General features: G+C 40.0%; 2 protein-coding genes and 1 pseudogene across 3 annotated transcripts; 1 reads left to right on the top strand and 2 right to left on the bottom strand.

The window, feature by feature from the left end:
• Nucleotides 1-15716: 15716 nt before the first annotated feature.
• LOC148867948 (protein NRT1/ PTR FAMILY 4.5-like) lies at nt 15717-18903 on the bottom strand. Its single transcript, XM_088981025.1, has 6 exons — nt 18600-18903; nt 18384-18474; nt 18027-18244; nt 17500-17922; nt 17265-17389; nt 15717-16973 (listed from the first exon to the last, which is right to left on the bottom strand). The coding sequence occupies exons 1-6, from the start codon at nt 18600-18602 to the stop codon at nt 16010-16012; spliced, it is 1824 nt and encodes a 607-aa protein (XP_088837151.1). The 5' UTR covers nt 18603-18903; the 3' UTR covers nt 15717-16009.
• Nucleotides 18904-34437: 15534 nt separating this feature from the next.
• Nucleotides 34438-128228, bottom strand: LOC148867946 (mitogen-activated protein kinase homolog MMK1-like). Of its 2 annotated transcripts, none has more exons than XM_088977094.1 (6): nt 127822-128228; nt 127588-127717; nt 110218-110355; nt 93014-93346; nt 44839-45019; nt 34438-34880 (listed from the first exon to the last, which is right to left on the bottom strand). In XM_088977094.1, the coding sequence occupies exons 1-6, from the start codon at nt 128046-128048 to the stop codon at nt 34705-34707; spliced, it is 1185 nt and encodes a 394-aa protein (XP_088833220.1). In that variant the 5' UTR covers nt 128049-128228; the 3' UTR covers nt 34438-34704. The 2 variants fall into 2 exon arrangements, with proteins under 2 accessions (XP_088833220.1, XP_088833219.1); XM_088977093.1 differs by having other exon boundaries at nt 110206-110355; nt 127822-128144.
• Nucleotides 92476-92584, top strand: LOC148867947 (U6 spliceosomal RNA; annotated as a pseudogene).
• Nucleotides 128229-130371: the final 2143 nt, after the last annotated feature.

Below are 130371 nucleotides of genomic sequence, written 5' to 3'. Positions count from 1 at the left end.
CCCTAAACCCTAAACACTAAACCCTAAACCCTAAACCCTAAACCATAAACACTAAACCCTAACCCCTAAACCCTAAACCCTAAACCCTAAACCCTAAACCCTAAATCTGAAACCCTAAACCCTAAACCCTAAAATGCTAAACCCTATACCCTAAACACTAAACCCTAAACCATAAACACTAAACCCTAACCCCTAAACCCTAAACCCTAAACCCTAAAACCCTAAACCCTAAACCCTAAACCCTAAATCTGAAACCCTAAACCCTTAACCCTAAACTCTAAAACCCTAAACCCTAAATCCTAAACCCTAAACCCTAAACCCTAAACCCTAATACCGTAAACCGCAAACCTCTAAACCCTAAACACTAAATCCTAAACCCTTAACCCTTACCCCTAAACCCTAACCCCTAACCCCTAAAACCTAAACCCTAATCCCTAAAACCTTAACCCTAAAACCTAAACCTAAACCCTAAACCTAAACCCTAATCCCTAACCCCTAAGCCCTAAACCCTAAAACCTAAACCCTAAACCCAAAACCCTAAAACCCTAAACCCTAAATCCTAAAACCCTAAACCCTAAACACTAAAACCCTAAACCCTAAACCCAAAAACCCTAACCCCTAAACCCTAACCCCTAACCCCTAAACCCTTAACCCAAAAACCCTAAACCCTAAACCCTAAAACCCTAAACCCTAAACCCTAAAACCCTAAACCCTATACCCTCTACCCTGAAAACCCTTAACCCTAAATTCTATAACCTTGAACCCTAAACCCTAAATCCTAATCCCTAAAACCCTAAACCCTAAACCCTAAAACCCTAAGCCCTCAACCATAAACCCTAAACCCTAAAACCTAATCCCTAAACCCTAACCCTTATAACTCTAAACCCTATACCCTTAAACCTAAACCCTAACGAGAAAATTTTGAGAAATTAAGAGAATAATTAAAAAAATGGGAAGCTAAGCCTTTTAATATGTAGAATTAAAATTTCATTGCGTAATTTATATTTTTTTCCATTAAAAGTTATTCCCGAATAGAAAAAGTTGAGGAAATTAATAAAAAATATTGAATTTTATAGAGATTGTTAGCAAGTGATAGGAGTTAAATTGGTCTTGTTTGAATGTTGTCGAAGTCATTTCGAAATTGGTAATACTCTCAAATTTTCCCATGTAAAGATAAGAAGAGAAAGATTGAGAAATCAAACAAAAAATTTTTCAAATTAATAGAGATAGTGGACTACCCCGAACAGTGTTGAATTTTACACAAAAGAAAAAGAAAAAGAGAGAATAAAAGGTCAATGGACACCCTAGACTTAGTAACCAGGTCTCTTCACCTTTGTCAAGTGCCGAGATTCGCGTCAAATGGGATAGGGAATTCCGTAGACACTTACCTAACATTTGTAATCGGGTCTCTTCACCTAAGTCAAGTGTTGAGATTCGCGTCAAAAGGTGGAAGTAGCAATAAAAATGTATTATCATATCAAGTTTAGGGGTAGAAATCCACTATGAGAAATGATTAGAACAATACATGTTTGATTTTAAAAATCAATCTCAACTTATCGAGACAGTCTACAAATAGAAAGGTATATAAGATTTTTAAGCCAAGTTTCTGTAATGTTCAAAGCATGACAATTTTACCCTTTAAACCCAATACGAATCTATACAAAGTTTAAGAATTTTGTTAGGGATGATCTTGCAATGGGAACGATCTCTTTACTCAATGTAATTTTAAGGTTACATTGCTAAAGGAATAGCAATGGTTAAGTTAGGGCATGTGATAACTCTATATTTTAATGCCTTAAGGGTATCATTTTAGGGGTATTTTAGAGCTTAGACTGACTAATATGTACCTCTTTTTCGATTAAATTTAATGTTGTAACATCTAAGAGTCCCTATGCAAATTCTAGGTAAAAACTAGGAAATTTACAGAGTTTTCTACAAATTTTGGGAAGCTAGTGAGAATTCTAGCTAAGAGAGGGGGTGTTTCTGTGAAAAACTGAGTGCAGGAGGCACCTCCTATCTACTAAACCCAGATTTTCTGCAAATCCCAAATCTATTTTCTTTTTCTTATTTGTTTGGAACAAAATAATAATTTTTAACCTTGCTTCCTTGAGGATTCGACCCCTTCCTCACCACTAAACTATGTTCTTTATTTAGTTTTGAGGATTGAAAGAATATAAATTACTAAACTGGTGTCTCGGGTGTTTGACGACGCATCCCAGGTGCACTAGGCACCATCATAAGTGCCAAGACAAAGAAGTTAGGAGAGCCAACCATGACAAAATGAGGTAGGATTGCACACTTCCAGCATGATACATTAATGTCCAATCGAACTATAATAGTCGAGGACAGACCTCAACCACATACACATTAAGACCTAGCTAATACTAATGGTTAAGGTTCGACGTTGACCCAACTTGGGCTGAATGTAGTGGGAACGATGCCCCTTCCACCTATGTCTAGAGGGTGACAACCAAACTCCGCGTCCTAGAGTCGACAACGGCATAGCAAAGCGAAGACTCATGGGCACCTATCCAGCCCTACATTAGAGCAAAGTCAATCGAGGACTATGGTTAACTTGATTGAGGAGCCTAAGCTCCAAGAGGCCAAGTGCCATCGAGCTCCCTATTACGGCCTTTGATTGGAAGCACCTCAGGCAGCATGGCGTAAAGTGGATCAACAATAAAATTTTGGCCAAGGACATGCACAATCAGCCATCCCAAGTCCTCAATCTACTGAAGACCAAGGAAATGCTTAGGTTAATAAGCACCACTAAAATAATAATAATAATAATAATAATAATAATAATAATAATAAATGCAAGGAGTACATGATACACGGTACAAGATGAAGACTAAAACAAAGGTGGCTTTCATTCATCTAAAAAAGTTCTGTACAAGTATTGGAGCCTAACATACCGAGTTGTACAAGAGGAACACAAAAAAAATGGAAGAAAAAGAGCCAATTGTCACTCCTCAATAGGGGGTCCTCGATGTGAACTTGGTTCTTGGGGTTCATAGCGGCATTGATTGATTCAGCATATCATTCCTCGACTAGCTCCTCAAGCTCCTTGGCCCAAACTCCTGCACCATACCATGGGTATGATCTCTAGGAACAAGTGCATGACCCTTTTCTGGCAATGAACAAAGCCAGTCTGCCTAGAGTCTATAGCATAATCGTCTACTTCCACTTGGAAAGTTTTGGAGGCCTTATACTCAACCATGACCTCCTCCTTCACCTAGGAAGACACCACCTCAGCCTCCTCCGCATTCTTCCTCACCTCCATGAGTTCATAAAAGAGGCTCTTCAACCTCTTCTGGTATTTATCCCTCTACTCAGCATCCTTCTTCACCTCAATTAGCTCAGCCTTCAACTACACATTCTCCCCCTCCCTCTCCTCAACCAATATTCGAAGGTCATACATACGATTAACTAGACCGATGGTCAAGCACACCACTTGCAAAAGGCCTGAAGTCAATAAAAAATAAAAAGAAAGAGAAGAGAAAAGAGATGCTCACGACCGTGGTTTGGTGCAAGGCTGAGCTCTACAAGAACTCGATGGTGTGATTACCAACCTCCCTCCTGATCTCAGGAAACATGATGGCTTGGGCTATCTGTTCAACCATGCCCTCTATTTCCAAAGTATATATGGGCTTGACAGTCTAGCTCAACACATAAATGTCGGTCTCATCCCCTTCCTCGGTCGTGATGTGCCTTAGAAAGCTTCCCCGTGGGGTCGATAGATGATGGTCGTACTATTGTGGGGCCTCCTCCAAATCCACCACCACGACCTCCTCTAAAGACCTTGGCCTCTTCGACTACCAACGAGTGCCCTTTGTGAACCACAACTAAGAACTCACACCAGTCTGGGCTTCCACCGCAGCCTTTATAGCCACCACCTTCCTCTGAGCTATGGCTTGTAATCGCCTTGCCCTATATTCGTCTCTAGCCATTTCGGTATATGTGCATCACAAGAGAAGTAGTTAGTATTCAGTAAGAAAATTCGAAGACTAAGCATGAAGCACACTAAGAAACTAACTAGCCAAGGGCTGCATTAACCCGACTTGGATCATCAGGGCAAGCAAGGTGAAGCACTCCCCAAACCTCAAAGAGGTACCTTGCTCCTCTTCATCCTCCAATAAGCCTTGGATCTAGCCTCACTAGTCCCTCCAACGCATCCTCTCTAGGGATCTCTATCGCCTTGACCTCGACCGCACCCTCAAGGTTGACCTCCTCATCAACCTTGGCCACATTACCGTCGGTTTCAAAAATTTTAATCGTGGTGATCTTCTGCAAGCAAAAATTCTGCATATGTCGTGGAAGTATAAAGTATGACAATCCATCCATACAACATCTCGCATTAGTTTCACAGGTTCCATGTACGAGAGATCTTCCAAATGTGCGATTGGATTAAATAGGCGAATTTTTTGCTTATAGGACAGTTGGTGTATTTGCATTTCATTAGATGTCAAGACCGCAAGCTTACAAACAGAAGATGTGAGATGGAGATAAATTCAGCGTGGGAACACGCATGTCACACGTGAAATGGTGAAAGGAAAAGGGCAAATTAGACGCTCAGCTCCTCGGGTTGTCGGCCTCGCAATTATTAGAGATCAGTCTAAGGATTGATCTAGATGAGGCCTTCGCTCACACTCATCTCTAAGGTAAAATCACCAAAAACCGAAGAAAAGGACAAGGTTTGAGACATCTTATTGAGGTAAAATGCTCAAAACACCTGAAGCACCAAGAAAATCTTAAGTCCGAAGCAATAGTTGAACTCTAAGGAATGATTCCACTCAAAATGACAAAGTAATGGCTTTCCCCACTCCTTATATAGAGGCAGCCAATGGTCAAGATCAGTCCTAGCCAATAGTCCAGATGCACCTCTGTACTCCGCACCCACATAACCTCGAGAAGATAAATGACGCTACCATTGATCTGTACAACTGACGATTGGAATCTTAAACTAACAAACCAACCCATTGATTCGGTCCAACCAAGCTTCAACCAGCTAGAAATTTTGACTATGTTCCTTAATTGAGGACTTTAGGAACTCTTCCTCTTCACCACGACCAAGCAATTCACTCCTCAACCTTAGAATTGGGTGAGTGGTGCAGATGGTGTCTTAGTTGTCCAAAGCTACCACGTGGTCACTTTTGTGACCATCGTCTTAGAGCCATGCCAACGCTCGTTTAAGTAGCCACACCAACAAATACCCCACAAGGAAGTGAAGTCCCACATGGATAAGGAGAAGTGCTTCTGTCAGGGAAGGCAGAGCCTCTTGAGAACCTTAGTGGGCAGCCACATCTTAATAACCCCACGAAGTGCTTATCCAACCATAACACATACACTTACCTATTTAAAGGGACTTCCTCCAAAAGGTAAAGGATCTTAAACTTCCCTAACACTCTAGCTCTCTTGATGCCTTACTGTTCTCTTTCACTCGAACCATCTCGCCCCCTATAGCTTGGGCCGACCGACTTCACTTCTTGCTATTGACTTGAGTGTCAGAGTGATTTCCCAGGGATCATCTCCTTAGGTCTTTGATTCATTCTTTTCCTATAGATCTCTTTGGTGCATGAATTTTTCCTTCCACCTTGGCTTCGTCTAATTGGCAAGATCATATCTATTGTGTGTTCGGTTTAGCACACCTCGGATTGTACAACATCAAATAGGTTCTAAAAAAAATTGTCATTTCTCAGTGTATTTATTTAGACAAAAACTCTTTTTTACAAATGCCTTGGTTCTAGTAAGGGTTTTCAATGTATTGGGTTTTGGCCCAATCCAATCCAATTTGATACGAGCCCATTATAAATGAACTAGACCCAATCTGATCCAAATCTAATGGCAATAGAATCTAGGGGTAAAGGATTTAAACCTCCCTTAATATTTTTCCTAAAAACTAAAACCTACCCTCTCTTTTCAAATTGGATTAAGATCTCCCCTCCTAGATTTATGTCTAATGGAATTATTACAAAGTATCTTTTACCCTTGATAATTCTCCATGTTTTCAAAATATTGGAATCCAATGGAGAGATGGTGTGAAGTAAAGATAGTTGATAGGTATAAATATAACCCTAGCAAGTGCACTAGTTATCAAGTAGTATAAAAATATCGTTTGCACGAGGATTTAACAAAATAAGTATTAGAACTATAACCTTCCCTAATTATTTGGACAATCGAATTTTAGATTTAAGAATAAGAACTAATGAAAAAAAAAAACAAAAACAGGAAAACAATAGTAGAAGTAGCAATGCTGAAGTATGTAACGATTGGTTGAATTCGCTAGGGCTTTCGATCCACCTGACCATTCCAATAAATATTAATGGATGAGATTATCCAAGATAAATTGTCATTCCCATAAGTTGAAGTCTTTCCAATTTTATTTAATATTCTCTCTCGAGATATACTAAAACTACTTCTATCATGTAACCTTTCAATCTCTCGACTAGAGTTCTCAAGATAGAAGCGCATTAAGTCCAAGGAAAAACTATTATATTCAAATGAATGTGTATATACCCCTATATACCATTCAATTCACACCATGAATTATGTGGTCAAGCAAGAAGTATTCTCTTTGCCACCACCTCCTTCTTGCAGACTTCTTGCTTGATAGCTGGATTGCTCCTCTGCTTCTTGATGCCTCTCTAGTCCGCCCCTACCCCTTTATATAGTTTAAGGGGAGGGGGTGGACTCCTACTCTTTCTTGAAGTTAACCTCTCTAAAATAGAAAGTCCTAGTCTAATCCTACTCTTATCTCTTTATCTAATGAACTCAATCTCTTTATCTTTATGGGATTACATCATAACTTTAGATCTGATAAGACTCTTCTCAGTTTCTTATTCTTGGGTTCGTATTAGACATCTTCTGCGAATTGGGTTGCTACCAGGCTTTTTTACAAGTTGGGCTTAAGCTGCGGATTGGGCCTTCCTATGAATTTTCCCTGATATCGGGCCTAGTTTTGACTTCGATTCATGCTGAATCTGTGAAATCCCAAAACATGAAAGTTGTGACTTTTTCTCTTTTCTATCCAGTGGGTCTTGAATCTGCCCAATCGGAGTTCGGATACGTGAGTTAGGCCCAGATTACTGAATGGTGCCAAAATTGTGAAAAATCATCCAATTTGTCTTGCTTTTCTCCCGATGCCTTCTTTCATGTCCTGAACCGAAATACAAGATATATGAATCCAAATAAGCACTAATTTAGTATAAAAGACTTAATATTTGGGGATAAAAAATATGATAAATTTTATTCTCATCAATGGAAATTTGACCCGTCCTCATGGGGACCCACCCTGTCCTCGTTCCCAATCGGGTATTCTATTAATCCCATCCCCACCCTATCCCCACTAATTAAGAAAATTTCCATCCCCATCCTAGCCTGGTCTTGAAGGTCGGGTAGTCGACAGGGATGGAGAAAATTGCTATCTTTACCCCTAGCTTGTGTAGCCCCATAAGGCAATAAGTCTTAAGTCTTATAAGCCTTAACATCTTTTTCCCACACGGGCCTTATATAAAGCAAACTTATTAATGTCATATATCCTCCCCTACATCCATTCTCCCATCCTTCTTCCTTCGTTTATCCTTAAACTCTCTCTTCTTTCTCCTTATCCCTTATCGGCTCTCATTATATCTCTATTATTCCTCTCTTTACCCTACCCAAATCTCCCATTAAGCTAGGTGGCAATCCCTCAAATAAAATTAAATTCATCTTATAGAGAGGGAAAACTCCCAAACAATTACATATTATAGAATACTTTTGTTTCCTTCTTCCCTTCCCTTTCATCTACCGAAATTGAAGAACCAAGATTCCTCCCTGATTCGGAGAGAGTAAGAAGAGTTGTAACCTGATGTTGCACAATCTGGAAGATCCCTCGTGTTAGGTGACTCAGACTCTTATTCGAACTAATGTATACTACAAAAGAGAGGATTAAAGTGCCCAGGTGTCTTTTACCCGGGGAGGGCACTTCGATGCTTAAGTCAAAAGATGTTTGTAAATTCTTTGAGAGATTGAGAGAGCTAGAGTATTTAGTCGTGCATACCTTTTCAGGTAGAAAAGAGTGCCTTTTATAGGTTTAGTGGCTAGAGCCCTCTTGTAATAGGCTTAAGCTTCTCGCAGAACCGTTTCCGCTTTGTTGGGCACGTTAATGTGTTGGTTATGAGATTTGTGTGGAGGTTATGATCTCCCCGAGTAACTCTGAGGCGTGTGATGTGGTAGGTCGATCTAACGGTCGAGATATCGGTGCTCTACAGATCTCGGATTGGTAATGTACTGTTGGAATGGGTTAGTAGGCTCTTCCTCGCAGGTCGCCTTGGATTCCTACAACTCGGCCGACTTCTAAGACAAGTCGTCATAATCTTACGGGGTCTACTAGTTTAGCTTTACCGAGATGAAGGTCGGCTTGGACGAGATGCTCCAAGCTAACTTATAGAGCTAGCTTGCTTACTTAGCGCAGAGATGTCACTCAAAGGCCATGTGTCACTATATGATTGGGAGGACCAAATTACCCCTCATCATAACCCATCTCTCCCAAATCCCAATATGGCCCTTATTCGTTTAAAATACTTTTGCTTTTATGCATTGAAAAGAGTGAACAATTCAAACTCTCCCAATAGTGGCCTATCCACTTAGCAGCCCAGGTGACAAGAGTTACAAAACTTTGATATCCGTATTGGGTTTGACATGGTTTGAGCTTCAAATATGATGAATTGATCATGAATTCTGTTTGAAGCCTAATTAATCATGAATTCATAATATGCAAAGTATTTAGGTTTGAGTATTTTCCCAAGAGTTTTGAATGGTATGCCAGAGATCCTGATCAAGATTGGGGTCTTGGTAGAATTTAGGCAGAGTCTACTACTAATAATATACCAAGTGTTAAATAGTGTATGCCCTTAGCTCCAATCAGATTGATGCATAGGTGTATTTATTGTAAACAAATAAAAGTACATTATTGTTTCATGTTGATATTGGTACGTTTTTATGAAATTACCCCTTAAACTGGACACTTATGAGACTCGTGCTAGTTTAGAATGTTCTCAGCCATTGGATAGACTTGGAGAGTTTATCCTGCCAAGGCTGACATTGATGTGCTGCCAAAGAAGTTGGGGCAGCTTGTCTCAACTACTAGGGTTAGACCCAAAGCACATGCAGTGTGTGTTTGAATGGAACACTAAACCCAGACCATTTTCCAGTTATGCCTTGGACCTTAGAGATTGATGGGCAAAACTAGAAAGTTACACATAACCCCTAGACTTGATTATGTACTACACTAGGTGATGGATTGGGTTGTCTTTAATATGCCAATCAATGAGATCCATTGAGGGTCAAAACTTGGGTATGTTGAGACAGTCTGAGAATTCATCTAAGTGGGTGATCATAGTGATAGGATCAACCTCTTTGTTTGACAAAGTGAATGATAGAGCTTACACTCTCTCTAATGGAAACCTAAACTACCAGCAGTTGATTTCAATTGTGCTTGAGATTTGGTTTTGCAAAATATATTTATGATATATGTGTTTTATGAAAAATATTTACAAAATATATTTATGTATATATATATATATATATATGTGTGTGTGTGTGTGTGTGTGTGTGTGTGTGTGTGTGTGTGTGTGTGTTTTATGAAAAATAATTGCAAAAGGTTTTAATTCCTGGGATCCATCTAAGCAAAGAGTGTGACACTATACCTTGCAGCCAGAGGAGAGGTCCTCCTATCGAATAGTGTTTGATCATTATGGGCCGAAAGGTTAAGTGTAAGAGACCATTAAGGGCTGATTACTTGATGGGCTTTATCTTAATTAAGTTCATTATCCTTGGGTCTTCATAGGATGGCTGAATTCAATGATCATTTAAGTGTAAATGTTGGGCCCATATTGAGCCGATAGTGATGTGCTAAGGGGTTCATTGAGCATAGTAGTGAATTTGGCCTAACCTTTTCATAGAGACTGGGTCGAAACCATGTGGACTTATTTGAGATCATTGCGGGGGTCCACGCCATACAAATCAAGCCTAAGTTGGCCATGCAATACCCTTAGGTCATGAGGCCTATGGTCCATAAATAATAAGATTAAGTAAGTTGTCATGTGTTCTAGGTCAAATTTGGGTTTGGAAATGGGTATGGAGCACCCATCCTCTTAAGAGGATAAGGCTTATCTCTTAATTTGATTAGGAGAAGTGCTCCATAAAGAGATAAAAGAAGAAGAGGGCGAACCTGACTAGAACACCAATCTCTCTTGTTCTTTCTTCTTCTCTTTTGTCTTCCAAGAAACCCTATCACGACCTAGGACTTCAAGGACTGATAGAGATCAGTTTTCTTCTAATTTTTGCAAGAATTTTTCAGAGGAACATCATGTTCACCTTCCCCGATTCGATGCAAGTAGTTGGGTTGCAATTTTGCTGAAAATTGTATTGTTGAATCAGGTTCACCTACACACTGCGCCATCTTCAATGGATGCTTGTTTTAGGAATGATTTGGGCATGAAATTCCACCTTGGGATCTGCATTTGTAGTATCTGTATCAGGTATAAACCTCCATCTTTGATTGGTTTAAAATCTAGTACGTTTTAGTGCAAGACTGATCATAAAAAAAATGTAGTTTTTTAAAACATGGAGAATTCAATTCTTAGAAGGATTAGGAAATTTTTGAAATTTCACCCAACCATCCAGCCATCTAGATGGCTACCATCTAGATGGTTTAGCCATCTAGATTGAGGTCTTGGTAGAATTTAGGTAGGGTCTACTACTAATAATATACCAAGTGTGTCTTATTGTTATCTAGGGAATACCTAGTGATGATGGCTTACCTTGGGTGTGAAACAACCAAACAAGGGTGTCTTTCTCCCCCTAAAATGCTATTGTGTTCGCTTGGATATTGGATAAAGAAGACAAACACTACTATGGGTCAGTTTATTTGCAACCCGATTCAAATTTGACCCATTACTTATTTCTTGCTAATTATAGTTAATTAAAGTTATTAATTACTTTTTATTGTTAGACAACTAATTATTGATGCTTATAGTTAGTTATTATTAAATACCTAATTATGGATAATTACAATTACTTAATTCCTTATTATTTATTAGTTATAATTAATTACTTATTTTATTATTAGTTAATAGTATATTAAAAGTAATTAATTACATTAATTAGTTTACTATTATTTAATAGTATTTAATTATTAATAAATGTTGCTTATCTAATAAAACTTAAAATGGTTTAAATTTACTTAAATTGATTAACATTAATTTGCTTGATTTTGTTAACTACCAGTAATTCACTTTATTTACTTATTTAGCACTACAATATTTAATTTATTTATCTAACATAATTTTGTCAACTATATATTAAATTACTTAAGTAAGTTTTTCTTATATTTACACTTAATATCAACCTATCATGGTGTATAATTCTAACTAATAGTGAGAGTTACAATTGAAAACAATGTCAAATATTGTAAACCAAGTGATTTTAATCTATACTATACATAAAAGTGTGGAGGTAGTGTAAAACTTTTTTTGGACTAAAATTACTCTCTATTTCTTTGTTTGAGAAAGGGTATAAAAGTTATTTTATTATAGCTTTAATGCCAACTTTAATGGCTATTATACTTTTCATATTTGTGTATTTAATCCATATCTAATTGTAAGGGTTAAAAATATAAATTCAATTATTACTTTCCACCTCATTTAATCCCCCTCTTATTATGTCTTATACTTAAGGTATTAAATCCCATTTTCTTTTGTTAAATCCTATATTTTTAAGTTATTCTTCACTAATAAATGCTACTAATTAGATCTATGCCAATATTTTAATAATATAAATCCATATATTTTAACACTAACTTAAAAACAAAACCATTGTTTATCTAAGTGGTGCCAAAGAAATTCAGCCATCTGAATCAAATTGATCAACCTATGAAGTCATAGTTAGGTAACAAAATTTTTAAAATATAAATAAATATAAAAAATTTTAAAAAATATAGAAAAAATAAGACACCTTTATGATATTTTTATTAATAAAATTAAAAAATAAGTGTAATAAACAAGAATTATTTTTATTGATAATGAAAATGAAATATATGTTTAGAATTAACCAAAAATGAAATATAAAAATTAATAACAAATAGTTCAACTTTTGGGTTAAAGAACTTAACCTTTAATATCATAAATAAATGATAAAATTAACAAAATATAAAAGTACAAAAATGAAAAAATACAAATACTTTGCCAAAAAAACATTTAGGCATATGTATAATATCATATATTTATCATATTAAACAAAAAGTAAGTGAGACATATCATAATTATTTTTACACACAAAAATACAAAAGAAAAGAAAAAATTGAACACATCTATAATTCTATATTTAAACTACCATTGAAATATGAATAAGATTGTGGAACTTTACTTTAACTAAAATCAAGGTTTTAAAAACTGACTCAGAAACGAAATCACTTTGGCTTTTGGTTTTTGAGTCAACGGTTCAACCATCCAATTTGGGTGGGTCAAACTAGTAAGATGTAAAACCTAATGTAATTTTTTTGTTTTGTCCTTTAAATCAGGATTAGGTTAAAGTCCATTGTATATATACATCATGATGAGAGGGGAGTGTGAAACTTTGAGAATGAGGCAACTGGTTAAAGTTGAGAAGTGAGAAAAAAGAAAGAGAAGAAGAAGAAGAGAATGAAGCGTTGTTGGAGGTGGTTGTCACCATGTTCACCGTTCATTGTTGCAGAATTGTTTGCCTTGAGAAGAAAAATAACGAATGAATGAATTGCTAGCAGCGATATCACCATGTTCATCATCACCACCGCTATAGCACCATTTGCCCTCTTCTTACATCTCTCTCATTTCTCTAAATTTCTCTTAAATCCCAAATCGTTTGCTTCATTGTGTATCTTAGATTTCTAATATAATATCAGAGTTTAATCTCTCATCTCTTGCATCAATTTTTTTGTTTCTTCATTGGAGTTAAAATTTTTTTTGCTGTTACGAGTTAAAAAGAATCACAGAAATGAGAAAATTCAAAATCAAAATGGGAAAATAGTCGTTCTTTGACCATTTCAATGATTTTTTTGTAAAATAGTGGTTTAGGGCTAAAATGGAAATGGTGACCTAATTGATTCCCAGACCAAATGATTCAACTATCTGGTCTAGTCCAATTTTTAAAACAGTGACTAAAATACTCATTTTATTTTAGTCCCTATTTAATTGTAAGGTTTAAATTGTAAATTGAACTATTAATTTTCACCTCATTCAATTCCTTCTATTAAAATCTTACATTTTTTTTATAAATGAACAAAAGAAAAAAGATACACCAAAAAGCTAAAGCACTACAAAAGGAATAGTCTAGCCAAGTAGATAGGCCTATCAATGATACTTGGAACTTCACAATTTGATCTGATTATCACATATTGGATGAGGCATTTATGTAATCATATTTGGATTTTTCAATCTGCATCTGGTTAATTATAAAAAATATAAACAAATAAAAATACATAAATTTTATAGAAAAATTTGGATACATTATTATTATAATTATTATCATCTATAATTGCCATGTATAAAGCACATGCACACTTACTAATTATAAAAAAGATAAAAGCCAATTTTTTTTTTCGAAAGTGTTAATCAACCTCTATTTCAAAATGATTTTGTTGTTTTATGATGTCAAGAAACTTCATATATCATGTTTTATTGATTAATATAAATTGTAGATTAAGGTTGGGGGTTTACCGTTCAGAGAGATTAGGGATACCGATTTCAATACATTGGTAAGACAAATTAAGTTGAATGGTGAAGACAAATAAGACTATTTCTATTTTTCTATCCATTTTGTAGGGGTTGGCCACTCTTGCAAGAGGAAATTGGAGAAGGATGCTTCTGTACATTTTGTTTGTTAATCAACTGGAAGTAGGTTATTTTTTGCAATTTTTCCATAATCTAGCTACCATATGTGTATTGCTTTATTTGGCCTTTGATTCTAATAATTTAAGTTGACTATTGGTTTAAAGTTGTTTGTTGTTTTCTTGGACTGAAAAATAGTAGCAAGCTTTGAATTTGTTTGTTGGAACTTATTTTTCCTCTTTGTTTCTTTAATTTGAATTTATAATTTTTCCAGGTTTTATCACTATACTTGTATGCTGCAAGTATCAATTGTTATGTTTATCCTCAATTTTTCACCTAAAGGTATGTTTGGTTCCTAATTGGAATTGATATTAAAATCAGAACCAAAATCCTTTGAATTGAAATCGGGATGTTTGATTTATACAGAAATCAAAATTGAAATTAGAATCAGCTAAAATGGGATTTCATTCCCAAAAGAGAGGAAGAATGGCCATTCCATCAAATCGAAATTAATTCCAGAGCCCTATTCCTGCAAACCAAAACCAAATGGGTTTAAGTCTTTTATCTCATCTTCCGTGCATCCCATGGGACCCTGAGTAGTTTTTAACATGGTTTTTAAAATCGGATTGGACCAGATGGTCAAATCGGAAAAACCGAGAACTGATCAAGTGATCAGTTCCATTTTACCCCAGAAGCGTTATTTCGCCAAATGATTTGGCCCGTAAACCACTGATTCGGGCAGTCGAACTGGTCAAACTGTTTGAACTGTCCAATGGTTTTGATAGTTTTTATTTTTTATTTTTTGTCAGAATGGGCCGTCCATTCGGTTTGAATGGTCGGACCATTCTATTTGAATGGTCGGACCATTCAACCCGGGAACCGGACCCTGACCGGTTCGGTTTTAATATGGATTACTGTATATGGTCGAGTTGAGGCTGACAGCCCAATTAATGGCTAAAATCCTTCTGTTGTATTTGTTTGGATTTAACGAGGCCGACACATGCGGCTACTTTTTGAAAACTGGCATTTGCAAAAGATTGTCCAGAAGCCTCCTGGAGTGCTTCGTTGAATAATTTGATTGCTAACAACTTATTCAGCATAGTATATGGAATAAAATTAACATAACATTAAAATGACATAATTCAGAGGGCCCCCAAAATCCCTTTTGCGATATGCCAAACCCTATTCCCTACCTCTGGCTCAAAGCTATATGGAGGCATTATAATAATATAGATGGCCAACCCAAGCTGTCAATTTAACTTGCAATCCTCTGTATTGATCACATGTATGGAACCCCACTCCTATCTGCATCATCCATGTGCGTCGTAGCGGGCATTTCTACTATCAATAGCAACCATGCATCGAGATTAATTATAATTTTTCTTTGAGATTATGGACATAAAATAGCAAAGAAAATAATTTTGGTTGATCACTCGCTCATTTAGTTTATTGCATGCCTGTTGAATCTATAAGCAGATTCTCTTTATCTTCTATTTATTTATTTAATAGTTATACGAAATTTGTTCTTCGTATGAAGAAGTTTTTAACCAGTTATCTTATTTGATGTCAAAGCAAGTGTCCAAAAAAAAAAAAACAAATTCCAACTTAATTAGCATCAATCAAGAGAATCCAAGAAACTCACCAACTTAATTAATAACCTCTTTTTTGGTCCATTGTATAGCCAATGGGCTAGAGTACGTACTTCGTACCAGATGGTATGATGTGGCTTCTAGATTTTTGGTGTGAGATTCATTTGTATGGGTTTTAAGAAAAATAATTAATTAAATTAAATCAATCTCATCCTTGGCAATTCTATGCGAATTGAGTAATAGTGTAGGTATATATCATTCTAGCAGCAGCACAATATTCATATTTTAAATAGCAAGCATTAGTTCAAGCTTTCATTTTCAAAGTAATTAACGTCCGAAACAATCATGTTTGGCAGGCAACATTCCCATACATTGCTTTAGAAAAAAAAAACAAAGGAAAAGAAAAGAAAAAGAAAAAGAAACTCCCAGTAGCAGCCTGATGAGTTGTTAAATTTCAATCTACAGTATCTTTGTCACCCCAGTCCCCACCACAAAGTCCCTGTAGTACGCAATACTGAGCAATCATGTTTATATACCAGCTAGCTTTACCAGTTGAACCACAGCCAATTAAAGTTGTTATTTTTCTTCCTGTTTTTCTGCACCATCTTCTACAAGACCAGGAGTGGAGATGCCATAACCATTTTCTATAGTTCCAACAACATTCTGCATGCTGATTTCTTTCCTATGAAAGGGTACCGGTGATGATCCGCTCGGAACCTTGGATAAGAGGAGTAGAGAGAGGGGACTGTCTGATTTGCATTTGTACCATGACGCCCAAAAGCAATAGTTTGCAAAGTTAAGACAACTAAGGACGGCTAGGAACCAATAAAAGAGATTCAAATTATTCTTGTTCAAGTCCATCCCTTCCAACCATCCTTGTTTGCTCGGTGTAAACCTCTTGGTTATGGAGTTTATGAGCTCCACAAACACACTGCTGAGGAAGTAACCAATTGATTGTGATAACCATGCGAAAGAAGTGGAAAGTGACCTCATGCCTGAAGGAGCTTCCTTGTAGTAGAATTCCAATAGTCCGACGAGGGTAAACATGTCCGCAAATCCGAAAACACCGTACTGGAAAGACAGCCAGAAGAGACTGATAGGCTTTGTTGGGTCCTTGATGACTTGGTCTCTCCTCTTCACTTCCACCACACCCGCTATAGCCATTGAAATGATTGACAGAACAAGCCCAAATCCTACCCGTTGAAGGTGTGTTATCCCCGATGGACGGTGAGTGATCCTCCGAGCAAAAGGGACGAAAATGAACTGGTAGATGGGAATGAGAATTGATATGAACACTAGTGGGATTACTGGAATTGATGGCGCGGGTACTTGAAATTTTCCAAGCTGACGATTCATGACCGACCCTTGCTGCACTGAGAACGTCTGCAATTGAGCTAAGCATGTGTTCAAAAGGATTGTACTTGCGATGATCGGCAGCATCCTCATTAGGATCTTCAATTCCTCAACTTGGGTCACCGTGCAAACTCTCCATGGCTCCGGATTCGAGCCTTGGCGAAGAATAGCAGCTTTGTCTAAGAATCTGCAAACCTTCAACGAGTGGACTTGTTTAGGACTAGGCCCTTGTAAAACAACACTTGTTTTATGTATATATTTCACAGTTAAACCATGAATCTGGACCAATCCAATTGGCCGCCATGCACCCAATTAATTTCATACCCTTTATTAGAAGAAGAGTTCAGAATAGAATGCTCAGCAACATTATTAGAATTTTCTTTGGGATGTGGCACTTATAACAACCTCTTAATTAATTTCTTCTTTGTTGGTAGGGAAGAAAATATTCATTTAATTAGGATTGTCAATGTAGTGTCACCTGAACTGGTTGGTGTGCGAAATAGTTTCTTCATCAGAAGCTATGTTTTTGTCACTGATCTCATACAGTTGACCAGGGTTCACCGGTAAAGACGAACTTCGATTTCGAATTGCCACAACTATTACCTGATAGACAATCGAGCAATAAAAATCTTTGGTTACGGATGGTAATGAATTATGTATATCCTTTGCATCGGAGAGAGAGAGAGAGAGAGAGAGAGAGAAGACGATCGAACCTGAATTATCCTTACAAGGGGGCTGTCTCCTGGGGCTCGCTTGTGGTAGAAAGGCTTTCCAAGGGAAAGAACAATATAGCCGGCAAATGTAAGTATCGTACAGATGAAAAACCCCAAGTCCCAACCTTTATTGGTATTCACCCACTGGATGACTGTGACTCCAATGGTGGCTCCGAGGGTTGAACTGAGTAAAAGCCAATTAAAAAAGCTTGCAAGAGCCTTGCCCTCTTTTGGATCCTTTTGGTTGAATTGATCGCCTCCAAGCGCAGGAAGAGCTCCTTTAACTCCACCTGCACCCAATGCTAACAAACATAGAGAACTATAGAACATAAGAGCTTTACCACCATTGACACAGGGTGATTTATCACAAGGTTCTGGCTGAAACTTCTGATAATGAGCTTGAACCGTGAGTATCATCATAGCCTACAAATTGAAGAAATTTAAATTGAATCTCAACTTAACACAGAGATGATAAAGTCAATATTCACTATGTATTCAAGGATACTTTGACAGTGAATGAACCTTACCACTATTTCAAGTAGTCCAAAAATTAAGCATGTACTGAGTCTACTTAGGTAAGTGTCTGCGATGAAGCCTCCAACAAGCGAAAGCAAATAAGTTGAACCCATGAAACTTGTAAGAGCATTTGCGGAGCCAGAGATATCGAAGTGCATCACAAGATAGAAATATAGATAGAAGCCCGTCATGTTTGCAACGAACCCTATGTTCTCCAATGCCGTGAACACTACACAAAGAAGAGAGGAGAAAAAGATGAAAAAGGACTGTCAGCCACTTTATCCTTTGCTATCTTTCTTTCTATTTTGAACTATGTCAGACACATCGATCGGTAACGTTCAATTGATCAGTACCAACGATATGCTCACCGAAAATAAACATGGCAGCTCTGAATCCACCCTGTCCTTTGCTCCATGGGTTGAGGGACCTGTAACCTCCACCGGAAGCTACCCTGTCCTCCTGAACATGATAAAAGCAGCAATAGTACGAAAGTCAGTGTATATGAGGGAGAGAGTTTAGATTAAAATCATTGAATAGATCCAATAGCTTCTGGATTTCGGAGATTATAAGTTGTCAGCATATACCATTTGTTTAAAGGTTGGAGAGAGAGAGAGAGAGAGAGAGAGAGGCTGCAAGATTGTGAGGAGGGAGATGCTTGTGAAGAGGGTGACCTAGAACATATAATGGGGAGATCTGACGAAGAAGAAAAGGAGCATGTAACGGAAAGGAGGTCCTTTCTTTTCTGGTCAGAACGGAAAGGAGGACCTTTTTCTCTGGTGAGTAGAGGGAAAGGAGGACTTTGAACATATAACAGAGAGATCAAACCAAATAAAGGTAAGGCCTTATGCAATGTACAATTGTATCAATCAAACTCTCTCTCTCTCTCTCGTCACTATCTCGAAGAAAGTATCTGGCTTTTAGGAGCTGAGCCAACAGGCTGGGATGATGGACCCAAATTCCGAACTTCCATTTAGTCCCCATGTGGTAGGTCCTCCTAAAAAGAAGAATCGGATAGTAGATTCTAAGAATCGATAATGACGGAGAAAAGCATTTTATTAGTTAATTATTAGCTAAAATATATTTGTTATAAATACTCACTATAATAAAATGTATATCTTTTGTTTCCAAATATCAATCGTATAGCGCACAGGTTGGCATCTCAAGCTAGAGTAACAAAGCGCCAGTGCAACCCCACCCTGGGAGGGATCCTCTGTTTTCTACTCTGTTCCCCTCTCAATGTCATTTCATTCAGGGATCAACACGACGGTCAATTCCTCATGTGAGAATATAGCTGTTCAGCGGCTACTGGCGTGGAATTAATCATTGGTTCCACAGCCCACTGTTAATTCGAACTCTAGTTAAGATATGTACGGGATTTGTTCAAAAAATTTGAAGTCAAAGGAGTTATTATGAAACCAAAAATAGACTATGCCATTTTAATCCAATTGAAATCTAATTTGTGTGGTTACCTGTTACCGACAGAGATGGTCACTTCTTATCCAGGTGGTTTAAATGTATCAGACCCAGAGGTGGTGGAAGGCCATGCACTTTGATTGGCTGTTCAGTATGCTCTCCGCTACAAGGGTAGTAACGTCTGTATTGTTGGGGATTATTTGTGGGTGATTTCTCTCTTGCAGAACAGGGAAAGTACTCCACCTTGGTGCCTATCATCCCTCGTTGCTGATACTCGTAGTATGGTTGAACAATTCCACTGTATCTTCTTTTTCTTTAAGAGGAGGCAGTTTAATACTACAGCCCACTAGGAAAATTGAGGGAAAGGGAATCTTGTAATAGATAGAGCAATTGATTAACTAAAAAGTTAGTTTAAAATTGAATTGAAATGGATGTTAATTTTATTTTCCTTAATTATTATTTGCAATGCATTGGTTTTGTTATTTTTATTAGCTTTAATTGGAACTAAGAAGTAATTAATAAAGTTGTAAAAGAGTTATTATTTTTTAAGATTAATAATAATTAAAAATATCATTACATTACTAATGATTAATTTTCAGAATAATAACTTACTATATAGCATTTTTATTAATTGTTATTAATTTTTGATGTAGCGCGATCTGATTGCTCCCTGCTGGAGGATGATCTGGCTTCCAATCAGACGACGAGCTAAGTGAATCTACAAGACAATATCAGAGAACCCGGAGTGGCTAACCCGGTGAGGTCGCTCTGATGCTTAAGTTAGTAATCTGATGCAAGCTAAATAGCTTTGAGAGCTTAGAGAGCTAGAGAGCTAGAGAGCAGAAAAATCACGCGTACCTTGGGCCATTGGAGTTGGTGTCTTTATATACTAGATTAGTCGTGAGGAACACAAAAGAGCTCCGGGATATCCGGGGTGTGGAGATAGAGTTCGCTCCGCTTCCGAAGGAGCAGTATACATGTAAGGCATATCTCATTCCACTTCCGATTCCGACGGAGTTAGGATAAGTCCTTATCGTGATCCCGGAAAAGTCGGGATCTATTAACTCATCATGATTTCGAGAGATTTGGGATCCGTTGGAGAGACCTCTGGAGTTGGTTACATGGGAGTCAATTACGTGGCGATTCGAGTTGTTGGTTCTGAACTGGTACTCCAGTCTTTTAGTTCCGAACTAGCTCGAATAACGAGGTGAGCCTTAAGCCGAGGCGGCCCTTGTGCCGAGGTGACTAAATACCCGAGCTCAATTGTTGCGAACTAAACTTGTTAGGCTGAGTTGTCATCTCTTGGTCAGGTCGTGTCCACTAAATATCCTTCATCAATTACCCCCCACTCCCCGAGCCAGGGGTCTCAACCTGGTGCGGGGAGTTCATGATGAGTCCAGGTGGATTTGGCACGAGGTCCAGGCAGCTTGTTGGCGAATCATTGGTCGGACTTGTTTGGCTGCCCGACTCAACTAGGAATAACCCAGGTCGCATCTAGTCTACACACAGACGTCACGCCATCTATAAACTCCGCGGACGTCAAAACACGTGCTAAATCGATTTCAACCTCGGGGTTGCACTGCCGGTTTTCCTAGGAGCCGTTGGATCACTACGATCTTAACCGTTGATTCTCAGACACAACGGCTATAAATAGGGGGCCCGAGACTCATTTGCTTCACCACAAATCTGCTAGCCTTCGGTCTAAGGTCGTGCTCAAGTCCTTTAGTTCGATGTCTCTTCAGTTTGATGTCTTTTCGAGATCGTCTTCCTCTCCTTGGTCTTTCCTTTGGTGAGTCTTCCCTAGCTCTCTTTTCTGATTCCGCATCTTCCATTATGTCTAGTTTCAGTTCTGATAGTCTCTTAGATGGGAGCGGTGGATCTGCTGGAGCCGAGGTGGGTACCTCAGCTCAGGCCGTAGATCGCCCTACCGAAGAAGTTACTTCGTGTCAGGATGCGGTCCGCGATCCTCCTGAGGTAGAGTCACCCCGGGGAAGCGAGAGGCCTCAGGTGATCTGGCTTCAACCTCGCATCGAGGTCGACAGCTAGATAACTTTGGCCCGTCGACAATGACGACAGATAGGCTCCTGTTCCTAGTAGCCCGGTATAGGCTTTCGAACGACTTAGTCTACAGTATTCCCCTAGGTAACTTCCCTTGGGAGCACGGTCACGACGAGATCGTGATCTTCGAGGAACAACTCATTGCTGGTCTTCGTCTTCCACTTCACCCCTTAATAATCGAGGTCATAAAACTTTTCAACATTACCATTGGTCAGTTGCACTCGAACTCCATTCGTAACATAGTAGGAACCATCTCCCTTTTCCACGACTACAACCTTCCTCTCGACCTTGACATCTCCTTCATTCTTTCTATGAAAAAGAGCTCATCCTATGTTCTGCCCGAACACAGGCGAACTTACTACCTGTCACCACGTCCAGGCTACAAACTCTTGCACGAGCTCCCGAACAAAGTCCTGGCCTAGAAAAGGTGTTACTTTGTGGTCCGCAACACTGAGGGGTGGCCTTTCCTGACCCACTAGAGGGCGGCCATCCAAGCCCCCGGTGTTAGGTTGGACCTAAAGACAAGGGAAGCGCTTCGATCTTTGGCGGAGCTCGGCTTGAAGTTTGTGGACTATGTGACCGAAGAGAAGCTTGTGCAAGCCGGTCTGAGTCCTGGTAGGTCGCCATTTATTGTATTTCCTTTGTTTTATTTCGGTACTGTTTCTAACGGTCTGATTTGGTTGCAGCTACATGGACATCCCCACGACTGAACTCTTTGGGAGTATGAAGAAGGGGAAGAAGAAGCGAGCTTCGAAAAGAGCTCGCGTTGAGTCTCCGCAGACTGTCGTTCCAGAGCCCGAACAGCCATTGTCCGCCGACCAACCTCCCGTGATTGACTTGGTCGAGGAGGAATCCAGGAAGCTCTCCCCACCCCGCGTGCCCGAGGAGGCGATGTCTTCGGAGCCTGCCCCTACAATTGTCGCTTCTTCAAGTAGCGATGGCGCAGCTCAAAGCATTCTGACTCCGAAATGCAGCCTTCTCAAGAGCAAAAGCGCAGTGTATGTCAAGGAGGTTGCTGGTTGGGCCGAACTACTAGTTGCTCAGCTCGGAGCACGAGCGGCTACCCACTACATGGTGGTAGGTTTTCTGACTTAACTTCTTCAATCTTGTACTTAGCTTTTCTTGTGTTAATGCTTGTTTTCTTTTGGCTGGTGAACTCCGCCATCCACGCCTTGGCTTACCAGCTTGGCTTGTTTTCTTGTGCTACTAGACCGGTTCATGGGCCAGGTAGCCCGATGGCCCGGCCTGGCCTGCACCCCGGTCGGGCTTGGTCATGTAATTAGGCATGCGGGCCTGACCTCGGGCCTAACACAGTAAGCCCGATAGTGTTTCGGGCCAGGCTTGGGATTTGTCAAAAAAGCTCGACCCGACTCAATATTATATATTTTATAAAATACATAATATGTATTTTATGTATTATATAAAATATATAAATAATATAATAATTATTAAAACATATATATTTATAATTTAATATATACATTTTTTTTATTTTTTTCTTTATAATTTCTCTCTCTCTCTCTCTCTATCTCTATTCAGCCGCTTCAGCAATAGTAACAGCATGGGCTAAATTTTGGGCTTGAGCCCAAGTTGTAGGCCCGATGGTTGGGCCAGGCTCGGGCTCGAGCCTTAGAAAAATTTGTTAATACAGAGTGAAAGCCAGGCCTGAGCCCAACCCGACCCGACCCATGAATGGGTCTAACTACTAGTGAGACCTGTCGCGGGAATGGACCAAGTATGTCGATTCCCCACTGTGCGAAGGGCCATGGGCCAGTGAGGTATTTGAGATCGGCAGCAAGCCGGTGGTGGGTGTTGGCGTGCCTCTAACACTTGTCACACTTCTTAACAAGCTCGGCTGTGTCTGCCTTCATCGTGGGCCAGTAGTAACCTTATCGTAACGCCTTCTGGGCGAGAGCCTTGCCCCCCCAAGTGTCCACTGCACAAGCCTTCATGGGTGTCGCGGAGAATGAGCTCGGCCTCGAAGGGTCGCAAGCAGCGCAAGTAGGGGAGCGTGAAAGATCTCCTGTACAATTGTCTGTCTATAATGACGTACTTAGCCAAGTGGCGTTCTACCCTTTGGGCCGCATTGCATTCTGGAAGGAGGGTCTGGTGAAGTAGATAACTCACGAGTGGGTCAATCCAGCTCGGCTCCGCTTGTGCTATAGGAGCGATAACCGGGACAAGGCGACGGCCTCAGCATTCTCGGGTCTCAAGATCTATCTGATGAAATAAGAGATGAAACCACGCAAGACCTTCCTAACTTTGGCCAAATAAGCAACCATTGGTTGACCATGAGCTGAGAGTCGTTGCATATGACAAGGTGCTTAGCCTTCACTTTCTTTGTTAGAGTGAGCTCAACGACCAACGCTTCGTACTCTACTTCATTGTCCGATGCTGCGAACCCGAACCCAAGAGCATATTCTAGCTTCACCCCGCTTGAACCGTATAGAATTATTCCCGCACCGCTTCCTTGTTGGTTGGACGAGCCATCAACATGAAGGATCCAGGGCTCCTCGTCCCAGGTCAGACCTACTCTAACTGGGATTGATGCCGCACTGGTTGAAGCTTCCACTGTGTGCTCGAGCTCATCCAGCTTGAGAGTTGCAGTACAGAACGTACATTCTGCCACAAAATCGGCCAAGGTTTGGGCTTTAATTGCCTTCCGAGGTTCCTACCGGATGTCGTACTCGCTAAGTTCAATAGCCCACTTCGCCAACTTGCCAGACACCTCGGGCTTGAGCATGATCTGTCTCAAAGGCTTGTTGGTGAGGATGACAATGGCGTGGGCTTTGAAGTATGGACAAAGCTTCCAAGCTGCTACAATTAGCACGTACGCTAATTTTTTGACCTTTGGGTATCTGGTTTCTGCATCCTGCAAAACTTTGCTGACATAGTAGATGGGTCGTTGGACCTGATCTACCTCTTTGATCAGTACCGAGCTGACCACCTTGTCACTCGCAGAGAGGTACAGCTTTAAAATATCCCCTTCTTCGGGTTGGGTCAGAACCGGGGTACTAGCTAAGTATCTTTTTAGCTCATCGGAGGCAAACTGACACTCCGCAGTCCACTCGAAGTCTTTACTCTTTTTTATAGCCTTAAAGAAAGGTAGGCAATGATCTGCCGACTTAGACATAAAATGGCTCAAAGCGGCTATCCAGCCATTCAGCCTTTGAACCTCTTATAGTTTGTTGGGTGGTCTCATATCTAAGATGGCCTTTATTTTTTCCGAGTTGGCTTCGATGCCACATTGGTTGACTATGTAGCCCAAAAATTTACCCAATGTGACCCAGAAAACACACTTGTTGGGATTCAATTTCATATTATACTTTCATAAAATTCCGAAAACACTTTGCAAATCATTTAATAAAAATTTTGAAATTTGGGTCTTAACGACCATGTCATCTGCAAAACACTCAACTTTATTGCCGATTAGCGGCTCAAAAATCTTGTTTACAAGTCTTTGAAAGGTTGCCCTGGCATTTTTTAGTCCGAAGGGCATAACCTTGTAGCAATACAACCCGAGCTCAATTATAAGGGCCGTCTTTTCTTCATCAGTGGGGTCCATCATAATCTGGTTGTAAAAAAGAGTATGCATCCAGAAAGCTCAGCAACTCATGCCCTGAGTTCGCATCCACTATGCGGTCAATCTTGGGCAGTAGGAAGCAGTCTTTTGGGCAGGCTCTATTCAGGTCGGTATAATCGACGCACATGCACCATTTACCATTGGCTTTTTTTACCAAAACTATGTTAGCTACCCAGCTCGGGTAATGAACTTCCATGGTGAAGTCTACCGCTAAGAACTTCCCGACCTCTTTATCGACTATCCTCTAGCATTCTGGGGCGAGGTTGCGTTTTTTCTGTCTAATTGGCCTGTCTAAGGGATCGGTATTTAATTTATGTGTTAGAATATCAGAATCTATTACGGGCATCTCTGCCACAGACCAAGAAAATATATCTAAATTTTGTAATAAAATTCTTACCAGCTGAGAGCGAATTGGCTCCTCGACCGAAGCACCGATCTGAAGAGTCTTAGTTGGGTCATCAGTTGAGACCGGGACGTGGACTGTCTCCTCTGTTGGTGCAGCTCGCTCATCAGCATACTCTGTGGGTCGCTCCAGCTCGATGTCAGTCGCTAGTTTGGCTTTCCCCTTGAGGGTAGCTACGTAGCACTTGGGAGATTAAAGCTGATCACCTCGCATGACCCCTACTTCATAGTCCGTAGGGAACTTCATTGCCAAGTAGTAGGTGGATACTACCACACGTAGGGCATGCGTAATAGGCCGAACTTCATTGCCAAGTAGTAGGTGGATACTACCACACGTAGGGCATGCGTAATAGGCCGACCTACTATGGCATTGTAAGGAGAGGGTGTTGCAACCACTAGAAATGTGTGCTCAATCCTCGTTATGTTAGGCCACGTGCCGACCTCCACGGGTACTAAAACTCACCATAGGGGTCTGACCTCCTCGCCGTTGAAGCCTACCAGGTGAGTATCTATTGGCTTTAGGTCGCTTTCCTAGAGTTGCAGCTTGTTGAAGGCGTCTTTGAACAATATGTCGGTCGAGCTACCTGAGTCCACTAGGATGCACTTGACTTCGAAGTCGTTTAGCCTCAGCTTTATCACCACGGCGTCATCATGAGGATACTAGATCCCGCGTGTATCATCCTCCATGAAGTAAATCGGCTCTTCAATTCGAGGTCGCTTCGGCGGGTTTTGCTCCTCGCTTTCTAGTTCACAGACTGAAGTTCGACCTATTGCCGGAGTGCACCCCGCGATGATGGATCCACCAGTAATCATATTGATTACTCCGCGGATCAATCTCTCCTCGGGCAGTTACCGTGGCGGCTGCTCATTCTGTCTGTTGTTGGATTCGGGGGCACTCCTTCTTTGGTTCTCCTGCCATTCTGTTTACCAATATACTTGGCTTCTTTCTTCTCTCTGTACGAAATTTTTCAGATACTCACGACGGATGAGCTCCTCGATCTCGTTGCGGAGATTCCTGCAGTTCTTCATACTGTGTCGTGGTCTCTGTGGAAGTGACAGTAGATGTTTCGGTTCCTGGTGGCAGGGTCTCCCATCAACCTAGGAGGCCACTTGACAAAGGAGGAGTCTTTGATAGCCATCAGGATTTCTCCTCTCTTAGCGTTGAGGGGTGTGTAGTTCGTCCTTTCAGCAAGTGGTGTTCTGGAGCACTGACCCGACTTACGAGATCGCGAAGGAGATCGGCTCCTAGATTTGTTTCCTCCCCTAGTCAGGGACTTACTCTTTCTTATTTTATTCCCGTCATTACCTGTGTTGTCACCATCTCTTTTTCTTTTCTCTACCAGATTGTCAGTATTTTTGATTCATCTCTTCCTCGGTTCCGATAAACTGATCGGCGAGCTTGAGGAATTCTGTAATGTCCTTTGGTTTATTGGCCACCACATGCCATTTAAAATCCTTGTGAGTTTTGCCCTTTTTGGCTGTCGTGAGTCTGACTGCTGGGTCTAGGTCGGGGATCTACAGGCAGGTGTCATTGAAGCACTTGATGTAACTTCTGATGGACTCCCCTTCTCTTTGAACTACATTAAGCAAACTCTCTTGTGACCTCGGGCACTTCTTGCTGGTGATAAATTGCGAGATAAATAATTCCATGAACTACGCCCAGCTCTTGATTGATCCTGGTGCGAGGTTCCTGTACCAAGTCTGAGCTACTCACTTGAAGGTGGTGGAGAAAGCTACACACATACAGGACTCGTCAGCCCCAGCTAGATGCATCTGGGACTGGAAGGAGTCCACATGATCATTAGGATCAAAAGATTCGTTATACTTATCTAGGGGAGGCATCTTGAAGTCCTTGGGCATCGGGGTCGCCAAGAGCTCGAGAGACAGAGGGGATGACCCAAAGAGTAGAGGAGTGGTCTTTGTAGCTACCGAGCTCGCCTCCTCTTTACCTTTCATCTGTTCTTGCTGGTTCGGTCTCGCGAACTAGTTGTTCTGTACAGAAGTTTGGCATGCCTTGTGATGCCTCCATTGTTGCTTCTTTAATAGCTTTGCACTGGTGCTGCTAACCTCGGTATGCTCTGGTACTGTTCTGAGCGAGGTAGCTCCTGGTTCCTTGTAGGATTTTGGGGCTGACTGTCGTGGACGGAAGGGCCTTGCCTTGAGTTCACGGCCAGAACCCCAAATCGGTTACCTGCGAGCGATCCACCTTCTTGATGCGAATACCGAGGAAGAATGGCCCTGTTGGGATGAGTTTCCCTGGACCTATTTCTGAGGTTGCCTTGTGAAGCAGGCGGAGTGATTTGTCCGTCTTTCCTCCCGCGAGGTGAGACTTGGCTCCTGAGAGGAAATGGGACTTGGGAAGTCTCCTTGCCTTAGTGGGGAGATCGAGTGTTGTCCTTGTTCAGGCGAGGTCGGTTCTGGTTCTACTGAGTTGTGGGGTGTCGGGGCGAAACCGGCTGCTGGCTTTGTGGCAGCTGAGGGAGCTGCTGTTGGTAGTGCTAGTAGAACATATACTGCTGGTACTGCTAGAACTATTGGACCTGCTGCATTTGAACTTGGATGGCCCGCACGCAGTGCACCAGGTCGTCGAACTGGGATTGTCCGACTCCAGGCGGAACCATAGACGGCTCAGCGAAGGTTGCGCCTACCACTGGAGGGAATGGGGCATTCACTTGTGTAATGTTTTGCGGCATGGTCAGTGTCGGGACCCCAACCGTAGTAAGCGGTATGGTGAACTAACCAATGCACACCAAAGGAAGCTGAGGTTGCCCCCCAGAGACATTCATCTCATTGCTTTGTCCGACATGACTAGAAGATGCCATTGATTTCAGTGGAAGCTGTTGATTGTGAAGAAGGCTTTTTTATCATCTTCCCACAGATGACGCCAAATGATGTAGCGCAATTTGACTACTCCCTGCTGGAGGATGATCTAGCTTCCAGTCGGACGACGAGGTAGGTGAATTTGCAATACAAGATCAGAGAACCCCGGGTGGCTAACCCGGCGAGGTCGCTCTGATGCTTAAGTTAGTAATCTGATGCGAGTTGAATAGCGGAGCTTAGAGAGCTAAAGAGCTAGATAGCAGAAAAATCACGCGTACCTTGGGCCATTGGGGTTGGTGTCTTTATATACCAAAGTAGTTGTGGGGAACACGAAAGAGCTTCGGGATATCCAGGGTGTAGAGATAAAGTTCGCTCCGCTTCCGAAGGAGCAGTATATAGGTAAGGTATATCTCGTTCCACTTCCGATTCCAGCGGAGTTAGGATAAGTCCTTATCGTGATTCCAAAAAAGTCGGAATCTGTTAACTCATCGTGATCTCGAGAGATTCGAGATTCATTGGAGAGACCTTCGGATTTGGTTACGCAGGAGTCAATTACGTGGCGATTCGAGGAATTGGTTTCAAACTGGTACTTCAGTCTTTTAATTCCAAACTGGCTTGAATACCGAGGTGCCTCGATGATGAGATGAGACTTGCGCCGAGGTGGCCCTACACTGAGGTGAGCCTTAAGCCAAGGCGGCCCTTGTGCCGAGGTGACTGAATACCCGAGCTCAATTGTTATAAACTAAACTTGTCTGATTCAATTGCCATCTCTTGGTCGGATTGTATCCACATATCCTCTTTTTACCAGGTCAGGCCAAATCACCTTTCATCAATTTTTATTAGTTACTAATATATTTTATTTAATTATTATTTTTAATAATTAAAATTTTCAATATTCATTAATTTATGGAAATACCACACTCATAGTACACGGCCCGCTCCAATCAGGTCTAATCCGTTTTCATCATCTTTATCACCCGGCTTCAATCAGGTTATACACCCAATGATTTAACATCGCTTTTCTACAAATGAATGTTTCATTGTTAAAGCTCATATAAATAAATTATTTACACTAAGGTAGATTCATGATGAATCTAGGGGTCCCTTTAATGGTCTACTCCTCCCACCTATTAAGTTTAAATGGGAATCGAAATTGGAATCAGGTGGAATGGATTCTTCTCTTCCTATCCTTCAACCCAAAATTCAAAGTACCGATATTGGTTTTTTTTTTAAAACTTTTTTTTTTTCGATTTTGATTCAGATAAATTGGTTTAACGTCTATCCTCTAAACTAGGCCCTGACCCAATACGACCCCTGTACGGGTATATCGGGAAGGGCATGAGACGATATGCATCGACTAATACGGTTCTATACGTAATGATTTTTTGAACCTTCCCAATGACCCCCTTTCTGATTTTTCTGATTTTAAAGCCTCTCAGTGACTCTATCATCTTATACCGGACAATTTCTTTTATTTTATTTTATCAATAAGCGTGTCAAAGGGGTTTTTTTTTATCAAATCTATGCTATAGACCACTATCACTATGTTTTTCCATATACTTAGAGTAGATCTCTTAAACTACCTCTACTGTTTAGCAAAACGACACGACACCCTTACTGTTAACTATTGTCGGTCTCTCTCATTCTCTCTATTTCTCACGAAAACCATTTTCATTCTTCTTTCTCTTTTTCTCAATTTCTCTTGCTCATACCTCCGACAATTTACTGAGAACCACGGTGACCCACGGCGGGCGACGGCAGTTTTGCAGCGGCGACCCTCAGCATCTCCAGTTCTCTCATTCTCTCTGTTTCTCAAGGAAACTATTTTCAAGGAAACCACAATGGTGGCATACAAACTGTTGCAACAGGAAGCAAGCCAATAGCGGTGAACCTCAGCTCCTCTGCTGGTGAATCTTTACTTGCAGCGGGGCTTTTAATCACCGGCGGTGAGATTTACGAGTTAATTCAGTGATTATTGCAACAGGAAGCAAGCCTAATGGGATACTGACTTCCAAGCTGCTGCAAAGGAACATTTACGGCAGTCCGCGGTTTCCGATTCGGAATCCAGTATAACATAACCCGCGGTTTCCGTCTCCAACATCCGCAAACTTAAGCTAAATGAGTTCCTTCAACAAGTTAAAATTTTTATGCAGAAAAAACGGAAAGAAAAGAGGGAAAGTAAGAAGAGAATGGTTCTATTATCGGTTATTTTAACGGGGAAACGGCTTAACGGAACGCTGAGTTCACTGCCGAGAACAGACCCAAAATCATCTTCATAGAAAAAGCAAAGAGTTGCAGTTATCGTTTTCACCTTGTTCTTGAGAAGAAACAGAGGCACAATGCTCTTTGCTTCGTGGTACAGCCCTTGAGCCCTCTGAAGTTCTGTTGGAGAGGGTCCGCAGCAGTGGCGGTGATGAAACTGGGGCAAGAGGGAGAGAGAGAGATGCTGTTGCAGCAGTAGTGATGAGGAAGCGGAAGCCAGTGGGTTCAACGCAGATAATCGATCTTCTTCGATTTCTGAACGGATCTTGTGGTCCTGGTGGGCGCTGAATAGTTGATCGCCGGAGACCATAAGAGACTTAACTGTGCCCTTGCCGACAGCAACCACGTTGTTGGTCTGAGACGGCTCTTGGGCATCAGTTTCTCTTCATCAGAGAAGCTGCTGCAAAGGAACTTCCCCGCGAGGATGAGGGAGAAAACGTAAGAGGAATGGCCTTTGAGGGTGGAGATGATGGCATCCGAAGGTGGAGATCCTGGAACTTTCTACACTCGCATGAGAAAGTCTTTGGATCGTATTCATAGATTTAATGGAAATTGGATGAGCTTGTTTCTGCTATTGTACAGAGAGGATAGGGACTGAACAAACGCTCCATCCCAGACCGAGATCTGGTTTCGATCTAACGATGTGGCTGATGACCCTCGGCGGTACAAGTTTCGATCAGCAGTTGTCGCTCGTATTACTGTTGAGAAGGGCAACAGTAATGGAACCCATGCGAAGCCCATCTCTCCTAGCCACTCGTCTACTGGTGGAGGGAGAGGACGGTGAAGAAGCTGAGGTTGGAGAGGACGGTGAAGAAGCTGAGGTTGGAGAGGACGATGAAGAAGCTGAGGTTGTCGAAAGCACTAACGATTCCCGTGATCGGATACAGACGACGACAGTGGTGGCGATGGTAGCAGAGAAACAGGGAGTGGAACGGTTGCAGAGTGATTCACTGTAGCTACCGTTGGGGAGAGGGATGGTGAAGAAGGGAGAGGGACGAAGGGCAAAATTGTATTACGCGTGTATAAATTTCAACGGAACATTAACAGATATTAACGGCGGGGGTAGAGATAGTCAATTCTTGTCTTGTAGCTAGTTGCATCTGGGATTGGTTTTTTTTTTCTCCTCTTTGGATCCAGGTGGGATACCCTCGTGAACTTGATAAGATTATTTGAAGCCTCCACTTTCTCGTCTAGAAATGCACACGGGCAACAATACTTTTGATGTTATAAGAGGAAAAAAATCATAGAATTTTTTAAGGAAAGAAAAGGTGCAATGAATTATTGATAGAAGGGATTATGTTAAAAGTGATCTCATGGGTAAAATTGATGGATTTATTCTCAGATTTTACCATGGATGATATATTCAATAATTGGAAGACTTGCATCCTCATCATTTACAAAAAAGAAGGCAGTAAGGAGTCCTCAAATTAAACTTTGATAGGAGCAGTTTTGGCCACTCGGGCATGGCTGAAATTGGTTGGGTTATAAGAGATGACATGGGGAGTGTAGTGGGGTTCTTTTCCTTCCCTATTGGGTGGGGGGACTCCACTACAGCTGAACTAAAAGCAATGGTTTTCAAAATACAAAAATCTATGGAAATAGGTGTGAGAAAGTTGGTTGTTGAAGGCAACTCCAAAGTGATTATAAGCTGGCTAAAGCAGGATGGAAAGACTCCATGTGTTAGGGTGTGCTATCTCAGAGTGACCTATCATTTATTTGGGCCTCCCCCTAGGAGTGAAAGCTTTTGGAACCTGGTAATAGAAAGATTTGAGAAAAGACTTGCTTCTTGGAGGAAAAATTATCTTCCTCTTGTGGGGAGAATCACCTTGATTAGGTTTACCCTTTCCAACATTCTTGTTTACTTCATGTCAGTGTTCAAGATTCCTACAATGGTCTCCCACAGGGTGGAAAAACTAATGAGGGATTTTTTATGGAAACCAGGAGTGGAGAAGAAAGACCATAGGGTTTTGTGGGAAGTGGTAAATAGGAGCAAGAAGCTAGGGGGCTTGGGATTGGGAATATCAGGGAAAGGAACATGGCATTATTGGGGAAATGGTCGTGGAGATTCCCATTGAAAAGAAACAAATTATGGACGAAGATTGTGGCTAGCATACATGGACTGAATGAGAATGATAGGGATCCTGGAATTTTGGCAAAGACCACTACCACATCCCTGTGAAAAACCATTCATGATTTGCTTCCAGTTTTCTCCCCTTGGATCAGGTGCGGTTTGAACTCTGATAATCAATAAAATTCTGAGAGAAAATTTGGGTTGGGGACCTACCCCTAAAACACCAATTTCCATCATTGTTTGCTTTGTCAGATTTGAAAAATGAACCCATTTCCTCCTTAGTTCCTTTTGATTCTTCTTTTGGGTTTGGATGGAATCTGGGGTTGAGAAGGGCAATAAGGGATACAGATTTGGGGTGTATGTCATCTTTCCTAACCATCATTGAAAATGTTTTCTTGAACCCCAGTAAGGAAGACACCAGAATCTGGAACCCTTCTTCACCCAACTCTTTCTCTTGTGCTTCGTTTTTTGAGACATTAGTCCAACCTACTATTCCACTTGGGTTGTCATTCCCTGTTAAAAAGATTTGGAGCAAACCCATTCATCCTCAGGTTGGTACTTTTTGTTGGAAAATTTTCCTAGAAAGAATTAACACAAACAATTTGCTTCAAAGAAAGAGGCCCAACTGCTGTTTATTTCCCAATAGGTGTATTCTTTGCAAAACTGATGGAGAAACAAATTATCATATTATAGTTACTTGTCTAGTTACTAAGACTCTTTGGGAGTGGGTGTTTTCCCTTTTTGGGTATACTTGGGATCCCCCATAGTGTGCAATGCTTGTTCTCTCCTTTCTTTAGATGGCCTAAGAAAATGGGGAAGATTATATGGAGAAGCATTGACTGCAATGTACTGGTCAATATGAGAAGAAAGAAATTCACGAATTTTTTCAGATAAGGAAAGAACCATAGAAAACCTAATAGATTTGATACTTTTAAGGGCTACTCATTGGTTGAAATCAATGGAGATATTCTCTGAATTCTTTATGACAGACTTGCTGAGAAAGTGGAAAGAGGTTGCTACTTCTATTATGTATAAAAGGAACTGTAGTCCCACTTGGACCCCCCCCCCCACCGGATTCATAAAACTGAATTTTGATGGATGTAGCTTAAAGAATCTGGGACCTTCTGGGATAAGGGGTGTTTTTAAGAATGAGGAGGGGTATATTACTGCCACGTTCTCTGGGCCAATTAGAGAGAGTGACTCTCTTAGGGATGAAATTCTAGCAATTCTTTAAGGAATCCAAAGAGCAAGAGAATTAAGCATCAGATTAGTGATTGAGGGAAACTCGAAGGTGGTGATTAGGTGGCTGAAAGGAGATATCATTGGCTTGTGGAGCTACAACAATGAGAAGAAAAAATTTAATTGGTTGTGTAAGGACTTAGAGGTGGTGAAGAGAAGTGCTAACTCAATGATTGATGGATTAGCTAAGCAAGGGATGGCTAAGGATTCTTTGTTTTGGGCACACTTTTAGTATTTTTTTGTCATTTTGATGTTGGGGAGTTAAGATAATTTACCTCCCCATTTTCTATAAAATTTTCAGAAGTATTATTCATTAATAAAGATTTCTGTTATTGATAAAAAAAATGATATCCAATTAATAGTTCAGTGGACTCCAAGAGTAGCAAATGGGTTTGCGGACCAGCTAGCAAAGCAAGTGGCTAATAGGAAACATTGGTTTTGGACTCTGTTGTAAGATTGTAAAGCAAATATTGGGTGGAATGTTATTGGACATTGGGGTAGCCTCTCTGTACTAATTCTCATATCTTTTTATTAATAAAATCGCTTTCACTGATAAAAAAAGGAGCATTGTAGCTGTATAGAAGAGCGAAAATTACTTTAACATTGTGCAACCAATTCTTGTAGCTTGATAACTTAATAATGGAAAAGCAGCCATAGAAAGCAAGCATGCATATAAACACCCTTCCATTACACGAATCCCACAAATTTCATGCCCATCGTCAGATAAATACTATCCCAGAACCATCAAGGTTTTTAAATGAACATATTTACATTAAGGAATCAATTTCCTCATAATATTCGAAGACCAAACTAGGCAATGAGAGGAGAATCTGATGACTCATTACTGCTGCTGATATTCAGGATTGAATGCCAGGGACTCCAGGTATATAAGCTCCTTCATCTGTTCCTCGGACAGTGCATGTTGCTCGAAGTCAAAGCTGAATGGAGTTGAACAGACAGGCTCATCGCTAATGTCATGCAGGGAAGCCAAGTATGGGTGCGCTAATGCATCTTCAACTGCAAATAAAAAGTTCAACATTAGGCAGCTTCTTCTCCCTTCTGGTGACTAGTGCTGCAAGATTCAAGAACTGTGGGAGTGACATTTATTTAGAAAACTAAGCCAATTTTACATGAGATTGAATGTGGCCTCCAGCAACCTCCAGGGCAAGGTATAGTCCAAGAAACATTAAGTGGGTGCTTGTTTGAGGAATCAAGTTATCAAAATCATCAAGTTTTTGGGCATCATCCAAAATCACAAAAATTGGGACCACGTGATTCCTCTACTGATTTTTGAGGAATAGGTCTTACCAAACCAATTTTTTTCACAGGATTTAGGGAATTGGCTGATGTCGCAATTTAAAAAATTAGAATAAAAAATTGATACCTCCAACCATCCCCTAATATAACATTCGAAATGCACTCCCAAATCTAATTTCCCAACTGCAAGGTGGTTTTGTAAAAGGCAGGCAGAGTGTAGACCAGAGTTAAGTGGCCAGCAGGGCGGTGAAGGATATGAAAATGGTAGGAAAGTGAAGGTATGATTTTAAATTTTAAGAAACCCTATGATCATGTTGATTGGGGTTTTCTGAAGTTTAAAATTTACAAAATGGGGTTTTCTTTTGGATCAAATGGCTGATGGGCTACATTTCTTTGACTTTTTTTAAGGTTATTAATAGCACCATTACTAGGGGCCATTACTTGTTATAATCAAGGTTCAAAATATCGATACAGGCCGATACGCCCTGCCGGCGTATTGGTACTGTTTTTTATGTTTTTTTCCGAAACTGATTCAGAGGGGCCGGTTTAATGCCAGTCTACCCTATAGGCAGATGCATGCAAGAGGAAGGAGTAGTGGTTTGGGATTAGGAAAAGTAAAGGATAATTAGCTAAGAAAGTGGCTGTAGAGATTCCCTAATGAAGAACAAAGATTGTAACATTCAATCATAAAAAGATAAGTATGATGGTATAAATTAATAAAAACGAAAAAAAAAAAGAAAAACCTTATGGGTGAGGATAGTCAAGCTGAAGAGTTTTTCAAGAGGTTACTTAGTTGCACTCTTCAAGGAGTTTGATAGGAAAAGAAATGGTTTGTTGACATAAAAATAAACCATTATAAAATCCAGATGGTTACAAGTCATTGTTACAGGTTCAAGTCTCCTCATTATAAAATCCAGATGGTTTTCAACAGTTCTCACATCCTTTTCCTTCTCTGGTTGTGGGTGCTAATTTACCAATCTCTCATACTCATTACAACAGATCCTCATTTCTGTCTTGCATTCACCTTTTCTTACAAAGTTTTAACACTTCCTACAAAAGATTGATGTGGTATCTTATCAAAAAGGGAATGGTCCACTCCTTGTAATTTCTTGACGAAGTGAGATGAGGAACTTGTCTAAATCTGCTGATGAAGAGATTAGACTTTCTCATGTCAGTTTTGATTTCCTGATTAGGGTTGTTAGTTTGTTATGGGCCTACTTGTAAATGGAGAGAAGAATTGAAATGGGTCTGATATGAGCAAAGAAGAAACTAAGAAAAGATGAACTTGGGTTTCTTTGAGGGAACCTTGCCTCCAAGACTCATAATGGAATCAAATTCACAAAATACTTCCTACCTCCTTTCATTCATAACCATCATTTAAATATATATAATAGACCAAGAGACTCCAATATAGTGAAAGAGTATTGGGATTCAAATCCCACTATGACTCAATAACGACCCACATTGCACACACATGCCCCTTCTGTTAGACAGTGTATGCCCTTAGCTCCAATCAGATTGATGTACATTAAACATTTATTGTAAATGAATAAAAATACATAGTTGATTCATGTTATATTTGGTGTGTTTCTGTGTAATTACCCTTAAACTGGACACTTATGAGACGTGTTAGTTTAGAATGTTCTCGGTCGTTGGATAGACTTGGGAAGTTTATCCTACCAAGGCTGACACTAATGTGTTGCCAAGTTGGTTGGGGTGGCTTGTCTCAGCTGCCAAGGTGAGACCCGAAGCACATGTAGTGCGTGTTTGTTTAAACACTGAACCCAAACCATTTTCCAGTTATGCCCTGGACCTTAGAGAATGGTGGGTAAAACTGGAAAGTTACACCTAACCCATAGACTTAATTATGGTACTGCACTAGGTGTCAGATTGGGTTGTCTTTGATATGCCAATCAATGAGATCCTTAGAGGGGATCAAAACCTGTGTATGTTGGGGCAGTCTGAGAATTCACTTGAGTGGATGATCATAGTGACAGGATCAGCCCCTTTGTCGGACAAAGTGAATGATTGAGGATTGCACTCTCTCTGATGGAAACCAAAATTGTCAATAGTCAACTTCAACCATGTTTGAGATTTGTTTTGCAATATATATATATTATGTCTTATGAAAAAGGTTTGCAAAAGGTTTTAATTCCCGGGATCCATCCGAGCAGAGAGTGCAACACTATACCTTACAGCCGAGGGAGAGGTCCTCTCTTGTCGGGCAATGTTTGATCATTAAGGGCTGAGAGGTTAAGTGTACGACCATTTAGGGCTATTATACCTGATGGGCTAATCTCACTTAAGACCATTGTCCTTGGGCCTTCATAAGATGACTGGACTCAATGATCATTTAAATGTTGGGCCCATTAAGAGCCCATACTGATGGACTCAGGGATTCATCGTGTTTAGAAGTGAATTTGGCCAAGCTTTGTCACAGAAGCTAGGCTGAACCCATATGGCTTTTGTGATGTCAATGTTAGGGTCCCACGCCATACAAAAAGAGCCAAGTTATCCAACAATTAATCAGGGACGTGAGCCACTTACTTAATGGGCTAGGGCCCAAAGATTAATTGGATTAATTAACATGGGCGAATTTGGGTATGGATATGGATTTGAATCAGCACATAAGGATAAGAGAATATGTCTTATCCGCTTAAAGAGTCCAGATCCAAATAAAGATTTGGATTAGGAAACTCCTAATTAGATTAGGAGATCAGCTCTTTAAGATCTATAAATAGGAGAGGGCGAACTGCTCCAGAATACACAATACTGCTCTTAGTTCTCCCTCTCTCCTTCTGCTCTTGCCGCCATACATACCCTATTCAATTCTCCATTCTTGAATTGATAAAGATCAGTTCTGGTTTTGATTTTTTGCAAGAAAATATCAGATCTAGCTCGTGCTCACCTCCCTTGCTTGATCCAAGCTGTTGGATTGCAGTTCTTGCTAAAGGACTGCATTGTTGAACCTGCTTCATCTCAAGTTGCGCCATCTTCAGTGGAAGCGGGTTTTGGTACCCTCTTCAGGCATGAACGCCTACTTTGGGAGCTACACATGTGGATTCAGTATCAGGTATTGCTCTCCTTTTCTTTTGGTTTCAGATCTGATCCGGTTCGGTTCAAAAACAATCATTGAAAAATGCAGTTTTTCTAAAACTAAGAATACGATTCCTGGAAGGGAGAAAAGAAATTTTTGAAATTTCGCCCAGCCACCCTACATGGTTTGGCCATCCATATGATGGATTTCCCCTTCACCTTCACATAACCACTTCCTGTTATCTTTCTATCATCCATACCAAACTTTTAAATCCTAGTCTACTACCCACTTAAACTAACTACCCATTTACCCATAATACTAAATAATTACAATATATGCCATTGCATGGCATCCCATGATCAACCCCATAGATTACAATGTATGGCGCATAACATTCCCAACCCTTGAAAAACAAATCTTGTCCTCAAGGTTGAGTAAGGTCGTTCTAGTAGGTGGCAGTCAGTTGTCCGATATCATTTTCAATAGCCATCCAATGGATCCAAATGCATTCCATGCCCATAATCACAAGGAGAGCATGCAAAAATATCCGAGAGCACAGTCTTTCCAGCATGGCTAACTCTCAAAAGTTAAGTGGGGACACCACACCTAAACAAAATCTTCTCTAGTATTATTTGCATGAGGCTGATAAAGATAGATAAACAAAACCTTTTCTTAATCCAGTCATTCCGACCCTTGAATGACCCTTAGATATTTCTGATTTGTCTTCTCCTCCAATCACTACTTCAGATTTCACAGATTAGGGTTTACCACCTAGAGCTTGGTTGACAAAGCCTTTGCCATGGCTTGCAATTATCTGATCCAACCTTTCGTTGAAATTGGTGAACATCTTGTTTAGTTGTTTCAGGCTTTCAGCATCTAATCCTGCCCTGCGACTAACATACCCACTTTGGTTTCAAGGCGAACCATGTGTTCCGTCATAACCAGGCTTTGATACCAAATGTTATGAGCCTACTTGTAAATGGAGAAAAGAAGAATTGAAATGAGTATGAGATGAGCAAAGAAGAGAAAATAAGAAAAGATAAACTTGGGTTTCTTAACCTTGCCTCCAAGACTCCTAGTGGAATCAAATTCACAAAAGACTTTCTACCTCCTTTCATTTGTGAAATCTTGGAAGAAATCAATAGAAGAGAGAAGAGAGGATGAGAGAAGAGAGAAAAAGAGGCTTTGAGTCCAAAAGATTGGTCTGGCAGCGCCAACATTAATATTTAAGGTAAAAGACTTAAACATACCCTGAGCTTTCATAAATTGACTTAAATATACCCCAAATAGACTTAAATATACTTTGTAGGCTGACCTGACTAGACTAAAACATACCTCCATCAATAAAAGAACTCATTTAAAATTCTAAAAATCCTATTTTTCCCTTCTATGCAGGAAAGAGTAGAAAGAGAAGTGAGGTGAAAGAAGAAGAAGAAGAGGAGGAGGAAGAAGAAGAAGAAGAAGAAGAAGAAGATTCTCTTCTATGGCTACCTCCACTCTATCCCCCATAACCCATTCTCAGGTAATCTACACTTAATTCCTCTCCCACTTTCATTTCAACTAATGAAACAGTGTTTATCACTAATATGGTTTTCTTTCATTTATTTTCATTTCTCAGCTCTGCGTCCCAAGCTCTATTGGTGAAACCCACAAAGACCTAGTTGGTAGGGAAAGAAAAGATGGTGAGTATAACTTGCCAGGCGATGAGCATTCCAGCTGATGATTGCGTTCCTGACATGGGTATGAGGCAGCTCATGAATTTGCTTCTCTCGAGTGTCATATCACTTCCCACCAAAGGTATGCTGGTCCCCTGCAGTGTGACCTCTAATTAAGTATCTAATAATTAAGTTCTTCACAATCCCCGATATATGGTGTGATCCTTCTCAATATTTACAAAATGTGTCAAGTCAGGTAGGAAATGAAAGTTGTTTAGCAATACCACTTCATTATTATTACAATAGGCTGCAAGGAAGTCAGTCGTATGATTAGCTATTAGACAACTGGAAACGGGTTACCACCTTATGGTTACTATCTTCGTCCACAACTTGTCCCTTTCCAATGGAAACCTCCACAACCATTTCCCCAACAACGCCATGCTTCTTTTCCTAATATTCCCAATCCCAAGCCCTCCTAGCTTCTTACTTCTAGTTACCACTTCCCAACTCACCCTATGATCTTTCTTCTCCTCTCTTGGCTCCCACAAAAAATCCCTCATTAACTTATCAACATTGTTAGAGACCTTTGTGGGAATCCTAAACACTGATAGAAAGTAAACAGGAAGGTTAGCTAGGGTAGACCTAATCAAAGTGATTCTCCCCCCTAAGGAGAGAGAAATTTTCCTCCAAGAAGCAAGCCTTCTCTCAAATCTCTCCAATACCGGGTTCCAAAAGCTTTCATTCCTAGGGTTATCTTCTAACGGGAGGCCCAAGTAAATCAAAGGCCAATCCGAGATTGCACAACCTAATATACCTGCATATTCACTTACTTCCCTCTCCTCCAAATTCACTTCCACCATACAACTCTTATCAAAATTCACTTTAATATTAGACATCTGCTCAAAGAGTTGTATTGCCAATTTTAAATTATTGATCCAATTTATGTCCCCACCTTCATAGAACAGGATTGTGTCATCTGCAAACTGCAAGTGTAAGTGGTACTTCCTCCCTTCCTACTCTCCATCATAGTTGTCAAGGCGATGCCTAGGCGACTAGGCAGTTTTCAAACTTTGCCTCGCCCAAACACCATGAAATGTTTGTATAAGGCGCACGCCTAGACTAGATGCAAGACACATTAATATATCTCTTAATACATTGATCCTTTAATATTTTATATTGCTTTTTACTTTTCTTTTGCTGCAAATAGTTTTTATTGGTTAGTTTTTGTTATTACAATAGAACCTATCACACATTATCACTCTTTTTATTAGAAGAAGAGTGCTGTCTTTTTAGGGTTTTATTTTAATGGCAGAACTGAATAGAAGAGGGAGAGATGTCCAATCAGGTATGCTTCAAACAAAGTCCAACTCCAACTGTTGCTGCAATGCTGCATAACCAACTAGAAGTCTAAACAACATCGAATAAGCCAGGTAATCAAATGAATCATCTTCTTCTTCTCAGTTTTCAGTCCGCCTATTCTTCCTCCCACCCTCTTCGTTTTCAGCCTTTTTGTTGGTTCTTCCTTTTTTTTTTGTCTTTTCCATACGTTTTTTGCATGAATTTTTTGGAATCAAACAGGGGTTCTGCCCCCTTCGTTTCTTCTTCATTTTCCTGCAAACTTTTCACCCTTTTACCTGCACTCTTGTCCTCCTCGATGGCATTTCTCTAAGTTTCTTCATCATTTTTTCCTCTTCACTGGTGATCTAAAACAGGGGCTCTGCCCCCTTCTTTTCATTTTCTTCTTTTATTTAGTGTTTCCCTAGTTTTTCTTGGTCTAAAACAGCAGTGGAGGCCCTTGTTCTTTTTCTTTTTTTGGTCTACAACAGGGCTCTGCCTTCCTGTTTTCTCCTCAAGTTCTTTTTCTTTTCTTGGTCAAACACAGGGGCTACACCCTCTTCAGTTCTTTTAAGTCCGAATTTCTATTTCTAATATTCTGTATTGCATGCTTTAAGGATGAATACAAGAATCATAAGTAGGAAATTTAGTTTAGAGGTTTGCAGGTTAATGTATAAAATCAATAACTAGCTCATGGAGGGTAGAAACATGTAGGCTTACTATTTTCTGATTTCATCGTCTAGGCAAGGCCTAGGCGCCCCTTGGTGCCTAGCCTCGCCTTGGCACCTTGAAAACTATGCTCTCCATCCTTTTATTAAGTTCCTCGAGTCAGCTCTATGGATCAGTCTCCCTAGGACATCTGCAATCAGAGTGAATAGAAAGGGGGAAAGTGGATCTCCTTGTCTTATTCCTCTCAAGGCAGGAAAGAAATCCATCACAATTCCATTCACCAAGATAGAATAGTGGCAACTCCTAACACAACCCCAGATCCATTTACACCATCTGTCTCCAAAGCCAAAACTTCTCATCGCCCCCACCAAGAAGGGCCAATCAACTAGGTTATAACCCTTCTCTAAGTCAAATTTGCATACCACTCCCTTCTTGGATTTCCTAAAGCTCTGCAAACTCTTATTTGCAATCAATATTCGATAAATGATCTGCCTTCCCTTCACAAAAGCTCCTTGGTTGGGTGCAATAATAGTAGGAAGAACTTTCATTATCGTTAGAGACAACACTTTTGCAATTGTCTTGTACAGACTATTCACTAAGCTAATAGGTCTAAAATCCCTTGATTGTGAAGCCTCTTTCTTCTTTGGGACCAAAGCAATGAATGTGGAATTTAGACCACGATTAATTATTCCCCTTTTGTGAAACTCCTCAAAAATGAACACAAGATCCTGTTTCACAATATCCCAACAATCCTGATAAAATGCCATTGTGAAACCATCTGGGCCTAGATCTTTTGTCCTATCCATCGAGAACGCTACTACCTTTATCTCCTCTAGATCAAAATTCTTCTCTAACCACTCTCTGTTATCTACACTACAGTTGGCCGTTCCAGCCCCTCCAACCAAACCCTCTCATTTAAAGGCCTTCTAAAAATAGCACACAGGATTAATTAATATTGTCTTCAGCAAACATCAAGCACCACAAGACCTCCTCTTGAATATGTTTGGTCAATTCATCCATGACTATTGCAAATAAACTAGGAAAAGGAGTTGACCCTTGGTGAAGACCCACTGTAATTACGAAACCTGATGTCTCTCCCAAGTATTTTAATGTTGGTCACTAGACTCTCCTCTTAATAAACAAGGTGTGATAAATCTGCAAAGGTTGAGAAATTCAAGGTTTTAAATTTTAACTGTAAAACTTTAAAACAAAGTGGTATATAATAAAATGTGTTAACACATATTAGTAAAATGTATCCATAGTAATGATATTATAACAAAGTGCCCACTTTGTGATTTTGTTCCCTAGGAGGCACCTTGTCACCTAGATGGTTGCTTCGTTGCTTAAGTCAAGGTGTTTAGGAGAGATGTGCAACCAAGTACACCTAGTTGTCTAAGTGGCACCTAAACAGCTATATCCTACTGTTTATTGGCAGCTTGTTAGTAGCCTTATCTACTCAAAATGACTGGACCAAATATTTGCCTATGCAACTCAGGTTGTTAATTGATTTGCCTCTGCTCCTGCCAAGCTTATATTTGTCTACAGTGCATAGTTGTCAAGAAGGTGCTTTTGGAGGGTCGCCTCGCCCAAATGCCTACATATTTATATGTAGACAGTAAGACACCACATAATATTTTTGTAATTTTATCTTATGTTATTAATAGTAGTACAATAGATTTTATTAGACTAAATTATTCATATTGTGGGTTTATAGTATTAATATTATTATTCCTCTTTTTATAAGACATGAATTTTATTGAAATAAAAGAGAAGCAAAAGAAAGGTACAAGATGAACACTACAACCACAGAGGCGTAAGCTGCAGCCTCAAAGAGTAAAAACCAAGTTACAACTGTGCCCAGAATAACTGATTCTTGTGTACCCCTTGCTTATCTAAACAATCAGCGACTCCTTTAAGAATAGCTCTTTCTTATACTAGTTTCTTTTCATTATTTACTTATTTGTTTGGTTCAATCAACACACAAGTCAATAACATAGTCTTGAACCCTTTAAGACTCTAAAACCTGAATTGATAAGTAAGGAATAACTTGAAGGTTTTATCCAATTGATACACATGAATAATCAATTGGACTTCTCAACTCTTATGTTTTGTATGCTTTCATTCATATCTTACCTTTCTTCTCATAAATATGTCAATTTTCTATCTTTTTGATATGGGATTTATACTTATTTAAGGAGGATTATGGTAATTATTATTTAAAGATTATTGCTTATTACTATGAAATCCACGGAACTATCCTAGGATTTATATTTCTATTTTAAAAAATCATTGCCTAGGCGACTAGGCGACAAGGTGCTCCCCTGTTGCCTAGCTTCACCTTGGCGCCTTGAAAACTAAGCTACAGTGCATTACATCAATATCTCAGAATCAGAAGCACTTTATAAAAAGGAATTTTCTTTTCATCTTCTTCATCTACCTAAGTACAAGCCTATGTAGATGTAAACTGAGCACGGTGTATAGTGTATTGACACTCATAGGTCAACTACATATTGGTGTGTCTTTCTTGGTGACTCTCATTTCTTAGAAGTGCAAAAGGCATTTGACAATTTCCAAATCATCAGATGAAGCTAAATTTAAGTCTATGTCATCAAGATGTAGACAACTTATATAGTAACAAAGTCTCTTAAGGGATCTATCTATTAATTTATATGCCAACTCCATTATATTCTGATAACACAAGTGCTATAGGAAACACTTCAAATCCTGTCTTCCATGAGAGAACCAAACACATTGATGTCGACCATCATTTCAATAGAGATCAATACTTTTGTTCTTTATTAGTTAGTTCCCTTCTCTTCTCCAGGATGTAGAAAATGATACGCATAAAACTTGGTCTGTTTGAATCAGTCAAGGTTTACAAATGAAAGCTCAATAATATCATGTAACAGCTTGCAAACATGGTAAAAACTGATACAAATTAGCAATGCAGGTTGCACTATTGCAGTTGTGGTTTCTTTTGCCTCATAAACATTAAGTTGAAAAAAAATACCAAAAATCTCACCTCTAATCCTCTGTCTAGGGTCAAATGTTAACATCTTTTCAACAAGATCAATAGCTGCAGGGTGAACATGTGGAAACTTTTCGGTAAATGATTGTCGAATATGACGAGGAAGTTGTCGAATGTATCTCTTTGCATTTTCACTCACAAACCCCAAATCTGCTTCAGTTGGGGTGCCAATCAGCTGCAGTGTACAAAAACTATGGCTCATATTGGATTGCAGCTAATATACATGAATTAGAGTCTATGCATGCAAGATAGTAGACAAATGAAACATTGATTCAAGAGAAATCAGCAGAGAACAGTTACTGAGAGACCCATTAAGAGATTGTTCTGAAGATACAGCTCCTTTAAGCTCCTTTTAGGACCTTCACACAGTCCCAAAGGGATGGACCCAGAAATATTCTTAGAGATGATATCAAACAATTCCAAATTTGTAAGCAATGAAAGGGCCGGCAAACCACCAATAAAAATATTGTAAGACAGAACAAGAATATTCAAACTGGTCAGTTTGAGTAGGATAGGTTGGGAATTCACCAGATAAGTTGTTGTTGACTTGTCGGAGAGATTAATGATTTCTAAAAACCAATATTATTAGGAACTATACCGTACAAGTGGTTGGAGGAAAGATTGAGTTGGATAAGAGTTGAACAAGAGTCAGCCAAATGCAGAGGTGTCTCTCCTTCAAAGTTGTTAATTGAGAGCACAAGATACCATAAACTTCTGTTGGGGAAAGATGGGATTTTCCCCGAGAAATGGTTGTCAGATAGATTCTTTATCAGTAAATATGTATTTTATTAAAATTCAGATTGTAAGCAGTTTATACAACTTGGTGATGGGACTGTTGATCCCCTTTAATCACTCTATTCTACCCCTCATTACAGTGCAGCCCAAAATAATTGCCGTCTCAATGCCCCCTGTTTTGCGAATCCATCAGCTAGCCCATTTGCACTTCTTTGGACCCATTTAAATTCAGCCTCAACCTCCTTTGCAATCTTCTCCACTTCCCTAATCACATGTTTAAACGTCCATGGGGTATGGCTGCTATTTGTTGCCCATGAAATTACTACTTTTGAGTCCCCTTCTAATGGTTGTCGGATAGATTTAAGAAGCTCAGCTGTTGACAGCCCGACAAACCAACTCCTATGTCACTAGAAAATTTATTGTCGGAGAGATCCACATGCTGCAGTGCTTCACAAGGGTTTAAAAATTTGGGGTTTATACAATAGAAGGGCAAAACAGTCTGAAAATATACAAGAAGGGTAGTTCTGGCGTTATATAATATTTAACTGACGGAATACTAACAGATGGACCCAAGTGTCTATTTTTTAAAAGTTCAAGGTACTCAAGTGTTGCAATTGAAAGTTCAGGGTACCTATCTGTAATTTACCGAAAAGAAATAAGATGGGGCAAAAACCGAAACAGAAATAAACCAGAATTTGCACCAAATCGTTTGCACTCCCATACTTTTACATCAGTTAAAATGTAATTGCCTGCAAAGAAACTAAGCCACAACAATAATAATAACAACAACAACAACAGTTGTGTATAGAAGTCATACAAGGCTATATAAATTGTATATAGTAATGTTTTGAAAATAGTAATCATATTGTAAATCATAGAGAAAGTTCAATCAAATTGAATCGTTAACTGTATCATAAATAATAACATTATTTTACCTTGTTTTTCATTACCTCTTCTTCAAAGTCTCTCCAACCAGCTGACATTTTCCTCACATAATCTTGGCCATTCAATTCTTTCCACCTTAGCTTTGTTATTCAAAGGCTTTCTCAACAGGAATTTAAAATGATCCACAAATCTCCTTGCAATTTCTTCCTGATTTATTATCTCTTCACCCTCAATTTCCAATTTTGCCACAAAGTTCTTTCTCTTTTTTCCATTAGCTAAACCATGAAAGTACTTGGTATTCCCATCCCTTTCCTTTATCCATTTATGTCTTGACTTTTGCCTCCACAATATCTCTTATCGCAATAGAACTTCTTCCAAATCCACCTTGAGTTTTCTTCTCATCCCTCTTCCTTGCTCATCCAAAGTTCCTTGGGATTCTCTAAAATTGAGCTCCTCAACCCTCGCTAGAAATGAAGCCTTTTGTTCCTCTAGTCTGCCAAAATGGTCCTTATTCTCGTGAGGGCTTGTGGGTTGACCTCTGTCAAACTCATTAGGTGACTCAACTTCCTCTTCCTTCCTCTTGTACTCTTCCAATAAAGCACAAATTTGGTTCCAAAATACTTCCAACTCCTCTTGCTTCTTCTTTTGGAAAAGACTCATCTCACTACGCCTAACACCTAACTCACATCTCCCTTCAGGTTTTGGTCTATCCAACCGGGATGCTGGAGACTCTATTACAGGCAAAGAACACTCATCAGTAGCCAATACTGGAAGGACAAAATTACCTGATTGTGTGGGATCCGAAGGAGCTATCTCAGGAGCAAGAAAGTCAAAGGTTGAGTTCAAGTCTACACCTATTCCCTGTGCTTGATTCTGTTGTAGAAGGTTAGAGGTAGGATACAGAGTTTTATCAACTGAAGCATCAACAGGAGCCTTCACATGCTGACCCCCTTCAGGTATAAAGTTGCACACCTTCCTGGAAGTGTCTCTGCGGTCTCTGTTATTTTCTTAACTAGGCAGCAATCACCCAAGGTTACGGAAGCTTCCCCAATCTCCATTAAACCTCCTACCTCTTCCTCTGAAAAGAGAACCACAGTTCCAAAACTATCAGTTCCCAAAGGACTTGTTGAATGATTTAAATCTACACTCCCAAAACTTAGAGCATCGTCTGAATCAGTATCACTTGTTCTCTTCATCTGAGAGGGAAGCCCTTTCCGCCGCATCAAAATCACTTCGTATGATGCCTCTGGGATTCCGTCTTTCTGGCAAGAGACACTCGATGTATTTCGAGGGGACCCACTACAACGAGCTTCCAGCACCAGAGGAGGGCAAGCGAGCAGTCGCTTAACAAGAAGGTTTCGTAGAAGAAGAAGATAGACTGTGTTCATCGTCTATGAAATGTTTTTCCCCTATCACTTGACTCTTTAAAGAAGCATGTGCCAACTTATCCTTTGCAGCCAGGCCTAATAGACTCGGCCCAGTTTTAACCATTAATAGTTCCTTCCCAACTAACCCTTTGGGCCCACCAGCAAAAGACTAGGTCCAACCATCTTGTCTAGATCCCCTAATTGGACTCATCAACTCTAACAACTAACCAAGGGATTTCCGTTGGCTCACCAATTTTGAACTACCCATTTTGGTGCCACCTTCCACTACTTGAGTATATGACCTGTCAGCAACTGGACCTATTCCTTTGTTCCACACATCTTAAACTTCCATCCACAGTTTTGACCTACAAGAAGATGCCATCAACTCTTATCTCTACTTTCCTGGGTATATCCTCAGGTTTAACACTGCTAAGTAGTAATGCTGCAGAATGAAGATCTCTCCAAAAAGCACCATCCAGAAGGGCTTGACACATAAGCGCAATTGATTCTGCTACCTCTCTGTTCCAAAGGTGAAATGGTAACCCAAGAACACACACTACCACCCTGTCCATAATTGAAAAAACTTTGAAATTTGAGGAAGGAGTCCATCTGAAGATGGCAAATGTTCCAATAGCATCCATAATACTCAAGGCTAAAAAATCTGCTTTATCTTCAAGAAGATCCAACAGAGCTCTGCAGTTATCAAACGGTGTTAGTACAAACGTATTTTGTAAGGTCAGTTTTTAAACCAAGGTCTGAGCTACCTTCTCCCACTCACTGACTAGTTGCCTTGTTTCAATCACAAACTTGTGCGGCCAATCTCCTTTTCCTGCAACTCCAATCACTGTAGACTTACTATAGGATTGTAACATGGTCAATAACTTTTGCTCAATTTTCTCAACACAATTTACAACCTTGGGATCCTACTTTAACTTCTCAGAGTTCCCTCCTACTTTAGAACTTTCCACTTTGTCACTAAAGTTCTTTACTTGTGGTATGTTCAGTTTCTGCAGATATTCATCCAAGGCCTTAACCACCATCTGACAGCAGCCACTCTTTCTACCTTCCGGGAAGCAGACCTGTTGCTTCTTCCCCTTGTCAAAGAACTCAGATAGGGCTATAAAGGAACCTATTGCATTTCTTTTTCCCTTGATCACATATCTTCTTCCCGCACCAATGGGAATATCTTTCTGGCTACATGGTTTTCCTTTTAAGCAAGCTTTGGAAATGAAACCTCTAAACCATTCTATCACCTCAACCCCCACCAACAGAATTGTTGCCAATTTGGATTCCCTAATCAGCAGATTCTGCTTCCCCTTGATCTCCATTTCCTCAAACAAGAAATTTTTTGCTTTGAGTTTTAGAGCCCTCCTCCAGCATACAGCTGCCACAAAACTCTCCTCCAGTCGAAAACACTGATGCTAGGAAAATCATGTAGCTGGGAAGTGCACTACTGTTGGACCAAAGTATTTGAGTTGTCAATACATCTTTTAAGTGGAGATTTAATCAAAGATAGAAAAAGTATGTAGGGGTTTTGTCCATGCGGATGACTCACAAGCAGCAAAAGAAAGTTGTGAATACATCTTTTAAGTGGAGATTTAATCAAGAAGATAGATAGGAGAAATATGTAGGGGTTTTGTCCATGTGGATGACCCACAAGCAGCAAAAGAAAGTTGTGAATAGGTGTGAGGAGGGAATTTGGTGGAGAGGAACCATTCGAGCAACAATGAACAATGTGTCAAGTGGTACATTGTACATGATAGCCATCTGTCTGGAGGTCAACGCTAGTGTTTTCCCTCTGTCAAAGAACTTGCAAAACCAGTCATCATTGGGGCAAGCAGAGATGGTCAATACCATTCATCTACATGGGAATGGAGATTATGGCATTCGGGTGAAGCCATCACAACCCGATGTTCCATTGGCACCAACTAGAACCAAGATATTCAATGCTATCTGATGTTTTTATTTCCCTAAAAAAAGCTTTCGTATGTATTTTTGTTGAGGTATACATTTTGAGAACATTGAATAATATACTTTGTTGTTATTTGGTTGTGCTAGTGGGGATGTGCACAGATAGTAAGTGCTATAGTGAAGAAATAGTTGGTTAGCCACGAGTGTGGGGTTCCATAACCACACTCAGGCTCTAGTGTGTGTGGTTTCATACCCACACCTAGTTGTTTCTAATTTCTTTTATTAGTAGTTTCTAATTTCTTTTTAGTAGTTCTAATTTCTTTAGTTTCTAATTTCTGTTATTAGAAGTTTCTAATTTCTATTAAGTTGGGCTGGCTGGCCTTATTGTTTCTAATTTTTGTTTATTTCCTATTCTTGTAAGGATCATAAAAGGTATAAATAAAGGAGTGCATGGGGCAGCAGATCATTCACCACTGAACCCCTTCTTTCTTCTCTCTCTCTCTCTCTCTCTCTCTCTCTCTTTTCTTCTCTTCAAATCTGTAATACAGTAAACACTTGTAATGTGCTACAAAAAAGGAGGCCAAACAATTGCCTCTCTCCTCATGTGTATGTCCTTTGTTTGGGATGTGGTGAAACCCTAACCCACTTACCATTATCCTAACCTTTTGCTTCTGGTATTTGGAATGTTTGTTCTCCCTTTGAATGCAGATGGGCTCCCCCACAGGATGTGGTAAGTCTATTCAGCCCCTCTTTCCTGTGTCAACAGAAGAAAAGAGGAAAACGTATATGGAAGGCAGTGAAAGCAGATACAGTACGGACTATTTGGGAGGAAAGAAACCTAAGAATCTTTTCAGGAAAAAGCAAAACAATGGAGGAAGTTATAGATGTTAGACAGTTATGCCCTTAGCTCCAATCAGATTGATGTATCTTTTGACATTTATTGTAAATGAATAGAATACATAATCGATCATGTCATTGTGGTGTGTTTCTGTGTAATACCCTTAAACTGGACACTTATGAGACTTGTGTTAATTTAGAATCTTCACATCCGTTGGATAGATCTGGGGAGATTTGTCCTGCCAAGACTGACACCGATGTGCTGCCAAGTTGGTTGGGGTGGTTTGTCTCAACTGCTAGGGTGAGACCTGAGGTACATGCAGTGTGGGTTTTCTTGAAACCCTGAACCGGACCAAATTCCAGTATCGCCCTGAACCTTGGAGATAAATGGGCAAAACCGGAATGTTATACCTGACCCCTAGACTCAATTATGGAACTACACTAGGTGTCAGATTGGGCTGTCTTTGATATGCCAATTAGTGAGATCCTTAGAAGGGGTCAAAACCTGGGTATGTTGGGATAGTCCGAGAATTCACCTGAGTGGGTAATAATAGTGACAGGATCAGCCCCTTTGTCGAACAAAGTGAATGATCGGGGAATGCACTCTCTCTGATGGAAACTTAAACTAGCATTGAAATTTATTTTTACAAAATATATTTATATAGAAATATACATATATATATTATGGTTTCAAAATGTTTGCAAAAGGTTTTGATTCCCGGAGTCCATTTGAGCAAAGAGTGCAACACTGTACCTTGCAGCCGAGGGAAAGGTCATTTCTTGTTGGGCAGTGTTTGACCATTAAGGGCTGAGAGGTTAAGTGTAAGACCATTGAGGGTAATACCTGATGGGCTAATCTTGCATCTATCCATAGTTCTTGGGTTTTCATAAGGTGGTTGGATCCAAGAACTATTTAGTGTAAATGTTGGGCCCATTAAGAGTCCATGGTGATAGACTTAGGGGTTCACTGTCTCCTATAGTGAATTCGGCTAGGCCTTATAACAAAGGTTGGGCTAAACCCATGTGGTTGATGTGTAGATCAATGTTAAGGACCCACGCCATACAAAGAAAGCCAACTGGGCAGCAGGTTAAAGAGTAAAGTGAGCACATAAGCTTAATGGGCCTAAGGCCCAATTCGAACTGGGCTTAAGTTAGTTAATTAAAAGGGGGCAAATTCAGTTCTGAACTGATTAGGATTAGCTAAAGGATAAGATAAGTCTTGTCCATTTAAGAGTCCATATCCAAATATAAGATTTGGATTAGGAAACTCTCCTAATTAGATTAAGAGGTTGATCTAGAGAAGGCTATAAATAGGGGGCGAATTCGTCCCAGTTATTGCCGCCCTACCCAGTTCGATCTCCACTTGTGGATCTGATCAAGAATAGTTCTTGATATTGTTTCTTTGTAAAAGAAACAATTTAAAGGCGTGCTCACCAACCCTTGCTCGATTCTTGCTGATGAATTCAGGTTCTTGCTGAAGAACCATCCTGCTGATCCTGCTTCACTACACTGTGTTATCTTCAGTGGAAGCGGGTTTTGGTTTTCTCTTTGGGCGTGAACACCTGCGTTGGGAGTTACTGCTACTTCATATCAGGTATATCCCTCACTTTCTATTGGTTTCAGATCTGGTCCGGTTTTGGTTTCAAGAACAAACCTTGAAAATGCAGTTTTCTAAATTAGGGAATGTGATACCCGGATGGGAGAAAAGAAATTTTTTAAATTTCGCCCAACCTTCCTACAGGGTTCGGCCATCCATATGATGGATCTCCCATCCCATCAATTGAAGCCATAAAAATTAGAACTGCACATCGGGTGAAGACCATGGAGATATTTAGAAACTACTCCACGAATGAGATACTAAGGAATTGGGCTGAAATAGCACAAACAGATGTACCCAAAGTTCTTGTAAGCATGGAATGGAAACCACCAGCATGGAACAAACTAAAGCTGAATTTCAATGGGAATTCTCTTGGCAACCCTAGAAGGGCAAACATAAGGGGTGTGTTTAGAAATTATCTAGGTGTGGAGGTGGCACTCTACTCTGGACCAATAGGTTTTGGTGACTCAATACAGGTTGAATCTCTAGCCCTACTTCAAGGTTTAAAGATGGCTGAGCAGATAGGAACAACAGACTTAAAAATTGAAGGAGACTATTGGTCATCTCTTGGGCCAAAAACATCACATCAACACCTTGGAAGCTCAAGTTTATTTTCAGAGAAATTGACACACTTGCAAGGAGTTCAACTCTCAGTTTGGTTGGGTTAAAAGGGATGCAAATGGGATGGCGGATACCCTAGCAAAACAAGGGGCAAATAGATCTTCATTGTATTGGGCAGAATTGTAACTGATTGCTGGAGATTGCAATTTCCTGTGCAATCTTTAGCTATTGTATCTTAATCTCTCTGTTATTAATGAAAGATTTTACTAATCAAAAAAAAAAAAAAAACTTGTAATACAGTAAACAGTTCTTCTTCTTCTTCTTTCAAGTTGGTATCAGAGACTTAGATCTAGGGTTTCTCATGTAGATTTAATTTAGCCGACCACATGAGAATTGTTTAGGGCTGAAAGTTCAGAAAGATCCTTATTTCAGCTAATTCTTGGAGGTTGCAAGAAGGCTTCAGTAGTTGTCCTAAGATTGGAGAGAGCTTCTTGTAATTAGGAAGAATCAGGCAGGAATTGAGTGATCAAGATCGATTTTTTATCAAGATTGGAGATGCTGACCAGTTTTTTTTTCTTGGTTCTTTGATTAAGATTCAAGGTGTTGACAGTAATCGATTGATCAAGTTTGAAAACTAAAGGTAGCAATCAGTTTTCTGGGCATTTTTTCTTCATAAAGCAAGTACTTTTTCTTGAGATTGATACTCAAAAGGACTTTGTTATTCATTCAAAATAGGTATGGATAGAAAATCTCAGGACTAATATCAATTAGTCCAGGACTGATATCAATCCCAAGACAGTAGTTGACTGTTATATAACTGCAAAATCATTGTCCTAGGTCGGCTATTATCAGCCTTGAAATACAGTTTTTTCTTGTCACAGTAGTTTAAAGCCTCTTCTTAGCTTAGAATGGAGTACAAGAACCAAGGGGAAGGTGCTTTTGGGACTGGTGGTTCAGGTAACATGACTGAAAACACCTTTCAGATTACAACTGTTAAGTTTGATGGATCAAACTACTTGGAATGGGTCCAATCAGCCATGATGGCTATTGGGGGTAGAGGAAAATTGAACTTCTTGCTAAGGGATGTGAAGGAACCCTCCAAGGAGGACCCTACTTATGCTAGGTAGGTCCAAGAAAATTTTCTGGTGATGACATGATTGTGCAACTCTATGCAGCCACACATCAGCCGAAACTACTTGTGGGCCAAAACAGCTAAAGAAATATGGGATGTTATGAAGGAAACTTACTCTCAGCATCTTAATGTTGCTCGGGCTTATGAGCTAAAATGTGAGATTAAAAATCTGAGGCAAGGAGAGAAGCAGGTCTCTATTTACTTTTCAACCTTAAAATCCCTATGGCATGAAACTGACCATCTTAAAACAATTGAGTGGGAGAGTCAGAAAGATACACAAACATATAGAAAGCAGGTTGAAACTAACAGAGTTTTTGAGTTCCTAGCTGGTCTGAACTCTGAATATGACATTGTGAGACAATAGTTGTTGATAAGAGATAGTGTGACTTTATCAAAAGCCAATTCCCTAGTGCATAGTGAAGAAACTAGGAGAAAGGTTATGTTGCAGCAACAACCCTCCGAATCAGCCTTGATAGCAATTAGACCTAAATCTAGGGGGCATAAGGAGAAGAAGGAAGCTAAGAAGGACTTAATATGTGAACACTGCAAGAAACCTAAACATACTAAGGACACCTGTTGGAAGTTGCACCCTCATCTAGTTCCAGCAAAGCTCAGAAATAAGAAAGGGAATGCTAATATGGTTGTCAACACTGGTAGTACAACTTCATCAAGCACAAGAGTCACTCCTCTAGATACCCTACTAGATGCAGTCAGAGCTACTCTAACTCAGCTAGAAAATGAATTTAGTAATTCAACTCAGCCTACATCAGCTCAACAGCCTACTTCAGCCCGTGCTCATACAGGTATAAGAGCTACTGCTTGTCATTAGAAGTTTCTAATTTCTGTTAAGTTAGGCTGGCAGGCCTTATTGTTTCTAATTTTTGTTTATTTCCTATTCTTGTAAGGATCCTAAAAGCTATAAATAAAGGAATATATGGGGCAGCAGATCATTCACCACTGAACCCCTTCTTTCTTTTCTCCTCTCTTCACTCTTTTCCTCTTTCTCTCTCTTTCTCTCTTTTCTTCTCTTCAAACCTGTAATACAGTAAACAGTTCTTCTTCTTCTTTCAAGTTGTAGATATAATTATATAAACAATGTTTGCAATCCATTGTTGACCCAGAAGGTCGGACCATTTGAGCCATTTCCCACAATAAATGGTGGGTCCATTTTACCCCAAACTTGGTAAAATTGAATAACTTGTTGACCTAGTCAAACAATTGTTGATCCAAATGGTCAAACTACCCATTGATTATGGTTTAAACCAAGGTTCAATATGAACACAATATGTCTAATACAAGATATATTGTATTGGCATCCAAAGGCATGGGGATGTGGCACGAGTGGAATGGCACAATGCTGTTGAGAAACTATGGTGGCAGTCATGACTGTTGCTAAGTTATAGCAGTGATCATAACCACCCTTAAAAGTTTCAAACTGTTAGCATATGTGAACAAATTGCTATTCAATATTCATGCATACTTTTTGACAGGATTTATTGGCTGCCTCGACAGTTTGAACCATTGACATATATCAAATTACACAGGTGGCCTAAACTTGTTAGATCCATAGATTCTTACAAAAGAATTAAGAAAAAAATCTGAGAAGCATGAAAATAATTTTTTATATGTTATAAATGAATCTCATTGCAAAAAAGAACTATAAAATGGATTTATCAATAATCTATTAAATTCATTGATCTAAGAATAACTTATATCAGGAACATTTTTTCTTCATTTTTTAAGAAAAATATTTTATATATTCTAAATGATTTTATGGTAAGAGAGAACCATAAAACAGATGTATCGATAACCTATCAAACTCATTGATTAAACAACTTGATGTAGGCATCAAGAAAAATAAAAATTTAATGTGTCTTGTAATGAACTTTTAGTAGATTAAGAGCTCAAACATAGTTTGATGTATCATTAATAAAGTTATTTTATGATATTATATGTTGTAGACTCCTGGTATTGTTAATTGTAATGCATTTCCTATAAACTATTAAAATGTGCATTTCGTATGGTTTATATACCTCATTCATAGTTATTTCAACCTTAAATTTAATGTTTTTGATGTATTTGTGGAATTCTTATGGTAAGAGTGAACCATAAAATGGATCTTTTTTTTGAGGGATATAAATGAATCTATCAATAACCTATCAAACTCATTAATCAAACAACAATTTCGTGTAGGCTTAATATGGTAAGAGTGAAAAATAAAATGGATCTTTTTTTTGTGGGATATAAATGAATCTATCAATAACCTATCAAACTCATTGATCAAACAACAATTTGGTGTATGCTTAAAGAAAAATAACAACTCGATTTGTTTTGTAATGAAATTTTACTAGATTGAAAGCTCAAACATTGTTTGATGTATCATTAGTAAAATTATTATATGATATCGACATGTTGTAGAGTCCCAGTACTGTGATTGTAAAGAAAAGGCAAGGAAGGAAAGGTCTAATCTATAAGTTGGAATTGGATAAAGCTTACGATAAGGTGGATTGGTCTTTCCAATTGTGTCCTTTGGACAAAAATTGGTCTAGGAGCAAGATGGTGAAGGTGGATCTATTGAAAAGGGATGACGAGGATTATTCCTTGTGGAATCCGAGTCAGAAACTTTCCTGTTTTTTTAGTTTATTTATTTTCTTATTTAGGTTGTGATTATTTTCCTTTTTTTTAGCTGTGATTAGTTTCCTTTTTTTTCTTTAGGCTAAATTAGTGGGTTAGTTTCCTAGAATAACTCCTAGATTGATTCTTAGAAGTTGTATATATTTGTACAGATATTCTCAATGAAATTAGAACAGAAATCTTCAAACATTTGTTTCTGTTTTCATGGTATCAGAGCCAGGGACGATGTCTGGAACGAGCCATTCTTCATCAACAGTTGACTCGACAGTAGTAGATTCAACCATGAATGCATCGAGATCCCTTGGAACCTCCTTCACCACCTCTGACATAAGCCATTCTCTGCAGATTACCCAACACAAATTAAATGGGTCCAATTTTCGTAAATGGTTTCAATCCGTTTTGTTAATGATTCGAGGAAAAGGAAAAGTGGGTTACCTTACTAGTGAAATCCCTCCTCCAGCGAGCAGTGATGCGAGTTACAAGACATGGGAAGCTAAAAATTCCATTGTCATGGCGTGGTTAATCGATTCCATGGAGCCGCAAATAGGACGCACGTATCTGCTTTACAAGAATGCTCACGAAATATGGAAGGTTGTTCAGGAGATGTACTCGGATCTTGGAAGCATGTCTTAGTGTTTTGAAATTCGTTCTCTCCTGCGGAACATAAGGCAGGGATCAATGTCAGTAACAGAGTACTACAACAGGCCGATAGATCTATGGCAAGAAATGGATTTGTTTTATACAATTCCATGAAAATGTACTGATGATGGAGTACTGTACAATCAAGTCCTTGAGAAAGATAGAGTATTCGATTTTCTTCAAGGACTCAATAAAGACCTGGATGAAGTACGAGGTCGTATTATCGGAATCAAACCCCTTCCTTCACTTCGTGAGGTGTTCTCTGAGGTTCGACGAGAAGAAAACAGGAGGAAAGTCATGCCGAACCCATCTACACACGGAATCCTAGAGGAACAATCTCAAGGATCTACACTTGCATCTACTCGGTCTCAACCTCAAAAGAAAAAAGAAAACCACCAGTGGTGTGAACACTGCAAAAAGCCATATCACACAAAGGAGACTTGCTGGGACATTCATGGAAAACCTCCAGATTGGAAACCACGGAATCAGAGGAAAGGCAACCCTTCAGCTCATGTAGCCAAATCTGCTGAGACAAAGAAGCCTAACATAGCAGCTTTCACACCGGAAAAATGGAGATTTTAAGGTCTCTTCTTCACCAGCAACAAATTTCTGAGACATCAGGTTCTACACCTACAGCAGCAATTGAACAATGAGATCATATGACAGGACATCATACAGCTGTTATAAAAAATGTGATGGTGAGATAAAAGTCTCAGTGGCAAATGGGAATACAATAATTGTGGCTAGAGTTGGAGATGTTTTTTACCAAGGACTTTATTTGAAATCTGTTCTTCATGTTCCGAGTTTAAGATATAATCTCCTTTTTGTTAATAAGTTAACTAAGGATCAAAATTGTAAAGTAACATTTCTTTGTGATCGTTGTATTTTTCAAGATCCGTCTTCGGGGAAGATGATTGGCAAATGCTGAAGAACAACATGGTCTCTACTATCTCACCGACTCTTCTCCAAGGCCAAAACCACATCTATCTCTTTCTGCGTCTAGTTCGTTGAATTCAGATGTAATTCTATGGCACAAACGCTTAGAACATCCTAGTTTTCAATATTTGAAACATTTGTATCCAAATTTATTTCTCAATAAAGATCCTTCTTCTTTCCATTGTGAGTCATGTATTCTTGTGAAACAGTCCAGAAAAAATTATCCTATTCACAATTACAAACCTTCCAAACCGTTCCATCTTGTTCACAGTGATATTTGAGGAGCATTGCGGGTTGTGGATTTAACAGGCAAGAGATGGTTCATCACCTTCATAGATGACCATACTCGTGCTTGCTGGGTCTATCTCTTGAAGAACAAATCTGATGTCGAGTATGTGTTTCAACAGTTCCATAAAATGATAAAGAATGTGTTCCAATGCAACATTCACATACTCCGCACAGATAATGGAGGAGAGTACTTTGCGCAGATTCTTGGAGATTACCTCATTCAAAATGGCAAATTTCATCAAAGCTCATGTACATCTACCCCACAACAAAATGGGGTTGCGGAACGAAAAAATCGTCATTTGTTGGAGGTAGCTTGATCACTCATGTTTGCTAGTGTTGTTCCACATCATTTTTGGGGAGAATCCGTATTAACTGTTGCCTATTTAATCAATAGACTTCCATCAAAACCCCTCAAATTTCGTACACCAGTCAATTGTCTCCAAAAAGAATTCCCTCATATTCGTTTACTCAACTCTCTCCCACCAAAAATATCCGGGTTTTCTGTGTTTGTTCATAATACCATTCCTACTTGAGGAAAACTTGATCCAAAGGCCATCAAATGTATCTTCATAGGATACTCTCCCACTAAAAAAGGATATAAATGTTACAATCCTGTCACAAAAAAAAAAATCTATGTATCCTATGATGTTACATTCCCGGAAGATCAATCCTTCTATTCCCATGATTCTCTTCGGGGGGAGAACTTAATTGAAGATAATCATTGGGATCCTTCGATATCTCTTCCTATGTCTTTGCCCCAGTCTCCATTAGTGTCCACTTTACCATCCTCTGAGTCTCCACCATTACCCCTACCAGATACAACCATAGGTCTTGATCAAAGGGGAGAATCAGTCCAACAACAAAGTGAACTAATTGTTTACTCAAGGAGACCCCGTGTTACTCAGCAAAACCAATCATCTGAACCTATGGTGGATTCCCACAAGATTCACAAAGAGGTGCTGTTACAATTGATGATCTGGATGTTCCCATTGCTATAAGAAAGGGGGTAAGATCTTGTACTCAACATCCGATTTCAAATCATTTGTCATATTGTCGTTTATCTAACACTCACAAGGCATTTGTATCTCAACTTGATAATGTAACAATTCCTGCAAATATATATGATGCCTTGAGAGATTCAAAATGGAAGGATGCTGTTTTGGAAGAGATGAAGGCACTAAATGACAATAATACATGGGAAGTAGTAAACACGCCTGAAGGGAAGAAGTTAGTGGGCTGTAAGTGGATTTTTACGGTGAAAGTAGGCTTGGAAGTGAAAATAGAGAGATACAAGGTGTGTTTGGTTGCTCAAGGGTATACGCAAACATACGGGCTTGACTACGAAGAAACTTTTGCACTAGTTGCAAAATTGAACTCTATACGGGTTCTCTTGTCTATGGCAGCCAACTTGGATTGGGAATTGCACCAAATGGATGTTTCAAATGCTTTCCTGAATGGAACTCTTGATGAAAAAGTCTACATGAAGCTGCCTCCTGGCTTCAAAGACAAAGAAAAATCAGGATCAGTGTGTAAATTGAAGAAGTCTCTGTATGGGTTAAAACAATCTCCTAGGGCATGGTTTACTCGATTCAGCACAGTTATGAAAAGATTTGGATACACACAAGGACATGCAAGTCACACTTTATTCATAAAACAGTCAAGGGATGGAAAAAAAATCAATCTTGATTGTGTATGTTGATGATATGGTAATTACGGGTGATGACAATGATGAGATTACGAATCTCAAAAGCCTACTACAATCTAAGTTCAAAGTTAAGGATCTTGGAAAACTTCAGTATTTCCTTGGGATGGAAATTTCTAGAAGCAAAATTGGTATTTTCATCTCTCAAAGAAAATACATCCTACATCTGTTGAAGGAAACCGAGAAGCTTGGTTGTCGTCCAGCTAGCACTCCACTAGAGAAGAATTGGAAGCATAAGATCTCTGAGAATGATCCTCCAGCTACAAAGAGAGATATCAACGTCTTGTGGGAAAACTAATTTATCTATCACTTACTAGGCCCGATATTGCCCATAGTGTTAGCATAGTTAGTCAGTTTATGCATGCTCCAACCGAGAGACATCAGTGTGTTGTTGATCAGATCCTTAGATATTTGAAAGGAACTCCTGGCAAGGGTATATTGTTCAAGAAAAGTGATAACCGATTAGTTGAGGGATTTGCAGATGCTAATTGGGCTGGTTCGGTTGAGGACAGTAAGTCTACTACAGGATATTGTACAAAGGTTTGGGGGAATGTTGTTACATGGCGAAGTAAGAAGTAAACTGTTGTGTCCAGAAGTAGTGCAGAAGCAGAATACAGGGCAATTGCACAAGGGATCTGTGAGTTAATATGGCTTGAACGACTACTGTCAAACTTAAATGTTCCACTTGATAGTCTAATGAAATTGTATAGTGACAGTAAGTCAGCAATAGCAATAGTACACAACCCTATTCAACATGATCGAATGAAGCATGTTCGCATTGACAGAAATTTCATCAAATCAGAGATCGAAAGTGGAAAAAATTGTCTATCTTATGTGCCATCTGGATCACAGGAAGCAGACATCCTCACTAAACCATTACTTAGGGTCGGGTTTGAGACAAATGTATCCAAACCGGGAATGATTGATATGCATTCACCAGCTTGAGAGGGAGTGTTGGAAAGGGGTGACGAGGATTATTCCTTGTGGAATCCAAGTCAGAATCTTTCTTGTTTTTTTAGTTATTTATTTTCTTATTTAGGTTGTGATTATTTTCCTTTTTTTGGCTGTGATTTAGTTTCCTTTTTTTTCTTTAGGCTAAATTAGTGGGTTAGTTTCCTAGAATAGCTCCTAAATTGATTCTTAGAAGTTGTATATATTTGTACAGATCTTCTCAATGAAATTAGAACATAAATCTTCAAATATTTGTTTCTGTTTTCAGGATCACTGGTTGTGTTAGCTCAACACACTTCTCAATAGTCAATACTGCTAAATGGAGTTGCAAAGGACTTCTTTCCAGCTAAAAGAGACCTAAAAGAAGAAGATCCTCTTTCCCCTTTCTTGATCACCTTGGTGGCTGAGGTCCTGAGTAGACAAATCCTTGAGGCTGAAGGTATTTTCAAAGGGTAGAGAATGGGTAGGGATGAGGTTGTAGTGACTCACTTGCAACTTGTAGATGACAACATTCTTTTGTGACGATTGTGGAGAACCCAACTATGAGAAATTTGAAAGCTTTAGTAGATGACTTCCAACGGATCTCAAAGCTAAAAGTCAATTGGGGAAAGAGTTTCAGCAGAAATACTAAATTGTGAGGTGAAATCTTAGCCCCTAGAATATCTTGGTATGCCTTTGGGGTGAAATTTGAAGTCTAAGAGCTTTTGGAAACCAATTGTAGAAAGATTCATCAAAAAGCTAGCCATGTGGAAGATAAACTACATCTCCATGGGGGGAAGAATCATTTTGATTAGGTCCACCCTAGCAAACTTGCCCACCTTCCTTTCAACCTTTAGGATCCCAAAAAAAATAGCTAGGCAGCTAGAAAAGATAACAAGGGGCTTCTTATGGGAGCCAGGAGAGGAAAAAAAGACCACATGGTAAAATGGTAACGGGCTTGTAAATCCAAGGAGCAAGGTGGGTTATGCATTGGAAATGTGTTGAAGAGAAATACAACTCTTCTAGGCAATTGCATATGGAGGTTTCCTTGTAAGCAAGAAAGACTTTGGCACAGGGTCATTAAAAGCATTCATGGTCATAGCGGACAATGGCTGGGATGCAAAACTAGATTCAAATGCAGCTTCAAACTCCCTGGGAATCAATCACCGAGGTATTGCCTATCTTCCATAATTTCATCCGTCTTAATGTTGGGAATGGGAATAAAGTTTTATTCTAGAAAGACATTTTGCTTGGGGATCATCCCCTTAAGTTGTTTTTCCTTGACCTCTACTCCTTGTCAAACCTTAGGGCCGAACCTGCTGCCTTGTTGGGTGTGTCCTCAGAGAGTGGGGTAAATTGGAACCTTGATCTTAGAAGGGGTTTCAGAGATATTGAGTGTGACTCCACCCTTTACTCTCAAAATTGGAGGTCTACATAGATCAAAATGTCTCAAATAAAAGAATCTGGCATCCAACCCTTGATGGTCTGTTTACCTATGCCTCTTTTCTTTTAATCAGCTTCTAGCATCCAAACCTGTTGCAGAGTGGGGTAAATTGGAATCTTAGTCTCAAGAGAAGTTTGAGAGATATTGAGTGCGACTCCATCCTTCTACTCTCAAAACTGGAGGTTTACAAGGATCAAAATGTCTCAGATAAAAGAATTGGGCAACCAACCCCTAATGGTTTGTTTACCTATGCCTCTCTTTTTTCAATCAGCTTACCCTTTCTAACTCTGTTGGGATGGTTTCCCCTGTGAAAGAAATCTGGTGCAAACCGATCTGTCCTAAAGTTAAAGCTCTTTGTTGGGAAGTGTTTTTAGGGAAGATAAACACATGTGATGTGGTACAGACAAGAAGGCCAAATAAGTGCCTCTCTCCCAATGTGTGTATCCTATGCAAGGCTTGTGGTGAAACCCTCTCTCACTTTTATCTTGCTCTTTTGTTTCTTATATTTGGGAAAACTACTGCTCTCTCTTTGGTTGCAGATGGGCACCCCCACAAGACGTAGTGAATTTGTTCAGCTCTAATTTCTTAAGGCAGCAAAAAAAAAAAGAAGAGGAAGATGTACGTGGAAGGTGGTAAGAGCAGCCTTGATAAGAAACCAAAGGATTTTCAATGAGAAAATTAAATCAAGGGAGGAAGTGATTGAAATCATAAGGATTAGATCTGTACATTGGGTTAAAACATACTGTTGGAATAATGTTAAAATAACTTAGTTGCAGTTTTTAGGGCCTGTTTGGCTAATTAATGTGTTTTTTATTTCATTTTTTATTTCTGTTATGTTTGTTATTGTACTCAGGGGCACAAGGGTCTTTTCCCTTGTTATTTTTATCGCCCTATATATAGTAAAATAAACACTGGCGCCATCAGTACTGTTACATTGCAAACCTTCTCTCTTCTCTTCTCTTCTCTTCTCTCCTCTTCCACTTATCTCTGGCCAGCTACACTGTCAAGATGGTATCAGAGCGGGAATGCTGATTAAAAGAGAGCAGATCGATCAATCCTACTGTCAAGAGAAGATCGATCAACCCAAAGAACAGATCGAACAGACTAGCAGAAAGGAAATCTGATTCTGGACTACATAATAGCTACGACCGGTACAGTTCTCCCTATTTTTTCTCTTCTTTACTCTCCTTGGTCATGTGCTGAGTGAAAACCCTAAGAATCTGGGGCGGCTGAATGTTGTCGAACCTGTGTAACCCTAGTTTTCTTGGATCGTGTGATCCTGTTCATGTGTTAAGACAACTGTAGGTCAATGTTGACCTGTCTTCTCAATGGTTTGAGTTGACTATAAGTAAGAAGGATCTCTCCTGCTGATTAGTGGCTGTTAGACATTCTGGAATTCTGGTAGGTGGGGATTGATAAAACTATACAGGTCTGAAACTGCCGAATACTACCTCAGTTTTGTCCAGAATTTGGTACTGTTTGTGCTCAATCTGGTTGGTAAACCCGAGTGTGGGTGTGAACTGAGTGGAGCATTGTTTTGTGGAGTAAGGAGGGGTCCTAAGTCTGGTGTGTGGAACTGATTAACTGCTTGACCATGTCGACTAAGAATTCTGCTACTTCAGAGATCTCAGGGAGCCACAACAGAGTGCGTGGGGGAATGGATATGAGCTTTCCCATGGCTGTCATTCCCTTTGATGGTCTGAATTACCTTGAGTGGTCTAGGGGGATAAAACTCTACATCACTGCTAGGGGGCGAATAGGATACATCAATGGGAGAGTAAAGGAACCGAAGTATGGAAGTGCTGAGCATGATAGGTGGAACCAAGAGAACAGTATGGTGATGTCTTGGCTCTTGGTTTCAATGCTGCCACAAGTAAAGAAGACTTTTATGTGGGCTGAAACTGCTTGTGAGATAATGGGAACAAGTGAAGTCCACTTATTCAGAACAGAGACACTATGCCAAGATATATCAACTACAAGCTGAATCTTCTACTTGCAAGCAGGGGGAGAGGAGTCTCTCGATGTACTATTCTGATTTGACATCAATATGGAAAGAACTCGATCACTATCAGAATGTGAATTGGAAGTGTTATGAAGATGCAAAGGCCTATAAGTCACTTGTATCACAACAACGCGTGTTTGCCTTCCTCCTAGGGCTGAATCCATCATATGAGTCCATCAGGGTACAGATCTTGAGTAGTAAAGACTTGCCATCAGTCCAAGAGGTGTATGCCTTGATGCAGTCAGAAGAAAGCAAAAGTGTGATGAATGGTGTAGAAGGGGAGTCAGTTGCCCTAGCGGTCCGGGGAAATTCAGATACAAATGTTGGAGGTGGCTTTAAAAGGGGTGACACTCAGAAAAAATCAGAAGATAAAAGCAAGCTTTGGTGCACTCACTGCCAGAAGACACGACACACTAAAGATACATGCTGGGATCTCCATGGAAACCTAAATGGGCACAGAATTTGGGTAAGAAGTCAGCACCGGATCAGGGCAAGAAACCAGGCCAACAGAATCAAAAAAGGTATAACTCAGCTAATATGGCATCGACAGAGACTAGTCCTTCCGTAACTCAGGAGAGACATCCTGGTTCTGACCCTAAGGAAGATATTATCAACTCCGTCCGTGAACATTTGGAATTGTATGGTAGGACTCTCCGCCAAGTCGATTCCGGGCCTACTCCTTCTACCTCATTTGCGTCTACATCAGGTAATGCCACAGCCTTCCATGTGTCATCTCATACTACTGATTCACCTTGGATTATTGACTCCGGAGCCTCAAATCACATGACCGGTAAGTCAAATTTGTTCCAGACATATAACCTTCTCTCTGGGAGAGATAAGGTAAGATTGGCTGATGGTTCTTTTTCTACCATAGCTGGCCTGAGGCACCATATCTCTCCCACTTGGCCTTACTCTTCCTAGTGTCCTGCATGTTCCGAAATTACCTATTAATTTGTTGTCCATTAGTAGTATTACTCACTCTTTGAACTACTCAGTCACCTTTTTTCTGTCTTCATGTGTGTTTCAGGATTTGACCTCGGGAAAGACGATTGGTAGAGGAAGCATGGTGGATGGTCTCTACGTGTTGGAGAATAATGCTGGTCTAGTGGTGACTGAGTCCACAAGTTCGTCAAGTGAGAGTCAGGCCTATTTATGGCATAGTCGTTTAGGTCATCTTTCTTTTGAACCGTTAAAAGTTATGTTCCCAAAGTTGTTTGAGTCCTTGTCAGTGAGTCAGTTACAGTGTCAAACTTGTCAGTTGAGTAAGCATTGTAGAAGTTCTTTACCTTTAAGAAATAAAAGATCTGAATTTCCATTTCATATTGTTTATTCTGATGTTTGGGGCCCTGTTACTCTACCTACAGTGGCTGGCTATAAGTATTTTGTTACTTTGATTGATGATTATTCTCGAGACACTTGGGTTTTACCCTATGCGATCTCGAGATGAAGTGCCACAAATTGTGAAAGATTTTCAACACATGGTGTTCACTCAGTTCCAAACGAAAATTCATATTTTCCATTCGGACAATGCAAAGGAATATTTCCATAGTGATCTCACGAAATTCTTTGCTTCGAGTGGGTCACTTCAACGAAGCTCTTGTGCCAGGACACCCCAACAAAATGGTGTGGCTGAACGAAAAAATCGTCACCTTCTTGAAGTTGCTCGTGGCTTGCTGATTCATATGAATGTGCCAAAACAGTTCTGGATGGATGCAGTATTGTGTGCGACATATATCATCAATCGCATGCCCTCTTGGCTACTAGAGTATAAGGCCCCACATCAGCTCCTGTTCCCTACAGCCCCGCTGTCCACCATTCCGATGCGTGTTTTTGGGTGTCGTTTTGTCCACAACCTATCACCTACTCGTGGTAAACTTGACCCTCGGGCTATTCCTTGTGTTTTTCTTGGTTACCCCTCATCTCAAAATGGGTATCATTGCTATGATCCCATTGCCCGCAAGTACTATGTTTCCATTGATGTCTCATTCTTTGAGAGTTAACCGTTCTTCTCGGTTTCTCCTCAAGGGGAGAGTAGGGTTGAGGAGAAACAAGCGACGACTCAAATTCAACTACCTCCTTTACCCGATCCTCCTCCGTTCTGGGTTTTTCATCGTCGCCATAAGAGCCAGCAGAGTTCAAGAGTCGTGGAGCCGGACACTATGCAACCAACATCATCAGATTCACCCGAGGCAGATCCGTCTCATCAGCCAGGTACACTTGCTCCCATTGCTCCTTTAAAAGTTGATTCACATGTCCCAAATGATCTTAATATTCCTATTGCTAAGAGAAAGGGTGTTAGATCTTGTACCACTAATCATCCTATCTCTAACTTTGTGTCCTATTAGCATGTTTCACCTTCGTACCGTGCCTTTCTCTCCTCTGTGAATAGTGTTCCCATCCCTAAGACCGTGGCAGAAGCTTTGTCAAAACCTGAATGGACAGATGCAATGCAGGAAGAAATTGATGCCTTACACAAAAATGGTACGTGGAAGTTGGTAGATCTTCCTGAGGGGAAGGAACCAGTGGGGTGCAAGTGGGTGTTCACAGTGAAACACAAAGCTGATGGAACTGTTGAAAGGTACAAGGCCAGACTAGTAGCAAGAGGCTTCACACAGGTATATGGAGTGGACTATGCAGAGACTTTTGCTCCAGTAGCGAAGATGAACTCCATCCGGATTATCCTTTCCTTGGCAGCAAATCTTGACTGGGATCTTCACCAATTGAAAATCAAGAATGCCTTCTTGAATGGTGACTTGGAAGAGGAGGTGTTCACAGTGAAACACAAAGCTGATGGAACTGTTGAAAGGTACAAGGTCAGACTGGTAGCAAGAGGCTTCACACAGGTATATGGAGTGGACTATGCAGAGACTTTTGCTGCAGTAGCGAAGATGAACTCCATCCGGATTATCCTTTCCTTGGCAGCAAATCTTGACTGGGATCTTCACCAATTGAAAATCAAGAATGCCTTCTTGAATGGTGACTTGGAAGAGGAGGTGTACATGACCCAACCCCCAGGGTTCTGTGCCAAAGGCAGTGAACAAAAGGTGCGCAGGTTGAAAAAGTCCCTATATGGGTTGAAACAATCACATCGGGCTTGGTTTAGTAAGTTCCATTTAGCAGTCCAACAGATGGGATTCAAACAATGCCAGTCAGATCATACCCTGTTTGTAAAAAGAGGTGAAGGTAAAATTGCAGCTCTTATTGTGTATGTGGATGACATAGTGATCACAGGAGAGTGGGAGGCTGAAATCCAGAGACTAAAAGAATTCTTAGCCACTAAATTTGAGGTGAAGGATCTAGGCCCCTTACGATACTTTCTTGGAATTGAAGTTGCCCGCTCTCACAAGAGCATCTTTATTTCCCAACGGAAGTATGTACTAGATCTACTAGAAGATACAGGCAAGTTGGGGGTAAAACCATATGATTCACCTATTGAACCTAATCACCATCTAGGAGACAGTCAGGGAGAGTTTTTGAAAGATGTAAAGATGTTCCAAAGACTCGTGGGGAGACTTCTGTATTTGTCTATGTCAAGGCCTGATATTGCCTATGCAGTGGGTGTCCTTAGTCAATTCATGCACAGCCCGATGACAACTCACTTTGAGGCTGCAGAGAGGATCTTGAGATATCTCAAGAAGTTTCCTGGAGCTGGTTTGTTGTTCCAGAAACACAGTCACTTAAAAGTGGAAGTATATATTGATGCAGATTGGGCAGGAGCAGCCAATGACCGAAAGTCTACCAGTGGTTATTGTGCCTTTGTAGGAGGAAACCTTGTCACATGGAGAAGCAAAAAACAAAGTGTGGTGGCTAGATCCAGTGCTGAAGCAGAGTATAGAGCGATGGCTCATGGGGTTGCGGAAATCATGTGGATAAGAAATCTGTTAAGTGAACTGGGTTTCGCAGTAAGCAATCCTACGTCACTTTACTGTGACAATAAAGCTGCCATCAATATTGTTGCTAATCCAGTTCTGCATGATAGGACGAAACACATTGAAGTGGACAAGCATTTTATCAGAGAGAAACTTGAAAGTGGAGAAGTGTAAACACCATATGTCAACTCGGAAGAGCAACTTGCAGATATCTTCACCAAAGGTCTCCGTCATGTGCGGCACAAAGATTTGTGTGACAAGTTGGGCATGATTGACATCTATGCTCCAACTAGAGGGGGAGTGTTGGAAGAATGTTAAAATAACTTAGTTGCAGTAGTTAGGGCCTGTTTGGCTAATTAAAGTGTTTTTTATTTCGTTTTTTATTTCGTTTTTTATTTCTGTTATGTCTGTTATTATACTCAGGGGCACAAGGGTCATTTCCCTTGTTATTTCTGTCACCCTATATATAGTAAAATAAACACTGGCGTCGTCAGTACTGTTACATTGCAAGCCTTCTCTCTTCTCTTCTCTTCTCTTCTCTCCTCTTCCACTTATCTCTGGCTGGCTACACTGTCAAGACATACCTCTTCAGAAAATTTTCTGCAGATGATATATTAAGGAATTGGAGGGAAGTGGCATGATAGAAATACACATACAAAAGGCAAGAATGATTTGGAAACCACTAGGACCAAACAAGCTAAAGCTGAACTTTGATGACAGCTCTTTTGGCAATTCGAGGAGAGCTGGGACGGAAAGTTCTTCAGAATCATCAAGAACTAGTGGCACTGTTTTCAGGACCAATTGGTTTTGACGACTCAATTCAGGCTGAAACTCAGGCTCTCCTACAAGGCTTGAAACTTGTCGAGCAATTTGGAGCAAGAGAGCTGGAAATTGAAGGGGGATTCACTATTAGTTATAAACTGGGCAAAACAAATCGACTTAGCACCTTGAAAGTTCAGATTCATCTTTAGACAGATTGGTTCACGGGCAAAAAAAAAATTCATTTCCAGCTTTGGTTGGGATAAAAGGCAAGCAAATAGCTTGGTGGATACTCTAGCACAATAGGGGGCTGATAGACCCACTTTATTTTGGGCAATTTTGTAATATGTTGTATCCTGGGTCATTTGAAGATGACTTGCCTTGTACTTTCACAGTAACTTTTAATTAAATAAAGGAATTTATTTACTGATCAAAAAAATCAACAAATAACAGGTTAGCACGTGGAATTTATCATGTCACACATGGTGAAGCAACATGGCATAACAAACACATAAGTACGCTTTTAATCTCAAAAGCATGCTTTTACAACAATAATTATCAAACAACAGAAGTACAAAGTAAAAGCATGAAACATACTTCACTCTTTTGTACTCTGAAAAACACAAACGCAGAAGCTTTTCCAAACATAACCTATGGTTGATAGATCTTCCTCTCCATCAGACTAAGTTTACTTGGAGTGTTGAGAGAAAACCCCAATCTCTCACTCAATAGGTTCCTCATAGACAGGAATTGGGAATACAAATAAGCATGAATTGAGGCAAGAGGATTTTTCTCAAACTACTTCAGATCACTAGTTGGTGACAAGATGTCACCCTACCAGCATACAAAGAAAGACAAATCATAATCCATCAAAAAACACAACTTTCAGGAACAAAATAAAACAACAGAAATTCCTTTTAAGACTGAGAAACCCAAAACTCAGCACCAAAAACTTCATTCTTCAACACATGAAACTCTAAAAGCATCAACATCCAACCAATTACTGTCGAACTGATGACCGCCACCACCTCTTCCAATTTTTTCTTTTACTCCTCGAAGATTCTCCCATTACGAATGAATCCCCAAAATCCCTAGAGGCCCCTGAGCCCTGACCACCTCCCATCTCTCCCACCCTTCAATTCCCTAAGCCTCCTTACGACATTAAAATCCCCACCAAATAGCCAAGGAAACCCCCAAGACATGAGCCCTCTCAAGCTCCTCCCATAATAAACTCCTCTCCCTATCCTGAATTGGCCCATACACATTTGAAATCAACACCTTGATTTTTGAGGGAATATGTTCTGTTATGTTTGTGCCTTGAATTTGTTGTGTTCGACCTGCTTCATGAATCTGCTCCAAAATAATTTGAGAAAAAACCGAAGGCAAATTTTCATAGTGGTTTGTAGCAACCAACTTAAAGCAACGGCTATTACTGTTTCGTATGGCTGAAGGTACACCTATCAAATCTCATATTGATGAATTTAACTCTATTATCATGGATTTGCAAAATATCGAAGTTAAGGTTGAAGATGAAGACCAAGCCCTTTTGTTACTTTGTTCCTTACCACCCTCATATGTCTTTCAGAGAGTCTCTCATCTATGGAAGGGACACTATTAGTACTGAAGATGTTAAAAAAGCATTACTCTCTAAAGAGGTGATTGATAAAGACTTGACTATAAATAGGGGTGATGGTCAGGACTCTGGATTGCTTACAAGAGGGAGGTCTAAGGATAAGGGCTCAAATAATAAACCAAAGTTTAGATCGAAATCTAGACATAAGAACTTGACCTACAACTATTGACACAAGAAAGGGCACTTAAGTCAAAATGTAACAAGTTAAAAAACAAAAATCAGAATGAAGAAAAGAAAAAGAATAACTCTGTAGGGGCTGGTGTGGCTGAGGATGAGAATGTTGATATTCACTTAGTGACAAATGAAAAAAGCAGATCCAAGGATGAATGGATTCTAGATTCGGGTTATTCCTACCATATGTGTCCCAATAGGGACTGGTTCTCCACCTACAAACCTATTAATGGTGGAGTAGTATTGATGGGTAATAATGCCTCCTGCAAAACTGTGGGAAAATGAACAATTTGAATCAAAATGCATGATGGTGTTGTGAGAACATTGACAAATGTACAACATATACTGGACATAAAGAAAAATTTCATCTCTCTTGGCACTCTAGATACTAATGGGTGTAAGTATTCAGTTAAAGGTGGAGTTCTGAAAGTCAATAAGGGTGCTCTTGGTGTGATGAAAGGCATGAGGATAGGAAGTTTGTATGTGCTATAGGGTACTAATATCGTAGGTTCAATTGCAATTTCTACATCATCTTTATCTAAGTCTGACACCACCAACTTATGGCACATGAGGCTAGGACATATGAGTGAAAGGGGACTGACTATATTAAGCAAGAGAGGTTTTCTTTGTGGCCAAAGTACAAGAAAGCTTGACTTTTGTGAACATTGTGTTTTCGGAAAGCTGAAAAGAACCAGCTTTAGTACAACCATTCATAGGACGAAGGGCACTTTGGATTATGTTCACTCAGATTTATGGGAACCTTCACAAGTTCCATCAAAGGGTGGTGCTCAATATCTTCTTTACCATCATCGATGACTACTCTAGGAAGGTATGGGTTTATTTTTCGAAGCATAAGAATGATATATTTGTGACTTTTAAACAATGGGAAACATTGCTTAAAAAGCAAACAAGAAAGTAGCTCAAGCGGTTGAGAACAAATAATGGTTTAGAGTTTTGTGAAAATGAATTTAATAAGTTCTACAAAAATTGAAGGCATTGTAAGGTATCATACTATTGTCGAAACACCACAGCAAAATGGAGTTGCATAACGTATGAACAGAACGCTACTAGAGAGAGCAAGGTGCATGTTGTCAAATGATGGTCTCTCCAAGGATTTTTGGGCGGAAGTAGTTAATATGGCTTATCACCCGATAAATCAATCTCCATCCACTACCATTGAGTGTAAGACTCCAGAAGAGGTGTGGTTTGGGTACCCTCCTGATTAATCAAATTTGAAAATATTTGGTTGTCCAGTATATGCATATGTTAATGAAGGCAAGCTTAAGCCTAGGACCAAGAAGTGCATATTTCTTGCTTATGTTTCAAGTGTGATGTGAAAGAATATAGATTGTAGTGTCCTGATCCTAAATCACCAAAATTCATAGTTAGCAGAGATGCTACTTTGGATGATTTTGCTATGCTTCACCCAAAAAAGGAGTTCCATTTCTTGTAATGCAGATAAAACACAAGGTTCAGGAAAGAATGTGGAGTTAGAAGTTAGAAGTTCTTCCTCACCTCAGTTTACATCAGTCAAGGTGCCCATTTCTACTGAGATAGAAGAATGTGTACAAGAGAAAGAAGAGGAGGAGCAATATTCTATTGTTAGAGGCAGAACAAGGAGAGAGGTTAGACCACCTTAAAAATATGGTTATGTTGATCTGGTTGCCTATGAATTATCAATTATAGAGAATGTTGATGTTGCAAAACCTAATACTTATGCAAAAGCAATCTCATATGTTGATTTTGTTAAGTGGGTGACAACTATGCATGAATAGATTGAATCCTTGCATAAGAACCAAACTTGGAAGTTGGTAAGACCACATAAAGGAAAGAAGATTGTTGAATGCAAATGGGTTTTTAAAAGGAAAGAGGGTACTTCAGGTGTAGAGGATGTTAGATATAAGGCACGACTGGTTGCAAAAGGCAACAATTAGGTATAAGGCGTTGATTTTAATGATGTTTTGTCACCAATTGTTAGACATAGCTCCATTCGTGTTTTTCTTGCTTTGGTTGCCAAGCATAATTTGGAATTAGAACAGTTAGATGTTAAAACTGCTTTCTTGCATGGAGAACTTGATGAACATATTTATATGCATTAACCCGAGGGTTTTGTTGTTGAAGGGAAGAAAGACCATGTTTGCTTGTTAAAAAATCTTTGTATTGCTTAAAACAGTCTCCTAGACAATGGTATAGAAGATTTGACTCTTTTATGGTGGCTCTTGGGTATCCCAAATGCAAGTATGATAGTTATGTTTATTTCAGAAAACTTGTAGATGATTCTTTTGTTTACTTGTTGCTTTATGTTGATGATATGCTTATTGCAGCAAGAGAAGTATCTGAGATCAACAAATTAAAAACACAGTTGAGTGGTGAGTTTGAAATGAAAGATTTGGGTGCAGCAAAGAAAATTCTTGGCATGGAGATTCAAAGGGACCGAAAAGCAAGAAAGTCGTATTTGACACAACAGAAGTATGTTCAGAAGGTCTTAGTGTGTTTTGGCAGAAAAGATACTAAACTAGTAAGGTCTCCTTACTTCAGTGCAGTTGGGAGTATTATGTATGCCATGGTTTGCACACGACCTAACATTTCACATGCAGTTAGTGTGGTGAGCAGATATATATGTCATAACAAGACACATTGGTTGGCAGTGAAGTAGATTCTTAAATACTTGAAAGGAACATAATATGCTTGTTTGGAGTTTGAGAGGAGCAATGACAATTTGATGGGTTATGTTGCAGGTGATCTTGATAGGAGAAGATCACTCATAGGTTATGTATGTTTTATTGGTGGTTGTGTTAGTTAAAAATCTACTTTACAGTCTACAGTTGCTTTATCTACTACTGAGGCTGAGTAAATGGCAATGACTGGGGCCATTAAAGAAGCTATTTGATTGAGAGGTTTGTTTGGTGAACTCAGTTTGCGTCCAAAGGTGATTGTCATCTACTGTGATAGTTAGAGTGCTATTCATCTAACCAAGGATCAAATGTACCATCTACTGTGATAGTCATAGTGGTTTGTGGTGGAAGCATAGGACTTGGGCCGCTAGGCAGTATGGGCCCAATCAATGTTCAACTTATAGGTCCGAACCAAATACAAAGAGTTATGTATTTCAGGGGTTTTCTCTCCTGTATACTTAGTCTTTGCCTTGTGAGAGAAGAGTGAAACATTGGGTGTATTTTGGGGTTTAGGGTTTTCTGTGAGTGAGGTTGTGAGTGCACAACAATGTATTTCTTCTCGATTGCACTACATAGTGGAATTCTGCTCCTCCTTCGCTCGTGGACGTAGAAGTCGAACCACATAAATTTGTGTTCTCCTTGCTTGTTTCTCTTTATCTCTATTTTACTCACTTTGGGTGCCATTCGAATATGTTTTCCTTGGGCTATTCACATGTTCTACCACACAATCAGAAAATTGTACTGCTGAAAATTTTACTAACTTCAGCAGATCTAAATTCCAAATTGAAATCAGATCTCCAGAAAGGCCCTTTTGAACCTTTACAAACCTAGACCCTATTTCCAGGGCCCCAAATATCGTTGATAAGTTCCTAGACTACCTCTTCAATTTTAGACTCTTGCAACAACATCTCAATTCTAAAAGCTCCTGACAAAATCACTCACTACCTCCCTTCTTTTATAGTCTCTTGAACCTCTTATGATCCAGGAACAAAATCACATGACAGACTTTCATTTTTTCCTTTTTTTTCACTAATCTTCCTCTTATTTAATACTAGACATTTTCTTTTTTTTTTCTTTCAGACTCTAGAATCCCTGATCATCTCTTCCTGAACCAAGTTCTTCTTCTCTTCTCCTTTCTTTCCTTCTTCCTCCACTTCCATAAAAGCTTCCCCAAGAAAATTCTTCACCCCCTAAGAAGAACAAACGCAGAATTTTACCAACTTTCACCTCCACATCAATAACTTTCTCCAGATCCCCACCCTAACAAACCTGATGTGTTTCGTCTATTGGCACCAAGGTTTAAAATGTCGATGTCAATGGAAATGTCGCTTACCAAAATATAGAACATATGTCGGAAATGTCGAGGGGAAATATTGTAAAAATTAGAGACATTGTGGAAATATTATGAAATATGTGGAAATATGCAAAGATGTTTTGTAAAATTGATAAAATAAGCATTAATACATATTTCTAGACTATCTTATTTCCAACCATTATATAATGCTAAGAAACTAAGATCAATAACAAATTAGTAAATGACGATTTACTGATTTATTATGCGTTTTGATGTTTTTACAAGGTTATCTGATATTTTCTTTTCTTATTTTTTGTTGTGATTTAATATAAATTCTAATATATTTATTTCACACTAGTAAGTAGAAATACATTTATTCTGATTTTTTAAATATTAAAGTTATAATACATTGTGTTTTATTATAAATTTAATAAACTGATTCTCCTTTTTGTAGTATTAAGATTATGATAAATTCTGATTTCTTATAAAACTCAATGAATTTATTATGATTTTTAATAATAAATTTATAATAAATTATGATTTAGTATAAAATTTATTAAATTTATTCTGATTTTTTATATTAAATGTAGAATATGGTTTATTATAAAATTTAATAAACATTTTCTGATTTTAATAAATATTTTAAAAAATACTAACTAGTTAATATTTTATTACTTGAAAAACATTTTATGTTTTATATTATAAAGTAATTAATTTATTCTTTTGTTTTTATATTTTGTTAATTCTTTTTATAAATAATTTATTTGAAATATTAAATAGAAATATTAATGGAATAATCTATATTAATATAATATACTAATATATTATATTTTTAATGTACATTAGTCGACATCCTATCAAACATTAGTCAATATCTTGTTGACATAATAGGAAAAACTGTATTTTTTTTGTTATTTAGACAATGTAATTTTTATAATACCACCCATTTTCATGTCAGTGAGCCTCGACATCGACATATGCCGGGCGACTTTAGCGACATTTGGCAACATTTGAAACCATGATTGGCACCAACTCTGGATCCTCCCCTTCTTCCCCTTCCCCCTTGTCCTCTAGAGGCTTCGCACTATATTTTCTTCTTTGGTAAACTTGTTTTCTTCCGATCTCCCCAACCTCCTAGTCCCCACCTTCTTCCTCCTCTCTCATGACCCCAATCTCTTTGTTGCTGATTTCTAATTCTTCTTCCTCCCCCCCCCCCCCCCTCGACCTTCTAGAATTCTCCCCTCCCAAATCTCTAATAGGTTGAGGCCTTTCTCCTCCCTCAAACCCCACCATGCTACACACCTCCCTTCCTCCCTCACCACTTTCTAGCTCCACTCCTCCCAATGTCCCTGAGACTCCTTCACTTTCGTTCATCATCTTCTTTATAAACCTTTTCCCTTGTTCTTCATTCTTCTTTACTTTTCCCTCCCCACCCTTCTGACAGTTATCAACTTCCTCCTCCCCACAAGATTCAGAGTCAAATTTACCAACTTGTGAACCGTAGAAATGGTTTCCTACCACCAATCTCCCAAAAGAATCCTCCAGAACTTGGGTCTGAATCTCCTCACAATAGTCCTTACAATAACTAGGGATTTGTTTCTTATCAGTAACAGGAAACTTTCATTAATTAAGGAAAAAGCTTAAATACGATGGTGGGGGGAGGTAAACCCACATACCTCACCCACAAATGGAAAATTACAGTATAGCCCAAAACAAATGACTTTCCCACCCCCTGTTTTGCCAAAGCATCTGCAATTGAATTGGCACATCTTTTAGCCCACTGGACAATGGACACATAAGTTGAAAACAGCCCTCTTGAAGTATAGAACTGCTTGAGATTAGATGCAAAACCAGAAAACAAACAAGAGAAGATTAAGAAGATGAGAGAGAGAGAGAGTTGGCGGCAATGAGAGTTAGAGAGTGAGAGGTTCGAACTAAACCTCCCTCACTCTAAAACATTTTATTAAGTTAATCTTTGAATTATTACAGAGAGGCCCTTGGGTGGGCAAGAAATTACGAAAACAGAGTATATAAGAGTATGGGCCCAAAATAAGGCCCATTACAGAGGAAAACATAAGCACAACATAGAATGACAGCCTATGGGCTAGTCGGCCCATCTCCTCTACATTCCCCCTCAAGCTGAGCATAGATGTTAATCATGCCCAGCTTGCCAGTGTCATGTTGAAGTCTTGCCTTGGAAATACCCTGGGTGAGGAAACCTACCAATTGTCCTTCAGAAGTAATGAATGGAAGACACACTTCACCGGAAGAGACTCTTTCTCGAATTAAGTGTCTATCAAACTCAATATGTTTGGTTCTATCATGTTGTACTGAGTTGTGAGCAATGTTGATGGCAGCCTGATTATCACAATACAACATCATGGGTTTGTCATGATCAATCCCAAGTTCTTCCATTAAGGACCTTAGCCACAACAACTCAGAGACTCCATGTGCCATGGCTCTATACCCTGCTTCGGCGGAGGATCGGGCCACAACTGATTGTTTCTTACTCCTGCAAGAGACAACATTACCAGCCGCCAAACTGCAATACCCTGAAGTAGATCTTCTATCATCAATATTTCCAGCCCAATCAGCATCAGTATAGGCTTCAAGTTTCAGATCACCATGCTTAGTAAATAGAATTCCTTTTCCTGAAGAGCCTTTCAGATAGCACAAAATTCGTTCTACTGTTGCCATATGAGTATCTCTAGGAGCATGCATGAATTGGCTAATACAACTGACAACATACGCAATATCTGGTCGAGTCATGCACAGGTAACAGGAGATTCCCAAGAAGTCTCTGAAAGACCCCTTTGTCTTCCAACAATGTTCCATCCGAAGCTGAAAGTTTGTGACTCATATCAATGGGAGTTGCAGCTGGTCTAGCACCCATTTTTCCAGTTTCGGACAGCAAATCAAGGACATATTTCCTTTGGGAAATAAGAATCCCATCCTTGGATCTAGCAACTTCTATGCCAAGGAAGTATCTCAACTCCCCCAGATCCTTAATCTCAAATTCTATATGGAGGAAAGACTTAAGGGCCCGAATGCCTAAGGCATCATCACCAGTTACTATAATGTCATCAACATACACAATGAGATACACTGCTAGAGATCAACTTTTCTTCACAAAGAGAGTATGATCTGACTGTGTCTGAACATAGCCGAATTTAACAAGTGCAGCTCTAAATTTCTCAAACCAGGCTCTAGGAGATTGTTTGAGGCCATAAAGTGATTTCTTCGATTTGCATACCTTTCCTTGCATATCTTTTCCATACATTCCTGGAGGGAGACACATGTAGACCTCCTCATGTAAGTCACCATTCAGAAATGCATTCTTTACATACAACTGATAAAGAGGCCAATCAAAGTGAGAAAGTAGATCATAAGAAAGGTGTTTGGAAATGCAGTGTGCAGTGCACTTCCGCTTTCTTTTCCTAACAGCAATGGGGACATCAAGATCTAGAAAAGATGGTTCCAAAGAGGCTGAAGCAGTACCTGTTATCTCATCTATGATTGGGAATGTATGAGTCTCATCTGTTAAAAGGGAAACAACTTGCTCATTCCTGGATCTTTGCCTTTGATACACTTTGGGATTATGGATAAGGCAAGGAGGTAAAGAAATAGGGGCACTAAGGCAAGAGGAATGAAGTGGTTGATCCTCCTTTGATTCATTTGGTGAGGATACAGGCTTGTCAAGTGACTCAACTGAGACAGGAAGAGGAAGAGCAAATACTTGTGACAGACTCTCCCCCTGTTGACAATGTCCTTCCTGAGAGGAACCATAAAAAGGAGAAAACTCATCAAAGGTAACATCCATAGAGACATGTCGAGTGCCAGTCTTTGGATCAAAACAACAATAACCCTTTTGTGTGGGGCAGTAACCAAGGAAGATGCATTTGTGGGCTTTTGGTTCAAACTTATGTCTCTGGGCACTTGGAATGTGAACATAACGGGTACAACCAAACACACGAAGAGGAATCGGGAAGAGATCCTTGTCTGGATGAAGAAGACTGAATGGGGATTTAAACCCTAAAACCCTAGATGGCATATGGTTTATGAGATAGGTAGCAGTAAGAACAACATCACCCCAAAATCTTGTGGGAACATGTGAGGCAAACAGAAGGCTCTTTGCAACTTCAACTATATGTCTATTTTTCCTTTCAGCAACCCCATTTTGTTCAAGGGTTCTAACACAGAAGCGTTGGTGAATAACCCCCATGTCAAAGAGATACAAGGATAAACTCTTCTCAAAATACTCTTTTGCATTGTCAGATCCGAAAACCTTAATTTTGGTATCAAATTGAGTTAAAACAAGCTCATGAAAGTGCCTCACAAGTCTTGGGACTTCATCACAGGATTTCATTAGGTATATCCAAGTAAATCTAGAAAAGTCATCAATAAACAGGATGAAATATCTGTAGCCCCCCATAGAAGATAAGTGGTAAGGCCCCCACACATCAGAGTGCACAATATGAAAAGGAAAAGAAGATCTTTTATTGCTCACAGGGTAATTGTTTCTACAATGCTTTGACAACTGACATGACTCACAATTGAGACTGGACACATTGACTCCCTTAAACAATTCAGGAAGTAAATAACTTAAAGCAGAAAAAGGTAAATGACCCAATCAACAATGACTCAACATAATTCGATTGATAGACTCTAAAGAAGTAGAACCAAAGGCAGCATTGTTGGGATGATCAAAGCATTGGCCAGGAGTGTCGAGCAAGTATATTCCATTCATTTCATGGCCACTCCCAATCACCTTCCGAGACTCCAGGTCCTAAAACACACAGTGAGAAGGGAAAAAGGTTACACAACAATTCAATGACTTGGTCAAGCTACTTACAGATAATAAATTGGTATTTAATTTTGGTACATGAAGAGTGGAAGATAAGAGTAAGGAGTCTGTAGCCTTGACAATTCCCTTGCCAGAAATAGAGGCAAGAGAACCATCAGCTAAGGTGATTTTGTCTCGACCAAGAAGCAAATCATACGAAACAAACAGAGTGGAAATGTTGGTCATGTGATCGGGAGCACCTGAGTCTATGATCCAAGGGGTCTTAGGATTACCTAAGGTGGATGCATGGTTAGCAGAAGCTCTTATACCTAAGTGAGTAAATGCGGTGGTGGCTGAATTTCCAGAAGGGTTGGATGATGAAGTTACACCTTCAAGATGGCTGATCATCTTTCCAAACTTCTTATACTCAACTTTCATGGTTGCCAACTGTGCACAGGCAGACTCAACTTCTGTATCTGTACCCATGGCTGCATTTGCACTCCCTGTCTTTCTGCTATCATTTTTCTTTTGGAACCGAACAGGGACAAGACTGGGATGCAATTTCCAGCACTTGTCCTTGGTGTGTTTCGTCTTCTTGCAATATTCACAGACCACCTCCTTCTTTCCCGTGCCACTGGAAGCCCCTATAACCCCTTTGGGTTTAACCCCCATATTTGCAAAATGATCATTGATGCCAACTCTTTGAACCTATACTGTCTTCTACTCTCTTCACTGCTGACCAAAGCATATGCTTGCGACAATGAAACACTTTCCTTGGACAAAATGTTCTGCTTTGTGATATCATATTCAGGATTCAGCCTAGTTAGGAACTCAAAGACCCTGTTCCTTTCAACTAATTTCCTGTATGTTTCAGCATCATTGGGGGTATCCCATGTTACAGCCTCTATTAAATCAATCTCTTGCCATAAAGATTTCAGGGTTGAGAAGTATGCTGCAAAGGATTTTTCCCCCTATCTTAGATTCTTCACATCACTCCTCAGTTTATAGGCCCTGGCAACATTCAATTTCTGGGAGTAGGTTTCTGCAACACTATCCCAGATTTCCTTAGCCGAGTTCATCCAAAGATAGTGTTGACTAATCTGTGGCTGCATTGAATTCACAAGCCACCCAATCACTGTGTAGTTCTCTTACATCCATCTCTCATAAAATGGATCGTCCTGTGAGGGAGCTTTCTTGCTCCCAGAAACAAACCCCCATTTTCCTCTGCTACAAATATGGATTTTCACTGATTGTGGCCATGCCAAGTAATTGGTCCCATCAAGTTTAACTGTAGTTATAGCCAACATAGAATCGGCTAGGGTTCCCAGTCTGTCCATATTCAACAGCACTCTTTCTTTCAAGGTCTGAGAAGTCCATCATGAAAAGGTTCCAATTAGGGTTTTAATAAGTTTCTCAAAGTGCAGGGATTCTTGATGAACTTGGTTTGAGCTGAATCGGCAACACCACACAGCTCACAAAATCAGTTCAGTCTTGACAACCGTGACAACCAAGCTCGGTGACAGCTCTTTCTATTAGAAGAAATACTATTTCAGCCTTCAAGGGGCAACCAGCAAACCTCCAAACACAAAGTATTCCAAGTCCCCAACAACCGTTGTCCCAAAGAGAAGAAATAACAGTCCACAATCCTTAAGAGGCCTTTTAACAAACACTCTGTGTGCAGTAGTTAACACCCTACTGATAACTAGTAGAAACCACTTCAATAGTATTTCATATAGGTCCAAGAAAAGGCTGGGCTGAATTAGAGACTAATACCACTGAGTCCAAACCAGTTTCAGCAACTTGACAGTCCAACAACAACCAAACTGCTCCCCAAAATAACCCAGAAATCTCTGAGTTGAATCAGTCCAGCAACAGCCGAATAGTAGGGCAGAATGGAGAGGGGTTTCGAGTACTTTAACAGCCCTCCCAAGCAAAGAAAATAACCCAGCAATAACTGCGGTAACTTACAGTATGTGAATCTCTGATTTGAGCTTCAAATCAGGCCGAACACCTTTCTCTCTAATTCTTCCTGGTCACCGAACTATTCTCCAAGTGGGTAGAGACTTGGGCACCCTCCAATGACCTCCAAGAACTAGGCGAATGACTTTAAACTTCCAACCCTAGAACATCCTCATGCAGTCAGCTGGACTAGAACCACATGAGGGTCACGCCAAGCTCTGGCTTGCTCTGATACCAAGTTGAAAACAGCCCTCTTGAAGTATAGAACTGCTTGAGATTAGATGCAAAACCAGAAAACAAACAAGAGAAGATTAAGAAGATGAGAGAGAGAGAGAGTTGGCGGCAATGAGAGTTAGAGAGTGAGAGGTTCGAACTAAACCTCCCTCTAACACTCTAAAACATTTTATTAAGTTAATCTTTGAATTATTACAAAGAGGCCCTTGGGTGGACAAAAAATTACAAAAACAGAGTACATAAGAGTATGGGCCCAAAATAAGGCCCATTACAGAGGAAAACATAAACACAACATAGAATGACAGCCTATGGGCCATTTGGCCCATCTCCTCTACAACATACATCCATTCCTTGAGTAAGCCACTTGAATTGCCTTCGTTCATTAATGTATGTCCATAACCCATCATTTATCTTCTCTATCCAGCAAATTACCACTTACAAATCTCCTTCAATAATCAACTTGTTTATATTCAGCTCCTTAGCACTTTTTACCCCTTCCAAGAGGGCTAGAATTTCTGCTCTCAGTGTCTCCAACTCCAATTGGTCCTGAAAAAAGGGCTATTACTGAACCTGCCTCTAAACTGAAAACACGACCAACCCCTAATGGCCCTAGATTTCCTTCCCTACTCCCATCGAAGTTGAGTTTGATAAAACCTTCCACCGAGGGGAACCACAAAGGATGGACATTGATTCTACTTGGAGCCGAGACTCCTATTTCCTACCAATTGTTCACAATGGTCTCTATTGGAGCATCATCGAATAGGTTCATTGTTTTAACACATTGTGCTACCCTCAAAGTAATCATTTCTATAATTGTGCCCCTGCTTCTTTCTTTTTCAGCAAATATCCTTTGGTTCCTTTCCTCCCAAATTGTCCAACAAACTGTTGCCCCGGTGCTCCTCCACAAGATTGTTCCCCTCTTTTTGATCCGGCTACCAACTGAATATATGAAGAGGCTTCAAATGCTTGATGGGGGAATCCACCTGCAACCAAATAAAGAGAGAAACCACTCCCAAATAGATAAAGTAAAAGGGCAGGATATAAGTAAATGAGAGCAAGACTCACCATTGGCTTTACAAAGGGTACACCAATGCGGGGACAAGCACCAAAAAGGCTTCTTTCTTTGAAGTTGGTCGCAAGTATTAATTCTTTCCAAAGCTATTTCCCAGCAAAGTGCTACAACCCTAGGTGGGACCAATCTTCCCCATACTTCTTCAGAAGGAAAGGGAACAGCAGGAGAAAGAGAGGGTTGAGCTAGGGCATTGAAAAAGGAGGCACAATTGAAAGAGCCAGAAGAGGAAAGGGTTCAAATCAAGGAACCCTTTGACTGTTATAAGAAGGCATTTTGAAGTACCTGAATCAACGACCACACCAACTCCATCTCAGAATCTCCGAAACCTCGTTTGAAACCAAAATCCCAATTAAGCTAAGGTGTTGGACCAACAAATGAAACTAAAGATGAGGCAATTAAGTTTTGTACCTAGAAAGGGAGAACAAGGAAGGGAATTGGTCTTTAAGTGGTGTCTCCCCCACCCACACATGTTCCCTGAACCTTACCATGTTTCCAGAACACAAGTTATACCTGACAAAAGGTAGAAAACAAGGAAGAATGGCATGGATGGCTTTCCAAGGTGTTGTTGCCACTGCTCTAGCTGAAATTCCTGTGTCCCAGCCATCTGTCGTCAGCCCATGTATTCTCTTAATCACTTTTGTCCACAATTTGTCTTGATCCACCAAAAATCTCCATTACCGTTTTCCCAACAAGGCCATATTCCTCTTCTAAATGTTCCCAATTCCTAGACCCCTAGCACTTTCTACTCACCATTCCCCATCTCACCCTATAATCCCTCTTTTCCTCTCCCGGTTCCCATAAAAAATCCCTCATTAGCTTCTCCAACCTTCTACAGATCCCTGCAGGCATCCTAAAAATCGAAAGAAAGTAAACTGGCAGGTTGGCCAAAGTTGATTTGATCAAGGTAATTCTTCCACCCGTCGAAAGATAATTCCTTTTCCAGGAAGCAAACCTTTTTCAGAACCTATCCACCACCGGATTCCAAAACTTTATGCTTCTAGGGTTGCCCCCCAAAGGTAAACCCAAATAATTTATAGGCCACTGACATACCTCACAACCCAATATTGTTGCACATTCAAATACCTCTTCATCCATGTTGATGCCTGCCACACAAGTCTTATTGAAGTTGACTTTCAAATTTGTATTTTCTCAAAGACTTGGATTACCTCCTTCATATTCCTCACCCAATTTAGATAACCTCCCTCACAGAATAGAACAATATCATCAGCAAACAACAGGTGACTAATAGGCACACATTCTCTTCCAACTCCCAAACCCCTCAAATCTGCTCTCTAGAAAAGAATACCTAGCACCTCTGCTACTAATGTGAATAAGAAAGGAGAGAGAGGGTCCCCCTGTCTTAATACCTCTAATGGCTAGAAAGTGGTCAACTACTACGCCATTAACCAAAAGTGAGTAATGACATGTACTAATGCATCCCTTAGTCCTCTTACACCACCTATCTCCAAAACCAAAATTCCTCATCACTTCCACCAAGAAATCTCAGTCAACCAAATCGTTAGCTTTCTCTAAATCGAGCTTGCAAATCAAACCTTTCTTTCCATATCTCTTTAGCTCCTCCACACTCTCATTGGAAATAAGGATTTGGTCGGTGATCAGCCTATCCTTAACAAAGGCCCCTTAATTTAAGGATATAATAGAAGGAAGCACTAATCTAATACTTCTCGATAGCACCTTGGCAATAATTTTAGAAAGGTTGTGAACTAGACTGATGGGCCTAAACTCCCCTTCTTTCTAACCACCTTTTTTGATCCTCCTCAACTCTTGGCCACTCCAACCCTTCCACACAAAGTCTTCCAGTGAGAGATTTTCTAAAGATCAACTTGAAAAGGTTAACAAGGGCACTAGCAATTTCATTTTGTTGATCAATAGTCACCCCTTCAATTTCCAATTTGTGTATGAAATTTTTCCTCCTGTCATTGGCTAAGGCATGGAAGAATTGTGTGTTCTATCCCCTTCCTTTAACCATGTTTGCCTAGATTTCTGCCTCGAGGTGATCTCTTCTTTGAAAAAAAATATCCTCCAGTTCCTTTCTCAGCCTCCCTCTCTCTTGCTTTTCTCTTTCTCCAAAGAGTTCATCATTTTCTTTTCCATCCAGCATCTCAATATCCCTTGAACTTCCTGAGTAATTTTCCATTGCCGTCAGACTCCTTTGATGGAAGAAGCACCGCAAACTCTCCACCATTGCTTATGACTTTCTTTCCTCTCTCCCTCTCCATCCTCTCCTCTCTCCCCTTGCTTCTGAACTTCTGCAGTCCACTGTGACTTCCTTCGCTGAGCTGATGGATATCCTTCCTCCACCTGAACTCTTTAACTGCAGAGAGGCCTAGCCCCATTTAAGATAGAATTAATGTTCTTTGAGCATCTAGATTTCAAGGACAAGTTGGAATAGTGGTGGTAGGAGGCTCGAGTGGAAGGTTCTGCTTGCATAAAAGTTTGGCTGAAATTAAAACACCTCAAAGATAATATAAAATAGTAGTGTCAAAAGACCATTGATTCCCTAAAGCAAAGGAAGAACATTTTTCTAGAGAAGATTGAATCCCTTGACGAGGAACAGAGTTCCCTATTTCATTTATCAAAAAAAAAAAACACAGAGTTCCCTATTTGCAAAAGAGAGAGAGAGACAGAGAGTATTATGGTTAAAGAATTAGCAACAGAAGAATTCTCTCACCTAACCAAAATGGAGATATCATGGTGGAAAAAATCCAGAGTACTATGGTTGAAGGAAGGTGACAAAAATATTTGTTTCATAAAATAGCAAATGCCAGGCAATAGAAACAAGGCATTTCATGCATTAAGATAAATGATCAGATGTTAGAAGAGCCCCTAGAGATTGCTTAAGGAATTGTAGAATTCTACAAAGACTTTTTGATGCTCATAAAGCTACAAGGCCCAAACTTGATGGTGTTATGTTTGAATGTCGTTAGCATATGTCCATAACATGCTGGAAGCGGAGTTCAAGGAAAGCGAAGTTTTTCAAGCTATTTTTGAGATGAAGGGGGACAAGGCCCTAGACCTAGATGGGTTTCCAATTGAATTTTACAAGAGGCACTAGTCTTTCTTGAAGCTGGAGTTTTTGATGGTTCTGAAGGAATTCCGTGACCAAGGCAGTACCATGGAGGCCGTAAGTTCCACTTTTATAGCCTTGATCCCTAAGAAAGCAGGGGCAATGGATTTGAAAGATTACAGACCTATCAGCCCAATAGGCAGTATCTACAAATAATTTCAAAGGTGTTGTATTAGGTAGTCTTGTCTCTTCATCTCAAGGGGCTTCTGTGGATGGACAACAAATTCTGGATAGGTCTCTAATAACTAAAGAGTGTATCTACTCAAGATTGAAATTTGATGAGCCAGGTGCGACTTGAAAGCTGGACATGTAAAAAGCTTATGGCCATGTCCAGTGCAATTTCTTGGACTGCATCTTTAGAAGAATAGGCTTCAAGTTAAAGTGGAGTTGTATGTCAGAATGTATAACAACAGCTAGGTTCTCCATCCTTATTAATAATTCCCCAAAACCATACTTCTGAAGGAGGAAGAAGGATTTGGCGGGGGGACCCTCTTTCTCCATTCCTCTTCATCATAATCACGGAAGCTTTAAGCAGATTAATCATGAGAGCAGAGCAATGTGGTCTAATTGAAGGTTTTAGAGAGCAGCAGGATAGCCAATATATCTTGTTAGAGTTTGAAGATGACTATTGAGGTGTGCCTGAATTTGTTTGAAGCTGCTTCAGGCCTGAAGATGACCATCCATAAGAGTGAATTGATTCCAATCAGGGAGGTGCCAGATGCCCCATAAACGAGCTGCCTGAAACCCTAGCCTGCAAGGTTGGATCTCATCCATTGATCAAAAAAAGGTTGGATCTCTCCCCTCCAAAAAAAGGTTGGATCTCTTGGGGAAAACTACAAGTATAAATTGGAGCAGATTTGGAAACAGTCATTGAATCATTCCAAAGGAAGTTAGCAAGATGGAAGAAAGATTATCTTTCAAAAGGAGAGGCACGAGGTGCAATAACATTTTTTTTTTATGTTTTGATAGGAAACAGCAACTTCTTTTTGATGAATGAAGGAATTTATTTATTAATCACATAATGTAAGAGTTACAAGAATCCCAAGAAGAGGCACGAGGTGCAACCTCTTCAAAAAACTAAAGAAGGATTCTCAAATACAATTTGAAAAAGTTACAATGTGGTCCCAATACAGACAGTCCTTAGAAACCCCTTGTTTGGCTAAAGAATCAGCTTATAGCATTTGCCGATCCGCTCACCCACTGAATACTGTCATATTGCTAGTCAGCCAATTCACTTTTTTAAGGAGATCTCTATAACCCCAAATGGCAGAATCCGGGTTAAGGAGCCATCCCACCACCACCTGTGAATCACCTTCAATTAATAGATGCCCCACCACAAGCTGGTTTGCAATCTGAATCCCTTGTACAGCAGCTAGTATCTCTACTCTTGTAAAGTCACCCACTCCCACTGGTCCTGAGAGGCTGAGAATAAGGAGATAATTTTGCTATCCTTATTTCTTAGGACCCCTCCTATACCCGAAGGTCCTGATTACCCCGGCTACTCCCATCAAAGTTCAGCTTAATGACACCTTCTGGAAGAGGTGTCCAATCTACTGCTCATCTAGTCCTCCTAGAAGAGGTATTAGCCACTGCTAGCCAATTTCTCCAAAGATCATCAAAGGAAAAGTCAGCAAATAATTCTAAGATTTTCAGCCAATGGACTGCCCTTGTCAAGGTGCAATCCTTCATCTCAGATAGATTTCTTTCCTTTCCTAAGAAGATTCTAGCATTCATCTCTTCCCAAATAGTCCATAAGATAGCTGGTCTGATACATTTCCAATAATTCTCCCTCGTCATGTGTGCAACCCAAGAGTAGATGGATTAAACAACATACTTACATTGGATGGAAGGTTCCACCTATGTGCATACAAACCAAAAATCCAATTCCATAAAACTAAACCAAAGGAACAAGATATCAATAAGTGGTAACAATGCTGATTCTGAACTTTACAAAGAACACACCAGTTATGGGAAATACTTAAGGTTTCCAAAGTATTGATCTTACCATAGTAAACTCCCCAGTAGAAAACAGCGATTTTAGGGGGGGGAGGGGGGGGATGAGAACGATTGGAAGCGGTCATGAGTGCGGAGGTCTCTATTATTTTGATGCAGACATCAATTCAGCCTTACAATCAACTGCTACCAGTAGTTAGAATAATGAGGAGTCAATAGCTAGGTTACACTTGTGGCATGCTAGGCTAGGTCATTTACCTTTTTCATCATTGCAAGGGTTGTTTCCTGAATTATTCAAGGGTATTTCAAGTCAAAGTTTAGTTTGTGAAGTGTGTAAGTTGTCAAAACAATGTAGAACTCTTTATCCAATTTCTAGTAATGAAATTCAAGCTCCTTTTGATTTGGTCCATTCTGATGTTTGGGGACCTACACCTCTTGTTTCTGTAGATGGCTTTCGTTACTTTATCAGTTTTATTGATCACTACTCACGATGCACATGGATCTACTTATTAAAAGGACGTGATGAAGTGCCCCGGATAACCATGGCATTTTGTAAAATGATTGAAACTCAGTTTGACAAGAAGATTAAGCAATTCCATTCAAACAATGCTGTTGAATATTTTGAAAGATCCTTGAACCTGTTCATGGAGGATGCTGGGATGCTACACCAGTCATCTTGTGCTAGTACCCCTCAACAGAATGGGGTTGTTGAGCGCAAAAATAAACACTTATTGGAGACCGCTCGAGCTTTACTATTTCAGCACAAGGTTTCCAAGCACTATTGGTCTCAAGCAGTCCTTACCGCATCATATCTGATAAATCGGATGCCATCCAAGGTGTTGGGTATGAAAATTCCTTTCTCTGTCCTTTGTCCTAATCTTCCAGACTTTCCTCTTCCACCGAGAGTCTTTGGTTGTGTATGTTTTATACATGTAAAGGATCCAAAGAAGACCAAGTTGGATCCTAGGGCTACGAAAAGAATCTTTCTAGGGTACTCTCCTACACAAAATGGTTACAAGTGTTATGATCCCGTCACCAAGAAGAAATACGTCACAAAAGACGTGGTATTTTTTGAGTCTCAATCCTATTTTCATTCTTCCCAGAATCCTCTTCAAGGGGAGACTAGTGGGATGGAATTAGATTCTTCTTCCCCTTCCTTTTTTGTGCCTCTTTCGGCCTCGGGCCTTCCATCTTCTCCTCTTGATCCTCCTAGTTGTAGCATCCCGGGTGAACCTAGTGATGCTCCCATTGCACCTTTTACCACTCTTGATGCTGCAGATATAACTGGACACCAGTAGGCAACAAAAAGATATAAGAATCACCTACAACATAAGGACAAATGACCCTCTAACTCATGGCAGCAATCAATCGGACTCAGATCAATCTGTCTCAGCAACTCTAGGTAATCTTATCACTCATACTTCTGATTTGGATCTCCCTATTGCTCTTCGTAAGTCTACCCGTTCTTGTACTATCTGACACCCCGTTGTTGAATTTGTTTCTTACTCACATTTATCCCCTCGTTATTATTCCTTTGTGTCTGCTCTCTCCTTCGTGCATGTCCCTACTAGGTACTCAGAGGCAGATGGAGAGAGGCTATGAATGAAGAAATGAAAGCCTTAATGAAAGCAAGGACTTGGGAACTAGTGGATCTACCAGAAGGGAAGTGCACTGTGTGATGCAAGTGGGTGTTCACTGTAAAGCATAGGGAAGACGGGTCCATTGAAAGATACAAGGCCAGACTTGTGGCAAAGGGGTTTACTCAAAAGGAAGGGATTGACTACAAAGAGACCTTTGCTCCAGTCGCGAAGCTCAACACATCCGGGTTTTATTGTCATTAGCTGCAAACTTCTCATGGGAGCTACATCAGTTGGATGTGAAGAACGCTTTCCTAAATGGCGATCTACGTGAAGAAGTAATCATGGATCCTCCACCAGGTTATGGCTTTGATGGGAAAGTGTGTAAACTGAGGAAAGCATTATATGGTCTTAAGCAGTCTCCTCGGGCTTGGTTTGAGAAGCTTTGTGGGGCCATGAAGAGAGTGGGATACACTCAAAGTGGTGCAGATCATACCTTGTTCATAAGGAAACAGAATAGCTGACTTACAGCACTCATCGTCTATGCGGATGATATGGTGATTACAGGGGATGATCTGGAAGAGATAAAAAGATTAAAGGAATTCTTGGCTTCTGAGTTTGAGATCAAAGACTTGGGTCATCTGAGATACTTCCTTGGAATTGAAGTTGCTAGGTTACAAGAGGGCATCTATATATGTCAACGGAAGTATGTTCTTGATCTTCTATAGGAGAGGTATGATGGGGTGAAGGCCAGCAAATACACCAATAGAACAAAACCATGGTCTACAGGAATCAGTAGGAGAGGACTACCTTGATAAAGAGAAATACCAAAAACTGGTAGGGAAGTTGATATATCTGTCTCTCACTCGACAAGATATTGCTTATACTGTACATGTTGTCAGTCAGTTCATGCACTCTCCAAAGATTCCTCATATGAGAGCAGCGGAAAGGATTCTTAGGTACTTGAAGACTTGCCTAGGAAAAGGAATTCTGTTCAAAAAACACAATAAAATTGAAATTGAAGCGTATAATGATGCAGATTGGGTTGGTTCTGTTGGAGACAGGAAGTCTGCTTCTAGGTATTGCACGTTTGTTGGAGGGAATCTGGTTACATGGCAAAGTAAAAAGCAGAATGTGGTTGCTAGATCAAGTGCAGAGGCTGAATATCGAGCTATGGCTCATGGTGTTGTTGAACTACTGTGGCTTAGGACCCTTCTTGGTGAGCTCGGGATAAAGGTCGAGTGTCCTCTCAGGATGTACTGTGACAACAAAGCTGCCATCAACATTGCTAGTAACCCAGTGCAACATGATAGGACGAAGCACATTGAGATTGACCGACACTTCATTAGAGAAAGAATAGTCTTAGGGGAACTCTGCATTCCTTATACTCCTTCCGAGATGCAGATTGCAGATGTGCTAACAAAATGACTAGCTTCAACGAAATTCTTACTTACTTGGCAAGCTAAACATGACTGACATCCATGCTTAGCTTGAGGGGGAGTGTTGGTTCGGCTGGTTTAGTGTTTATGTTAGTCATATTTGTGTCTTAAGTCCTTAGTTATTGGGCCTAAACTTGTTTTAATGTTTTTTTTGTCTAGGTGTCCCATCACTAATCAGGGGCATTCCAGTCCATTCATGTAACATTATTTTGTAAACATCTATATAAGATTGTAGGGCCGGCTGAAGTGAGTAAGCCGCCATTCTCAAATCTTCTTCTTCTTCGGCTGTTGTGTTCCAGCAAACACCATGAATGCAAGCCACACCTCATGCCATAACCTCTCTCTCTCCAAAGGCCAACTCCACAACCACTTCCCTAATAGAGCTTCACTCCTATGAACTAAATTCCTTATCCCCAAACCCCCTTCTTCCTTGCTTCAACTAACTACCTCCCATCTAATCAAGTGGTCATTTTTTACTTTCCCCAAATCCCACAAAAAATCTATCATTGCCTTTTCATTAATAAAGATTAAAAGAAAACATAAGCCCAGTCCCCAAAAAAGAGTCAACTCTCATTAAAAGTACCTTATCAAACCACCCAAAGTAATATCTCTCTGTTTTTGTTTATTAAATCAGCTTCAATAATCAATCAATTGGAAAAGCTGAAAATAAATTTTTGTGGGAAGGCATAAATGACCCTAAAAAGTTTCACCTTGTGACATGGAGTCAGGTTTGCACCCGAAAAGGGACATGTGGGATTGGCATCCATCCTCTCTAGACCATGAATACAGCCTTATTGGGAAAATGGCTACGGAGATATAGCCTTGAGAAAGATATGCTATGGAGGAAACTAATGAAAGCTAAATACAGTGGCAATGAGCTGGACTAGTTTTCTCATTCCCCCAACAGGCCTATGGCTCAAGCATTTGGAAAGGGTATTGAAAACTTAACAGGAGTTCTCCAAATCCATAAAACTTAAACCTGACAGAGGTAACAAAATTTCATTTTCGAAAGACAAATGGTGTGGCTGTGGCAGAAGATCTCCTAGTTGATCCTATTCAGACCTTCAATTTGATAGATTAGGAGAATGCTCTTCTCAAGGACTGGTTCCTAATAACAGGTGACTGGGCTTTTTGTATTCCCAAACTGAGGAAGAACATTCAGAACTGAAAGTCTCAGGAATTGTTGATGCAGAAGCAGAAGCAATGAAAGAATTAACGGGCAAACAAACCAATTCTCCAATTCCTATACCAATTTCAAAATTTTTGGGTTAAAGGATATTGTTACTATTCAGCTCTTTATTTATTTTCTAGTTATTGGTGCCTTAAGAATTAGATTTTTATTGCTAGTTTGAAATTCCTATTTATGGTAACTTCCAGATTTACTATTTATAGTACTCTAGTAATTACTATTTTTAGAAACGCGTGGTTTACGACCTACAGGAATTTCTGGTGTCTTTAAATTTAGTTTTAGTGAGAATAGAAGTGTTATTAGAGTTGTTTAGGAGTTGGAGTCCTTATTTAAGTGTCATTGTGGGTTACCTGTGGATTTGTCTTAGTTGTAAGAATGCAGAGAAGATTAGCATGGCCCCTGAGCAAGGATTACACGCACAAATCGAGAAATGTCTTAGTTGTAAAACAAATAGAAGTTGTTTTGGGTCAATTTCCTAGTAACAACGTAACTCACTGTTGCCCAGAATTGCCTAGGCACTTGGACAACTATGGAGGCCAATATAATGAATGATAATTAATGGAAAAACTAGATACAGGATCTATGAGGAATTAATAAAGCAATAAGCTGTCAAATATAGAACATGGGATCACCTAAAAAATTTAACAAAAGAGTATGGCTAGCTTTTGTAATAACTGAGTAAACACTTGTTCTTTGTGCATATAGTATTGTGCAGTTTCTATATGTGCATCAATGACATAGTGGACAAATTGCTCTTCCGCAATTGTGAGGCCTTCTCAGATAACAATAATGTAGTGTAAGTTTATACATCTCTTACTGTAACTAAATCATATAAACAATATCATCACAAAGAATATTGTGGTAAATTATGTACCTCCATTAGTAAACGGAGTTGATGCACATGATCTCTGCCAGGAAATAAGGGTTTTCTATCCATCAATTCCATGAAAATGCAACCCACGGACCATACATCAATTGCTGCAGTATACTCTGATGAGTTTAGCAGTAGCTCTGGTGCCCGATACCATCTTGTAACAACATATTCCGTCATGAAATCAGTTTCAGAGGTAATACGCGCAAGTCCGAAATCACATATCTTCAAGTCGCAATTAGCATTTAAGAGAAGATTGCTAGGTTTCAAGTCCCTGTGCAGAACATTGGCAGAATGTATGTACTTCAACCCACGGAGAATCTGATACAAGAAATACTGCAGAAAGCATCCAATGAAAAAAATTAAAAAAAAAAGTCATTTTCACCTCCAAGATATGCAGATATCAGGAAGAAAGAAGAGAAGGATAAAGAATGACAAAATAAATCAATTAGCTCATAAAGATGATTTTTTGGTTTGAAAAAACCCCAACCAAAGTATACACACACACAGATATATCTTATCCCATTTTGATTGGCATAATACCATAAACTGTCTTATAGTAGCTCACATCCGACAAGGAAAAACCTCAAAATATTAAAACCACCCCTATGCTAGTATCCAACGCAAGGTTAAAAATATCAATACAGTCCGATACGTCGGTTGGGGCGTACCGGCATGTGTCGAGGCTCGCTTCCTTTGTTTTTTTTTTTTCAACCAGGTTAAAAGGGGTCGGTTTAAGGCCCATCTACCCCCTGAACCAGGTCAGACCCCAAAACACCCACTGTAGGAGCATATCAGGAGGCCACTGATACATGTCGAAACTGTTACCCCAAATTAACTTGTAGCTTACCCATAATAGCTTTGATTATTATTCTCCAATTAGCCACCCTTCTTCCTGCCTTAACAAATCAGCCTACGTTCCCAATCACCTTATCACTCTCCAGAATTAATCTCTGCAACTTACATGAATTTACCACCATATATTGTTGGTGTACTTCTTCTCACCGATGGACCTCTGCCTCAAACATTCCTTTCGAATTGGGAGTAATCATTTCTGAATATTTTCTATCGTTGATCATCATTTAGAGTTTCTCATTAATAGAAGATTTCAGTTCTTCTTCTTTAATCAGTAAGAAATCCCGGATTCTCTACGCCACTAACCTCCGTCCCTATCCTTGTTTTCCTTCTGGAATACAGATCATTTGTTTCCTGTTATCTTTGAAAGTTTCTGATACCTCCGCGTACCATCCTTTGTGATTGTTTTTCAACAACACCTAATATTTCCTCCTTGAAAACTCCAGCGAACTTCTCCATCCATCATTTTTAACAGTGAAGATTGCTCTGTCAATGAAACCCTTCAAACACGAAATAGCTTCTCCAATTAGGACAATAGACGCCCTTCTTTCCTCCCTAATCTTCAGAACCTGTTGGCTTCAAATCTTCCCTTCCTCCAACAACCTTTTTTATTCAAATAGTATTTTGCTTTCCCATCTTCTCACTGGTACGAAAAATCCTTCTCGCCACTTCTATCTCTCTCTCGGCTTCGTCAAGATTGTATTGCAACTCGCTCCACAAGAAACAACATGCAATGCATGCAAAGTACTGTAGGACTGTTTTTCTGTTTAAAAGGCTAATTTTGTTAGGGTGGGACTGTCATATTTAGGTCTGTTCTTGTTTGGGTGATTCCTTATCACCCTGCTGTATTCTCTTTTCCCTTCATCTATAAGGTTTATTTTTATTTAACTTAAAAAAAAATGTGGCAAATACCAAGATTGTGACATGTGGTGAAAGTGGGAGAATGGCATCAGGGAAAGCTGTCATAGGCCAGTACCTGATCTCCCATTCCGTGTGTGTCCCCACCGAAGCCACCTAGCATCTGGTGCCCCTGTTAACTAGGAGTGGTCGAAGAATATCCCTAAGGTTGTGTATGTCCACATGGCCAGATTTCCCCCTACAAAAGTCTTCTAAACAATTTGTTTTCCTTGACTCTCAGGGGCATATTCTCCCCGTGATCTTGAGGAGATTCATTCAATTCAACAGACTTAACCACTCAGTTAACTACCTTCAGAGCTCGCAGACCTTTCCTCCCCACCAACTTACATACGGTTGATTTGGAATCTTGTGGCTTTGTTTCCTGTGTCCATGTCATCATAGATTCAATTTCTTTAATCTTTTTTTTTATCAATAATTGGGCACTTTCATTAAAAGATAAAAGGATAAAAGAAACAATACAATCAGAACTGGGAGAGATAAACTCTCTTAGCTCTCCTAGAGAGAGAGAAAGGAGTTGGCCAATGATCTCTTCCCACCCCTTGTTTAGCCAATGCATCAGCAAAGGAGTTAGCATCTCTTTTAACCCATTCGAACCTAACTTCCATTCCAAGTGTCACCCGCTTTAATTTCCTTTTTCGTAAACATAATTCCACCATCCCATTTCCTCCTTTTGCAGCCAGCTTATAACTAAATTTGAGTTGCCTTCAATAATCAACTTCCGAACATTCAACTCCTTGCCCCTCATAACCTTCCATTATAGCCAATATTTCAACCCTCAATGAGTCACCAACGCCAATTGGACCTGAAAAAAGGCAAGGATTCTTCCTAGCCCTGATAATATGGTGATGGGTGATCTAAGTCAGGCTGTTACTTCATCTCAAAAAGTTCAGTCTTCTTCAAAAAGTGTGTGGGAGATGGACAACAGACGGCAACAAAGTCAAGAGCTGCCTCTGGTGCCAGTGGAAGAGACTCCGTTGGTGGCGACCCCTATTGCAGTGGTGGGTAATGAGGTTCATAGTGGGAATGTGGGAAATTGTCTTGATCAATCCAAAGAGTTGGGAAATAGTGGTGTAAGCCCCAAGCAAATGAGGAGAAGCAACGGAGAAGTCTTGTTAGGAAACAAGGGGAAAGCGAGTTCATCAGCCGCGGAGGTAGGCAAGGACAGTAAGTCTGAAACTAATCAATCTTCTTGAGTGACATTGAAACTTCTGGGGCTGGGGACTTTCCTGGGAATTTCGATGGAGGGGATGGAAGCTGATACTATTAAGTTCTTGGAAGGAATTGAACAAAGAGTGCTTATGGAGAGGGGAAAATTGGTGGCAAAAAAAGGGGGATTAAAAACAAAGAGAAGCAGAGAAATGATGAGATTAACTTGGGGTCTGAATGATAAGGCGGGTAGCAGTGAAGGGGTTGCAAGGGGGTCTAAGAAGATGTGAAGTATGGGTCCTTTTCTTTAGTTTTTTCTTATGGAAGTGAAAATTCTTTCCTGGAATGTTAGAGGACTGGGGTCAAGAAGGAGGAGGATGATGGTATGTGATTCTTTGAAGCAATCGAAGTCTAAGATTGTCTTGCTCCAAGAAACTAAGCTGGAGTGGGTTGATGCTGCTACAATTCGAAGTGTTTGGGGGGAGGGTCAGGTCAGATGGAAGGCCTTGGCTGCCTTGGAGAATGCTGGTGGAATTGTGAGCCTTTGGGACCCTACTTTCTGTTCTTTGGTTTCTTGCAGAATTGGTAATTTCTCAATCACTCTGAGACTGAAACTACAAGATAGAAAACTTATTCAAGTCACAAACGTTTATGGTCCTATTGATGCTAACTTTCGGGTGGCTTTTTGGGCGGAATTATCAGATTTGAGAGACCCTCAGAACTGTTCTTGGGTAATTGGGGGTGATTTTAATGCAACTATTTCGGTGGATGAGAAGAATACAGGGGGTAGAAGAACTGGTTTGATGAACATGTTTGCTGACTTCATAAACAGTATGGAATTAATGGACGTCACAATTCAGGGTAATAGATTCACTTGGACCAATAACCAATCTGTCCCGACCCTGGTTAGGCTGGACAGATTCTTGGTTCAGCTGGACAGATTCTTGGTTTCTTCAAACTGGGATGAATTCTTTCCTGATTTCAGACAGCTTACCCTTCCTAGACCAATGTCTGACCATAGCTCTATTCAGCTTGTTTGTGGTCTCCGCGAGACAGTCAAATCCCCGTTTAAGTTTGAAAATGCTTGGTTTGAGGAGGAAAATCTTATCCCCTTAATCAGCTCTGTGTGGAATGAGTTGCAAGTGGAGGGCTCTAGTTCTTTCGTTATGGCATCAAAATTAAAGGCTGTCAAGGGTAAACTAAAAATTTGGAGTAAGGAGAAGAATATGAAGTGGGTTACTGATAAGAAGGCTTTGTTGAGCACTATTGTAGAGATTGATAGAGCTGAAGAGGCGGGTCCCTTGTCTGAAGATCTGAGACTTAAGAGGTCAATTGCAAAAATCAGATATGATAAGATGGCAGTTGAGGAAGAGAGGAAGTGGAGACAAAGACCTAAATCATTTGGCTTAAAGAGGGGGATAAAAATACAAAGTTCTTTCACAAAATGGCAAATGCTCGTGCTAGGTTCTCTTCAATCAGCAAGCTGGTGTGGGAGGACAGGTGTGGTGAGTCTAGTTCTGAAGTCAAATCTGTAGCTACTTCTTTCTATAAGAACCTTTATAAAAAGAAGTGGGTTCAGAGACCTTTTCCCTCCGAGCTCCAATTTAATAAGTTAAATGAAGAGCAGAAAATCTGATTAGAGAGACCATTCTCAGAAGAGGAAATTAAGGGTGCAGTAAAGAAGCTAGAAAATGATAAATCGCCGGGTCCTGATGAGTTCTCTAATCTATTCTATTTAAAATGTTGGGATATTGTGAGGAGTGATCTGATGCAGGTGTTTCAGGCATTTCACACCAATGCCTCCTTTTAGAGAAGTCTGAATGCAACTTTCATCACTCTTATTCCAAAAATTGAGGGGGCTGTAAATATAAAGGACTTCAGGCCCATTAGTCTCTTGCACAGTTTCTACAAAATCTTGGCTAAGGTGTTGGCTGAAAGAATGAAGTGTGTGTTAGGCAGTGTTATCTCTTGCAACCAAAGTGCTTTTGTCCCAGGTAGACAGATGGTTGACTCTGTTCTCATTGCTAATGAACTGTTGGAGTCCAGAAGAAGAGAAGGGACCCCAGGTGTTCTGTGTAAATTAGATATTGAAAAAGCTTATTATCATGTTAACTGGCACTGCTTGGATCTGATTTTGGAGAAAATGAATTTTGGGCAGCTTTGGAGAAACTGCATCAGAGTTTGTGTTAAGACTCCTAAGTTCTCCATCTTAACTAACGGGCAAACGACGGGGTTTTTTGGAAGTTCAAGAGGTTTGAGGCAAGGTGACCATCTCTCTCCCCTACTCTTTATTTGTGTCATGGAAATTTTCTCTCTCTTTAGCAAGAAGGCTGCTGAGAATGGGCTTTGGGAGGGCTTTGCAATTGCTCCGGGGAAAGAAAAAGTCAATATTCTTCAATTTGCTGATGACACCTTATGCTTTGTTGATGCTTCTCCTAATCAACTGGAGGTGGTGCTTCGAATTTTGAGTTGGTTTGAGGGGGTGTCTGGCCTTAATGTTAATTTGAGTAAATCTAGAAGTTTGCGCAGAAGTTATGGCTTGTCAGACTGCCCATCTTCCGGTCAAGTACTTGGGGCTCCCTCTAGAAGCTAAATATACTTCCTCTCAGATTTGGAATCTAGTGGTTGAAAGAATGGAGAAGAAATTGGCTTCCTGGAAAGCTAAATACCTTTCTTTTGGGGGGAGAGTGATTTTGATTAACAGTACTCTTTCTAATTTACCTACTTACTACCTCTCCCTATTTCCTATTTCTTCCAAAGTGGCTAACAGAGTGGAGCAACTACAAAAAAACTTTCTCTGGAGAGGTTGGGAGGAGGAGAAGAAGGTTCATGTTGTAAACCAGGATCGAGTGTGCCTAAGGAAGTTGGAGGGTTGGGAATAAGAAAATTGAAGAAATTCAATTCTGCCCTCCGGTGTAAATGGCTTTGGAGATTTGCAAATGAAAGAAATGCTTGGTGGAGAAAGCTGATTGTGGACAAATATGGAGTGGACTGGGGTGATTGGAGATCCAATTCTCCTATTTAAAGAGGGATAAGTTCCATTTGGACAGGTATAATGAAGAACACTAGTTTATTTAAGGAAGGAATCGGTTACAACTTGGGAAATGGGGAAAGAATCAAATTTTGGAAACACTCTTGGTGTTGTGAAGTGTGTCTGAAAGATGCCTTTCCTCTCTTGTATCAAATTTCTGTAAATCAGGACTCCTCGGTGGCTGAGAATTTCAATGTGGATGGTAACTCTTTCAGTTGGAACCTAACTTGTAGGAGGCGCCTCTTTGACTGGGAAATTGAGGAGTATGCAATTCTGTTGGGCCTGCTCCAGAACCAGAGGATTGACCCAAACATGGAGGATGCTTGGAGATGGAAATGGGAAGTTCAGGTCAGGAAAACTTTCCGGCTAGGCAGATTTGGAGCTCATTCAGTCCTTCTAAAGTGAAGTTTTTGCTCTGGACAATGGCTTTAAATAAATGTCTATCAAAAGTTAATCTAGTGAAACGTGGCATTCAGATTTCGGATATGTCATGTGGCTTATGTGGTGGGGTAGTAGAAACTACTGAACATCTGGCCTTACATTGCCCAATCTCGAATTATATTTGGAGGCATTTTCTCCAAGCTTTGGAAATCAGCTGAGTAATGCCAATTTCTGTGAAGGATCTGCTGTTGTGTTGGCAGATTGAGGGTCTCAGCAAGAAAGGTATCTTGGTTTGGAAGACTATCCTGGCTGCTGTGCTTTGGACTATCTGGATTGAAAGAAATAACAGAATTTTTCAGGGCAAAGCTAAATCTTCAGAGAAAATGGTGCAGATAGCTGTGGGTAAACTTCTGTCCTGGGTGTCGGCATCGGAGTTGTTTAAAAATCAGAATTTGAGTCTGTTGTTTAGATCTCAGAACTGGTTGTATCTGTAATTTGTGGTGGCTCTAGGAAGCCTCTAATGGCCTAGGCTCCTTTGTACTGGTTCTTATTTTAATAAATTACCTTACCTTTTCAAAAAAAAAAAAATCTTCCTTAAAATCCCCCTTTCTAGTCTTTTGAGTCCTTGAAGATGAAATGACTCCTCTTATCAATTGGTAACTTTGAAGGCCAGGAAATGGCACCGACCTTTTTGGCCTTACTTTTTTCCTTTAAAAAAAAATCTCTCTTAAAGTTCCACCCATCCTCATACCCAAGACGTCCTTCGGATTCAAAACCCATATGTTTCTCACTTTCCTTGACCACATGCTCCCTCTTATCTAACTGATAGTACACGTGCCAGACACATCCTTTTTCCACTCCAAAAGAGCCAACCTTCAATAACTACACTTCCACCCTTAAAACAGAATTGAAAATTGAAGAGGCCTTACTTAAACCATAACTCTTCCCTTCCCCCTAATATCTACTATCATCGGGACCCACTTCACCATTCTCAAAACAAAAAACCTCTCGAAATACCAAAAATGACCTCGTCATCAACTTCTAGGCCCCCCCTTATCAACCGATTGTTCATCTCTCCACTTGACTCAATTGTCTCCCTAAACTTTTTCTTTTGCGGTAATAGAGACTCAACCCACCTTTGCGGATAGGAACTTTCAATCACCAATATCAACTCGTAGCTCTCTCCATCATATCTAAGGATCAAAAATGAAGGAAACGAATGAATCTCGCACACCTCAACCAAGACACGAGCCGCAGAGAGGTTTCTACGATAAATCGTTCTACGATCAACAAATCTGAAACTCCCACAAGCATCTCCCACTGCTTTGGACGTTTGAAAACTCTAGATGTGCAATGGAATACCAGACACTGATCCAAACCAAACTCAATGAATCGAAATCCTTGAATGCTCCAACTAAAGGGTCGTTTCCTAAGCCTCAGTTCAGGAGAGCGAAACAGATTTTGTTTTCAATCCAAAGTCTCGTTTGCATCACCAACATTGTCAAAAATAAACAAGAAAAAGCTTACATTCAGTTTTCTAACATGGAAATTTGAGATTGGTCTCCAAACTTCAGTCAGCCTAGCTCTAACAAACTCATCATCAGGGTCAAAATTAACAAAACGCCCAACCAGACATCTTTCCAGCATCCTTAAATGACCAAGAACGCCATCATTCACATTCACTATCACCTCCATTTGCATTCACGATTACTGCAGCCCTTAAATTCAAAGATAGTTTGTTGCTATGGAGGTTTTCATGAAATCAAGTTTCTTTCTTTTTTTTTTTTATGAATATTCAAGTTTCTTTCTTCCCAAATTTCCCAGCAAACCGTAGCTCTTGAGCACCTTCATAAGATTCTTTCCCATTTCTTCGACCAACTAAAAAAAGTAAAAGTAAATAAGCTTGTGTACATTTGGCAGGAGGGTCCACCTACACCCAAAAAAAAGAAAAAAAAATCAATCCCATATAAAAGAAACAAAAAGGCAAGAGATTAACAAGCAGTAGCAAGACTCACCATTACCTTTGCAAAGACCACCAATTAGGGGATAAGCACTAATTTGGTTTTTTTTTCTCTAAAGTAAATCACAGGTGTTAATTCTTTCCAAAAAGGCTTCCCAGAAAAAACTTCCAACCCTCGTTGGAATAGGAATACTCCAAACCTCCTTGATAGGAAAAGGCCAACCCAAACTATCACGATTTGAATGAAGGTCGAAAAACAGGAGGCACAAGAAAAGGAGTTGGAAGGAGTCCAAATCCAACTATCCCCTTTTGATGGATCAAGAAAAAACCCTTCTAGAATTTAAAACAAAGACAGGACACTATTTAATTCAAATTCAAAAACCCTCCTAAAACCCAGATCCCAATCAAATCCAAACCTAGAGTTATATGGAACCAAGAAACAAGGAATAGGCACATCCTTGTGATTAGAAAGAGTATATAAGAGTTGAAATTGATCCTTCAAAGGAGAATTGCATGGCCAAACAAGTTCCCAAAATTTAACAAGGTTTCTAGAACATGGGTTATACCTGATATGCAGTACAAAAGATGGGAGGGCAGCATTAATAGACTTCCAAGGTAAGGTTCTTATGGCCCTGGCCGAAGTTCTAGGCTTCTAGCTTCCCAACCATCAGCCACAAGCCCATGGATACTTGAAACTTTTTACCCAATGAGCCACCCTCGATGTTACTGTTTCAACTAAAGCTTCCTTGCATTTTTCTTTACTTTCAAATATCCTATCGTTTCTTTCCTCCCAGATGGTTCAAAGTATTGTTGCTCTAGTGCAACCCCATATACTTCATCATCTATGAGACAACAGTTTGTTGAGACTTGGTCCCCTCCAACAGAGGGTTGGAAAAAGCTAAATTTTGATGGGAGTTGTGTGGGTAACCCAGGCCCTTCAGGTATTGGGGTGGGGTGCCTGTACTCCAGTCCTGTGGAGGTAGGTGATGTGACAAGGGCAGATTTTCTAGCTGCAGTATATGGGGTTGAGAAGGCTAAAGAGTTGGGGGTCAATAGACTAGTCACCAAGGGAGATTCAAAAACTGTGATAAAATGGTTGCAAAAAGGGGAAAGGTTGACATGGCAGTTGAAGAATGAATTCAAAAGATTTAAATGGATGTCAAGGAACTTGTCAATTCAGGTGGGATGGGTAAGGAAGTCTGCCACAGTTTGGCACGTAGCTTAGCAAAGCAAGGGGTTCACAGAACAGATATGTTTTGGGCACATTTGTAATTCTGTACTGGGTCAGCTTACTATGCTGATTTCTTTTGTAACTTATTGTTGTATCCTAAAGTATTTTAATCAATAAAAGTTTCAAAGTTATTGATAAAAAAAAATGGATACTTGAAATCACCTTCACCCAAAGTGTCTCTCTCCATAGGAAATCTCCAAAGCCACTTTCCCAATAATGCCACATTTCTTTCCTGAATATTCTCAAGGCCCAACCCCCCAAATTCCTTACTTCTGATATCTCCAAATTCACCCTATGAACTATGATCCTTTCTCTCCTGCCCTGGCTTACACAAGAAATCCCTCATTAATTTTTCCAACCTTTTACTATCCCCTTCAGGAATTTTAAAAACCAACATAAAATAGACTGGCAAATTGGTTAATGTAGCCCAATCAAAGCAATCCTACAGGCTACATCATAATGAAGATAGCTTCTTTTCCATGAAGCCAATCTCTTTGTGAATCTCTCCACAACAGAGTTCCAAAATTTACTGCTCCTTGGATTATCACCCAAAGGTAAACCCAAATACTTCATTGGCCATTGAGAAACAACACAGCCCAAAATTTCTGCACTCTCCAATATCCCTCTCTCCTCCATATTCACTTCCACAACACAGCTCTAATCCAAATTGACATTCAAATTAGACATTTGCTCAAAATTTTCAATAACCATCTTCAGATTTCTCACCCACCTAATGTCACCTCCTTCACAGAAAAGAATTGTGTCATCAACAAATTTCTTTAATCTTTTCAATGAAACCTATCTTCCCCACATGTACCTTTTACTCTGTAAGGCAATCTACTCTGTGAAGTAATAGCCATCATTTACAAGAATCATCTTCAGCAATCACCAGAAACCCTGTTCTCAACAATGGCATCCAAAGTTCACAAAGCACAAATATATTATCAGGTTATAACTCCAAATTTTAAGAGTAATACAGTGTTCAAAGGATTAATAAGGAAATGCCCTTTGCAACATATGGTAGTGGAAAAGGCAGATTTAGGATACATACCTATAAGGCCATACCCAGGGAGAAGCTAAGTGATTAATATAAACTTAATGAATGTCTTGTAGGTCTACCTAATGGATCTTGACTGTTGATCAAAAAGTCTTGTATCATTTCTATCCATAGACCCAAGAAACAATGGAGTGATAGATGATAGGAGTTCACCTTTATCTTCAATTTTACTCTTGATTTGCCCTTCTCTTGCAACTTTACCATTGGCCACTGCTAAATTATCAATAGGGAAGAAATATAGTAGCTCCTATTCCACCATGAATATGAAATGATAAGAAATCCCAAACATCCTAAATAATTTGTTATTCTAAAAAAAAAGTACCTACAGACTTCTTCTTGCAATACACACTTCATGCATTGATTGGCCATCCTGAAATTGCTTCTCTTTAATTTGTCTACCATCAGAACTTTACCTAGAGCCACAAGCCATGTGAAAGCATCCACCCAACCCCCTCCCCCATAAAGCGATACCATTTTCCCCCTAATTAGTTTTGCATAAAGGATTTTTCCGTGAACAACCCCTTGTGCTCCTCTTTCACATATGTGCATCTTCCCAAGAGGGATTCAACAAGTATTCATCTAAATGCCTCATAAGAATTATGTGCTTGTCCACCTCTCTCCTGGCATCAGCTGGAGGGTGGCATAACCTCATAAGTCATATTTCAAATTTGAAGTGCAGATGATCCTTATAATTTAAACCCAAATTGAGAATAATAGGAGAATGATCTAAGACCAGCCCAAAAGAGTCAAAAAACAAGTCCAAGAAAAAGATCATCCCAATTAGTAGAAAAATGATATCTGTCCAGCCTAGAGCATTTATATTAGAATACAAGCTCAAACAAGTGAAAGGTACCATTCAAAGGATTCAGTCTCCTCTTTTAAGAGCAATATCACATTTATGTCACCATTACAGTACCATTGTCCATTGAAAAGCCTAAATACTAAACAGTTGCTCCAAAATAAATTCCTCTGACCACTACCCTCTAAGTTTATACTAGGAGGACCTTCTTGGGGGCCCTACATCCTTTAGATTTAAGAGTATGTAGCTGGAAGTTCCAAATTTTTTGGAAGAAGTAAAAGAAAGGTGGTTGGAAGGTGGAATTAGGGTTAGGAATAGAGGGATGAGATTCACAAAGAAAATGAAGAGACTGAAGAAAAAACAAAGGAATGGAACAAAGAAGAGTTTGAGAGACTAGAGGAAATAAAGGAGGAAATTTCTAGAAAGACTGGGAAGCTGGACCTAGATCAAAAGGAAGCCCAGAGGAATGTGGCCTAGAGGAAAGATCAGAAAGATGGAACTTAAAAGTGCAACTAGAGGACATTCTAAGGAAGGAAGAACTTTTCTTTTTGATAATTGAAAAGAGATTTATTAATGATATATCAGAAATGTTACAAGCACCCCAAGGAGAGGCACGAGGTGCAACCTCCCTTGAGATTAAAGTGCAAAAGCCACACCAAAAACATTACAATGTTGCCCGGTACAGATGTTCCCTCAAAACCCCTTGTTCAGCAAGATGATCAGCCAAAGCATTTGCTGACCTGCTCACCCAATGTGAGCTAACAGACATGTTATTTGTTAACCAGCTTGCCTTTTTTAGGAAATCCTTGTAGCACCAAATGACTGATCCCAGCTCTGTTATCCAGCCCACAGCAATCTTAGAATCTCCTTCAATGAGAAGATGCTCAACTCCTAAATGGTTTGCTATCTGAATACCCTGTAAAGCCACCAATAATTCAGCCATGACTGAGTCTCCTGCTCCCACTGGACCAGAGTATAAAGCTAAGATGTTGCTGTCCTTATCTCTCAAGACTTTTCCTATGATTGAGGGGGCAGGGTTTTCTTGACTACTTCCATCAAAATTCAACTTTACCCAATCATCAGGTGGTGGAGTCCAAGGAAAATAGACCTTTTTTCTTCCTCGAGGAGCTGTTTGCCACTGGTAATCAGCTCCTCCAAAGATCGTCCAAAGTGAACAATTGGAAAGAACCCAGAGTTTTTAGCCAATGAATTGCCCTTGTTAAGATGCACTCCTTGATAATATAAAGATTCTGTTCCTTTTCTTGGAAAATCCTTGCATTCCTTTCTTCCCAAATTGTCAAAGCTCTAATACATTTCCACATATTCTTCCTCTTTTGTTGGGCCACACAAAAGCCGATGGATCAAAGAGTCGGCTTATATCCACAGGTTGGTTCCATCTACATCCAAACCCAAATAGCTGCAAAAAAGGTATAGGAAATTAGTAATGAAATACACCAAGAAGGGGACAGGCACAAAAAAGTTTTTTTCTTCTGCAAATAGTCCAAAGTATTAATGAAAGTTACCGTTTGGGCAGTGTTGTAAGTTGCTTTTTGTTCAGGGGTCACCTTTCACAGTTTCACTTAGTAGGTGACAGTTGTACTTCTGGTTTTTAACTAATGAAAGTTACCATTCCCTAACAAAAAAAACTGTCCAAAGTATTAATCTTCCCAAGGAACACTTCCCAGTAGAACAATGTCTTTGTTGAGTTCCATCAAAAAGGGGAGATCTCACCAGGAGCAAATTCAACCTTACTTGTTCTAGTGCCTAAGAAGAAAGAGGCCAAAACCCCAAAGGACTATAAACCAATAAGCCTTGAGGGTAGTATGTACAAGATCATTGCTAAATTCCTAGCTGGTCAATTAAAAACTATTTTGCCCTTGGCTATCTCTTAGAATCAAGGAGCCTTTGTGGAAGGGAGACAACTAGTGGATCAAATCCCAATGGCAAATGAGTGTGTAGCAGCAAAGAAAAAACAAGGAGGGAAAGGTCTGATTTGCAATTGGATCTGGAGAAAGATTATGACATGGTGGACTGACCCCTCCTTGTGAGTCTCGTGGAAAAGATTGGTTTAGGTGAAAGATGGAGATTGTGGACCAAAGGTTGTATTATCTCACACATTTCTCAATCCTTTTAAATGGAGGAGCAAAGGATTTCTTCCTAGCAAAAAGAGGACTAAGACAAGGTAATCTCCTATCCCTCTTCTTGTTCACCATTGTTGTTGAGGTCCTAAGTAGGCAAAATCATCAAATCTGATCAAGAAAATCAGTTTAGAGGTTGGAAGATGGGTAGGTCAGAGGTGGTGGTGACCCACTTGCAGTTTGCAAATGACATTATCATTTTCTGAAAGGATTGTGATGAACTTAGTAGGGCTGTTCACAAATAAATTCAAACCGACCAACCCGTCCTGGCCCAATCCAATTTGGCCGGTTTTTCTTCACCACCGGTCGGTTTCAGGTTGGAAAGATGGGTAAACTGATAATTGGTTCGGTTTTGGTTTTCACACATGAAAACCGAAACCGAACCGAACCGAACCAAGTTATCTATAAATATATTCATACTGAAATATTATATATAATATGTATATTTCGAAATATATATTTCAGTTTTAAATGTATTTCCAATAAATATATTCTCGCTGAAATATTATATATAATATGTATATTTCAGTTTTAAATATATATATTGGTTTTAAATATATATATTTCGGAAATGTATATATTTAAACCAAAACTGACCCAAACCGACCAGGTTGGTTTGGTTTAATAGAGGGTCGATTTCGGTTTAATCTTTAGATAACCCGACCAGGTCGGGTTGGTTGAAAAAAAACTAGTAAACCGACCCAACCCGACCCGTGAACAGCCCTAGAACTTAGTTTGAAGAATCCGAAAGCTTTAACAGACAATTTCTATAAGATCTCAAAGATTAAAGTCAATTAGGGAAAAAGTTGTGTAGTTGGAATAAATTTGGAAGAGGGTGACATTCAGTCCTTGTCAGGGTTACTAGGCTATGCAGTCAAGAATTGGCCTCTAGGTATGCTGTAGGTATGTATGCCCTTGGCCTCTAGAGTATCTAGTTCTAGAGAGAATTACTAAAAAGTTAGCAATGTGGAAAAGAAGCTATATCTCATTGGGGGGAAGAATAACCTTGATAAAGTCCACTTTAACTAATCTGCCAACTTATTTCCTCTCAACTTTTAGGGTCGCGGCATAAATAGCTAAATAGCTAGAAAAGATAATGAGGGATTTCTTGTAGGAGCCAAGAGATTAAAAGAGAGACCATTTAGTGAAATGGGAACAAGTTTGCAAACCCAAGGAGCAAGGTGGCCTAGGTATCGGAAACCTATTGAAGAAAAATATGGCTCTGCTAGGTAAATGGCTGAGATTCCATCATGAAGAAGATAGGTTGTGGCACATGGTCATTAAAAGCATTCATGGTGAAGCACACAACAGTTGAGATGCAAGAATAGCCTCCCATGCCGCTCCAAACTCCCCTTGGAAAGCAATCATTGAGGTATTTCCATCCTTCCTTAACTTTATTCATCTTGATGTTGGGTATGGAATTAAAGTGTTATTCTAGGAAGACCTATGGGTAGGGGATTTGCCCCTTAATGTCCAATTCCCTAAACTCTACTCCTTGTCAAACCTTAAGGCTGAACCTATTGCCAGGTTTGGTGTGCATTCAGAAATCAGAATTGGGCCCATCTTTTTTTTATCAGTAAAATTAGAAAAGTATTTTATTAATAAAAGAAAGGTGGCTTTAAATCAAGAATTGGGCCTACCTTGGGACTTTGGATTTAGAAGGGAACTGAACTCTGAAGACGATGAATGTGATTCCCTACTTCTATTGATTTCAACCCTGTAGTGTACAAGCTCGACTTGGAACAAAATGTTGCTGACAGTAGAATCTGGTTCCCAGCCTCTGGTGGCTTATTTTCCTATGCTTCTTTCTTTAGTCTGCTTACTCATTCTAAAACTTTGGGGATGAACCAATCCCTCCTAAAGCACAAGCCTTTTGTTGGGAAATGTTTCTTGTGAAGGTAAACACATGTGACATGCTACAGAAATGAGGGCCAAATAAGTGCCTCTCTCCTCATGTGTGTCTCCTTTGTAAGTCTTGTGGTGAAACCCTACCTTATTTACTTAATCTCATGCTCCTTTGTCTCTTGTATTTGGATATACTTTTGCTCTCTCATTGGTTGCAGATGGGCCCCCTGACAGGATGTAGTGAATCTCTTCAGCTCTAACTTCCTAAGGAAACAGAAAAAAGGAGAAAATGCCTGTGGACGGCTATAAGAGCAGTTGTGGCGTGGACTATCTAGGAAGAAAGAAATCATAAAATCAGAGGAAGTGAATGAAGCTATAAAAATCAAACATGAACATTGGGTTAAAACTATGGAACTCTTCAGGAAGATCTCTATGAATGACATTCTAAGGAACTAGACTGAAGTGATACAAACAGATTTACATAGAGGAAGTGTGAGAATGGATTGGAAAGTACCCACACCAAATAAACTAAAACTGAACTTCTCATTGTTGTATTTCCACGTCCTTTGTGATCCATTTGAATTTTTTCTTCTCATTGTTGTATTTCCACATCCTACTTTCCTCATCAAGTAGCCAAGCCACTACCAGTTTGGAATCCCCTTCGATAATTAGCTTTCTAACATTCATGATTCTAGCCCTTTGCACCCCTTCCGTAACCACCATTACTTCCACTCGTAGTGAATCATCCTCACCTGCTGGGCCTGAAAATATTGCAAGCACTTAACCATCCTCATCCCTGAATACACCTCCAATTCCTGACATGCCCGGGTTTCCCAAACTGCTTCCGTCAAAGTTAAGCTTGATAAATCCACTTTCAGGAGGAGACCAGGTAGGATAATAGGCTGTTTATTGACATTTGAATCCGCCACCTCCTTCCATTTTCTAATAATGTCATCAGTGGAGATATGTGAGAAGCTTTCTAAGGAGATTCACAAACTAAAACTGGGTACTTATTCTCCACTAAAATGTCACAAACCTCCTTCCATTTTCTAATAATGTCACCAGTGGAGATATGTGAGAAGCTTTCTAAGGAGATTCACAAACTAAAACTGGGTACTTATTCTCCACTAAAACCTGTAAGCTATAAGCCTATAACAAAGACTTGAACCTCAAAATTCTCATAATGAGTTTAAATATTCCAAAGTTGGGTCAGGCATAGCTTGGTTATTGGTCAGATGTAATAGAGGTATATCTCTTTTTTCTTTTTTTCTTTTTTTTTTTTTGCTTTTTGCTTTCTTTCTTGCATGGCTTTTTGTGGTAGCTAATATATACCATCATTAGTGCACAGATTGTTTTGTTCCTGTTAACAATCCTTCCTTTAACAGAACACATTTGGAAACACTGTACCTAAGTGCATCAGTCACCAATGCCCCATTCAGCGATGAATTAAGTAGAACATATATATGCTGTTAGAGAATAAAACCTATTCAAGGACTTCACTTAACAGCTTAAGCTTTTAGGTTGAATCGTTCTTTGAGATGTATCAGAGCCACTTTGACCAAGTGGTCTAGTTTTCGATTCTCGTACCCCATTATAATTAATTAAGTTTCAGCACGATGTATGGGTGGGCCTGTGCTGTCCACACTTCAAACCCAATGGGCTTTCGTGTGAGGGGGCATGTTAGAGAATAAAACCTATTCAAGGACTTCACTTAACAGCTTAAGTTTTTATGTTGAATGGTTCTTTGAGATATGCAAACCATATTTCTGTCTCCATGGGTACATAATTTAATGTGACAATAATTTTTAATCAAACATATTAAGTGGTATATCACCAGAAATATAACCTGACAGTGCTCCTCAGATAATGCTTGATTGGAACGAATTATTTGATGAAGGTCAGTGTCCATCAGCTCATATGCAATATAAACATCATTAAATGCCTCCCGTTGGGGTGGTGGTATTATATCTCGGATCGCCACAACCTGTATAACAGATACGAGAGCCATCAGTCCCAACTAGATTATCATATTGAGTTGTGTGAATACATTGTAACCACTAAATTTCACTTCAATAATATAAAAGTGGGAAATAGAGATAACCAGAATTAGCTATTGCAATGAGAAATACTTCATTCTAAACCAAAGAGAAAGACTACACCAGTAAGGAGTGGCATGGTGCGATTATAAGACACTGATGCAAGTTCTTATAAGAAGATTTTAAGCAAGTCCCAATGAAAGAAATTGAAGAAAAGGGTCAAGTAAATACTTGCAGAATGCATCGTCAACTGGAAAAGAAGTGAGTGTTTGACCAGTCAAATGTAGTTTCATTTGGCTGAAATTTGGAGGCATTAAAGTACACTTGCAGAACTCCAATACTGTAGAATTTTAGCAAAATCCAACATGTGAAAGTGCCCCAGCTAAAGACTTTAAGTTGGCTAGATTTTGTGTTCTGCAAGGCATGGTCAAAGTCCTACTCAACAAGTTGATTAGCATTTATAGTAATTTTTGCCATTACTATTTATTGTAAAAGACGACTTACCAGTTTTAGTAACTCTGGGATTCTTCTGTTTAGTGCAATGTTCTGAAAATCATAGTCTTACCATAAATCGTAGAGGTTTGAATCAAATTGCATCATAAATTGTAAGATTTCTTCCAAAAATTGTCAAAAAAAACTATAAAAATACTAAAAGCCCTCAAAAATTAGGAAAAAGAATGACTTTGTAATAATTTTTAGCCTATAGAATTACATAAATAGGCAGTACTACTGTACCAGTAGACTGGTAGTGTTAGGAACCTGCCTAACTCAGGGCTCTTCGAGGGGCCAACCTCCTGAATTCTTGGAAGAAGAGAGAGAGAGAGAGAGAGAGAGTTTAATGCTGAAAGAATCAATGTCCTATTCCCTTTTCTGCTCTACTACTTATAGTTTTACAATCTTGATTGTTACAGTTGTTACAAGGCAGTTGTTACAAGTGGATGGCAGTTGTTACAAGTGGCTGGTTAGTTGTGCTGATGTGGCCTCCTCTTGTAAAACTGATTAACTGCCTTCCGTTGGTCTGTTCCAGCAGTCTTGACAATCCCCCCTTCCTTTAGAGTGACCTTGCCCTCAAGTTCTAATGTAGGAAATCTTGATTGCAGATCTAAGTAGGATTCCCAGGTTGCATCCTCTTCCGGAAGGTTAGACCAAACAACTAATGCCTCTGGTATGAGTCTGCCTCCCCGGCGCACCCATCTGAAATCAATGATGCGGGCTGGCTCAGTCTGCACTTGTACTTCTTCTGAAAATATGGGAAGGGTCGCACTTGTAATGACTCCTGACTTCGACCCCTTCTTCAGTAAGGAGATATGGAATACAGGGTGCAGTTTGGATGTTGCCGGAAGGTCCAGTTTGTAGGCCACTGATCCTATTCTCTCCAGGATTTTAAATGGGCCAAAATAGCGCGGGCTGAGTTTGTTCCACTGTCGGCTTGCAACTGAAATCTGCCTGAAGGGTTGTAATTTGAGAAACACCCAATCGCCTACTTCGTATTGGACATTCTTGTGGTGTTTATCATAGGTGTGCTTCATCCATTGCTGTGCCTGTAAGAGATGATGTCTCAGTTCCCTTAGCACCTCATCCTGTTGCGTTAGCTGTTCTTCAACGCTACTGTGGTGGTTCCTTTTTCATAAGGAAGTAGAGGGGGAGGGTCCCGACCATATAAAGCTCTGAAGGGTGTCATCCCCACAGCGCTATGGAAAGTGGTGTTGTACCACCATTCGGCCCAGTGGATCCACTTCCCCCATTTCTTGGTTGATCTCCTGCGAAGCATCTCAGATATGTTTCGAGACTCTTGTTAACCGCCTCTGTCTGTCCATCAGATTGGGGGCTAGTTGACTTGAATAGTTTTAACCCCGTGTAGGCGGAAAAGCTCAGCCAAGAAACGGCTCATAAAGATAAGGTCCCTGTCTGATACAATTGAGCTGGGGAGCCCATATAGGCGCACAATTTCCAGGAGGAATAATTCAGCAACTGTGGCTGTTGTAAATGGGTGTGATAGAGGTAGGAAATGACTATATTTTGTCAGTCTATCTACTACCACAAGGATAACTACTTTGCCGGCAGAAACAGGCAATCCCGTGATGAAATCCATTGATATATCATCCCAGACTTGGGTTGGTATTGGGAGTGGTTGCAAGAGGCCTGCTGGTGTTGTAGTGGCTGACTTGTTTTGTTGGCATACTGCACACCCGGCTATGAAGTTCTGGATAGATGTACGCATGCCTTTCTAATGAAATTGTGTGGCGATGCGCTTTTGTGTTCGTAGGATGCCAGAGTAGCCACCCGTGGGTGAGGCATGGAATAATTCCAGGAGCTTCCTGAGATGAGCAAAGGCTGCCGGGATTTCCAGGCGTCCTTTGAAGAAGAGTAGATCATTCTTAATTGTGTATCCAGGGTGCAGTGAGGGATTTTCCAATACTTGGGCCTTCAACTGCTGTAACTCCTTATGGGATTGAGCTTCTTTTCTCAGTAGATCCAGGAGTGGAGAAGTTGGGGAAGATACTAGTAACTGAAATGACATGGGTGCCATGAGAAGGCATCCACCGCTCGGTTAGCAGCCCCTACTTTGTATTCAATTCTATAGTCGTACCCCAGTAGCTTGGATATCCAGCGTTGCTGTTCCGGGGATAGAACCGATTGATCCAATAAGAACTTCAGACTTTGATGGTCGGTCCGAATTGTGAACCATCTACCGATCAAGTAGGATGGCCAACGTTGGACTGCTAAGACTATTGCTATTAATTCTCGCTCATAAACTGATTTGGCCCACTTTTGTGATGTTAAGGCCTTGCTGAAAAAGGCTAGTGGTCGCCCCTCTTGCATGAGAACAACCCCAACGCCTTGACCGGATGCATCACACTCAATGATGAAATCTTTTGTGAAATCGGGCAGTGCTAATGTTGGAGGGCTCGCAACTGCCTGTTTCAATTGCTCAAAAGCTTGTTGGGCCTGGTTTGACCAGTTAAAAGTGTCTTGTTTCAGCAATTGGGTCAATGGGGTAGCTATCAGGCCGTAGTTTTTGATGAAGCGGCGGTAGTATCCGGACAGTCCCAAGAAGGCCCTCAATTCTTTCACACATTTGGGTTGCGGCCAGCCCAGTATACTGGAGATTTTATCTAGGTCAGCCACTACAGTCCCCTTTTCTACAACATGTCCCAAGTAGTGAACTTGGTTTTGTCCAAAGGAGCACTTGGACTCTTTAGCGGACAGCTGGTGAGCCTCAAGTGCCGCAAGGGTGACCTGATGATGGTTCAGATGTTCCTCCCAATTGGGGTTGTAGACCAATATGTCATCAAAGAAAACAAGGATGAACTTACATAAATATGGCCGGAATATGTCATTCATCAATGCTTGAAATGTGGTTGGAGCATTGGTCAGCCCAACTGGCATGACCCGGAACTCATAGTGGTCATAATGTGTCCTGAAAGCCATTTTGTGAACATCCTCCCTATGTACCCTTATTTGATGATACCCAGCTCGTAAATCCAGTTTTGAGAATATGGTGGCTTGACTGAGTTCATCAAGCAGCTCATCAATGACTGGTATCGGGAAACGGTCTTTAATGGTGATGTTGTTAAGGGCTCTGTAATCAATACAAAACCACCACGTCCCATCTTTTTTCTTGACTAATAGTACCGGTGACGAGAACGGGCTGTGACTGGGCTGTATTATCCCTTGCTTAAGCATATCTTGAACTTGCTTCTCGATTTCAGATTTCTGAAAGTAAGGGTATCAGTAGGGTCTTACATTGGTCAGGGCTGACCCCGGCATGAGGGGGATGCAGTGGTCATGCTCCCGGCATGGTGGCAGTCCTTGGGGTTCTTTGAACACGTTGCCATAGTGCTGAAGGAGTTGTTGTAGGCAGGTTTGGAAGTCTCTAGGCCCATCTGGGCTGCTGTTAGCTAAGGATGGCCTAGTCCAATTTGAGTCCATGTGCATGAATATGGGCTGATCTGGATCTCTTTGCTTTGCTAGTGTTGCAAGACTGATGGGCCTTGGGCCCTTGCATGTTTGCCCTTGTAGATGGACTGTAGAGTTTCCTGATGTGAATCCATGGTGAGACGGACCCAGTCATAGACCATGGCTCCTAGCTGTCTTAACCATTGAATACCTAGCACCACGTCCGCTCCACTGAGATGGAGAGGATATAGGTCCACCGCAAACTGATGACCTTGAATCTTTAGTGGTAGGCCCATGCAAATGCTATTGCAAGATAGGCTGTTATCGTTGGCCACATGAACCGTAAAGGCCATTGTTGGTTGAACCGGAAGTCCCATTTTATCCACCAAGACTTGAGTTATGAAGTTAAGGGAGTTGCCACTGTCTATGAGGATTGACACTTGCGTCCTAGGATCAGCCCTGCAACTCTCATTGTCTAAGGGGACGCAAGTCCCGTAAGAGCTTGTAAGGATATTTCAGGCATGCCATTGGATTGTATTTCCCACCCTGGGTTAGATTCTCCGCAACCGGTGATGTTGTCTTCCTCTTCGGCATCTGTTTGGAAGAGAAACGCTTGTTGTTTCTTGCAGCAATGGCCCGACCCAAATTTCTCTTTGCAGTTGTAACAAAGACCTTTGTCTCTGTGGGCTTGCATCTCTACCTAGGTCAGCCGTTTGAAAGGAACCAGTGGGCCTGGGCCCAGTACTCCTTCCTCCTTGTCTGGTGTTGTCATCCTTTCTTGCTCCCTTCTTGCTCCGGGACCCCATGGTCGTTGCACCTTTCTTGCTTGACTGAACTTGTCCTCATACAATCTGGCTAGTGTTGCTGCATTGATGACCGAAGTGGGCTGCATCGCTTTCACTTCCAGTCGTAGTTCTTCTTTTAGGCCGTCGACGAAGCTTCCCACCAACGCCTTCTCCGTCCACCCTTGGACTCTCATGGCCAGCCTTTCGAACTCCATCTGGTATTCTTTTACGGATCCCACCTGCCGCAGCTTTGCCAAATTTTCATCAAGATCTTTGAACCCAGATGATCCAAAACAGACAGTCATGGCATCCGTGAAGTCTGCCCAAGTTTGACGAGGGTGCCCCCTTCGATACCATTGAAACCAGAGGATAGTCTCCCGTTCAAGATGCGCAGAAGCCAGAGCTACCCTATCTTGCCCCGGTGTTTCATGGTAATCGAAATACCTTTCGGCTCTGAGAATCCAGGGAGTTGGGTCGCCGCTTGAGAAGATGGGGAAGTCGATTTTGGCTATTCTTGTTGTTGCCCCTATTTTGCGGTTGTTTTCATTGCTGCACTCTTCTTGGCTTCCTCTATCAATGTTCGTTGCCCCCTGCTCCAGTCAAAGGAGGAGAGTAGTGAAGCCTTCCTTTATTTCTTTGAGATCTGAAGGCATTCGATGGATCTCTACCTCCATCTGATCCACTCGGGTGTCTACTGACATGTTTCTTGTGTTGGTCATGCTGGCTCTGATACCAAATTGTTAGGAACCTGCCTAACTCAGGGCTCTTCGAGGGGCCAACCTCCTGAGTTCTTAGAAGAAGAGAGAGAAAGAGAGAGAGGAGAGAGAGAGAGAGGGAGAGAGAGTTTAATGCTGAAAGAATTAATGTCCTATTCCCTTTTCTGCTCTAAAACTTATAGTTTTACAATCTTGATTGTTACAGTTATTACAAGGCAATTGTTACAAGTGGCTGGTTAGTTGTGCTGACGTGGCCTCCTCTTGTAAAACTGATTAATTGCCTTCTATTGGTCTATTCCAGCAGTCTTTACAGGTAGTGAGTTTGACAATACACCACTTTCATAAATCATAATTCAATAGATGCCATGGATATGATCAAGTTCAACTTCAAATTTAAGCAATAAAAAACTATATCCTTAATTGTATTGCTATTTGATATCTATCTATCACCATGCTTCTCCTTGCTCCAAAACCCCCCTTCCTGCATTCTCCTTAATTCTCTCCCTTCCCCTTCCCACCACCCCCAATAAGCCAAAGTCACCAAACTCTCCCTCTCTATTCCCAACCCAACCACCTAAAAATATTCCTAGAATCTCTCTCCCAAGATATCTCCTCTAAGCGATTAGGAACATATCATGTTACCCCACTCCCCACTCAATTCCTAAACTCTCTCCCCCCGATCTATATCTACTCTCTCTCATTTAAAATATTTATATTAATTAATAAATAGTTAAATATGGCTAGCATTTAATCCAACCCATATTCAATGAGTATTAAATACTGTTATTACCAAAAATTAATAAATATGGTTAGTAAATTATCAAAAAATTATAGCAACAAGCTTCCTCCTTTATAATTTGTAGGGGTTCTTCCCCTGCTTTGTACTTCTTCTCATGTACCCCCTCTTTATTTATTTAATGAATTCTGGTTAAATTTTCTCAAAAAAATTATCAAAAATTAAATATTGTTATTAATACGCTTAATAAATTACCAAAATTTAATAAATATTGTTATTAGTTAACTCATCATGACTTTTTAAAGTATTTCCGGTAAATATTGTTATATTCATGTTAATTAACAACATTTTATAGAAATTGAAATCTCTTTAACTACATGTAGACCTGTTCACGAGCGGGTAGGGTTGGGTCAGGTTTAGGCTGCTTTGTCTATGTATTAACAATATGTATTCATGCCTGAGCTCGAGCCCAGCCCGACCATTGGGCCTAGGTCTTGAGCCCGAGACCGGCCCTCATATAAAGCCCAGAGCCCGGGCCCGAGCCCAAGCCCAGCCAAAAATTTGAAAATAGAATTTTTTTCATTTTTTATTCAACAAAACAAGTGTTTTATTTATATTAAAAACCCTCAAAACTCAAAAATAATAAAAGATCTCACTATTACTTGAAAAAAGAGAAGAGAAACAAAGAAACAATATTGTATATATATATTTTTTATTAAATAAAATATATTTTTTATTATTTAATATATATTGTCAAGTTAGACTCAAGCTCAAGCCAGATATTTTTTAGAAAGCCCGAGCCCACAAGCCTAAAATTGTTTCAAGCCCGACTTAGAATGGGTTGGAATAGGTCTAACTACGAGTAGGGGACAGGGAGGGGATGCCCCGCCCTGAACCTGCCCTATTGTCATTCCTATATAATTATTAATTATTAGTGAAACTAATTAAAATGTTAGCTTTTGTAATTATTTTTATTTTTTAAGGTCAAACAAAATTTCATTTAAAATTAATGAAAATAATAACAATTATTAAAATTACTACAAATGGTTACTAAAATAAAGTTGATTAAAATATATTTATTCGTATTAAATTAACAATAATTATTTTCTCTAAATCAGCATTAAATAAAAATGCAATAATTAAAATATTAACAATAACTTTGAATAATTTTAGTTAATCGACAACAAATTTTGATTATTAATTTATCAATTAATTAATAGTAAATAAAATTATTCAATCCTTCAGATCTGTGCATTGCATGGGTCCCCGCTGGTATAATTATATAAATATGAGCTTTACACAGCATCATGTTCATGTCTTCACTCTTCATCCCCAAGGCTCAACAAAAAAGAACTAAAAGGATATCTAATATTCTAATTCCTAATGTTTCATCCTTCAAGTTTCAATAATTAGTTAAATCATCAATACAAGAACATGAAAATTTGAGTCTTTTCAAGTTTCAAGTTTCAATAATTTGAGTCTCACACACGTCCAAGAACATGATAATTCAACAAAATACACACATTAAATCATCAATACAAGAATGCAGTAGTGAAACGGTGCAATTAAAGAAATTAAATTCTGAAATCTAATAATTTTTTTGGTAACTAATACCATTGCATAATTGGGCATAACTCATAAGCACATTCCATTGACATAAACAGTTAAACAACCAAAGAGATGCTATGTGGACAAGTATAATAAATTATAAATCTAGCCAAATTATAAGCCTAACCACATCCACATCCACTAAACCAGCATAAATAAAGATTTACATACTGAAGCTAACAAAGAAATCCTCACTGAAACTAACAAAGAAATCGTCACCGATCGACAAGCAACATAGAGTTCTTCAGTGTCCAGATGTAAAGACACCCTATTCTATCATTGCTTGCAACCAGTGTTTTAAAAGGCATGGGAGGCGTACGCGGCGCTCCCAAAACGCCCTGAGGCGTATACCAGAGGCGCTGACACCTCTGAGGCGTACGCCTCTTGCGCCTCATGCACATCTGATGTGAAAATATAGAAAAAAAAAAAGAAAAAAAGGAAAGGAAAGGAAAGGAAAAGAAAAGGAAAGAAAAGGAAAAGAAAGGAAAGAGAAGAAAATAAGAGAAAAGGAAAGAAAAGAAAAGTAGGGGAAGGGAAGAAAAGATAAGGGGAAAGAAAATGGTTTGCCCCCTGTCCCTTCGGTTCACTTCGACAAGACCCCCCCCCTTTGAACTACTGTTATGCATCTTTATTCTTCTTAATATAAAAGATTTTTATTAAAAATAAAGAAAAAATGAGATCCCCCCTTCCTTTTCATCCTCCTCATAACCCAAGGAGACTTACACCTCCTTGTGTTTGGGAGGCTTATGCCTCTTGCGTTCTGAATTACGCCTCTCACCTCTCGCCTCTAGGTAGTGGAACGCCTCGCGTCACGCCTCCACGTTTTAAAACACTGCTTGCAACCATTTATAAGCAAAAGGACACCTATCAAGAAGAACAAACAACTTAAAAATTAAAATAGGACACATAGATAAAATGAAAAGTCTTTTTTTCTTTGATAAGTAAAAGTTCTTCAAATTTCCATTAAATCAGTAAAGATAAGCAACTGTTACAAGCTTCCCAAATGGAGGCATGAGGTGCAGCTTCACTCATAAAGAAGAAAAATAGCACAAGAATTACAACTGAGCCCAATACAACTGATCCCTAGTTACCCCTTGCTTAGCTAATGAATCAACCAGAGCAGTAGTGTCCCTCCCCACCCGTTGTAATCAAGCCCATCTGCTGTATTAACCATCTGAACTTTTTCATTTCGTCTCGATAGCAACATACCACTGAATTTGGGTCTTTTAGCCAGTCCACTACCACCTTGGAGTCCCCTTCACTCACCAGGTTTCCCAAATCCATCTCCTTTGCAATCTGAACACCTTGTAGGAATGCAAACAGTTCAGCCCTTATAGTCTCCATTCCCCACCAGCCCTGTAAAAAGTGCTACCAGATTCCCTTCCCTTTCTCTTATGACCCCTCCAATTCCAGAAGGACCTGAATTGCCTGGACTACTCCCATCAAAATTTAATTTCAAAAACCCTTCACTGGGAGGTACCCATATCAACCTTGTTTTAGCCTTCTGTAGTGAACTAGAAGCCACTGATAACAAGTTCTTCCAAATATCATCAAAGGAGAACTGTTTAAACAGATCCAACATTGGTAGCCAATGTATAACTCTAGTCAATACACAATCCATAATTTCTGTTAGCTTCTCTGCTTCTCTTGGAAAATCCTAGCATTTCTTTTATCCCATAAGGTCCAAATCATTGCTGCTCTATCTGCATACTATTCTCCCCCTTCTCTTTGGCCACACAAAGTTAGATGGATCAAACAGCATCTTAATCTCCATTGGCATGTTCCACCTACACCCAAACAAAGAGAAAAACCACTTCCAAATATCTACAGCAAAGGAACAGGAGATTAGTAAGTGGTAACAAGATTCACCATCAGATTTACATAGAGTGCACCAATTCGGGGAAATACACAGAAATGGCCTCTTCCTTTACAGGTAATCCAGAGTGTTAACTTTCCATAAGCCACTTCCCAAACCAATTGACACCAAACTTCCTTAGCAGGAAAGGAAAAACGGATAGGGGACTAGCAAAGAGCATTAAAAAAAGAGGCACAGGAAAAGAGACCTTTAGAACTTGGGCACCAAACCCTTCTGTTCGGTTTAGGAGGCTCTAAGCAAACTCTTTCAAAAAAAACAACAGCTCTGACAAACAGGTGACTTCTTCATCCCTCAGTCCCCTTTGAAACCCAAAATCCCAATTAGAACCCAAAGGCAAAATAGGAGGTGTTAAAAAGTTTGAGATACTCTTGTTTTTATACAAGGAGATGGAAATGGAATACAAAGAAGGAAACAAATCCTTTAGAGGCCGGTCCCGCAACCAAATGTCTTCCCAGAAGTGAATTAAATTACCTGAACAAACATGAGACCTAATAAACCTGAGAAAATGAGGAAGGATGCTACAGATTGCTTTCTAAGGTGCTGCCAAAGTAGCCCGATGTGATACACCAGCATCTCAACCACTCTCCAACCTCCCATGAATACTGTCCACCGCCTCATGTCACAAGTTTTCCCTCTCTAAAGGCCATCTCCATAACCACTTCCCTAATAGAGCCATATTCTTCTTTCTTGCATTCCCAATTCCTAAACCACCTTCTTTTTTACTTTTACACACAATCTCCCACTTAACTAGGTGGTATTTTTTAGACTCTACTGGTTCCCAAAGAAAATCCCTCATAATCTTTTCTAATTTCTTTACTTCCCTTGGTGGAATCCTAAACACAAAGAGGAAGTAGATTGGTAGGTTAGCCAAAGTTGATCTTATTAGTGCGATCCTACCATCCAACGAAATACAGTTCTTCTTCCAAGTCCCCAATCCTTTTTACAATTGGGTTCTAGAATCTACTTTCCTTAAGGTTGGCTCCTAAAGAAAGACCTAAATATGTCAACAACCAAGGGGTGATAGGACACTCTAAGCAGCCCACTACCAAGTTTAAGTCATTGTCCTCCATCTTAACCCCTGCTATGCAACTCTTATTGAAGTTGATTTTCAGATTTGAGATCCCTTCAAACTTCTTGATCAGTTCTTTTAATCTCCTCACCCTCCTAATATCGCCCCCTTCACAAAATATTATGATATCGTCTACAAATTGGAGGTGAGTAATTGGAACATTGTTTCTGCCCACTGTCCAGCCCTCCCTAACCTCATCTTCCCTATTAACCTTAAAGAGGAGTCTACTAAACACATCAGCCACTAATGTAAAAAGGAAGGGTGCAAGAGGATCCCCTTGCCTTGGTTCTCTACAAGCTGAGAAGAAGTCTTTCACCACTACATTAACAAGGATAGAAAAGTGACAAGACCAAATACAACCAAACACCCAATTGCATCATCCCCCCCAAACCCATAGTATTGCATCACCTCTAATAAGAATTTCCAGTCCACCAAGTCATATGCCTTTTCTATGTCCAATTTGCAAACAAAACCTTCCTTTTCGGATCTCTTCATTTCCTTTACATAGTACACATTCATTGGCTATTAGCATTTGGTTAATTATTTGTCTCCCTTGAATAAATGCTCCTTGAAACTTACTTATGAGGGAGGGTAGTACCACTTTAATACTCAAAGACAAGACCTTAGCAATTATTTTGTAGATATTGGTCACCAAAGTAATGAGTCGAAAATCCTTAGGTTGGCTAGCGTCAAGTTTTTTTTTGGAATTAAAGCCAGAAAAGTTGCATTAACTCCATGGCCAACAATATGTGTATTTGAGATTCGAGAATTCTCTAAAGACTTCAAATAATTCATCTTTCACCACTTCCCAATAATCCTGATAGAAAGCCATTGTAAAACCATCCAAACCATCCAAACCCCTTTCTACCCACCTTGCTGCCTCTTCTTCTAATAAAGGCCACTCTATCCCTTCTATGTTCAACCTTTCTCCCAAAGGGCTTCTATAAGAGGATTGGAAATGGTCCACAAAGATCCTAGCTATCTTATGGAATAATGAAAACATAATGTGGGGCAAAAATAAGATGGAAAAAAATGGGGATGAGCCCTTGTTTTGCATCAAAAAAAGAGAAAACATATAAGAAGTTGAAGCCCCTTTTTTGCATAATAAAAGGGGAAAATGAAATAGGGCAAGGTCTATGTTTGCATGCAAAAGAAAAAGATAAAAAAAAAAATATGCTAAAAAAGGAAAATGCAACAGGGTGGAGCCCCTGTTTTCATTGCAAAAAAAAAAATCATGCAAAAACAAAATGAAATAAATGTTTTGCATCAAAAGAAGAAGGGTTGGAGCTTATCCCTTTCATCTACAACTAAAACAACAACAAAAATTTTAAAAAAAAGAAAAAAAAAAAGAAAAAAAATCCCTTACCTTTCATGCAAAAAAGCAAAAGAATGAAAGAAATGGGGTGGAACCCCTGTTTTAAGAAGAAGAAGAAGAAGAAGAAGAAGAAGAAGAAGAAGTGAGGCAGAACCCCTGTTTTGTGTCAAAGGAAGAAAAAATGGGATGGAGCCCCTGTTTTGTGTCAGAAGAATAAGAAGAAGAAGAGAAATCAGAGAAGATAACAGAAATCAGGGAAAAAATAAAAGAAAAACTGTTACCTATCATGCAAACAAGGAGAGGAGGGTTGGAGCTTCAATGGATGAGGGTTTCGTCTCTTCCAGTCTCCCGCCCAAGAATTTCCATCGATAGTAAGCATCTTTCAATTGATTAAAGAGGCTATTTAAGTTATAAAAACAAAATGGCAATACTGCCCCTTGATGTAAATGTGCAGCTTTTAAAAAGTGGAGAATCAAACGATCTTTTGTCTTAAATTATGTTTTCAGTTCCAATCGTTTAAATTGGTTCCAAATCATGATTTACAATTAGAACGTAAATCACACGACTAATTAAAAACCGATTAGTACATGTGATTTGAATTGTTTTGGGGCTGATTCAATATGAATCTTATGATTTAAATCATGAATCGCACAATTTAAAAACATCGGTTTAGTAGAATTAGGGAGTTATAGTTTGTCCTAGTTTCGAATTTTTGTTTGATGTTTGAATAAACATGGGAATTAGAAGTAGGACTTGAAAGTTAGAATCCAAACATGGACTTGTTTGGGCTTGCTCAATGGGCTTGGCCACCATGCTTTAAAATTTGCAAAATTTAACTAAGGCGTACCAAGCTTGCACCTTTTCAAAGGGGCTACTCCTGGGACTTGGTGAGACACAAACCTTAAAACCACTAACATAGACATCCTAAGGTTTTGTGAAATTAGTGTAAATCAATAATTAATTATTGTAGAAATAGAGAGATGAGAATTTGGGGAATAGTAGGATTGTAGAGGGTGCTGAAGATCTAGGAATTGACCAAGGAGAGGTTCATTTTATTTGGTGAAGGACAAGACATTCAAATATGAAGATACCATAAGTGTTTATTATGATAAGAAAGGGTGACACAAGCACTAGAGCTGCAAATGGTGTCCATTTATCTGAATTCAAATTTGAATTTGATCCCGTTAAGGGTGATCCGAATTCAATATGTTTATAATTGGATCCAACACAAATCCACCCCTATCTGTTTTGATTCGATTTAAATGTATATGCTTATGTATACTTAAAATTTATATTCTATCTATTAGTAAAGATGGTTTGTGATGATGCACGATTTGGAAGCTCCTAGCTGGAAGATGACCTAGACCTTAGTCGTGTAGCGAGCTGGACCAAGCTGCAAGACAGAGGATTAGAGAACCTCGGGTGGCTAACCCAGCAAGGTCGCTCCGATGCTTAAGTCAATACTAGGTTGAGTGAGCTAAAAGTTTGTATGCTAGTAAGCTAGTGAGCAAATAATCGCGCGTACCCTGTGTCATTGGGGTTGGTGCCTTTATATAGGCATTGTTTGGCGTAGGCTTCACGCACCGCATCTGAGATTTCCGAGAGGCCATGCCTTATCGGTCCGAAATCCTTAGAGGTAACCGCTGTGCATGTTGACCATCCTCCGGAACATTCGGTACACGGGCCAACTTCAGAGAAACCTGGGAGTGTCGAGGTATGCGTTTTGAATTTTTCGGCGAGCACATCTCGTAGGTCACTGCCTGGTCCTCAGTTAGGTCGGCAAGCCCTCGAGAGAGGTCGCGCCATGCGTCAAGGTCACTTCGGCCGGTGACGAGGTGCTACAGGTTGGCCCTGGACGAGGTGTTGCAAGCCGACCTAAGTTGTGGTGGAGGTCGCCAGGTCAGCGATAAAGGTAGGTAGCCAGGTCGGGGCGAAGACGAACTACGATCTAGGACTCCAAATCATCGCTTAGGTGGCATTTGGGTGTCATCCAGCTGTTTCGGGATGCCATGTGTCATGAGGTTATTGGAAGGCCAAATCCGCCATCATCAATTGCCCCCCACTCCTGAGCTGAAGGCAACTCGGCGAAGGGAGTAGATTGTTCCTTTGGCCCGGAATGACTGTTTGATGAGCTTGTAGTCGTTGGCGTCAATCCAATTTTCTCCTCAGGTCAAAAGAGTCCAAGTGTTTGCAGCCTTACACAGGACCTCGTAGTATTAGGGCACAAGAACAAATTCATCCGCTCAAGGAGAGGTGGAACAGATACCCCAAGGACATCTACCTTATTAGGGATGCGACCATCAAGGGGTTCTGCAATCTGACTAAGTACCTCAAGAGCAAAGCTCATCATGTCGTCCTCAAGAAGGAGTTTTGTGTGACTGCTTTATCAGGTTGCTCCACCTAGGTAGACTTCGACGCAGTGTCCCTCAAGCTGGTTCTCAAAAAAGTAGCTAGCGAATTCGATGTAGAGCCTGAAACCGAGGTGGAGGTCTACTGTGAAGAGATCGGCCAAGTTTGCGTCTTCATGGTCTAGTCTTTCCTTTGTTTCTCTTTCTTGTGCTAAATTAGTCTTCCTTCCTTCGCTTCTTTTTCTGTCTTTCTTTTTCTCTTTCTTCTAAACACTAATGAGGCTGAGGCGGAACGGTATGTACCCGACCTGTCTGCACACCGATGGGGCTGAATGCGAACTGCTTTTTTATTCCGCCCATGCCGAAGAGGCGACTGGGTCTTATGTTGCCCATGCCGAAGAGGCGATTGGGTCATAAGTTGCCCATGCTAAAGAGGCGACTGAGTCTTATTCATGTTTAGCGCCAAGGTCACTATTTGTTCAGCGTCGTGGCCCTTGGGCTCTGGTAGCGACTCATAGTCCACTCCCCATAATATTATTTAGCCGAAATGCGGCTTGACCTTTCCGCCTAAGCGGGTGGTCATTCTATAGTAACTTCTCATATGGCTGCTTCTACGTCACCCCGTGGGATTATCTTCCTGGGTGAGTGCTTGCAAGACCACAACGTACATGTTCTACCCCCCTTGTGAGGGTTGTTGATACATAAAGTTGTTGTCGGCGGGAGTCAGCAGTTCGGGGCCACGGTTGCACTACATCAGCCTCATAGTGACGTCGGTCATCCACTCCTATAAGAAGCCACTGGGAGCTCGACCTGCGGGGGCAGCACTATTGACTTTAGGTCGCCAGCTCGCACGGGAACCTTGGAAGGCTCGACCTGCAAGGGCATCCATGCAGTCCGCTAGCCGCCGGCTCCTGCAGGAGCCACGAAGAGCTTGACTTGTGGAGGCGACCTCGCGAAACAGGGCTGATGAGGCCTCGGCCTGGCTGATTGCTATTGAGGATGAGTTGAGATCATTTTGCTACTATCTACATCGGGCTTCTCCCATGCTCAGATCTGGAAACTCATGCTTCACATCTCATAGAATTTCCACGCTTCAATCCCAGTGGGAACTGCTGATAACTCTACCGCGAGGAGAGGGGCGTTAACATGCGGTAGTGGTATATTTATTTGGGGCACTAGGAATGCTGGGTTCGGCCTGAATTTGTCTGATTGTCACAGGGGAGTTCTCAAGGTTCATCACAGATGTTCTTGCCCCCCAGTAATTGATATTCGTTATGGATGTTGGTGCTGCTCAAAAATGAATTTTAGTTCATAAAAAATGAAAATTAGAGAGTGAAAACTTAAATTTTTAGAAGGTGAGATCTTAGCTTTCTGGAAGATGAGGACTTAGCTTTTCAGAAGGTGAGAACTTGGCTTCTTGTAGTGTTTCCCACAGACGACGCCAATTGATGATGCACGATCTGGAAGCTCCTAGCTGGAAGATGACCTGGACCTTAGTCATGTAGCGAGCTGGACCAAGCTTCAAGATAGAGGATTAGAGAACCCGGGGTGGCTAACCTGGCAACGTCACTCCGATGCTTAAGTCAGTACTGGGTTGTGTGAGCTAAAAGTTTGTATGCTAGTAAGCTAGTGAGCAAATATATCGCACGTACCCTGTGTCATTAGGGTTGGTGCCTTTATATAGGCATTGTTTGGCGTAGGCTTCATGCACCGCATCTGAGATTTCCAAGAGGTCATGCCTTACCAGTCCGAAATCCTCGGAGGTAACCGTTGTGCACATTGACCATCCTCCGGAACATTCAGTACGCGGGCCAATTTCAGAGAAACCTGGGAGTGTCGGGGCATGCATGCGGAATTTGTCGGCGAGCACATCCCGCGGGTCACCGCTTGGTCCTCAGTTAGGTCGGCAAGCCCTCGAGAGAGGTCTCACCATGCGTCAAGGTCACTTCGGCCGGTGACGAGGTGCTACAGGTTGGCCCTGGACGAGGTGTTACAAGCCGACCTAAGTTGTGGTGGAGGTCGCCAGGTCAGCGATAAAGGCAGGTAGCCAGGTCGGGGCGAAGACGAACTACGATCTAGGACTCCAAGTCATTGCTTAGGTGGCATCTGGGTGTCATCCAACTATTTCGGGATGCCATGTGTCATGAGGTTATTGGAGGACCAAATCCGCCCTCATCAGTTTGAATGTTGTGTTTATTGGTTAAAGTTTCACAAAATTTATTTTCATCATATTTTGTTTGTAATAAATCTGACAGAAAAGATTCAATTTGAATCCAGATATAAACAAACCAAACTCGGATCTACTTTATAGCCCATTCTATCCTTTCCATTTGCAGTCCTAACAAGCACATTGATAGTAGTAGAACAAGGGGAGCTGAAGATTGTATCTAAATAAGGAGTATAAAGAGTATTTAAGAAACATTAGAGAAAGAAATGTAGTCAATTATTGTTACAAAATGAAGTGCAAAGATAAAGACTGTTACGAAAACTAAGGTGGCGTTTGAAATAGAAGGCTTACATTTCTCTGTATTCATATCCTATCCTTTAAATGCGTTATGTTTAATGTAATATTTGATTAAGATAAATGAAGGATAACCCTTGAAAGGAAAAAAAAAAAAAAAAAGGAGAAATGAGAGAACAACTACAGATTAGCAAAACACCTATAGTAGATTATATGAGTCAAATATTAGGGATTCATAATTACATAGCAAGGAAATTTCCCTATAAATATAGTTAGTTTTGTCTCAATCAAATCAAAATTCAAAATCTTGAACAATGTGATAGCAAGAAGGAAAAAAAGAACAAATAGTAGTAATCACTCACTAACGTTTTCATGATCCATGTGGCGGAGGAGCTTTATCTCGCGTAGAGTCCTCTTAGCATCAATTCTATTATCAAATGCATTCGCAATCTTCTTAATTGCAACTTGCTCGTTTGTCTCTGAATTCAAGGCCGAGCTGAAAGGAAGTATACATGGATAATGACAAAGTAGTCATTCTATTTTTATGTTAAGAGAATCTGAAGAGGTCATGAAGAGGAATTGGGAGAGGAGACGCGATACCATACGATGCCATATGCTCCCTTGCCGATGGGCATTATTGGAGGCTTGTACTTTGAAGTGATCTCGAATATGTTGCCGAATATGTTGTATTGTATGAACCGTCCACCGTGACTCAAAGTCATCGGAATACCATCAAATCCAGATTGGGGAACTCCGGCAGGTGGAGGCGGCTCAGGGGGCGGAGCCGCCTCCGCCATCACGGTGTCAGAGGATTGAGCTGCGTCCATTGTTCCGTCAAAGCCCTAGAAAGTGGAATTGAGAAGTGCTCTCCCTCTCGAAGAAGCACCTCTTCGGCTCTTCCAATTTCCGGAATATAGAATTGCTGCTCACTGCTCTGATGCTTTAAGTTTTAGGATAATTAGACAAACCCCCCTTTGTTTCTGTATACTTACAGTTTAGCTCCTTTCTCCTAACAATAATGCTACAGCCTGTTTAAGAAGTTACGAACTGATTGTTAGTTCTTAGTTCCCTCCATATCTCTTTTTTTTTTTTTCTAAGGCCTCGCTTTTCGATAAGTCAATTATTTGGATAAGTTTTTTCTTGAAAACATTTATCCAAGTGTCTTTTACCTATATTCTTTTATTTTCTAAGCAAATAATGTAATGACCATTTTAATCATAAAATTCCATTTAAGGAGCATTTTTGTCACATTCAAGTGTTGACAATTTTCCCCTTAGGTGGAAAAGTTATTTACCCACCTTAGAGATGGATATTACTTACCCTATCCCCACATAAATCTGAAAAAAAAAAAAAAAGCATAGGGTTCTTTAGGGTGTTCACAGGTTGGGTTGGGTCGGTTTACTGAGATTTTTTCAACCAACCCGACCTGGTTGGGTTACCTGAAATTGAAACCGAAACCAACCCTGTGTTAAGCAAAACCGACCTGGTCGATTTAAGTCGGGTTGGATCGGTTTGGGTCGATTTTGACTCTAAGTTCAATCATGGTAATAAATTGTTAGATTGGAGAAAGAACACTGAAATTTGATGTAAAAAATGACACCTAATTATATTAGAGAAAGAAGACTGAAATTGGTAGGGGGTGGACCAAGTTAGAATAGAATTTATCAAGAAAATAAAAAGTCAAACTGTATTAGAGAAAGAAGATTGAAATTTGTATATTTCAAGAAACCTTCTAATCTAAGTAAAAAATGACACCTAATTCTAATTGTAATTGGTTGCCTATTTGGTAAAAGACCATAAAAACTAAGATCCTTTGATTCTTTTCTTTAAACTTTTCCAAAAAAATTCCTTGTCGAGTTGTCTTATAATACTTGCCATTAATGTCATTTCTAAGTGGAAGACTAGAAATTAACTTAGGTTGTAACTATGATAAGAGACAACTTAGTTAAGTAGGAACTAAGTAGGTTGTAAATACTAACTAGGAACTAACTACTAACTACTAAGTCAGTTCGGTTCGAGTCGATTTCAGTTTTCACATATGAAAACCGAAACCCGACTTGAACCATCGGTTTATGATTTTTTACAACCCGAAATCAACCGGTGCTGAAGAAAACTTGACCGATTCATGTTGGGTCGGTCTGGGTTGGTTGGTTTGGTCGGTTGATCGGGTTGGGTCTTCTTATGAACTGCCCTAGGGTTCTTGGTCAATGGGAACCAAAATCCCATTGACCAACTTCCCCCCTCTCAAATACAAAAAAAAAAAAAAAGAACACCCCCTAAGGTTGCATTTGTTTCCAATGCAAATGCAAATATGTACCATGCATTTTTTGTCTCATCCCAGTTCATGAGTGCAAAGTCAGTTCACGAGTTATTATGGTTTTTGCACTCTTCTTGTTTGTTTGGAATTTATATAAATCAGGGCACAAAAAAAAGAACACCCCCTAAGGCTACATTTGTTTCCAATGCAAATGCAAATATGTACCATGCATTTTTTGTCTCATCTCGGTTCATGAGTGCAAAGTCGGTTCATGAGTTAGTATGGTTTTTGCACTCTTCTTGTTTGTTTGGAATTTATATAAACCAAGGCACAAATTTGCTAGTGTTTGTTTGAAATCGATGCAAACTATGAGAGCAAACATAAATGCTCTAACTACCTAGTGCGCTTTTCGGTCAAATAACCACCAGTCTATGAATTATGGGTCTTCACCCCATAATTCATTGTCCAGGCTTTGCTGTCGTGCCATCTTCACAATTCCTCTCCTCAACATCTACTTCATTCTCACCACATTGTATCCAATTTCTCTTCTCAGCATCTAACTGATGAAATGACAAAACAAACAAACTCTCCCTTCAAGCTCTAAAAGATGTATGCATGTGGTTGCATTTTAGTAGAGTGAAGTCCATAGTTTTTCTTCTATTTGTTAGTATAAAAGGAAACAATTTTGTTGAATATCAGCCCATATATATGTTCATTTGTTAACAATGTACTTTTGAAACATGGGTTGGATCTCCCTCAAATGAAGATGATGTAGGCTATATGGGGAGACCCATATTTTGTTGAATATTAGTCCATATATCTGTTCATATGTTAACAAATATGAGAATGATAACTATATCACTCCATGTATGTTCATCTGTTGGATCTCATTC

Source organism: Nelumbo lutea, chromosome 3 (assembly GCF_056320005.1).
Source record: "Nelumbo lutea isolate HS-2025 chromosome 3, American lotus-T2T, whole genome shotgun sequence".
NCBI classification, from domain to species: Eukaryota; Viridiplantae; Streptophyta; class Magnoliopsida; order Proteales; family Nelumbonaceae; genus Nelumbo; species Nelumbo lutea.
This window is presented reverse-complemented; position numbering and strand designations above follow the sequence as displayed.

Excerpts from the sequence above, each read along its gene's own strand:
- LOC148867946 (XM_088977093.1), bottom strand. The coding sequence starts at position 128,048 with ATGGACGCAGCTCAATCCTCTGACACCGTGATGGCGGAGGCGGCTCCG. Across the intron at positions 45,020-93,013 it reads AACTCCGTTTACTAATGGAG|CTGATTGGCACCCCAACTGA; the intron begins GTACATAATTTA and ends TGTACACTGCAG. Across the intron at positions 34,881-44,838 it reads CCCTAGACAGAGGATTAGAG|TTGAAGATGCATTAGCGCAC; the intron begins GTGAGATTTTTG and ends TTTTATTTGCAG.
- LOC148867948 (XM_088981025.1), bottom strand. Across the intron at positions 17,923-18,026 it reads TTGGACTACTTGAAATAGTG|GCTATGATGATACTCACGGT; the intron begins GTAAGGTTCATT and ends TTCAATTTGTAG. Across the intron at positions 17,390-17,499 it reads CCCTTGTAAGGATAATTCAG|GTAATAGTTGTGGCAATTCG; the intron begins GTTCGATCGTCT and ends ATTGTCTATCAG.